Genomic DNA, 144,179 nt, shown 5'->3' on the forward strand with positions numbered 1-144,179 from the left:
ATTAGGTTCACCGACCTTCTTAAACAATGGCACCACATTAGCCAACCTCCAGTCTTCCGGCACCTCACCTGTGACTATTGATGATATAAATATCTCAGAAAGGGGCCCAGTATTCATTTCTCTAGCTTCCCACAGAGTTCTAGGGTACACCTAATTGCTGACATGTTATTTTGGAGAATTGCTGCCGTATCAGTTTTGTTAAAATAACTTTGCAATTGCCTGAGATTCCTCACTTCCCCCAGACTCCAGACTAGTTCTGATTTCACAATGATTGTATCGCTTATCTGTTCTGAATCCTCCAGAGCCTTGTGTGAACAATTTGATGTGTGCTAGCATTTGAGCCTACTTGATTGGGAATTATCTGTGACAATAAAAGGGACTGACCGTTGACTTCACCTGACCCCATGACTTCACCTGACCACATAACGGTCAGCCCCTGCCTAAAATGCTATATAACCTATAACCTTTTGTATTACTTCAGACCGCGTCTGTCTTCTTCTGATGCAAGACGTACTCATCATTGCCAACAATAAGGACTGTTATTACGCAAGGTCTGACTTCTGAGAATTTCATCAACAGATAGACAGCATGGTTTTGTGCAAGGGAGGTCATGACTCATGAACTTGATTGTGTTTTTTGAGGCGATGATGATGATTGGTGAGGGAAAAGTGGCTGATGTTGTCAGAATTCAGTGAAGTCTTTGACAAAGTCCATCATAGCAGACTGGTACAAAAGGTGGAGTCACATGGTATCAGGGTGAGCTAGGAAGATGGATACAGAACTGGCTTATTCATAGGAAACAGAAGGTAGTGGAGGGAGGATGCCTTTCGGAATGGAGGGCAGGAATTAGCAGTGTTCCACAGGGATCAGTGCTGGGACACTGAAGTTCATGATCTATATAAATGATTCAGAGGAAAATGTAGTTGGTCTAATTAGTATGTTTATGGACGTTACAAAGATTGGTGGAGTTGCAGGAGGATTGTCAGAGAATACAGCAGGATGTAAATCAGTTGGGCAGAAAAATGGCAGATGCAGTTTAATCTGGACAGATGTGATGTGATGCATTTTGGAAGGTCAAGTACAGGTGGAAATTATACACTGAATGACAAAATCCTTAAGAGGACTGATTTGCAGGTCCACAGATCACTGATGTTTGCAGCGCAGATAGATAAGGTAGCAAAAAGGCTTATAGCATGCTTGCCTTCACTGGGAGGGGCATTGAGTATGTATAACTTCTAAGTATAAGTATGCTGGAGATTTATAGAACTTTAGTTAGGCCGCACTTGGAACATTGCATACAGTTCTGGTCACCGCACCACCAGAAGAATGTGGATGCTCTGGAGAGAGTACAGAAAAGGTTTACTAGGATGTTGCCTGGTATGGGAGTGTTTCGCCATGAAGAAAGGCAGGATAGACTGGGTTTGTTTTCACCCGAATGCAAGAGGTTGAGGGGTGACCTGCAATAAGTTTATAAGATTGTGAATGGTATGGATACAATGGGAAGTCTGGTGGGGTCAATTATTAGGGGGGCACTCGTTCAAGGTGCAAGGGGTGGGGGAGTTTAAAAGAGATGTCTGAGGCAGGTTTTTCACACAATGGGTGGTGAGCGCCTGGAACGTTCTGCCAGAGGACTTGGTGGAAGCAGAAACAATAGTAGCATTCAAATAGCACCTGGACGACTGCATGAATAGGAATGGAACAGAGCGATACTGATCCTGTAAATGAAGACAATTTGAGTATGGAAGGGCAAAATGTGTCGGCGCAGGCTTGGAGGGCTGAAGGGCCTGTTCCTGTGCTGTTTGTCCTTTGTTTCTTAGACTGGGTGACGATAGAAGATTTCCTTCCCTAAAGAACGTTAATGAAGTAAGTGGCTTTTTCCTGACAATCAAAAATGTTTCATGGTCATCAATAGATTCTTAATTCCAGATATTTTTATTGCATTCAAATCCCACCAGATCCCCAGTACATTACCTGGGTCTCTGGATTAACAGACCACTGATAATACCACCATGCCATTACCTTGCCTTGGAAGGGAAATGGCTTAACGGCTTACTTCTATTTTCTATTCACTCATAGGACATGGATATGACTGGCTGGTCAACATTTGTTTGCCCATCCCTAGTTGCCCTTTAGAAGGTGGTCGTGGTGGTGAGCGCCCTTCTTGAATTCAAAGTTTGTGAGAAGATTTGTAGCTCGGGTGCTCGTTGTTGTGGTTCTGTTCGCCGAGCTGGGAATTTGTGTTGCAAACGTTTCGTCCCCTGTCTAGGTGACATCCTCAGTGCTTGGGAGCCTCCTGTGAAGCGCTTCTGTGGTGTTTCCTCCGGCATTTATAGTGGTTTGAATCTGCCGCTTCTGGTTGTCAGTTCCAGCTGTCCGCTGCAGTGGTCGGTATATTGGGTCAAGGTCGATGTGCTTATTGATTGAATCTGTGGATGAGTGCCATGCCTCTAGGAATTCCCTGGTTGTTCTCTGTACAGAGAACAGGAGGCTCCCAAGCACTGAGGATGTCACCTAGACAGGGGACACACAAATTCCCAGCTTGGCGAACAGAACCACAGCCCTTCTTGAATTGCTGCAGTCTACTGCTGTAGGCTGACCCACAGTGCCATCCGGGAAGGAAATATACTCCTAATTTGTATGTTCTAAGAGGATATAGCCATTATGGCACTGGTATTTTCCATTCTGTATATCATTAAAGAATATATTTGGTTCTTGACACATTTTTATTTGAAGTGTGATATAGATATTCACATTAGATGATGTATGACACCTTGTGTGATGCATAGGAACTACACACAAAAGCTCCTGTGCTATACTCAACGTGTCAGGGTCAGTGCTATTGCAAATAGATAGGGACAATTAAATAAAAAAAAATGATGTGGAGGAGCCAGTGTTGGACTGGTGTGGACAAAGTTAAAAATCACGCAACACCAGGTTATAAGGAGAAAGTGAGGTCTGCAGATGCTGGAGATCAGAGCTGAAAATGTGTTGCTGGAAAAGCGTAGCAGGTCAGGCAGCATCCAGGGAACAGGAGAATCGATGTTTCGGGCATAAGCCCTTCCTGAAGAAGGGCTTATGCCCGAAACGTCGATTCTCCTGATACCTGGATGCTGCCTGACCTGCTGCGCTTTTCCAGCAACACATTTTCAACACCAGGTTATAGTCCAACAGGTTTATTTGGAAGCACTAGCTTTCAGAACGCTGCTCCTTCATCAGGTAACTTGCAGTTTGCTTCCTTAAAGGACATCAGTGAACCAGATAGGTTTTTCCCAACAATCGACAACAAATTTATGGTCATCATTAGATTCTTAATTCCAGATTTTCATTGAATTCAAATTCCACCATCTGCCATGGTTGGATTCAAATCTGGCTCCCCAGAACATGACCTGGGTTTTTGGATGAATAATCCACTGATAATATCAATAGACTGTCACCTCCCTTCCTACTTATAGACTGTGCCCCCAGTTCTAGAATCTTCAACAGTGGAAAAGTTTATCTTTATCTACGCTGTCTTTCCTGAAGACCTTGATGAGATCATCTCTTCTGGAGAATAATGTGTCTAGTCTCTCCTCATACCTGAACCTCAGGGGTTATCATTCTTGTGTTGAACTCTCTCCAAGGCGAATACATCCTTCCTAAAGCATGGTGCCCGGATCTGCTCACAGTACTGTAAATCAGGATTAGGATTTTGTATAACTGCATCGTAACATCTGAGTATAGCCCTTTCAATATGAAGGCCAGCATTCCATTGGCCTTCTGGACTATTTTCTGAAACTGTACACGCATTTTGAAGAGTTATACTCCTGAACCCCCAAATCTTGTAGTTAACTTTGTGCCTTTTTAAAAAGGACCTTGATCTCTCTTTTTCAGTCTAAAATGGATAACCTCACACTTTACCCATTCACCTAATCTATCAATATTCTGGTATAATTTTATGCTGTTGTCAACACTGCCTACAATGCTGCCTGATTTTATATCAGCAACAAATTTGGCCACTTGTCCTTTTATGCCATTACCTAAATCATTAATGAATATTGTGAATGACTGTGGCCCCAAAACAGATCCCTGTGGGACACCACTAGTCACGTCCTACCAAATTGAGTCCTTAACTATTATTCTGCTTCTCTCTTTCCTGCCACTCAACCAATTTCCTTTCCATGTCAGTAACTTTCCCTCAACTCTGTAGGCTTCCACCTAAACTAACAGTCTCTCATGTTGGCCTTTATCACAAGCCTTCTGGAAGTCCATATAAACAACACACATTGACTTACCTCTGCCCACCACCTTTGTCACCTCTTCAAAAATCTCAATGAGGTTCGTAAGTAGGCTCTTTAGGTTTAGGAAATCTAGTGGCATTAAGTAACTATCTGTGTTGTTGTGAGCTTGTACAGACTGATTTTATTTCATGATATCAAAGATTATGCTCATCATCAAGACGGTAGAGTAGCAGAGCTCTGTGGGAGCATTTGTCCGGATCTCATTTGCTCCCAACTGCTTTCTTTCCATTTCTTGTTTCACTCCTGCTTATTTTCTTCCATTTTTTTCTTTACATTGGCAGGTTAGGTGGCAGCATGGGCACAGCACTGAAAGAAGGCCTTGCGCGGAATGGCAGCAGACTCCCAGCAATTAGAGGCAGCAGCAGCAAGGACACCCTACAGGAGTTCAGGGGTGGGTGGCAGCCACAGAAGAACTCCTCCAGCGATCAGAGGTGGTGGCGTCAGTGTACTCTTCAAGATGGCAGCGCTGGCAAAGTGACATCTGAGGCCAGAGTTGGACTCATCGTCTGGCGGCAGTTTGGCCTGGCAGTGGAGCCAGGGACTCCTGGTTGCAGTAGGCCCAGAGCGGGTCTCCTGGCATCATCGAGGCAGCATTGGGAACTCCTGGTCGCGATAGGCCCGGAGTGGGCACTCCTGGTTATCATTGAACTGGGGATGGCAACGGAGCTGGGCTCTCCTGGTTGAGTATCAGTTCAATAGACAATAGGTGTCGGAGTAGCCATTCTGCTCTTCGAGCCTGCACCACCATTCTTTATGATCATGGCCGATCATCCTCAATCAGTATCCTGTTCCTGCCTTATTTCCATAACCCTTGATTCCACTATCGTTGAGAGCTCTATCCAACTCTTTCTTAAACGAATCCAGAGACTGGGCCTCCACTGCCTTCTGGGGCAGACCATTCCACACACCCACCACTCTCTGGGTGAAGAAGTTTCTCCTCATCTCTGACCTAAATGGCCTACCCCTTATTTTTAAGCTGTATCCTCTGGTTCGGGACTCACCCATCAGTGGAAACATGTTTCCTGCCTCCAGAGTGTCCAATCCTTTAATAATCTTATACGTCTCAATCAGATCCCCTCTCAGTCTTCTATACTCAAAGGTATATAAGCCCAGTCGCTCCAATCTTTCAATATAAGACAGTCCCATCATTCCAGGAATTGAACTCGTGAACCTCCACTGCACTCCCTCAATAGCCAGAATGTCTTTCCTCAAATTTAGAGACCAGAACTGCACACAATATTCCAAGTGCGGTCTCACCAGGGCCCTGTACAGCTGCAGAAGAACCTCTTTGCTTCTATACTCAATCCCTCTTGTTATGAAGGCCAGCATGTTATTAGCCTTCTTCACTACCTGCTGTACCTGCATGCTTGCCTTCATTGACTGGTGTACAAGAACACCCAGATCTCTTTGTACTGCCCCTTTACCTAACTTGACTCCGTTTAGGTACTAATCTGCCTTCCTGTTTTTGCCACCAAAGTGGATAACCATACATTTATCCCCATTAAACTACATCTGCCATGCATCTGTCCACTCACCTAACCTGTCCAGGTCACCCTGTAATCTCCTAACATCCTCCTCATATTTCACCCTGCCACCCAGCTTTGTATCATCAGTAAATCTGCTAATGTTACTATTAATACCATCTTCTATATCATTAATATATATTGTAAAAAGCTGCCGTCCCAGCATTGATCCCTGCGCTACCCCACTGGTCACCGCCTGCCATTCCGAAAGGGAGCTGTTTATCGGTACTCTTTGTTTCCTGTCAGCCAACCAATTTTCAATCCAAGTCAGTACTTTGCCCCCAATACCATGCGCCCCAATTTTGCTCACTAACCTCCTATGTTGGACTTTATCAAAGGCTTTCTGAAAGTCCAGGTACACTGCATCCACTGGATCTCCCTTGTCCATCTTCAGAGTTACATCTTCAAAAAATTCCAGAAGATTAGTCAAGCATGATTTCCCCTTCATAAATCCATGCTGACTCTGACCTATCCTGTTACTACTATCCAGACGTCTCGTAATTTCATCCTTTATAATTGACTCCAGCATCTTTCCCACCACTGAGGTCAGACTAACTGGTCTATAATTTCCTGCTTTCTCTCTCGCTCCTTTCTTAAAAAGTGGTACAACATTAGCCACCCTCCAATCTGCAGAAACTGATCCTGAATCTATCGAACTCTGGAAAATAATCACCAACGCATCCACGATTTCTTGAGCCATCTCCTTCCGTACCCTGGGATGTAGACCATCAGGCCCCGGGGATTTATCAGCCTTCAGACCTAACAGTCTCTCCAACACCAATTCCTGGCAAATATAAATTCCCTTCAGTTCAGTCCTTCAGCCACTGTTACCTCAGGGAGATTGCTTGTGTCTTCCCCAGAGAACACAGATCTGAAGTACCAATTCAACTCTTCTGCCATTTCTTTGTTCCCCATAATATATTCCCCGTTTCTGTCTTCAAGGGCCCAATTTTAGTCTTAACCATTTTTTCCCTTTCACATACCTAAAAAAAGCTTTTACTATCCTCCTTTATATTTTTGGTCAGTTTACCTACGTACCTCATTTTTTCTCTGCATATTTCCTTCTTAGTAATCCTCTGTTGTTCTTTAAAAGCTTCCCAGTCCTCCGTTTTCCCACTTATCTTTGCTATGTTATACTTTTTCTCTTTTGACTTTATATGTTTCTTAACTTCCCTCGTCAGCCACGGCCACCCCTGCCTCCTCATAGGGTCTTTCTTCCTTTTTGGAATGAACTGATCCTGCATCTTCTGCATTATACACAGAAATATCTGCCATTGTTCCTCCACTATCATCCCTGCTAAGGTATTGCACCATTGAACTTTGGCCAGCTCCTCCCTCATAGCTCCATAGTTCCCTTTATTCAACTGAAATATTGTCACTTCCGATTGTACCCTCTCCCTTTCAAATTGCAGATTGAAGCTTATTGTATTATGGTCACTACCTCCTAATGGCTCCTTCACTTCGAGGTCCCTGATCAATTCTGGTTCGTTGAACAATACCAGATCCAGAATTGCCTTCCCCCTGGTAGGCTCCAGCACCAGCTGTTCTAAGAATCCATCTCAGAGGCACTCCACAAAGTCTCTTTCTTGAGGTCCAATACCATCCTGATTCTCCCAGTCTACCTGCATGTTGAAATCCCCCATAACAACTGCAGTAACATATTTTCAACAGGCCAATTTCAGCTCCTTTTTCAACTTACACCCTACATCCATACTACTGTTTGGGGCCTGTAGATAACTCCCAAGAGGGTCTTTCTAACCTTAGAATTTCTCAGCTCTATCCATACTGACTCTACATCCCCTGATTCTAGGTGATGTAGAGTCAGTATGGATAGAGCTGAGAAATTCTAAGGGTAGAAAGACCCTCTTGGGAGTTATCTACAGGCCCCCAAACAGTAGTATGGATGTTCAACACAGGACTCGACAGTGGTGAGGTGGGCCCAGCGGTGAAGAGATGGCGTCTCAAGAGTGCTGACTCTTACATTGATGGGTCCAGCGCAGGCACCAGTGATGGAGGACTCTCTTTTAGTTATATCTTTTTACCTCTTTTATTCTTAAACTATTCAACATGGCACTGAATCGTGGTGATACTTGAAGCTTTTCACTGTATTTTACTGTATTATTCATTTAAAATGCAAATGACAATAAATAAATCAATAATTCATTCACTCCCCAACATGTGCCACAGAAAATTGCACAGATAATGCCTGACATCTAAGATGTACTGGACAGGAAATGCATGCCTACGGGCGGCACGGTGGCTCAGTGGTTAGCACCTCTGCCTCACAGCGCCAGAGACCCGAGTTCAATTCCCGCCTCAGGTGACGGTCTGTGTGGAGTTTGCATATTCTCCCCGTGTCTGTGTGGGTTTCCTCCGGGTGCTCCGGTTTCCTCTCACAGTCCAAAGATGTGTAGGTTGGGTGGATTGGCCGCCTCATTCCTGAAGACGGGCTCTTGCCCGAAACGTCGATTCTCCTGCTCCTTGGATGCTGCCTGACCTGCTGCGCTTTTCCAGCAACACAGTTTCAGCTCATGCTAAATTGCCCGTAGTGTTAGGTGCATTAGTCAGAGGGAAATGGGTCTGAGTGGGTTACTCTTCGTAGCGTCGGTATGGACTTGTTGGGCCGAAGGGCCTGTTTCCACACTGAAGGGCATCTAATCATAAGGGGTTTTACAGAGATAAAATTTCTTTATGAACATTCATTTCCTGATCAGCTCACTATATTTGCATATGTTTTGATATAGCATCCATCTATTGTGTGATTGTATTTAACCAGAAAACACTTAAAACTATAATCACACTGTTTATTAAAAGTTAAACAAGTCTGAATGGCCCCAGAATTTACAAGTTACCATAACACATCAGAATTATAAAGCAGTTTTACAAAGCAAAGAGTAAATGTATAAAGACAGTTAAAACATCATTAAGATGTCAACAATGTATTTCATAACTCAGGTTAGAGCTGATTGGAGAATTACAGTACCAATCAAGAACTCACAGAGATGACTAACAACATCTGAACAATATTGATTTACCAGGGAGAAAAATAATTGAATCTTCAAACACATTTATTAACAACCATATATTTTTATTCTCAGAAGTGCTTGAGCAAATTAAAACCGTGATCAAGCATCAAAGTTCCCAAAGTTCAAAATTTATATCAAATTCCCAAAATAGATTCATCCCAAAGTTTTTCTTCTTCAGTTCTTGTGTCAATTTCCTTCTTTTTCTTTTGCTTTTTATGTTTTAGTTTCATTTCCTCTTTTTCTTGATTAAGTTCCTTTTTTTCCTTTTTATGTTTTACCTTTTCTTCTCTGCTCAGTACAAGCTCCTCTCGATCCCTTTGCTCTGCTTTGTGCTTTGACTGATCTTTAACTTGTTCCAGACACAGCTCCTCAGGGCTTTCTACCCTGCAGCTCAGAAGCTCACTTTCTCTTTTAGTTTCCATCTCCTTATTTCTTTTATCCCTTCTGTGTTTCTTCATCCCCCTAATCTTGTCTTTTTTGGAAGAGTCTGCACTGTCATCAGAGGGTATGGGTTTACATTCGTCGAGTGATTCTAAGCTGGATGAACCTTGGATATTTTCTGGATGGGTTGGCATCAGAGAAGGTAGCATTTCCGTGTGACAATCTATATGCAAGTCACTATTTTGTTCGCACCTGTCCCTCAGATAGTCATTTTGCATCGCGGGCAAAAGCTTAGCTCCAATTTTCATGTATGTTGGGAAAGTGTGTTCATCTGGGAGACCACCTGCGTTGGCTGTAGACAAACCTTCAAATGGGTATTCAGGAGAATGGGGCGGGCTGTCTGAAGGCAAGGTCACAGTCTCTTCTTCCTGATTGTCCTCAAACTTTCTAAAGGACACCTTTGGTACAAGACCCCTTGCTTTCTGAACTTTAATGAAGTCATCGAGTTCATCCTGGAATGAGTCGTAGATCTTTGACTTTGTATTCTTTACTAAGTTAACCACTTTATTTTCTCTGTGTATAAATAAAAACAAAATGATCAGCACTTGGTTTTAGCAGAGCACATACATTAGATTACACAGTGTTCCCAGATTACAGGCTGATCACTGTGTCACGAAAATGACTGGGATCCTTACCTTCAAGGCTGTACCATTTAAAGAGGTTAGCCAGGAGATATTAACTTGCAATATGATGGAAATTACTATGTTGAGTCATTACTTTAGAAAATGCCTGGATTTCTACAAGGAAATGCTTTTTCCATAAGTAATCTATACAAAACAATTCAATGCAAAGACGTAATCATAGAATCCCTACAATGTGGAAGCAGGCCATTTGACCCATCAGGTCCACACTGACCCTCTGAAGATCATCCCACTTAGATCCACCCTTCTACCCTATCCCTGTAACCCTGAATTTCCCATGGGTAATCCACTTAGCATGCACATCCCTGGACACTTTTGGCAATTTAGCATGGCCAATCAACCTAACCAGTCCAATGTGGGAGAAATCCCATGCAGACTTGTGAAGAATATGCAAACTCCACACAGATAGTTTCACAAGGATGAAATCAAACCTGGATCCCTGGTGCTGTGAGGCAGCAGTGCTAACCACTGAACCACCTTGTTGCCCTGTATAGAATTTAGTTGAACTACATCTTGAAGTGAATAATGAAATACTAAGTATAAAAGTATTAAAAATATGTGAATTGATTTAGATGAGAATTAAACATTAATTAAAGGCAAAATGCACACATGAAAAACGAGAAGCCAAACAGCTTGGTTCCAGGAAGATTGTTTCTCAGTTTCATTACCAGTAAACCTTCAAGCAACGCGGTATTTTTAATTCAATCTCAATCATTAAGATTACAAGTGTATTTATATCAACGCAAAACTCTTACTTCAAGTGATGCTTGTATCCTTGTAGGTGGCACTGATACTGCTCAATGGAATTGAGTGTGACATTGCAGATAGCACACGGATAGTCACCTGTTCCTACTGCAAAACATAAACTGATTATATTTCTAATCATGACTAAATCTGTGCAAAATTAAAAATGTTACCAATTTACTTACTTTCAAACCTACAAATGATTAGGAATTAAGTACGTAAATAATTATCTTTACAAACAACATTGCTTCTATCACTTAGATTCACTTTATACTACAAGTCTAGATTAGAGTAGTGCTGGAAAAGCACAGCAGGTCAGGCAGCATCCAGGGAGCAGGAAAATCGACATTTCGGGCAAAAGCTCTTCATCAGGTTCCTTTATACCACATGTGTCTACTACACATTGGAAACTTGTCGTGCACATGAATCATAGAATCCTGTGGAAGCTGGACATTTGGCCCAGCGAGTCCACACCAACCTTCTGAAGAGCATCACTCCCGGACTGTCCCATTCCTATAACGCTGCATTTCCCATCGCTAATTCACCTAGCCCTCACATCCATGGGACACTGTGGGCAAGTTAGCATGGCCAATCCACCGAACCTGCACAGTGTTGGACTGTGGGAGGAAACGGGCAGACCCAGAGGAAACCCCACAGACACAGGGAGAATGTGCGAACTCCACACAGACAGCCACCTGAGGCTGGAATCAAAACAGGGTCCCTAGTGCTGTGAGAGCGGTGCCAACTACTGAGTCACCATGTCGCCATCTTGATTGTTGGTTGGGACATGAAAACTGCTCCCTCTTAAAAACAAGGTTTATATATGTCATTGTACTGAATATATTTGGTTGTCTAGATTAATTTTTTTGTGGAGTTACATGTGTAACACACGTCACATCACTGGTTTGTGTGTCTGGGATTGCTGCATAGAACAACACTCAAGAAAACTCAATATTCAACTCCTTCATCAAGATCCAAACCTATCTAGCAAGGATTCACTATTCTATCCCAATTGCACTGGTAGGTTTTGACTTCAGCATGTACTATCTACATAGAATAAATTCACTAAGCTTACTTAGCAACATCTTCAAGCCATCTGTTCTTATCACTGAGAAGGACAAAGAAGATCACCAAGAAGAGTGAAGAGAACATCATTACTCCTCAAGTTTCAAACAATTGAGTCGGAAGTTTATTGTTGCTCCCTTATTGTCACCAGAGTGGAAATCTTGGAATTCACAATTTAACCTCATTGTGCCTCCATTGTCATCACAGAAAGCTGCATGGTTCAAGAAGGCCCAGTGTGTCAGGGTATGGCAGATGGGGTTTAATGCAGATAAGTGCGAGGTGTTGCATTTTGGTAAGACAAACCAGAGCAGCAATTACGTCAGTTAATGGCAGGGTTTTGTTGAACATTGTTTCTTGAAAGTGTGTCACAGGTAAACAGGATGGTGAAGATGGCATTTGGAACGCTTGTCTTCATCGGTCAGAGCATTTACTACAGAACTTAGGATGTTATGGTTGTACAATACATTGCTAAGGCCAAATTTGGAGTACAATTCTGGTTGTCCTGTTATAGAAAAGATGTCATTAAATTGTAAAGGGTGCAAAAAGGATTTACTAGGATGTTACTGAGACTGGAAGGTTCAAGTCATAAGAAAAGACTGGATAGGCTGGGTCTTTTGTACCTGCAGTGTAGGAGGCTGAGGGGTGACTTATAGAGGTTTATAAAATCATGAGGGACATGGATAAGGTGAATTGCCAAGATCTTTTCCCCAGGGTAGGGGAGTCCAAAATTAGAGGCATAGGTTTAAGCCAAGAAGGGACAGATTTAAAAGCGTCCTGAGGGACAATTTTTTCTCATAGGGGATTGTGGGTGTATGGAATGAGCTGCCAGAGGAAGTAGTTGAGTTGAGTACAATTCAACATTTGGATAGATACATGGATAAGAAACGTTTAGAGGGATACGGGCCAAACACAAATGGGACTAATTCAGTTTAGGAAACCTAGTTGGCATGGACAAATTGGGCCGAAGGGCCTGTTTCCGTGCCGTATGACTCTATGTCTCCATAAGTAGCAAGTGGCGTTCATGATCGTCATGAGCTAGGCCATCTCCAACAAATGAGAATCTTGACATTCAATGACTTTACCATCACTGAACACTCCACTATCAACATTCTGGGGCCACCACTGAGCAATGACTGAACTGGACAAGCAAAAGTACTGAGTATTGTATAAGAGCACGTCAGAAAACTTGCATTAAGTAACTCGCCTTAGACTCCCCTATTCAGTAGGCACATGTTAGGAGTGTAACAGAATATTCCCCACTTGCCTAGATTAGTGCATCGACAACAACACTCAAGAAACCTCACACCATCCCGAACAAATAAGCCTGTATGAATGACACCACATCCACAAATGTTCAGTCCCTCACCACCAATGCACAGTGACAACTACAGGATGCTTTGAACAAATTCACTATGGCTCCTTAACACTTCCCTCACTCACTACCAATACCACCTGGAAGGACAAGAGCCGAACATGTGTAGGAATTTCACCGCCTGCAAGTTTCCCTCAGGTGAGTACAATTACAACATCTGGATAGATATATGGATAAGAATCCTGGAATTCCTTCCCTAACAGCATTGAGGATGAACCTGTCTACCATGGACCGCTGTGTTTCAAGGTGGCAGCTGACCACCACCATTTAAAGAGAAATCAGGTATGGGTGACAAATACTAGTCTAGCCAGCAACACTCACACCGTATGAAAGTATAAAGAAAAATACCCTAGCTAGCAAAAAAGTCATCCACTGTAGATGTAAAATTGTTAGTTGAGTATAATCAACTGTTTATTCGTGAGACGGCCCCACACATGAAATGTTTGTCACCATAAAGACTCCAAATAGTTCAAATTCTTTATCTTCCTGTATTAAGACGACAATGGCTCTTTTTGACAGAGCAGTGTGAAACAATTTTCACAAGTATTGTGTTAAAAATCACACAACACCAGGTTATAGTCCAACAGGTTTAATTGGAAGCACACTAGCTTTTGGAGCGATGCTCCTTCATCAGGTGATTGTGTACACAAGTATTGTGTAGAAGTAAAGTGATCCACCTGCAATGAATTTGAAACATACTAAAATCAGGGAAAGGGGTCAAGGATGAAATTCTTTTGCAAGTCTGGGAGAAATACTTTGGATTAATAAAATGAGAACATTACACCATATGATACAGGAGTAGGCCATTCAGTCCACCTGGTCTGCTCCTCCATTTGATCAAGGTTGATATGTTTCTTAACCCCATTCTCCTGCCTTTCCCTATAACTTCTGATTCACTTACTAATTGAGAACCTATCTATCTCTGTCTTAAATCCAATCAATTACTTCGCCCTCTGCAGCCATGAGTTGCGCAGATTCAGCGCCCTCTGATGAAAGAGATTCCTCATCAGTTCTAAAGGGTTCTCCCTTCACTCTGATGCTGTGCCCTCAAGGTCCTAGTCTCATTTACTGCTGGAAACAGGTTCTCTATGTCTATTTTATTCAGGCCTCTCATTATTCTGTAAATTTCAATGAGATCTCCCTAATCTATCTAAACTCTTATGGAGTATAGACACAGAATTCTTAACCATTCCTCATATGACAATCACTTCATCCCAGGGATCATTCTTGTAAACCTCCTCCAGACTTCCTCCAAGGCCAGCACATCCTTTCTTATGTACCAGGTCCACAATATTCCAAATACAGTCTTACCAGAGTCTTTTATAGTCTCAGCAGTAGATCCCTGCTCCTGCATTCTAGCCTTCTTGACAGTAACGCTAACATTGCATTTGCCTTCCTAACCGCCAACTGAATCTGCATATTAACCTGAGATAATCCTGAACTAGGACTCCCAAGTCCCTTTGTGTTGCAGATTTCCAAAGTCTTTCCCTGTTTAGAAAACAGTCTAAGCCTCTCTTCTTTCTATCAAAGAGTATAACCTCATGCTTTCCCACACTCTATTCCATCTGCCATTTCTTTGCCCACTCTCCTACCCTGTCCAACATAGCGGAACAAACATAAAGGGAGATGAAATTAATTCAATATGCCTGACAATAGGAGATCCTCAGTGAGAGAATCAATAAGTTGCCTGAGATGGCAAAGTACTCCCTTTGAACAGGTTTTTTGAAAGATATGAAACACAAGATCAGATGAAAAACCAGTTAAGCTGTTATGGAGGTGACTGAGTTTACAGAGTTTTAAATATTCCCTACACATATAAGCTTGTGATGTATGGAAATGTACATAATGATGAATGTCATTTGGTTGGGACACAGAAAAAGTCATATTGGCCCCACAGAATCACACCAACATTGTGTGGAGGACTTCAGTCAGTCCCTATTCTAACCGTATAGCCCTGTATGATTATTTCCCTCATGCGTCATCCACAATTTCCTTTTGAAATCACTGAATTTGTTTCTGCCAGTTTTGTGGGCAGTGACCTTTCCAATCTTTGCCACTCTGTCTAAAAATGCCTTCCTCATATTCTCTCTGTACCTAGAGCCGAAAACCATAAATCTTTGCCCCCAATTCTTGTACCATCAGCTAATGAGAGTAAAAGAGAAAATGATGTAAAAGCTCAGCAGGTCTTGGAGCTTTGACAAAGGATCAGTTAGACTTGAAACGTCAGCTCTTTTCTCTCCTTACAGATGTTGCCAGACCTGCTGAGATTTTCCAGCATTTTCTCTTTTGATTTCAGATTCCAGCATCCGCAGTAATTTGCTTTTAGCTAATGAGAGTAGTTTTCTTTGTCTAAGTAATCAAAGTCTGTCATAATCTTGCAAACCTCTGACAAATCTGCTATCAACCCCCTTTGTTCCAAACAGAACGAACCAATTTTTCCAACTTAACCTTATAGCTAAAATCTCTCATCTATTCTGAACCATTCTGGTAAATCTTCTCTGCATTTCCTTGAGGACTCTCACATTCTTTTTAACATGTGCTGACCAGAAGTGGATGCAATATTTCAGCTGTGGCCTAATTGGTGCTCTATAGAAATTCAGCAAAACTTCCCTCCTTTTGTTCTCCGTGCCTCTCATCATGTAGCTCAAGGCACCACTCACTTGCTCTCTCAATAAGTCCTGCCATGCACATGAACTCTCACATCCTTCTATCTATGCACATTTGAAAAAATTGTGCCATTAAGTCTATACTGATCAGAGTCATAGAGATGCAGACCATGGAAACTTCAGTCCAATTCGTCCATGCCGACCAGATATTCTAAATTAGTCTCATTACAATACTCAGTACTGTTGCTTATCATTAAATGTATAGTCCTGCCCTAATTTGCACTACCAAATGCAGCATCTCATATTCATCTAAAGTAAACTCCATCTGACAATCTCAGCCTATTTGCCCTTCTGATCAAGGTCATAGAGTCATAGAGATGTACAGCACAGAAACAGACCCTTCGGTCCAACCCGTCCATGCCGACCAGATATCCCAACCTAAACTGTCCCACTTGCCAGCACCTGGCCCATATCTCTCCAAACCCTTCCTACTTATTTGCCCATCCAGATGCCTTTCAAATGTTGCAATTGTACAAGCCTCCACCACTTCTTCTGGCAGCTCATTCTATACACGTAACATCCTCTGTGTGAAAAAGTTGTGCCTTAGGTCTCTTTTATATTTTAGATTAGATTCTCTACAGTGTGGAAACAGGACCTTCGGCCCAACAAGTCCACACCAACCCTCCAAACACCAGACCCATTCCCCCATAACTAACACTATGGACAATTTAGCATGGCCAATTCACCTAACCTGCACATTTTTGGACTGTGGGAGGAAACTGGAGCACCCAGAGGAAACCTACGCAGACACGGGGAGAACGTGCAAACTCCACACACAGTTGCCTGAGGCAGGAATTGAAACCGGATCTCTGGTGTTGTGAGGCAGCAATGCTAACCACTGAGCCACCGTGCCGCCCATTGACAATGGATTCACAGTCATCGTTAAACTTTTAATTCCAGATTTTCTATTGAACTCAAATTCTACTATCTGCCATAATGGGATTTGAACTCAGGTTCTCATAACATTACCTGGGTCTCTGGATTAACAGTCCAGCAATAAAACCACTAGGCCATTGCCTCCACTTTGTTATATCTTTCCCCTCTCACCCTAAACCTATGCCCTCTAGTTCTGGACTCCCCAACCCCAGTAAAAAGACTTTGTCTATTTATCCTATCCATGCCCTTCATGATTTTATAAATCTCAATATGGTCACTGCTCAGCCTCCGACACTCCAGGAAAAACAGCCCCAGCCTGTTCAGCCTCTCCCTATAGCTCAAATCCTCCAATCCTGGCAACATCCTTGTAAATCGCTTCTGAACCCTTTCCGGTTTCACAACATCCTTCCCAAAGGAAGGAGACCAGAATTGCGCATAATATTCCAAAAGTGGCCAAACCAATGTCCTGTACAGCCACAACATGACCTCCCAACTCCTGTACTTAATACACTGACCAATAAAGAAAAGCATCACAAACGCCATCTTCACTATCCTATCTACCTGCGACTCTACTTTCACGGAGCTAGGAACATGCACTCCAAGGTCTTCTTTGCTCAGCAACACTCCCTCAGACCTTACCATTAAGTGTATAAGTCCTGCTACGATTTACTTTCCCGAAATGCAGCACCTCGCATTTATCTAAATTAAACTTCATCTGCCACTCCTCAACCGATTGGCCCATCTGATCAAGATCCCAATGTAATCCAAGGTAACCTTCTTCACTGTCAGTATACCTCTCGGTGTCATCTGCAAACTTACTAACTGTACCTCTTATGCTCACATCCAAATCATTTATATAAATGATGAAAAGAAAAGCAGAGGACCCAGCACCGATCCTTGTGGCACTCCACTGGTCATAGGCCTCCAGTCTTAAAAACAACCCTCCACCACCACCCTCTGTCTTCTACCTTCGAGCCAGTTCTGTATCCAAATGGCTAGTTCTCCCTGTATTCCGTGAGATCTAATCTTGCTAACCAGTCTTCCATGGGGAACCTTTTCGAACACCTTAATGAAGTCCATGTAGATCATATCAACCGCTCTGCCTTCATCAATTTTCTTTGTTAACTCTCCAAAAAACTCAATCATGAGACATGATTTCCCACGCAAAAAGCCATGTTGACTATCCCGAATCAGTCCTTGCCCTCCCAAATACATGTATATCCTGTCCCTCAAGGTTCCCTCCAACAACTTGCCCACAACCAACGTCAGGCTCACTAGTCTATATTTCCCTGGCTTGTCCTTACCATTTTTCTTAAACAGTGGCACCAAATTATCCAACCTCCAGTCTTCCAGCACCTCACTTCTGACTATCGATGATACAAGTATTTCAGCAGGGGGCCCAGCAATCACTTCCCTAGCTTCCCACAGTTCTAGGGTACATCTGATCAGGTTCTGGGTATTTATCCACTTTTATGCGTTTCATGACATCCAGCACTTCCTCTTCTGTAATATGGACTGATTGAATAAATATTAAGTTCTTGCAGTTGGAAAGTAATCTATTGCTTATCAAAGTACTTTGGGACACCTCAATAATATAAAAGGCATTCTAAAAAAAAAACTCCATAGGATATGTTACTGGCAAGGTCAGCATTTGTTATTCATCCCTAATTGAGTGGAGTGGCTTGCTAGACCACTTTAGCGAGCAGTCAACCATGTTGCTGTGGATCTGGAGTTTGTAAGCTAGACTGGGTGAGGATGGCAGATTTTTTTTCCCTGAAGGCAGTAGAGAACAGATGAGTTTTTACAAGAAATGATTATGGTTTCATAACCACCATTCCTAAGACTAACTCTCAATCCCATCAACTGGGATTCAAACTCTTGGTCCAGAGGATTAGCCTGAGCCTCTCGATTACTCGCCCAATATTGTGAAAACCACAACACTACCTCCCCGGGTTTACATCCACTATAAATGTATATTGTTATTATTATTTTCTTGCTTACTTTCATTTCCTGTTAAAAGTTCAGACTGAAACTACTGCAGAGGCACCTAACTCAGCATTACCACCCCTCCTATTCCAAACATACAAAGAAAACTAACATTTCTGTCCACAACGAAAGCACTTTTCCTCACCCTGTAACCTGCCCTTTGTACTCTGAGGTAACTCCCCACTTTCCCTGATTCTTACCTATTTTTTGTTCAAATTTATCATCCCACGCTATTAAATTCCATCTGCCACTTATCTGCTCATTCTGTGAGCCTACCTATGCCCTGTTGCAGTGTTTACATTGCACTTTTGTGTGATGTGAGCATTGCCACGAAGGCTAGCATTCATTGCTCAGTCCTAGCTGCTCTTGAGAAATGTCTTCCATTGTGTCTTTTACTGAAGGTTATCTTTATATTTAGTCAGTGGCCATTTCCATATAGATTGCAAAAGTGTACAATTTTTTGATCTACAAATTTACACCTTGACATCAAGCTATGTTTCTTTTCTTGTACTATCCAGATCACCTGATGACTTTGGTTGAGAATTTGTGAAACCAGTGAATGTAATGTTTGTTGTACGTTCACACTCTCTACTTTTTCAATTTAAAAAAAAAATGAAGTGCGGGTATCACTGACTAGGACGTAATGTATTGCCCATCCCTAATTGCCCAGAGGGTAGTTAGGAGTCAACCACACTGATGTGTTTGGAATGACATGTAGGTGAGACCAGGAAGATGTTCTTCCCTAAAATGAACCAGTTTTTAAAAAAAAAAAGACAATTGACAGTGGTTACAAATATATTTTGGAAAGAATTCAAATTTCACCATCTGCCTTGATGAGATTTAAACTCATATCCAGAACATTAACCTGGTGTTCTGGATTTCCAGTGACATCACCACTATACCACTGCCTCCCATAATGCAGTGATATTAAGGAATGCTCACCATTCTTCTCAGGAGAATCTGTCTCCTTCCCCATTTCCTCCATCAGTTGTCTCCTTAGGTCATTTTTCTTGTGCTTCTTGCCATTGTAATGTTGCTGGGCCATTAGTGGGTTGTTAAAAGAGGCACTGCATAATTTGCAGAATTTGTTGGAATCCTCCAGGTCCAAAGCTGTTGAAGGTGCCGTAGCAGCTTCTTGAGCAACCTCTGCCTCGCCCTTTTCCAGTTGCTCACTCTGCATAGACGTTTCCTCTGAAGGTGAACTTGCCACATTTGTGGTCACTGTGATTGAACTCAGCACTGAAATTCAAAAAATGGCTGTAATGATTCAAGATAGCTTTCAAATATTACACTTCATATTACCATTTTTGAGAAGTTGAACACCTTCTACTGGAGGAAAGCAAATACACTTATATCCGTAATGTTGTACAGCTAACAGATCATACTTATGTCCTAGAATCTGGGTCCATATAAAGGTGTAAATTATACACCATTTGATCAAATTTCAAATTTTCAATCTAAAAAAAATCAATAATATTCTTAAATAAGGTTGTTCCAATGAGAATGAACATATAAATTAGAAGGAGGCCCTTCAGCCCCTTGAATCTGTTCCACCATTCAATAAGATTGTGACTGATCTGTTTGTGCAGAACTAGACCATAGCAATCTATCCAAGTTAAGCCTTAAAAATTATTTTATAATAAAACCTATCCATTACACAATGCAAGGATTATGTCTTAAACTACTTACATGACAGGAATTATGAGAGTACAGTATTAGAGAGAATAACTGCATTCTGAAAAATGGCAGTTTTGTTAATGTATGTGGTAGGGGAAAGCTTGGAAATGTTAATGAAAGAAAAGGACTTAATGTGCAATATTGCATAAACAGGAGGTTAGGAGCTAAAACTACTGCACATGGGATGGGGGAATATACCAGTATGAATTAAGAATTGGCTGGAATAGAATAGACACACAACAAAGGATACTCAGAATGGCAGGGTGGTATTTAGTGGGATACAGCAATGGTCATTGCTGGGTCCATAGCTGTTCACAATCTTTTTAATTGATCTGCATACAGGATCACATATTTTATTGATGAATATTGCACTTTTTATAGATTTGCTGATGACATGACAAACTGGGTGGGATTGTAGGTGGTGGGGAGAGTTCAAAGAGGGTTCAAGAGGATTTGGACAGGCTAAGTAAATGGACTAAAACATGGAAAATAGAATATAATGTAAATATGTTTCAACTCATTCATTTTGGCAGAAAACACAGAAAGGTAGAGTATTGCTTAAATGGTGAGCATTTAGGATGTGCAGATGTCCAAAAAGACCAGGATGTCCTTGTCCATGAGTCACTAGCAAGTAGCACGCAGATGCAGTTATTAATTTGAAAGTCAAACAGTACGTTGGCATTTATTTCAAGGGAATTTGAGAACAAAGATATCTTGCTGCAATTGCATACAGCCTTGACCTTAGCTGGAATATGGTGTACAGTTTGGACCCCTTATCTAAGGAAGGATATTCTTGCCATAGAGGGAGTGCAATCGAGTTTCACCAGATTAATCCCTAGCATGGTTGGAAGGTCTTATGAGGAGAGACTGAAGAAATTGGTTTGTGTTCTCTACAGTTTCAAATAATGAAAGACGACCTCATAGAAACGTACAAAATTCTTACAGGTTATGACTTGGTGAGTGTAGATAGTGTATTTCCCCTGGCTAATGATTCTAGAATCAGGAGACATTTTATGGGAAAGTCCGTTGCGTGTGAATCCGTGAATCAAACTGGAGTTGGAGTCAATAGTTGAAGCCAATTGTAATGGTTCTTGTACCACAAGATATCAACTTGTCAGAGACCAGGAAATACTCTGACAAAATTAGACATTGAGCATGACAAAGAAAACGGAATCTTCAGAATGAGCTCACTCCTACCAGTCTGTGGCTGTGTAACACACGGCTGCTCTCCGACAAGCTGTTTCAGCCGCTTTGCATGGATCTTGCCTTGGTAATGGGACTGAGCCACTATGGGGGATGTGAAAACCATATTGCACAAGATGCAAAATTTATTCTTGTCCACTTCTCCTGTCCCAGCATCCTGCAATCAAGCATCAGACACAATCTCAGTAAACACACTGACTGTCGATTTATTTGGCTATAAGTCTGCAGTTTGAACACCTACAGTACAGCAACTTTTTTATATTAAAAAAAGGTAAGTACATAAGTAACACCTCAACATTTCTCAAAGTGTTTCACATGGAATGAACACAGCAAAGACTGAAATAAGACAATGTGGCATCCACTTTTCTCACAACCAGCAAAAGGATGAATGATGAGTTGATGATGGTGCAGAGAAGGCTGTCATGAAGACAGCAGACTTCGGCAATTTTTTCAATATCAAAAGATTAAAAACAGGATATCAAAACCACACCTGAAAAGTCAGATAACAGCAAATTACCAGTCATAAAACATCTTGGTAACAGCACATTAAAAGGAAACTATCCATAAATATTTTTGATTAGTTATTAATTTTTGATTAGTTATTAATATACTACAACATCACCTTTTATCATGAGCACATTATGGCACATGATATCAAGAAACAGCTCTGGGCCTGGCAACAGTCCAGCCACAGTATCAACAACCTGTGCTCCAGAACTTGCCACACCCCGAGCCAAACTACTCTAGTACAGCTCGGAGAAACTGAGGAGTGCAGATGCTGGGGAATCAAAGTTGAAGAGTGTGGCACTGGAAAAGGTCAGGCAGCATCCGAGGAACAGGAGCGTCGCCGTTTCAGGCATAAGCCCTTCACCAGGAATGAGGCTGTGGTAAAGTTACAAACTGTCATCTACTCAATAATATGGATAATTGCCCAGATCTGTCCTGCACACAAAAAGCATAATAAATCCAATCCGGCGAATAACCGCCTCTTCAGTCTACTCTCAATTATCAGTAAAGTAATGGATGGTGTCATTAACAGTGCTATCAAGCAGCACCTGCTCAGCAATAACCTGCTCAGTGACACCTGGTTTGGGTTCCATCAGGGTCACTCAGCTCCTGACCTCATCACAGCCTTGGTTCAAACATGCCTTGGTTCAGACAGTGAGAATCTTTTTCCTCGTATGGAGTCAGCTATTACAAGGGGGCATAGCTTTAAATTAAGGGGGGGTAGGTATAGGACAGATGTTAGGGGTAGGTTCTTTACTCAGCGAGTCGTGAGTTCATGGAATGCCCTGCCAGTAGCAGTGGTGGACTCTCCCTCATTATGGGCATTTAAGCGGGCATTGGATAGGCATATGGAGGATAGTGGGCTAGTGTAGGTTAGGTGGGCTTGGATCGGCGCAACATCGAGGGCCGAAGGGCCTGTACTGCGCTGTATTCTTCTATGTTCTATGTACAAAAGACAAACTGCAGAGGTGAGGAAAGAGTAACAGCCCTTGATATCCAAGCCACATTTGCCTGTGTGGGGCATCAAGAAGCCCTTCCAAAACTGGAATCACAGTAAAACTCTCTGCTTGATGGAGTTATACCTGGAACAAAGGGTCAGTTGTGGTTGTTGGAGGTCAGTCTTATCAACTCCAGGACACCTCTGCAGGAGTTCCTCAGGGTCGTGTCCTGGGTGCAACCATCTTCAGCTGCTTCAAAAATGACCTTCTCTCTATCATGAGGTCAGAAGTGAGATGTTTGCTGATGACTGTGCAATGCTCAGCACCATTTGTGACAGATACTGAAAATCAGCAAGACCTGGACTATATTCAGGATTGAGCTGACAATTGACAAATAACATTAATGCATACAAGTGCCAGGAAATGATCATCTCCAATAAGAGGGAATCTAACCATCGCACCTTGACTTTGAATGGCATCATCGTCACTCATTATCAACATTCTGGGGATGACCATTTACCAAAACCTCCACTGGACTGACCATACAAATACTGTGGCAACAAGAACAATTCAGAAACTAGGAAGCCTACAGTGAGTAACTCACCACCTGACCACCCCCCCCACTCCTCCCACCCACCCACCCCGGCATAAGTCAGGAGTGTGCTGGAATACTTGCCTGGATGCATCGGCTTCAAAAACACTCAAGAAGCTTGACATCATCCAAGTCAAAATAACCCAACTAATTAGCACCACATCCACAGGATTCCACTCCTTCCATCACCGATGCTCAGAAGCAGCAGTATCTATACAGTACCTTCCAAACCCATGACCACTTCCATTTAGAAGGATAAGGGCAGTGGATACATGGGAACACCACCACCTACAACTTCCCCTCCAAGCCACTCGCCATTTTGCTACTCCTTCATTTCACTGCAACAAAACCCTGGAATTCCCTCCCTAATACACCTACATCAAATGGATTAGAGAGGTTCAAGGCGGTAGCTCTCCACCACCTTCTCAAGGGCAACTAAGGTCAGGCAATAAATGATGACCAGCCAGCAAAGCTCATGTCCATGAGAACTTTAAATAAAAGCTGGTGGTTTACCTAGCTTTAGGTAGAAAGAGGAATAGGGTATTACAGAATTAGATTATGTTCTCCTTAATCCTGTGGTTTTAAACAATATCATTTTTAATTTCTTTATTAAAGGTCTTAAAACCTTGAAAACTTGTGTGATCTTTTAAATTGGTCACTGAAATTCAAATATCTTTTTGATCACAAAACCCTAGTTGCACTTGGAAAGGTAGTGGTGAACCATTTTATCAAACTGTTTTGGACTTTGTGGTGAAGGTCCACTCACAGTGCTGCAAGGAGTATGTTTCAGAAGCTTGACCCAGCTATGATGGAGAAACAGTAACATATTCCCACGTCCTACTTGAAGGCAGTGCTATTCCCATGCACCTACAACTCTTACAGTCTGGGATGCTGGAGGTTCTAGTTTTGTGGGGTGCAACCTTGGTGATAATCTTGGACACGGTACATTAAAAGTGCACCAATCTGAAGGAACTGAATGTATGACATGGGGAAGGCTTTTTAAAAATAGTTTTTCTTTCATAGTATATGGGCATTGCTCATAAAATTTGATACCCAGCCCCAATTGTCCTACATCTAAATTACTTCCAAGACCATTTCAGATGGCAGTTCAGAGTCACTAATAGTGGATCTGGAGTCAAATGTAAGTTCAGACCAGGTAAGATTTGCCAATTTCCTTCCCTAAAGGGGCATTTGTAAACTAAATGGAATTTTATGACAATCATGACAGTTCCATGGCACCATTACTCGTGCCCCATTAAGTTGCACCATTACATTCAGCATTTTGTAACTACATGACTTTCAACTTCAATTGAATTTAAATTTTATCAGCATCCAGGTGGGATCTACATCTGTATCTAGCCCCTGGATACTAATTCAGTTGCATTACTACAATTATACTGCTTCCCCCAAACTCTAATCAAACCGGATGCTTTGTCCTGGACGGTGTCAAGTTTCTTGAGTGCTGTTGGAGCTGCACTGATCCAGGCAAGTGCAGAGAATACCATCACACTCCTGATTTCAATGGTGAACAGGCATTTGGGAGTCAAAAAGTGAGTCACTCACCTATTTTTGTAGCTCAATACTTGGTTCAGTTGAGCTTCTGGGCAATGTTGAATTTAGGATTATGATGAATGGAGAATTTTGCAATGATAATGCATTTGGACATCAAGGGGAGATTGATACTTTCTCACTTGTTGGAGACTGTCATTGTCTGACACTGTGTATGTGGTGTGACTGTTATTTTCCACTTATCAAACTAAACCTGAGTATCGTCCAGGTCTTGCTGCATGTTGATGCAGTCAGTTTCAGTAGCTGCAGACTTGAAAATGGAACTTAACACTACATAGTCAGTGAACATTCTTCTGACAATATGACGGTGGGATAGGTGTTACTAAAACAGCTCAAGATTATTGGGTTGAGGACACCGTCCTCAGGAATTCCTAAAAAAGGTTTGGACACTGAGATAATTAGCCTCCGACATCCACTATCATCATGCTTTGGACTTGGCATGACTGCGGGAGCCTGCCTAGTCCTTGATGCCTCAGGAGGTTTGAATGTCGACTGCAGAGTTTCAAACATCATCTGACCATAAGGGTAAAAAGGCCTTTGGAGAGCCTCAGTAGCTGCTGCTTGCAGGTGGATAACCCTGTCACACACATGTTCAGGCTTTGAGAAACATCCTAGAGCATGAACATTCAGGCAAACTGACATGATAGTCAGGGCTCACCTCCCATTAGGGTCTTAAAAGCCATCCAAAGGAAATGGTTCAGAACAGGACACACAATTTCAAAATAAAGGGCAAGCCATTTCGGACGGAGATGAGGAGGAATCCCTTCACTCAGGGGGTACTGACGTCTTGGTATTCTTGATCCCAGAACACTGTGGTAGCTCAGTCATTAAGTATGTTTAAGACAGAGAGTGATTGCATTTTGACCAGAGAAGAAGACAAGGTTCCAATGGGGACCTTTCAAATACATTATAACTGTTCACTATTACTATAAATACTTGTCCATCTCCACTGCAAACTGAATTGAGAAACATCTTCATCAATGTGAAAATACCCACCTGGAAGCCAACAGCTACATTCTCTGTTTTGATTTTTTTTGATGGTGTTCCTTCTTCTTTATGCATTTGAAAGTAAGAGCGCACCTTGTTGGCGTGTTTTTTGCTCTTTAAAACAAAAACAAGTACAGGGAGTGTGTTTAACACTATTTTCAATTATTGTTAAACAGAAAGAAGCATTCATGAGTTAAGTGGCAATGGTGAGGTGGATTAGAAGTGAGAAGTTAAGGTTAGAAGGCAACCTTAGGACAATATGTGATCTTACACTGGTACGCAGGTCAACCAGCTTACAAACTCAAAACAAACACTGGGAAATCTTATTGCCAAATCATGTTCAAAATCACAAAAGTTCATGTTTTCTGCTGGTTCATTTTGCTCAGAGCAGGCTCATTCCACAAAACTAGTCAAGCCCTCACATCAAATTTGTGAGATAACATCTAATGCACTTAGAGTCATAGAGGTGCAGAGCACAGTAACAGACCCATTGGTCCAACTTGTCCATGCCAACCAGATATCCTCAATCAATCTAGTCCCAATTGCCATGTATTTCCCTCATATCTTCCATATTTGAGGAAAGACATTCTGGCTATTGAGGGAGTGCAACATAGGTTCACGAGGTCAATTCCTGGAATAGCGGGACTACCTTACACTGAAAGACTGGAGAGACTGGGCTTGTATACCCTTGAGTTTAGAAGACTGAGAGTGGATCTGATTGAGACATATAAGATTACTAAAGGATTGGACACTCTGGAGGCAGGAAACATGTTTCCGCTGATGGGTGAGTGCTGAACCAGAGGATACAGCTTAAAAATATGGGGTAGACCATTGAGGACAGAGATGAGGAGAAGCTTCTTCACCCAGAGAGTGGTGGCTGTGTGGAACGCTCTGCCCCAGAGGGCAGTGGAGGCCCAGTCTCTGGATTCATTTAAGAAAGAGTTGGATAGAGCTCTCAAGGATAGTGGAATCAAGGGTTATGGAGATAAGGCAGGAACAGGATGATTAAGGATGATCAGCCATGATCATATTGAATGGTGGTGTAGGCTCGAAGGGCAGAATGGCCTACTCCTGCACCTATTGTCTAAACTGTTCCTATTCAGTACCCATGCATTTGCGTCAACAAAATATTTAATATACTCAGAAACTGACTCGTTGTTTCATTGTACTAGTGAAAATATTACTTATCAGTTAAGTGTAACTTTTAACATAAATTTATTTTAAATCTGCTTGCTCATAGGTGTAGGCCAATAGGTGTAGGCCAAAACATTTTTCTTAAAAATATATTTTTTCTGTTGATAAATCCATATTCAGTATTAATAAAAATTATAGTATTCTCATGCAATGTCTTCTGAATGGAAAGAATAATGCAGTTTATTGCACTGGCTCACGGGGTATTTTACATATTCAATTATAGAAATGAATTCTGAATTATAACCTAACCTGCACAATTGCCCGATTCTGTCTAAAGCCAAATCTTTACACTGAAGTTGTCCAACACGTGGACCTTGGGTCAGAGTCAGACCATCCAAGGATCTCCCTATCAACCAGTTACTGACATATACTTAATAATAGGTAAGTACAGGTGAAAGATTATGTAAGGAACTGCTCATCTGATTTATCAAACTTGCTCAGGCAACACCTTCCAAACCCACAATCACCGCCATCCAGAAGGACAAGGGCACAGGTAGATGGGAACAAATTCCCCTATAAGCGACTCACCATCCTGACTTGGAAATGTATCACTGTTTCTTCACTGTGGCTGGACCAAAATCATGGAGCTCCCTCCCTAATAGCATTGTGGGCTTCACTACACCAAATAGACTTGAGTGGCTCAAAAGGCAGCTCACCACCATCTTCTCAACAGAAATTAGGGATGGCCAATAAATACTGGCCTAGCCAACAAAGTCCACAAGCCCTGAGTCAACAATGAAAAAAAATCACAGGCAGTTTCTCATCCATGTTTGCTAATGATGGGGAGGCAACGAGAAGGTATGTGGTGTGAACAGTCAGGGATTTTCTGAGGCCTGGAGAGGTCGCTGGGGAACAGGGTTGTACTCAGAGGCTTGTATAACAGAGCAGGTAGGGGCTGGAATGTGCACGGGGTGGGGAAGGCTGCCAATCCTGCCAGAAGATGGTGATTGCCTGTATCTGCCTGGTCTAGCCATATGGAAACATAATTAAATGGCCTTCACTGGGCTTGTGTAGTAGGAGGTGCCCTCTCCTTTCCTTGCAGCCATACTAGCTGCCACTTTACAAGTGTCTCAGAGAGACAAGGCACCAACCCTAATGGGACATTAGTCCTAGTGGAAAGCTTTGAATTAGCTGCTGCCAGTAAAGTGCCGTCCCTTGATCCTGATAACCTGCTTAGATGTAAACCTGAGGGCCTGTTTCCAGTCCTGACAGCAAGATTTCAATGATTCCTAAAAAATACTTCATATTTCTATATTTTTCTCAAAATGGCACTTGATCTACTTTTGCTGCACTCTCTGAACTCCCAAGACACTCAATGTGCAGGAATATCAGCTGGAGTATAAAACACTCTGATCCTACCATGGCTGATTTTTGCCTTCTTGCAAAATGTTCTTTGCAAAGGGGTAGGTTTTGAAGCAGTGATTTCTTAGCTAATTTCACACGACTGCACAAGCAGCAGGTTGTACAGTATTGAACAGAGTGAAGATCAGAGCCACAAAAGAAAAGTCAGTTACAGAGTCATAGAGATCTACAGCACGGAAACAGACCCTTTGGCCCAAGTCGTCCATATGTCCTAACCTAATATAGTTCGTTCTGCCAACACTTGGCCCATATTCCTCTAAATCCTTCCTATTCATATACCCATCTAGATGCCTTTTAAATGCTGTAATTGTACCAGCCTCCACCACTTCCGCTGGCAGCTCATTCCATATATGCACCACCATCTGCGTGAAAAAGCTGCCCCTTAGATCCTTTTTAAATCTCTTCCTTCCTCTAAGATGATAGAAATGTTTGAATTTTGAGACCACTTGCCTATATTTAGAATATTCCTCCATTTATTCTCAAGTGGGGTAGGCTGCTGACAGTAGAATCACAACTGAAATAATTGAAGAATGGCCCTTAATTCCTGCTTCTTAAGACATAGCACTGTGTTTTTGTTAATACATAAATAAAGCCAAGAAGTAACACAAGAATAAACTAGGATCTAATACTGGATAGCTAACCATGTTCAGTAAACAACAAAGTCAAACTATGTCTAATTATCCACACCTATCGTTAACAGTAACTTTGTATCTGTTTATATCCTTTGCTACCATTAGCACTCCCTTTGTATTTTGCTCTGGGCATCCTTACCATCTGTTTCAATCACACCTCCTCTTTCTCGGTAAAGTCCCACATAGGAGGTTAGTGAGCAAAATTGGGGCGCATGATATTGGGGCAAAGTACTGACTTGGATTGAAAATTGGTTGGCTGACAGGAAACAAAGAGTACTGACAAACAGCTCCCTTTCAAAATGGCAGGCGGTGACCAGTGGGGTACCGCAGGGATCAGTGCTAGGACCGCAGCTTTTTACAAAATATATTATTGATATAGAAGATGGTATTAATAGTAACATTAGCAAATTTGCTGATGATACAAAGCTGGGTGGCAGGGTGAAATGTGAGGAGGGTGTTAGGAGATTACAGGGTGACCTGGACAGGTTAGGTGAGTGGACAGATGCATGGCAGATGCAGTTTAATGTGGATCAATGGTTATACACTTTGGTGGCAAAAACAGGAAGGCAGATTAGTACCTAAATGGAGTCAAGTTAGGTAAAGGGGCAGTACAAAGAGATCTGAGTGTTCTTGTACACCAGTCAATGAAGGCAAGCATGCAGGTACAGCAGGTAGTGAAGAAAGCTAAAAGCATGCTGGTCTTCATAACAAGAGGGATTGAGTATAGAAGCAAAGAGGTTCTTCTGCAGCTGTACAGGGCCCTGGAGAGACCGCACCTGGAATATTGCGTGCAGTTCTGGTCTCCAAATTTGAGGAAAGACATTCTGGCTATTGAGGGAGTGCAGCGTAGGTTCACGAGGTCAATTCCTGGAATGATGGGACTGTCTTATATTGAAAGATTGGAGCGACTGGGCTTATATACCCTTGAGTTTAGAAGACTGAGAGGGGATCTGATTGAGACGTATAAGATTATTAAAGGATTGGACACTCTGGAGGCAGGAAACATGTTTCCACTGATGGGTGCGTCCCGAACCAGAGGATACAGCTTAAAAATAAGGGGTAGGCCATTTAGGACAGAGATGAGGAGAAATATCTTCACCCAGAGAGTGGTGAGTGTGTGGAATGGTCTGCCCCAGAGGGCAGTGGAGGCCCAGTCTCTGGATTCGTTTAAGAAAGAGTTGGATAGAGCTCTCAAGGATAGTGGAATCAAGGGTTATGGAAATAAGGCAGGAACAGGATACTGATTGAGGATGATCGGCCATGATCATAAAGAATGGCAGTGCAGGCTCGAAGGGCAGAATGGCCTACTCCTGCACCAATTGTCTATTCTTTTTCAATAACATAAAAAGCTCCATTATTTAATTCCTTTCTGTTCCAAAGAACAGACTTTCTGTTAGGAATGTTGTGGAAGCTTTGGTGAGGGTGCAATAGAGTTTTATCAGGATGCTGCCTGGATTGGAGTGCATTAACGAAAAGGAGAGGTTGGACAAACTTAGATTATTTTTGCTAGAGTGTCAGAGACTGAGGGGTGACTTGATAAAAGTATATAAAATTATGAGAGGCATGGATAAGGTGGAGTCTTTTTCCCAGGGTGGAAAATTACAAATACTAGGAGGCATAGGTTTAAGCTGAGAGAAGTAAAGATTATGAGATATGTGGATAAAGTTTATATCCACAAGGGCTGGTAGGTTCCTGAAATGCACTGCCAGGTGAGGTGGTAAAAGCTGATACATCAGCAAAGTTTTTAAGGGGCATTTACAAACACATGAACAAGCAGGGGATAGAGGTGTATGGTAAATGTGCAGGCAGATCAGATTAGTTTAGAATGGCATCATGGTCAGCATAGACATAGTGGATCAATCAGCCTGTTTCTGGACTGTACTGTTTTATCTTTTATGGTTCAAAACGTTAACTCTATTTCTCTTAGTGTTAATGAAAATGGTGATGATAGATAATTGAAAATATGGCTAAATTATCAGGCTAACATTAATATTAGCAAGATGTTTTCCTATTCATCTGGTGTCTTTTCTTTCTGAAACTTGCTTCACAGTGGGCAGATGAGAAAAAGACCTGAAATGTGGCATCACACGTGTAAAAGTTGGGGCTCCTGTTCTAGACTACAGGCTTCAACTGCTATTTTACTTTCTGATTATCTACAGTATATGTTGCAATGACACGGAGTGGACCTTTCTTTAATACTATAACAGAAGTACACTTCGTAAGATCACAGAGAAAAACAAACCATTCTTCAATGAGAGGGCTTCCAAATTACAGGTACACAGAAAATAAATAATGTTTGAGCACTTGTTTGAGACCCACAAACATCACTTAAAGAATGTCAAGTGACAAGAACAAAGATTGAGAGTTTCAGCTGACAGGGGATGGCATTTTTTACAAAACGAGATTATGAATGTCATGCGGTGGTCACACGTTCTAGTGAAAACAAAAACACAATGTGCAATATTTTATTTATACTTGCTTATCACTTAAAATCAATAAACTACCTCATAATGTGTGGTTCTCTGTACTTCTGAGATCAACATGGCACAGCAAACCTTGCAGTAGTTATCCATGAAAAGTTCGCTATCATTGTGACCCCCCATTTTATCTGAAAAGAAACATTTAATATATCAATGGTGGCATTTCAAAATCAAGACAAGTCCATCTACAGATACAGTCCACTGATACTGATTCAAAGTCATTTATTTGCAATAGTGAAAATTCCTAAATTTTCCATTAACTGAAGTTAAGTGATATGGATAACAGCAAAATAAACAAAAATTATAAGCAGATGGTATATGAAATGTACTCACCTCAGAGGTATTAAAAATTATGGATCTAGCAAGAATGATTCTTTAAATTGCTTTAAAATATGCAAACAGATTTCACACAAACAAGTCCTACAACCCACTCAGATTTCTGTGCTTTCTGAGAATTAAAACATTTTGCTTTCTGCTCATCAGGTTGTGAATATTCAACAAAAATAAGAACGGAAGTACACGTTAGTGTCCATGGCAGGGTGAATGTTTCAGGTGCAATTTCAGTTCAACTATTTCCTGGACTAATGAAATGTTGCAGTTCAAATATTAAGCTGGTGACAGACTTATACCCCTTTACGCTCACACACATACACATACACACACTCTCTCACAGACACTCACCACCCCCCAAAACACACACAACCACATATAAGTTTGTGGCGTCAATTTGTACTTGTACATTTGTACATTTTATTTTGCTCAAAAACTTCATGAATCCAATTAAGATTCTGTAAATTCCTTTTTTAGAAACAGAATCAATTTGAACATTGGGACTCAGACAGACATATTTTAAGCTCACACTTTCAATTATCTGAGCTGACATGACACCTATTGTTAAAGTTCACCTGAGAATCTAACTTTTAAAAAAGGTTCTGGAATTTACATATGAAAGAAATGAAACCAACATGATCATTCCAAAAGAATCAAACAATCCAGGTCTTTTACAATATATCATTTCAGTTGCATCACGCTGTAAATGTTTGCTATAAATTCTGTGTCTTATGATATAATACTCCACAATCACTTGATGGAGGAGCAGCGCTCTGAGGGCTGGTGCTTCCTGGTAAACCTGTTGGACTATAACCTGGTGTTGTGTGATGTTTAACTTTGTACACCCCGGTCCAACACCAGCATCTCCAAATTTTGAAGATTGAACTCCATTTTGCTTTTCTTTGGGTTGAACAGAACATGTTCCTGCATTTCACACATAGACTCTTAAACATTATATATACACACAGCACAGAAATTAGCCCAGTGAGCAGGTAAGGTGAACAGATGTATTCTGTTAAAAACCATACAACACCAGGTTACAGTCCAGCAGGTTTATTTGGATGCACTAGCTTTCGGAGATGAAGGAGCAACGCTCTGAAAGCTAGTGCTTCCAAATAAACCTGTTGGGACAATAACCTGGTGTTGTATGGTTTTTAAGGAGAAAGTGAGGTCTGCAGATGCTGGAGATCAAAGTTGAAATTTTATTGCTGGAACAGCACAGCAGGTCAGGCAGCATCCAGGGAACAGGAGATTCGACGTTTCGGGCACAGGCCCTTCTTCAGGAATTTGTATGGTTTTTAACTTTGTACACACCGGCACCTCCAAATCAAGTTAGACGGTTTACTAAATGTCACTATTTATAAACATAAACTAATAAGCAATACACTTTAAGTGCATAAGCATACTGCTTTGCTTAAAATAATCAAATGATGTAATACCAATTTGAATTCAATCCAGCTCAATGTTATTTGCATTATTCAAGAATATTTAAGAATATCAAGGAATATTAAGAATAACTGAGAAAAGAATCTCTAATAATATGAGAATAAAGAATCGAGTAACATTTAAAGTTTTATCTTAAAGCCCAAATGGAAAAAAATTTTGAGAAGCATTATGAGGTTTCCAAATTCATATATTGTTAATATTCCTTCTGCTTTGTAAATATCAGTGTTAACCCTCTGTATAGGCTCCTCCCACCCTCTTGTGATACTGCACCATTTAATATTATGTTCAATTATTTGGTGAAGATTTCCTTTATGGAATTGTGAGCTTTTATCTAGTCCTTTTGTTATTGATGTTTTATAAAAGTATCCTTTCATTTCTCCCATTTTCTTTCAATGTTAAAAGTGCTTGTTAGAGGTTTACCTCTAAAGATACGCTTGATTTCTTTCTTTGTGAGTGCTGTCTGATTATGGTATTCACGTGATAAGGATCATTGCGATCTCTTACCAGTTGGATGGTTCCAGTAATTAACATCTTATTTTCACACCCAGGCCTTCTTTGCAGTGATGAAACTATTGCTTGTACCTTTTTCTTATGTCTGTACTGAATATATTATGACTAAATTAACTTTAATTGCATATTCCATGTCCATGAGCCCTTCTAGGTGCATTCCAATTTCAAAGTAGAGCTTTCTGGTTTTTCTGTCAGCTGCAATGTTAATTGTAATGGTTGCCTCCTGAATGAATCTTTATCATTAAATGTTTTTTTTAAATAATCTAAATGTTTTCTACTTAATTAGTTGTACTTACTTCTTATATTATATTTCTGATCAGATATTGTTACCATTCAGTCTGGTTGAATTATGCCTGTGTTGATGCTCCATGTGAGCCTCCTCCTCCTTCTCCTATTTTTAACGAAATTAGAATGCATTTCTTTCTCTTGTGCATTCATCCAGCTGATCCTTAATTGCATCTATTCTATTCACTTCAACCAATTGTTAATAATCCTTACCAACCTGGTACTAATTGCCACATTTCCAAACTTATCTCAGTAAAGAAGCATAATTTAGGAAGGTGATACACCTCTTTGAGGTCAGTTATCTCAGCAGGATTTTGTAATGACAACATCCGAGACAAATCACCCACAGCTGCTTCATCAATTACTTTCCCTCCACCACAAGGTCAAATGTGAGGATATCTCCTGATAATTGCACAATGTTCGGCATCACTCATGGCTCTGCAGATATCCGTCCATATCCAAATAGAGCAAGACCTAGATAATATCCAGCGTTGGGCTGATCTCTTCAACAAGAGACAACCTAACCATTACCCCAAAACATTCACTGTCTCTTCCATTGCTGAGTCCTCACTATCAACATTCTGGGAGTTACCCAGAATTGGACTAGTTATATAAATAAACTGGACTTATAAATACAGGACTACAAAGACAATCAAAGGCTAGGAATCTTGCAGTGATTGACTCACCTTCTGGCTGTCAAAATCCTGTCCACCATCTATAAAGCACAATTTAGGAGTGTGATGGAACACTCCCCACTTGCCTGGATGGGTGAACATCCAACGACACTGAGAAAACTTGACACCATCCATGATAAAGCAGCCACTTGATTGGCATCGCATCCACTCCCTCCACCACCATTGCTGAGTATCAGCAGTGTAAACTATATACAAAATGCACTGCAGAAATTTATCATACTTCCTTAGACAGCACCTTCCAAACTCATAAGCACTTCCATCTAGAAGGACAAGGGCAGCAGCTACATGGGAACACCTGGGAGTTCCCCTCCAAGTCATTCACCATTCTGACTTAGAAATATAAAATTCTTCCTTTACTGTCACTGGGCCAAAATTGGCCAACCCTGGCCAAGAATTATCTCCTGTGGGTCTACCTACACAAAATAATTTAAAAAAAACAGAAATTGTTGGAGAAACTCTGCATCTGTGGAGAGAAAGCAGAGTTAACATTTTGGATCCAGTGACCCTTTCTGAAAATGAACTGCACAGGTTCAAGAAGCAACTTACCATCACCTTCTTATGGGCAATTAGGGATGGGCAAGAAATGCTAGTGAAACCTACATCCACTGAATGAATTTAGAAAGTTGTTTCAGGAATTATTACTGACTCATATTTATGGTTCCTAGTTGTGATCTCACCTACATTTGGAAATATCTCTGCCATAAATTATCAAACACTTTCACAAGATTACATCTCAACTTTTCATTTTCTAGAGAAACGAGTCCCAGCCTTTTCAGTTTCTTTTGATACTTATAGCTCTCAGTTCTGGTATCAATTTTGCAAGTTCTTCAGTCACTCCATACATTTGTTCAATCTTACTCATTTCTGATGTCTGTGGTGAAGGTCTTGCCAGATATGAACTTACGTTTTAGTTTCCTATTAAACTGAAGGCTCACCACCATGTGATTAAATGAACAACATCTAACACAGTAATATTACAAGGATCTCATTCAAAGAATGCAGATTACAAAGTTTTTATGAAAGATCACCTGAACCCTGGATTGGGCTATAAAACTTCATTCAGACTTCAAACAAAATATGGTTATTGAGAAAGTGCACTTAAAATGCTTTACTAGTTACTGGCCACTAACATTTTTCTAAAGGTCACTCACAGGAAGAAAAAACAACTTTGCATTTATATTGCAGTTTTAATGTAATAAAACATCTGAAACCTTTCATCGGAAAGTTACTTTAAAAATTGTTTGCAGTGCAATGGCTGATGTCCACCCTAAGTATTTTAAATCTGTCTGTTTTATCCAGTGGTTATTTATTATGCAGCTACATAGCAAAAGTCTATGTATGAGGAACGTTTGAGGACTCTGGGTCTATACTTGATGGAGTTCAGAAGGATGAGAGGGGATCTAATTGAAATATACAGAATACTGAATGCCCTGGACAGAGTAGATGTTGGGAAGATGTTTCCATTGATAGGAGAGACGAGGACCTGAGGGCACAGAGTAAAGGAAAGACCTTTCGGAATGGAGATAAGGAGAAACTTCTTCAGCCCAAGAGCGGCAAATCTCTGGAATTCATTGCCACAGACGATTGGAGTCCAGGTCACTGAGCATGCTTAAGATTGAGATAGATAGGTTCTTGAGCACCAAGATTTACGGGGAGAAAGCAGGAGAATGGGGTTGAGGAACTTATCAGCCATGATTGAATGGTGGAGTAGATTTGATGGGCTGAATGGCCTAATTTCTGCTCCCAAGAAAAGATTTACAAGGATGTTGAAGGGTTGAAGGATTTGAGCTACAGGGAGAGGTTGAATAGGCTGGGGCTGTTTTCCCTGGAGTGTCGGAGGCTGAGGGGTGGCCTTATAGTGGTTTATAAAATCATGAGGGGAAAGGATTGAATAAATAGACAAAGTCTCTTCCTTGGGGTGGGGGAGTCCAGAACTAGAGAGCATAGGTTGAGGGTGAGAGGGGAAAGATATAAAAGAGGCAATGTTTTCAGGCAGAGGGTGGTACGTATATGGAATGAGCTGCCAGAGGAAGTGGTGGGGGCTAGTACAATTGCAACCTTTAAAAGGCATTTGGATGGGTATATGAATAGGAAGGGTTTGGAGGGATATGGGCCGTGTGCTGGCAGGTGGGACTAGATTACGTTGGGATATCTGGTTGGCATAGATGAGTTGGACAAAGGGTCTGTTTCCACGCTGTACATCTCTATGACTCTATGCCTTATGGTCTGCTATCAGAATATCCAAATGGTCCGGCTTATAGATATATCAAGAGACAAAGTAGAAACACAAATGCAAAGTATAAAACTTGCTTCAAACCATGCTATTTGCCCTATATTATCCAATAACACTAATTCTAGTATTAATTCTAATGTAATGTGCTGGTTTGGGGTCAGCCCGTTCTTATCCTGGAAACGAAAGGTTGTGAGTTTAAGTCCCACACCACTGAACATAAACTCGCACTTGTGTTTATAAAATGTCCTCCTAGGTATTTCACAGGCAGTTTATCAAATGTCTTTCTAAGTATTTCACAGGCAGTTTATCAGTTAATTTGACACAGAATCACATAGGAAGGCATGAGGAAAGATGATCAAAAGCTTGGACAAAGAGGTAGATTCACAAGAGGAAAGTATGGGAGGGAGGTAATAAGCATAGGGTGAATAATCCAAAGTTTAGACCTTGTGCAGCTGAATGCATAGCCAGAATTGATGGAGCAATTAAAATCAGAAATGCTCAACAGAACAGATTTCAAAAAGAAAACACAGGGAAGTGCTCAATGAAGCATCCAAATACTATATTGATCCTTGCAAGAGATAGTTAATTGAGACTGTTTGGTAGACGCGAAAGGTCTCAGAGCATTATTAAACAGAGGAATTTTCTCAGTGCACTAGACAATATTCATCTTGTCAACAAAAAGACACAAATTTCCTGTGTGTAAAATGGCTCTGGCTGATGACGAAGTTACAATGGCTGGGAATCAATCGAGCCAATGTGAAGAAGATAACAAAGTGCTGTGGATGCAAGATCCTTTTCTCAAGGCTATGTTTGTCACTCATTGCTCACACTGTCACAGTGCCAGTGATATCACTGCCAGGGATATTGCTGCCTGCATCAAAGATCATCAGCACCAATGAGCAATTCAAAACAATTTTAACAACAGCAGAACTAATAAAATGTGCTCTTTTCCAAATGTTCCTCTAATTTCAAATGTTTCTTAAGTTTTTACAGAGGTGGGCAGGGCATGGAGGAGGGTAGTGAGCTGAGTGCCTGAAGTGGGTTGAGGAGTACTGTGCATTCAGCAATGATAATAGGAGCACTGCACATCCACTTACCAGTGAGTGGGTACACTGCCTTCCTGTACCAGTATGGTAGGAGGAGGTACAGTCTGCATTTTTACAACCATTTAGTAAACACTTGTACGTTACACGACTATGTGAGCGTATCAAGAGAAGCAAAAAATGATTAAGAAACTTATATTGCCACATACCATTAAAAAATGCTTCCATTCAAAGTGCACACTCACAGTATCTGCCTCAACCCCTCAAGTGTCCCACTGCACCCAAATACTAACAGCTCTGGAGTATAGTCAGTATGTGGAGAAAGTGAGGACTGCAGACTCTGGAGATCAGAGTCGAGAGTGTGGTGCTGAAAAACCACAGCAGGTCAGGCAGCATCCGAGGAGCAGGAGAATTGACGTTTCAGGCAAAAACCCTTCGTCAGGAATGGTGAAGGTAAGGCATTAGAGGCCAGGAAAACGAAAATCTTGGAGGGCGTGGGTGGTGTCCCGAACGTATATAGGGAGTTCCTGGACCGGGGGGATAGGACTGTATCAAGGCATCTAGACAAGGGGGATAGGACAGTATCAAGATATCAGGACCGGGGGGGATAGGACAGTATCTGATTACCCACACTAATTACCCATTACCCAAAATCTCTTGTAGATTATCAGAATAAACAAAATAAACATCAGCCTGAAATCACGAGCACGTGCACGATTCCATTGACTTGAACACTGGATGCACTATCCTGCAGTGGAGCAATAAGTTGTAATGTCAGAGGTGCCATCTTGCAGATCAGGCATTAAATTGAGTCCTTATCTGCTGACTCAAGTGATACAAAAGACCCCAGGACATTGATTTGAAGAACAGCAGGGGAGCTCTCCCTGGTTACTTGTACCATATTTATACCTTAAATATTACAACTGAGATAAAGAGACCTTCTTGTCACTCTTGCCAACTTTTCACGAGAGCTTGCTGTGATGTGCCTTTCTTAGGTTGCAAAAGCAACTATATTTCAAACTTACTCCATCTGCTGAGAAACATGTTGGCATGAAGTCACTGAAATACACTGTGGGCTGCAGTTTACAGAGGGTAATGGATGCAGAAGGGGAAGGATACAGTCTGCCCACTTCCACCATTACAGCACATTTGCCAGCCCACGACAGTTGGGGAAGCAGGGATATTGAACATCCAAGGCAGGACAACTGGCAGGGCAGGGGTTAGGCTGTGCACAGAGGATGGTGCTAAGGCCCACTGCCATTGTTTTGTTGGGAGCTTCAGAAGAAATCATAGAAAACAGGACTAGGCCATTTGGCCCTTCGAACATGCTCTACCATTCATTATGATCATGATTCACCATCCAACTCAATAAACTTGTTTCTCCTTTTTCTCATAATGCCCCACTTTCAGTGAAAGCAGTGTAGGAGAAAGGCAGTATTCATCAGTGACACTGAAACAATGGAGAATCAAGTGAAAACAGTTTGTTTTGTTTTACTAATTATCGTGTCTTATTAAGGACTTTTATCTAGGAGGAAATAACATGCTCAAACCTGGTCAGGCAGCATCCTAGGAGTAGGAAAATCGACGTTTCAGGCAAAAGCCCTTCATCAGGACTCTTGATGAAGGGCTTTTGCCCGGAACGTCGATTTTCCTACTCCTCAGATGTTGCCTGACCTGCTGTGCTTTTCCAGCACAACTCTAATCTAGACTCTGATTTCCAGCATCTGCAGTCCTCACTTTTGCCTATGCTCAAACCTGTCCCATTCCTCTTTTGAAGTAATGTTCTGAAAAAAACATAACTGGGACTATCATTACATTAAGGGCTTGGATGGGGAGGAATTTGTTACGTGTATACAAGAAATCTTTCTTATTTAATGTGTTGATGTTCCACTACAGAAGGAGCTCTTGGGAAATAAGGCAGGGCAAGTAATTGAGGTGTCAGTGGGGGTGCAGGTGATCATAATTTTATTAGTTTTAAAATAGTTATGGAAAATGATAGACCTGATCAAAAAGTTAAAGCTTTAAGGTGGAGTAAGGCCATTATATGATATTGGACAGAAACTTTCTGGGCGGCACGGTGGCACAGTGGTTAGCACTGCTGCCTCACAGCGCCAGAGACCCGGGTTCAATTCCCGCCTCAGGCGACTGACTGTGGAGTTTGCACGTTCTCCCTGTGTCTGCGTGGGTTTCCTCTGGGTGCTCCGGTTTCCTCCCACAATCCAAAAAGATGTGCAGGTCAGGCGATTTGGCCATGCTAAATTGCCCGTAGTGTTAGGTAAGGGGTAAATGTAGGGGTATGGGTGGGTTGCGCTGTGGACTTGTTGGGCTGAAGGGCCTGTTTCCACACTGTAAGTAATCTAATCTAATCTAAAACAAAAAGTTGATTGGGGTAGAGTATTTGCAGATAAAGGTTTGGTTGGGAAGTGGAAGGTCTTTGAGAATGAGATAACGAGAGTTCAGACAGAATTTGTTCCTGATAGAGTGAAGAGAAAGGCTAGTAGGTGTAGAGAATGGTGGATGTCTCAAGACATTGAGGCCTTTGGTCAAGAAAAAGAAGAAGGCATATGTTAGGTATAGACAGCTGGGATTGAGTGAATCATGAGAACATATCAAGGCAGTAGAGTCATAGAGATGTACAGTACGGAAACAGACGATTCGATCCAGGCCGACCAGATATTCTAACCTAATCTAGTCCCATCTGCCAACATGTGACCCATATCCCTCTACTCCCTTCCTATTCACATACCCATTCAGATGCCTTTTAAATGCTGTAATTGTACCAGCCACCACCACTTCCTCTGACAGCTCATTCCAAGACTATTCAACTTCTCCCTGTAGCTCAAATCCTCCAACCCTGGCAATATCCTTGTAAATCTTTTCTGAACCCTTTCAAGTTTCACAACAGCAGTAGGAGTATACTTCAGAGGGAAACCAGGAAGACAAAAAGGAGACATGAGATAGCCTTAGCAAATAGGGTTAAGGAGAATCCAAAGGGTTTCTACAAATACATTAAAGACAAAAGAGTAATTAGAGAGAGAATAGGGCCCCTTAAAGATCAACAAAGCCATTTATTGTGGAACCACAGGAGATGGATGAGGTACTAAATAAGTACTTTGCAGCAGTATTTACTGTGGAGGACTTGGGAGCCAGGCACTCGTGTAAATAAATACTGATGTCTTGAAAAGAGTTCATAAAAGGAGATGCTGGATGTCCTAAAAGCACAAAGGTAGATAAATCCCCACGACCTGTTCAGGTGTTTCCCGGAACGTCATGGGAAGCTAGGGATGAGATTGCTTGGCTCCTTGCTAAGATATTTGTATCATCGATAGCCAATCTCCTGTCTTCTAGCTAATGTGGTGCCATTATTAAAGAAAAACTGTAAGGAAAAGCCAGAGAATTGCAGATGGGTGACCCTTAAATCAGTGGTAGGTAAATTGTTGGTGGGGATTCTGAGGGACAGGATATATATTCATTTGAAAAAGCAAGAATTGATTAGGGATAGCCAGCATGGCTTTGTCTGTGGGAAATCATGTCTCAGTAACTTGATTGAGTTTTTTGAAGAGTTGACAAAGAAGACTGATGAATTCTGGATTAGTGGTGTTGGAAGAGCACAGCAGTTCAGGCAGCATCCAAGGAGCTTCGAAATCGATGTTTTGGGCAAAATCCCTTCATCAGGAATAAAGGCAGTGAGCCTGAAGCTTGGAGAGATAAGCTAGAGGAGGTTGGGGGTGGGGAGAAAGTAGCATAGAGTACAATGGGTGAGTGGGGGAGGGGATGAAGGTGATAGGTCAGGGAGGAGCGGGTGGAGTGGATAGGTGGAAAAGGAGATAGGCAGGGAGGACAAGTCTGGACAAGTCATGAGGACAGTGCTGAGCTGGAAGTTTGGAACTCGGGTGAGGTGAGGGAAGGGGAAATGAGGAAACTGTTGAAGTCCACATTGATGCCCTGGGGTTGAAGTGTTCCGAGGCGGAAGATGAGGCGTTCTTCCTCCAGGCGTCTGGTAGTGAGGGAGCGGCGGTGAAGGAGGCCCAGGACCTCTATGTCCTCGGCAGAGTGAGAGGGGGAGTTGAAATGTTGGGCCACGGGGCGGTGTGGTTGATTGGTGCGGGTGTCCCGGAGATGTTCCCTAAAGCGCTCTGCCCCCAACACCTCATCTTCACCATGGACACCACCCACGCCCTCCACCTCCTCCAAGACTTCCGTTTCCCCGGCCCCCACGCCTCATCTTCACCATGGATATCCAATCCCTCTACACCTCCATCCGCCATGACCAGGGCCTCCAAGCCCTCCATTTGTTCCTCTCCAGACGTCACCAACAGTACCCTTCCACCGACACTCTCATTCGTTTGGCCGAACTGGTCCTCACCCTTAACAATTTCTCCTTTGAATCATCCCACTTCCTCCAGACCAAAGGGGTAGCCATGGGCACACGTATGGGCCCCAGCAATGCCTGTCTCTTTGTTGGCTACGTAGAGCAGTTGATCTTCCGTAATTACAACGGCACCACGCCCCACCTCTTCCTCCGCTACACTGATGACTGCATTGGCGCCACCTCGTGCTCCCGCGAGGAGGTTGAGCAATTCATCAACTTCACCAACACATTCCACCCTGACCTTAAATTTACCTGGACCGTCTCTGACACCTCCCTCCCCTTCCTGGAGTCTCCATCTCCATTAATGACGACCGACTTGACACCGACATTTTTTACAAACCCCCCGACTCCCACAGCTACCTGGATTACACCTCTTCCCACCCTATCTCTTTCAAAAATGCCATCCCGTATTCCCAATTCCTCCGCCTCTGCCGTATCTGCTCCCAGGAGGACCAGTTCCACCACAGAACACACCAGATGGCCTCCTTCTTTTGAGATCGCAATTTCCCTTCCCACGTGGTTAAAGATGCCCTCCAACGCATCTCGTCCACATCCCGCACCTCCACCCTCAGACCCCACCCCTCCAACTGTAACAACGACTGAACGCCCCTGGTGCTCACCTTCCACCCTACCAACCTTCGCATAAACTAAATCATCCGCCAACATTTCCGCCACCTCCAAACAGACCCCACCACCAGGAATATATTTCCCTCCCCACCCCTTTCCACCTTCCGCAAAGACCGTTCCCTCCGTGACTACCTGGTCAGGTCCACGCCCCCCTACAACCCACCCTCCCATCCTGGCACTTTCCCCTGCCACCGCAGGAACTGTAAAACCTGCGCCCAGACCTCCTCCCTCACCTCTATCCAAGGCCCTAAAGGAGCCTTCCACATCCATCAAAGTTTTACTTGCACATCCACTAATATCATTTATTATATCCGTTGCGGTCTCCTCTACATTGGGGAAACTGGGCGCCTCCTAGCAGAGCGCTTTAGGGAACATCTCCGGGATACCCGCACCAATCAACCACACCGTCCCATGGCCCAACATTTCAACTCCCCCTCCCACTCTGCCGAGGACATGGAGGTCCTGGGCCTCCTTCACCACCGCTCCCTCACCACCAGACGCCTGGAGGAAGAACGCCTCATCTTCCGCCTCAGAACACTTCAGCCCCAGGGCATCAATGTGGACTTCAACAGTTTCCTCGTTTCCCCTTCCCGCACCTCACCCGAGTTCCAAACTTCCAGCTCAGCACTGTCCCCATGACTTGTCCGGACTTGTCCTACCTGCCTATCTCCTTTTCCATCTATCCACTCCACCCTCTCCTCCCTGACCTATCACCTTCATCGAGAGAAAGTGAGGGCTGCAGATGCTGGAGATCAGAGCCGAAAATGTGTCGCTGGAAAAGCGCAGCAGGTCAGGCAGCAACCAAGGAACAGGAGAATCGACGTTTCGGGCATAAGCCCTTCTTCAGGAAGAAGGGCTTATGCCCGAAACGTCGATTCTCCTGTTCCTTGGATGCTGCCTGACCTGCTGCGCTTTTCCAGCGACACATTTTCGGCTCTATCACCTTCATCCCCTCCCCCACTCACCCATTGTACTCTATGCTACTTTCTCCCCCCCCCCACCCTCTTCTAGCTTATCTCTCCACGCTTCATGCTCACTGCCTTTATTCCTGTTGAAGGGCTTTTGCCCGAAACGTCGATTTCGCTGCTTCTTGGATGCTGCCTGAACTGCTGTGCTCTTCCAGCACCACTAATCCAGAATCTGGTTTCCAGCATCTGCAGTCATTGTTTTTACCTCAAAGAAGACTGATGAAGGCAGAGGAGGTAAACGTTGTCTGCATGGACTTCAGCAAAGGGTTTGACAAGGTTCTGCATGGTAGACTAATTTGTGAGATTAGATCACATGGAATCTGGAAGAACTAGCCAATAGGATACAAAATTGGTTGGAAGGTAGGAGATAGAGAGGGGTGAGGAAGGGTTGTTTTTAGGGATGGAGGCCTGTGACCAGTGGTGTGCCGCAAGGATCGGTGCTGAGTCCACTGCTTTTCGTCAATGATTTGGATGTGAATGCAGGAAGTATGATTAGTAAGTTTGCAGACATCATCAAAATTGGTGGTGAAGTGAACAGTAAGAAGATTATCTCAGAATACAATGATACCTTGATCAGACAGGCCAATGGGCTAATGAGTGGCAGATGGAGTTTAATTTAGATACCTGAGGAGTAACTATTTCATGCAGAGGGTGGTGAGTGTATGGAATGAGCTGACAGAGGCAGTGGTGGAGGCTGGTACAATAACAACATTTAAAAGGCATCTGAATGCGTATATGGAAAGGCTGAGGGACTTGAGGGTGTTTTCATTAGAGAGAAGGTGACTTAATAGAGACATACAAGACGAAAAGAGGAAAGTGATGACTAGAACGAGGGGACATAGCTTTAAATTGAGGGGTGATATAGGAGAGATGTCAGAGGTAGGTTCATTACTCAGACTAGGCTCAGTAAGGCGTGAAAATGCCCTCTGCAACAGTAGTAGACTCGCCAACTTTAAGGGCATTTAAATGGTCACCGGATAAACATATGGATGATAGTGTAGGTGAGATGGGCTTCAGATTGGTTTCACAGATCGGCGCAACATCAAGGGCCGAAGGGCCTGTACTGTGGTGTAATGTTTTATTTTCTGTGAATAGGAAGGGTTTGGAGTGATAGGGTCCTAATGTTGGAAAATAGGACTAGGTCAGATTGGGATGTCTGGTCAAAGTGGATGAGTAGGACCAAAGAGTCTGCTTCTATACTGTATGATCCTTAAGTTACATGTGACCATTGAATTCAGTTTGTCACGCACACGGATGCTAAAAGACTTGCTGAGAATTTCCATTTCTGTTTCCATTCCATACACCAGCTGCAGCTGCCAGTCCTAACAGAGGAGGACACAGTGCAAGTAGTTGATGGCAACAGTTGGACATAGAAACTTAGAGCAGGTGCCAATCAAGCAGCTGAGAGTGATTGCTAGCTCCATCAAAATGCCTGAGCAAAACTGGAGGCCTTAGCATTCAGGGAAAAGTCTTCACTGGTTAGAGTCATACAGTGCACAAAGGGAGATTGTTCTAGATCAGTCATCTCATCCCAAGACATTATCTACTGGGGTTTCTCAGGATGTTGCCCAAGGCCGACCATGTTCGGCTGCTCTGATGGTTGCTAATGATTGCACAATGTTCAGCACATTCAAGAACTCCTCAGATACTGAAGCAGACCGTGTTCAAATTATAAGACATAGGAGAAGAAGTAGGCCATTCAGCCTATGGAGTCTTCTTCGCCATTCAATGATATCATGGCTGATCTGACAGCTTCAACTTTACTTTCCTGCCTTTTCTCAATAACCCTTGATTCCTTTACTAATTAAAACATCTGTCCATCTCAGCCTGAATATACTTGATGACCTAGATGCAGCAAAATCTCAACACTGAGGTCTCAATTGATAAGTAATAAATAACATTCAATCTCACGAATGCCAGGCAATAGCCATCTCTGGGGCAAAACAGTTTGGATGATAGGTACCACATCCACCCCTTAAACATTCACTTTCTCTAACGTCAACACACAGTGGCAGCAGTATGCACCATCTGCAAGCTGCACTGAGGTAACTCATCACGGCTCCTTTGACAGCACCATAATGTTTATACTCTTTAGCTCTGAGATCATCATGTTCAACTCAAAACATTAACTTGTTTCTCACTCTACAGATGCTGGCAAACATACTTGGTATTTTCAACACTGTTTTCATTTTAACTCACAATATGTTCATTTTATAAAGCTGTAGCCTTCTTTCACCAAATATTGAGCTTTTAAATGTGAATGCACTGTTGTGGAGTAAAGGTGAGGTGAAGTCACCATCGTCCTATCAGATCATAGGGCTGTTGTCACATTATAGAGAGACAGAACTGGTAGTGGTTCAACCTGAGGCTCACCTTGCCTCGGGCAAAGGGGGTGGTTGAGAAGGACAGTCGAGAAGGACAGACCTTTATGCAAGAATTGAACCCATGCTGTTGGCATCAGTCTGTATTGCAAACTAGCCTTCCAGCCAAAAGAGCTAATCAACGCCCTATGTTGTAGAGTATTGCATTCAACACAGAAAGTCCGAACTTGCAAATAATGTTGCAGTTGAAGAGTTTTTGTACTTCCAGTTTCTGTCACTTGAGTTCACTGTATTCGCAGTCAGTCAGCAGTGTAGCTTCCAGCTAAATAAAAGCTGTCAGTATTTTTCCCTGTCTCACTCCCAGAACAATGCAAATTTAAATGGTCATTTAAATAGTCATTGGATAAACAACATATGGACTAGAATGGAATAGTGTAGGTGAGATGGGCTTCAGATTAGTTTCACAGATCGGCACAACATCAAGGGCCAAAGGGCCTATACTGTGGTGTAATGTTCTATTTTCTATGAATAGGAAGGGTTTGGAGTGACATGGGCCAAATGTTGGAGAACAGGACTACGTCAGATGGGGATGTCTGGTCAAAGTGGATGAGTAGAACCAAAGAGTCTGCTTCCATGATGTATGACCCTTAAGTCACGTGTGATCATTGAAGTCAGTTTGTCACTCCCACGGATGCTAAAAGACCTGCATTGTTCTTACTCCTAATTTTCATTTATAGGGGTATATTACTTTTGAGTTATCTAATCATGTTTGATTGGAACAGCAAAACATGTTCATATGCTACATTTCCCAAATAACAAACAGTAGGATTCAAACAACACAGTCACCACGCCCCAAAGAAATGTGGGTAAATATAAAATTGGAATTGTGCTCATGCACTCTTCCCCAACATTCCCTCCACTCCCCATCCAATCACCCAGCTACACAGTTTTTCTAGGAGAGAGCTGTGAGCCCTTGGAATCTCACCACTCTCATACCCAATGTCTTCATGGCTGAATATGAGAGAATTGCAGAGTTTAGTCCTGGTCAGTGATTGTGGATTCATTTAGCCCTGTCTATCACTTGCTATGTCTGTTGGTTGGCGTGCAAGTAGACCTGTGTTCCAGATTTACTAGGTTGACTGTGTATGCCTGGTGCTGCGCCTGGCATGCCCTCTTCGTTGAGGGATGAATTCCTGTCTTGATGGTAACGATAAAGTTAGGAATATGCACTGTCACGAGATTAGAAAACGTGATTGAATACAAAGCTACTTATGATTCACAATACTAGACTGTTGCTCAGTTAGTCTTTGGGACAGTTCTCCCAATTTTGGTACAAGCTCCAAGTATTTAGGAAGGAGGTTTTGAAGGTATTATAAGTAGGCCTACAATGCCAAGACTAGCTATTAATTTCAGATTTATTAAACTAGTTTAAGTTCCACCAGGTGCTGTGCTGAGATTTGGACCTGTGCTCTCATGGCATTAGCCTAGTCTCTGAATTCTTGGTCCATGGACACTTCTACTGCACAAAATCCTACCCACTATGACAAGTACGAATAAATGATGAAGATGTCCTGGGACAAAAGGAGAAGAAACACAGTACAGGTCCAGACAGAATGTGAATAGCAGAATAATGAATAGTTAACCTCATCTCAAATCTGTCCTGGCCCATATTTTCATTTCATTGATACTTTAACAAAGAAAAACCTTTCTTCTTCTTTCCAGGTGTCAAAATGAAAGTTTCAACAATGCATGAGTACTAATTGCCCTCTGATCATTCTTCCCGCTCATTTCCCCCCTTCTTCTGACCCCCAACTCTTCCTGGGTACTCTCAATACCTTCTGACACACACCTCTCTGACACTTAATGATACATTATCAGCTTTATTGCCTCACACTCCCACCTCAACAAATTTCCAACTCAACATGGTTTTGAGCACTTTTGGTGTCACCTTCACCCCACTTTGGCAAGCAGATGCCTCCTTGACCTGCAGAGCCTTATAACCATCTCCTGCATTCTCCCTCCTGTGTGTAGTGGTATTGTCACTGGACTGGTAATCCAAAACTCCAGGCTAATTCAGTGGGGACAAATCCCACAACAGCATTTGGAAAAATTCGAATCCAATAAAACAAAATCTGGAATTAAAAGAAAGCTAGCTGAATGGCAATTGCGCAACCATTATGATAATACTGTAAGACATTGGAGCAGATGTAGGTTACCCTGCCATTCAGTGAGATTATTACTGCTCCAGTTATCGTCAACTTCACTTTCCTGCCCATAATTGCTTGATTCCCTTACCTGATCAAGAAATAAGGAATGAGAAGATTAAGTATGAGGGAAAGCTAGCCAGTAATATAAAGGAAGGCTGTAAGAGTTTCTTTAGATATATAAAGGGCAAAAGAGAGGCAAAAGTAGACATTGGGTGGCTGGAAAATGACGCTGGAGGGATAGTAGTGGGGAACAAGGATATGGCTAAGGAACTGAATAATTACTTCATATCTCTCTTCATGGAGGAAGACAGGAGTAATAGCCCAAAAAATCAAGACAGTGAGGGGCAGAGCTGAGTATGGTGACCATCACCAAGGATAAGGTGCTAGAAAAACTGAATGGCCTAAAAGTGGGCAAATCACCTGGACCAGATGGACTACACCCAGAGTTCTAAGGGAAATAGCTGAAGAGATAATGGAGGCATTAGTGGAGATCTTTCAGCAATAGCTAGAATCAGGAAGGGTCCCAGACAACTGAAAAATCACTAATGTGACCACCCCTTTTAAAAAGGGAGTAAGGCAAAATTCTGAAAATTTGCCTAACCTCAGTTGTGAGTAAGATCCTGGAATCCGTTGTGAAGGATGAGATTTCTGAATATTTGGAAGTGTATGGTAAAAGGGCAAAGTCAGCATGGTTTCATCAAGGAGAGGTCATGTCTGACAAATCTGCTAGAATTCTTTGAGTAAATAATGAGGTTAGACCATGGAAAGCCCATGGATGTTATCTACTTGGGTTTCAGGAAGGCCATTGACAAGACACCACACAGGAGGCTACTGAGTAAGGTACGGTCCATGGTGTCAGAGGCAAGGTGCTAGCATGGATAGAAACTTGCTGTCTGTCAGAAAGCTGAGAATGGGGATAGAAGGGTCCTTCTTAGGATGGTAGCTAGTGACAAGTCATGTTCTGCAAGGCTAAGTGTTGGGACCATAATTTTTCACTTTATACATTAACAATCTAGATGGAGAACTGAGGGCATTCTGATTAAGTTTGCAGATGATACAAAAATAGATAGAGGGACAGTTAGCACTGAGGAGGTGGGGAAGCTCCAGAAGGATTTTTACAGGTTGGGACAATGGGCAAAAGAGTGGCAGATGGAGTACAATGTGGGAAAATATGAGGTCATGCACTTTGGTAGGAAGAATAGAGGCATGGACTATTTTCTAAATGGGGAGAAAATTCAGAAGTCTTAAGTACAAAGAGACTTGGGAGTTTTAGCCTTGGATTCTCTCAAGATAAACTTGCAGGTTGAATCAACAGTTAGGAAGACAAATGCAACGGTGGCATTTATTTTGAGAGGACTTAAATATAAAAGCAGGGATGTACTTCTAAGGCTCTATAAAGCTCTGGTTAGACCACATTTGAAGTATTGTGTGCATATCTCAGGAAGGATGTACTGGCCTTGGAGCGTGTTCAAAGGAGATACATGAAAATGGTCTCAGGAATGAAAAGCTGAACATATGAGAAACGTTTGAGGATTCTGGGTCTAAACTCATAGAGGGGATCTAATTGAAACATACAGAATATTGAATGGCCTGGGCAGAGTAGATGTTGGGAAGATGTTTCCATTGGTAGGAGAGACTAGGACCTGGGGGCACAGCCTTAAGAGTAATGGAAAGACCTTTCAGAATGGAGATAAGAAGAAACTGCTTTAGCCAGAGAGTGGTGAATCTATGGGATCCATTGCCACAGAAGGCTGTGGAGGCCAGGTCATTGAGTATGTTTCAGACTGAGGTAGATAGGTTCTTGAGTATCAAGGGGATCAAAGGTCATGTGGAGAAAGCGGGAGAATGGGGTTGAGAAACTTATCAGCCATGATTGAATGGCAGAGCAGACTCAGTGGGCTGAGTGGCCTAATTTCTGCTCCTATGTCTTATGGTCTTATGACAGGACAATTTGCTCATATACAGCACCTTATAATAACAATTGGAAACATCTCAAACTCTTAATGTACTAAGTTCTTTCTAAAAGATAGTAGCTACAAAAAAAATCTAGCCTTTCTTCACTCCTGCACTTTTGTGTTCATGTGGAAATTTGAGTGGGATTGAACCTGTAACCTTTGATTGCAAAAGGAGGCTGCTACAACTCAGCCACAACAACCTTCACCATCACAAAAGCAAAACAGCACAGACACTGGAGATCTGAAATAGCAACTGATAATGCTGGAAACATCCAGCAGATCAGGCAACATTTCTGGAGGGAGAAATGATTAAGGTTTCAGGTTGATGACTCCTCAGCAGGACGTCACACTCTCTTAGTTTGCAAGAGATTCAACATTCACATTGGAACTTTTCTCGACTCATTAGGATGAGCAGCTTCTCCATAGGGTGGTAGTCGACCCCCAAGCAAACAGAATTTGTGGGATGTCAACGAGATGGTTTTTTGGGGCAGCCTGTAGTAGAGCCCACTAGGGAACAGGCAATCCTGAATGTGGTGAAATGTGATGAGGTGGACTTGATTAGGGTGCTTAAGGTGAAGGAACCCTAGGGGGTTGGGGCCATAATATGATGGAATTCATCTTGCCATTCGAGAGTGAGAAGCTGGAATCAGATGTAACAGTATTACAACTGAGAAATTTTTTTTTTTAGTTTAGATTACAGTGTGGAAACAGGCCCTTCGGCCCAACAAGTCCACACCGACCCGCCGAAGCTTAACCCATCCATACCCGTACATTTACCCTTTACCTAACACTACGGACAATTTAGCATGGCCAATTCACCTGACCTGCACATCTTTTGGACTGTGGGAGGAAACCGGAGCACCCAGAGGAAACCCACGCAGACACGGGGAGAACGTGCAAACTCCACACAGTCAGTCGCCTGAGGTGGGAATTGAACCCGGGTCTCTGGCGCTGTGAGGCAGAAGTGCTAACCACTGTGCCACCGTGCCACCCACAAAATGTAACTATAAAGAATAAGGGAAGACCTAGTCAGGACTGATTGGAAGGGGAGCCTAATAGTGAGGAGAAAGTGAGGTCTGCAGATGCTGGAGATCAAAGTTGAAACTTTATTGCTGGAACAGCACAGCAGGTCAGGCAGCATCCAGGGAACAGGAGATTCGAGCCTAATAGTGAACAGAGTGGAACAGCAATGCAGGAGTTTCTGGGGGTAATTCAGGAGACATGGCAGAAATTCATCTCAAGAAACAAGAAGCATACAAACAAAAGAGAGAGCATACAATGTGGTGAAGATTAGTGGGAAATCAGAGGATTTGGAAGCCTTTAAGGATAAGAAAAAAGGCAGTAAGTGGGGAGAAGATGAAATATGAGAGTAAACTAGCAAGTGATATAAAACAAGATTGCAAGAGGTTTTTCCTAGATATATAGAAGCTAAGTGAGAGGAGAGGCAGAAGTGGAAATTGGACCACTGGAAAATAACACCGGAAAAATATTAATGGGGAACAAAGAAATAGCTGAGGAACTGAATATTGGTCTTCATTGGTCTTCATGGTGGAAGACACCAGCAACATACCTGAAGTACATTGCAGTCAGGGCCTACAGAGGTGAGTGTATTGACCATTACTAAAGAGAAGGTGCTGCGGAAGCTGAAAGGTCCCAGACCAGGTGGACTAGATTGGGTTGGGATATCTGGGCGGCATGGATGGGTTGGACCGAAGGGTCTGTTTCCATGCTGTACATCTCTATGACTACATCTGAGTGTTATGAACGAGACAGCTGAACTGTGGAGGCATTGGTGATAATCTTTCAGGGATCACTGGAGTTAGGGAGGGTCCCAGAGGACTGATGTAATACCCCTGTTTAAGAAGGGAGGGAAAATATAAGCCAATTAGCCTGAACTCAGTCATTGGTAAGATTTTAGAGTCCATTATTAATGTTGACATTGGGGAGTACTTGGAAGTACATGGTAAAATAGGGCTGACTCAGCATGGCTTTGTCAAGGGAGGTCATGCCTGATAAATCTGTCAGAATTCTTTGAGGAGGTAACGAGCAAGTTAGGCAGAGGACAGCCAGTGGGTGTGACCTGTTTGGATTTTCAGAAGGGCTTTGACAAGACATGGCACAGGAGGCTGCCAAATCAAGAGCCCCAATAGTTAGGGGCAAGGTACTGGCGTGGATAGAGGATTGGCTGACTGGCAAAATGCAGAGAGTGGGGATAAAGGGATCTTTTTCAGGATGGCAACATTGATGTCAAGTTCTACAAGGGTCAGTGCTGGGACCCCAACAATTTACAATGTACCTTAATGAGCTGGATGAAGAAATTGAGGGCACTGTGGCTAAGTTTGCAGATGACACAAAGATAGCTGGAGGGGAAGATAGTGATGAGAACGCAGAGAGACTGCAGAAGGACTTGGATGGACGAAGAGAGTAGGTAAAGAAGTGACAGATAGTATACAATGAGGGGAAGTGTGAGGTTATGCACTTTGGTAGGAAGAACAGAGGTGTAGACAATTTCCTAAATGGGGAAAGGCTTTGGAAATCTGAAGCACAAATGGACATAGGAGTTCCAGTTCAGATTACCTAAGGTTAACATACAGGATTAGTTGACAAATTCAAATGTTAGCATTCATTTCAAGAGGGGTAAGCTACAACAGCAGATGTGTACCGCTGAAATTGTATAAGGAACTGGTCAGAACATTGTGAGCAGTTTTATGCCCCATTTCTAAGGAAGGATGTGCTGGCATTGAATGGGATCAGAAAGGGTTTACAAGAATGATCCCTGGGAATGAAGGATTTATCATATGAGTGGTCGAGGACTCTGGGTCTGTACTCAGTGGAGTTCAGAAGGATAAGGAGGGGCATTCTCATTGAAATTTAGAATACAGAGAGGCCTGGATAGCGTGCACGTGGAGAACATGTCTCCACTAATTAGGAACAATAGGACCTGAGGGCACAGCCTCAGCATGAAGGGACGACCATTTAGAACTGAGATGAGGAGGAATTTCTTCACCCAGTAGTCAATAGTTAACTCATTACCGCAGAAGGCTATCGAAGTCAAGTCATTGAGTGTGTTTAAGAAAGAGATAGATTCTTGATTGTAAGGGGATCAAGGGTTACAGGGAGAAGGCAGGAGAATGGGGTTGAGCAACATTTGCCAGATTCAAATGGTGGAGCAGACGCGATGGGCCAAATGGCCTAATTCTGATAGGCCCAATAACATCAAATATCAGCTTCATACATCAATGTGACCGTTCAATATACAACAACGATTCTACTAAAGATATATCATGGCTTGCAATATTCAATTCTTGTTACTAATTTTTAGGCACTTGCAGGATTATTGTGGGATTTTCACTGAAACTACTGTTCATCAAGTGACTTTTTTTAAAAAATGTTAGATGTCAGCTATCACTACTTGTACTTACATCTTTTGATTTAGGAGATGGCATAATATTCACCTTTACCAAAAGCACACATGTACCACATACATATGAGGCATAAGTCTGGTGAGAGTGATGAAAATACTGCTATTTGATTTTTAAACATAAATGTAGGTTGTATCAAAAGACTTTCTGTTCCAGTTCCTGTATTCACTAGCAAAGAGCATCTGAACATCTGGTGTCACTAAGGGTGATTTATTGATGTACAACACAAAGAAAGCCAGGACAAACAGTACTGTACAAAGGACAAGTAATTACTTCAGATTGTGAAGTGATAAATTATATCTCTTATTATACCTGCAACATTACTTGAAAGGTCAAATTACTAAAAGATGACAAGTAAAGTATTAGAATTACTTGTGCAGAAAATTAATCATCTTTCTATTTGATGGAAGGCCCATAATGATTTCACATTAAATAATAAGAAGTTTTCACTAAAAACCTAAAATTGCAATTCATGTAGGAACAATTGGTGCTGACAACAAGCATACTAGGGAAGGTGCTATTTAGCTCATCACTCTGGTACCCAGCTGCACTATGAGTTATCAAACTACAACTATACTGCTGGCATTATTTTCTACTCAGGTCTGTGAGATTATTATATTAACAAAAAAAATGAACACTCCCCCACCCTTCAGAGCTGTTAGGTAGAATTCAAGAGACAAGTAAAGAAAGATGGGTAACCTTTTCTGAAAACCTGCGCAGTACTAATGGCACATTTATGGGGTATGTCATTATTGTAACATAGAAGTTCCAATGAATGCACTGGCACATTACACCAGCTTTTATACCATGTGACATGCTCCACCAATACCCTCGCCCAAACCATGAGAAGTTAGTTATCACAGCTCCTCGCCTATCAAAATCAATAAGGATCATAAATTTCCCAAATGAATGCTTGCTTTACACAACATAGAAAAATGTAAGGCAGGTTAAAAATCAGCTGGCACATCATTCTCAGCCCACATTTAGAATGTCTGGAACTTCATGATGAGAGAACGATCACCCATCCGCACAGCCCTGCAGAGCAAAAGTCCAATTTATGATGCTGACTTGAAACTTGCATAGCTATCCAAATCCAGCTTATATTCAGAATAAGGATATTAAAATTCTTTGAATTGAGGCCCAGGCAGATGTATTATGCTACTCCAGACGTAAGTTCTATGAACACACAAGTACATGATCGCTACAAAATGTGGCTTCATAGAAAATAGTGGGAAGATTTTAAAGCATTTCCAACATGAAATATCCTATGTTAAAGAATTCTCGCTGAGAAAGAAAAGCCTAATTGTGCTCACCATCAGGTGGCAGCAGAGCACCATTCTCCACAAACCAAGTGCAACCAAACACTCATCACATTTGCTAAATATGATAAACTCACTGCCACCCCAGTTCCATTATGGCAGAGGCAAATGTAGCTTCTTTCTATGTTATAGTACAGATGGGACTTGAACCTGGGCCTCCTGGCTCAGAGGTAGGGACTCTACCACCATACCATAAGAACCATAGTTTCTTTTTAGCAATTGTCTGCTTCAGTGAGCTCCCTCTTGTTGAACAGCCAGCCAGCTGTCGAATGATAACTCAGTAAAGGTCAGCAATCAGAACGGTAAAGGAGAATAAATACTGGGATGTTTAACTTTGTTTGAAATTTAGGTCAATGCTAGATTTTCTATGAAATAATCTTGGCTGCTGCAATATAATTGTGATGATAAAACTCTTGTTTGTTCCCACTGAGGCCATGAGATGAAAAAAAATACAAATTGCCTGTGTGAAGTTCTGGTCGCCGCGTTATAAGAAAGATATTATTAAACTGGAGAGGGCTCAGAAAAGGTTTACCAGGATGCTGCTGGGACTAGAGGGTTTGAGATATAAAAATAGACTGGAAAGGCTGTGATCTTTTTGACTGAAGCATTGGAAGTTGAGGGATGACCTTTTTGGTGTTTATAAAATCATGAAGTGCACAGATAAGGTGAACGACAAGGGTCTCTTACCTAGGATGGTGCAATTAAAAACTCGGGGGCATATTTTTATGGTGAGAGGAGAAAGGTTTATGAAGGACAAGGGGCTTTTTCTTTTACATCTGAGAGTGGTTTGAGTGTGGAATGAACTGTCAGAGCAAGTGGTGGATGTAGGTATAGTCACATTTAAAAAGACATCTTGGATACGTTGACAAACAAATGTTTGGAGGGATCTGGGCCATGCGTAGGCAGGTGGGACTAGATTAGTTTGGGAACACGGTCAGTGAGCATTAGTGGGAGGATCCTAGGGAAAAGACCCTTGCTATTCACTTTATCCAAAGCCCTCATGATTTTATAAACTTCTATAAAGTCAACCCTTAATCTTCTATGCTCTAGTGAAAAAAGTCCCTCATTCCTGATGAAGGGCTTTTGCCAAAATGTCGATTTTCCTGTTTCTCGGATGTTGCCTGATCTGCTGTGCTTTTCCAGCACCACTCTAATCTTGACTCTAATCTCCAGCATCTATAGAACATAGAACAATACAGCACAGAACAGGCCCTTCGGCCCACAATGTTGTGCCGAACATCTGTCCTAGCTTAAGCACCCATCCATGTACCTGTCCAATTGCCACTTAAAGTTTGCCAATGATTCTGACTCTGCCACTCCCACAGGAAGCGCATTCCATGCCCCCACCACTCTCTGGGTAAAGAACCTACCCCTGACATCTCCCCTATACCTTCCACCCTTCACCTTAAATTTATGTCCCCTTGTAACACTCTGTTGTACCCGGGGAAAAAGTTTCTGATTGTCTACTCTATCTATTCCCCTGATCATCTTATACACCTCTTTCAAGTCACCCCTCTTCCTTCGCCGTTCCAATGAGAAAAGTCCCAGCACGCTCAACCTATCCTCGTACGACCTATTCTCCATTCCAGGCAACATCCTGGTAAGTCTTCTCTGCACCCTCTCCAAAGCTTCCACATCTTTCCTAAAGTGAGGTGACCAGAACTGCACACAGTACTCCAAATGTGGCCTAACCAAAGTCCTGTACAACTGTAACATCACTTCACGACTCTTGAATTCAATCCCTCTGCTAATGAACGCTAATACACCAAAGGCCTTCTTACAAGCTCTATCCACCTGAGTGGCAACTTTCAAAGATCTATGAACATAGACCCCAAGGTCCCTCTGCTCCTCCACCTTACTAAGAACCCTACCGTTAACCCTGTATTCCGCATTCTTATTTGTCTTTCCAAAATGGACAACCTCACACTTGGCAGGGTTGAACTCCATCTGCCACTCCTCAGCCCAGCTCTGCATCATATCTAAGTCCCTTTGCAGCCGACAACAGCCCTCCTCACTATCCACAACTCCACCAATCTTCGTATCATCTGCAAATTTACTGACCCACCCTTCGACTCCCTCTTCCAAGTCATTAATAAAAATTACAAACAGCAGAGGACCCAGAACTGATCCCTGCGGAACTCCACTTGTAACTGAGCTCCAGGCTGAATATTTACCATCTACCACCACTCTCTGACTTCAACCGGTTAGCCAGTTTTCTATCCAACTGGCCAAATTTTCCACTATCCCATGCCTCCTGACTTTCCGCATAAGCCTACCTTGGGGAACCTTATCAAATGCCTTACTAAAATCTATGTATACTACATCCACTGCTCTACCCTCATCCACATGCTTGGTCACCTCCTCAAAGAATTCAATAAGACTTGTAAGGCAAGACCTACCCTTCACAAATCCGTGCTGGCTGTCCCTAATCAAGCAGTGTCTTTCCAGATACTCATAAATCCTATCCCTCAGTACCCTTTCCATTACTTTGCCTACCACCGAAGTAAGACTAACCGGCCTGTAATTCCCGGGGTTATCCCTATTTCCTTTTTTGAACAGAGTCCCCTGGTACCACCCCTGTTGACAGTGAAGACGAAAAGATCATCGCCAACGGCTCTGAAATTTCCTCTCTTGCTTCCCACATAATCCGAGGATATATCCCATCAGGCCCGGGGGACTTGTCTATCCTCAAGTTATTCAAAATGTCCAACACATCTTCCTTCCTAACAAGTATCTCCTCTAGCTTACCAGTCCATTTCACAATCTCCTCTTCAACAATACGGTCCCTCTCGCAGTACCCACTTCTGCCCTGAAAAAAGTCCCAGCCTATCTTTATAACTCAAACTCTCCATTCCTGGTAAATCTTTTCTGAACCCTCTGCAAATTAATAACTTTCCTACAGCAAAGCGACCAGACACAGTATTCTAGAAGAAACCATCATCTTGTAGAACCTCGACATGACATCCCAACTCTTACGCTCAAAGTTCTGAGCAATGAAGGCAACCGTGACAAACGTGTTCTTAACCAACCTGTCTACATGCTTCTACACCTTCTCCAATTCATTCACATCATTCCTTTAATGTGGCATCAACAACTGTCACAATTTTACAGGTGAGCTCCAACAAGAATCTTCTAGATTGAAGTGGTGGAGGCTGGTACAATTGCAACATTTAAGAGGCATTTGGATGGGTATATGTATAGGAAGGGTTTAGAGGGATATGGGCCGGGTGCTGGCAGGTGGGACTAGATTGGGTTTGGATAGCTGGTCGGCATGGACGGGTTAGACTGGAGGGTCTGTTTCCATGTTGTACATCTCTATGACTATGACTATGTTCAACATCACCTTCTTGCTCTGGTATTGTGCCTTTATTAATAAAATCGGGCATACTGCATGCCTCATTAACTGGTCTGTCTACTTGTGTTGTCATCCTTAATGATCTATGCATATGTACACCCAGTGATCCTGCACTCCCTTTAGAATTGTACCCCCATCTTATATTTTCTTTTGATTTTCTTCCTAAAATGCATCACCTTTTCTTCTCTGCTTCTCTTGAACTTCGTCTGCCATCTACCTGCTCACTCCACCAATTTGTCAATTTCCTTTTGGAGTTCTACACTGTCCTCACAAATTACAATTCTTCAGGGTGATTTTTTCTGAAAACTGGAATTATCCCTTGCACACGAAAATCTAGATCAGTAATATACTCCAAGAAAAGTCTACTGAAAGTTGAAAGAAATTGCTGCATTTGTACAGCAGGCATAAATTAAACTTGACACAGAAAATTAGGGCTGATATTTACTGGTACAGGAACCCCACATATTACACGACTTGTTGATTCTCAACCACTCTGGCTCCGAAAAGGAACAATGGAAACTATGGACTCACAGGTAGTAAACTATTCTTGCACATGTTTAAAATTGTAATTCTTTTTCTTACTTTTCCATCGTGTCTTCTTTCTTTCTTAATATATTCTTCCTTTCCCTGTCTGTATTGGTCTCTCTGCATCTTCTTCAACTCTATTTTACTCTCATTAGTTAGTTGTGCAGATGGTTCTTGGCCTCATCTTTCACCAAGTTTCCAGATATTCTTCTAAGACTGACCATGCGATCATCAACTCCCAATTTTAAAAAAATTATTCCCGGGATGAAAGCATTGCTGGTTAAGCCAGCATTTATTGCCCATCCTACAGGGCAGTTAGGGGTCAACCACACTGCTGTGGGTCTAGAGTCACATGAAGTCCAGATCAGGTAAGGATGGCAATTTCTTTCCCTCAACAACATTAATGAAGTAGGTTTTTCCTGACAATTGAAAATAGTTTCATGGTCATTAGACACTGAATTACAGATTTGTACTAAATTCAAATCCCACTATCTGCCCTGGCGTGATTCGAACGCTGCTCCCTAGAACATTACCTGGGTCTCTGGTTTAACAGTCCAATGATAACACACTGGGTCATCTCCTTTCCCTAACTGTAGCACCTAAAGCCACAACAGTTTTGTCAGATATAGTATGAGGTGGAATAAAAACTAACAAACACAGGAGAATATTCCGCTCAAACTATTTTTGGCCAACATCTGTGGGAGGTTCTTTCTTCAGAAGTAGCAAACTTCAACCATTCACTGCAGGATAATGTAGAGTGTGTCCCTAATCTGGTCAATGCAGAGAGTTTTGGTTTTGTAACTTTGTCCAAAGGATTTGCTGGATTCTGTTCAGGTCCTCACTTCTTTGATGATGATCTCATTTCTCCTATGTTCAGGGACACTCACTGGTTTACCTAATGGTTAGTTCAGCAAACACTGACTAGCACTTGCAACATAGGCTATCAGAAACCAAACAAATCCCAAGTCTTTAAATCATCTGCCTTTCAAAACTGTCTTTACTGTTATGTTGCTGCATGGAGTTTGTGTACAGACATCGATCAACATTTATGTGGATCAATATTTGTTGGAAAGATATTAAATTGCTGTTAAATAAAGACATGGGGTCAATTTTAGCTCCTGTTGCCTAGTTTCTGTCAAAGCTATTGGGTTTGGGGAAGGGAGGAAAGGGGCTGGTAGCACTAAAAATGGAGCAGGAGACTAATTCAATCAGGTCGACCGAAACACTATTATTTTAATAGTGGTGAGTATATCCACCTAAAGCTGGTAGAGATCTCTTTAAATACGCTTGGATTTGGTGATGTCTTCAGTTCCCCCAGTGTCCTACTAAAATAAATCTTTGTGTTAAAATAGGTCAAATCTGCCTGCGTCATCTGTGGAATGGTACAAGGCTTATTTTGCTGGACTAGAACCTTAGAGTTAAATTCTTGCCCAAAATTTCACATTGAAATAGCCCTGAATGTAGAATGCACAGGAACAACTGAGATGAATAACAGATGCATTTAAGGGGAAACTAGAACGACTGACACAAGAGGGAGAAAGGAATACTAAGATACACTAATAAGGTACGATGAAGGACAGTGAGAGGAGATTTAAGTGAAGCATAGCCAGCTGTTCCGACACAGCTGGACTGAATGGTCTGCTTCTATGCTGGAAATTATATTTCATCTTTCATCTTCTTTTCTTCCCCTTTTCAGGGCTTCAGTGGTTAGGCAAGCATTTATTGCCTATCCTGGAACACCTTGAGAAGGTGGCAGTGAGCTGCTTTTTTTAAATCATTCATTCAGGGATGAGGGTATCGCTGGCTAGGCCAGCAATTATTGTCCCATCTCTAGCTGTCCAGAGGGCAGTTGCTGGAATCACATGTAGGCTAGGTAAGGAAGATAAGCTAGGTAGACCAGGTAAGGAAGATTTCCTTCCCTAAAGGACATTAGCTTTTTCTGACAATCCACAAATGGATTCATGGTCATCATTAGACTCTTAATTCCAGATTTTGATTGAATTCAAATTCCACCAGCTGGAGCTCTGGATTAATAGTCCAGTGATAGTGCCACTGGGCCATCACCTCCCTCCATTTCTTGAACTTCTGCAATCTATTTGGTTGAAGGATAGTATGGCATAGTGGAACTGTTGCTGGACCTGAAGACTGGGATCTGAAACCCTCCACAGCAGATGATGCATTTTGAAGTTAAAAACAAAATCTGGAATTATGAGTCTCATGATGACGTTTCATCATTGCTGATTTCTGCACAAAATCCATGTTTCAATACATCCTTCAAAGAAGGAAAACTTTCAGACATGTAACAATGTGGTTGACTCTTAGATGGCCTCTGAAATGACCTGGGAGAGATTCCATTATATCAAACTGCTAAAATGTCTCAGAAAAGGAATGAAATTGGATGGACCACCTGGCATCAACTGATGTACCAGAAACGACAATAGCAAGGTCAACCCTGTTGACCCTGTATAGTCCTTGGGGTGGGGGGGGGGCTAGTGACAAAACTGGAGAGGCTATTGCACAGAATAGAGAGTGTGATGCTGGAAAAGCACAGCATGTCAGGCAGAACCAAGGAGCCCTTCATCAGAAATAGTCAAGTAATAACCTTACATGTTCATACTCACAGAATTATACTTGTCAGATCATGATAAGACCTAGACAATCACCATTTACCAGCTTTGAGGTAAAAACAATGACTGCAGATGCTGGAAACCAGATTCTGGACTAGTGGTGCTGGAAGAGCACAGCAGTTCAGGCAGCATCCAAGGAGCTTCGAAATCGACGTTTCGTGCAAAAGCCCTTCATCATGAATTTCCAGCTATGCCCTGTCCCATCCACAGGACACACCCTGCAGAGGTGGCAGAACTGTGGTATATAGTTGGGAGGGAGTTGCCCTGGGAATCCCCAACATTGACCAGACACCAAGAAGTCTCATGGGATCAGGTCAACCATGGGCAAGGAAACATACTGCAATCCGTCAGCTGATGAATCAGTGCTCCTTCATGTTGAACACCACTAGGAGAAAGCACTGAGATAGGATGGGTGTACAATTTAGTTTGGGTTTGGGACTTCAATATCCAAGACCAAGAGTGGTTCATTGGTTTATTACTTAATGAACTAGTCAAATTGTGAAGGACACAGCTGCTATACTGGGTCTGCAGCAAGTGGGAGTGAAACCAACAATGGGAAAAACACACTTGATCTCAGCTTCATCAATGTGCCAGCTTCAGTAGCATCTGTCCATGACAGTAATAGTAAGAGTGACCATCACACAAGCCTGTGGAGATGATGTCCCACTTTCACATAGATAATACCCTTCACTGTGTTGTGTGGCACTATGACCATGCTAAATCGAACAGACTTTAAATAGATCTAGCAACTCAAGACTGGTACTGGCCATCTGTGACACGCTATGGGCCAACAGCAGCAGTAGAATTAGGCTCAACTCATAATCTGCAGCCTCATGACATGACGTAGATCCCATTCTACTATTACTATTGAGCCAGGGAATCAAAAACAGAAAGTCCTGGATAAACTCAGGTCTGGCAACATCTGTACGGAGAAAAACAATTAATGTTTTGAGTCAAGTGATCCTTTGTCAGAAATTATCAAACTCAGCAAAAGGGGGAGCCAACCAGACAAAGCCACAAAACATACCAACTTGCATGCCAAACAGCATAAGCAGCAAGTGACAGCCCACAACCAAAGAATCAATGGATCTGCCTTGCTGCCATAAAAGTCATGAATGGTTAAACAAGTTAACAACACATATCTCCATCTTCAATAATGGGAGAGGCTAAGACATCAGTGCAAAAAGGAAGGCTGGAGCAATTATGACAATCTTAACCCAGAAATGCTGAGAGGATAATCCATCTTGGCCTCCTCCCCCAGCATCTCAGATGCCAGCCTTCAGATAGTTCTACATGATACCAAGAAATGCTGAAGGTGTTGGATACTGCAAAGGCCCTGACAATATTCTGGTAATACAGCAAAGAAACATGCGGATGCAGACCAACAAATACCAAAATAAATTAACCCCATTTACCTTCACTTGGTCCACAGCACTATTTTAAGTGCACACCCAGATACTTCATAAATACCTGCTTCCACCACCCTCTCGGACAGCACGTTTCATATTTCTACCACGCTCTCATTTACCGCTCACCCTAAACACATGTCCTCTGGTCTCAGACATCCCTGCCATGGTTTAAAGATTCTCATGATCTACCTTGTTTATTTCTCTCACAATTTTGTATACCTCAATAAGATTTCCCCTCAGCCTCCTCTGCTCCAGGAAAAACAAACCCAGCCCATCCAGTCTCTCCTCATATTTAAGATTTTTCAATCCAGGGATCTTCAGGGATCTATGGACTTGTCCTTTTGTTCCTCACTGCTGCCCCGGGACCTACCATTCATTGTGTACATTCTTCCCTTATTCGATCTCCCAAAAAGCATCACCTCACACTTATCAGGATTAAATTCCATCTGCCACTGCTCTGCCCAACTTACCAGCTGATCAATGCATGAGACCAATCTTCTATCAGCCACACAACCAATTTTTATATGATCTGCAAGCTTACTAATTATAACTTCTACATTCACATCCAAGTCATCAATGTGCATAATAAACCAAGGGTCCCAGCGACAATTCCTGTAGTGCACCGCTGGTAACAGGTTTCTAATCACAAAAACATTACTCCACTATCACTCTTTGCCTGCTATTTGCAAGCTAATTTTGGATCCAGTTTGCCAATTTACCTTGGCCACAAGTATTGAAGACTCGTGCTCCAGAATTTGATGCATCTCTCTTCCAATATAGCTTTAACACCAACACCTATCTGATAATGTGAAAAATTGCCCAGGTATGTCCTGTACATTAAAAGCAGGACAAATCTATTTCAGATTTGGCTAATTACTGCCCACGTGTCTATTCTTGATCATCAGTAAAGTGATGGGAGGTGTCATCAACAGTCCTTTCAAGCAGCACCTGTTCAGCGATAACCTACTCTGACACTTAGTTTGGGTTCCGCCAGGGCCACTTAACTCCTGACCTCATTACAGCTTTAGTTCAAACATGGCCAGAAAAGTCTCAGTTCCAGAAGTGAGGTGAGAGTGACAACACTTGACATCAAGACTCCATTTGACTAAGTGTGGTTTCAAGAAGCCCTGTCAAAACTGAAGTCAATGGGTATCAGGGGAAAATTCTCTGCTGGTTGGAGTTCCATCAGCAAAAAGGAAAATGGCTGTGGTTATTGTAGGTCAGTTATTTCTGCTTCTGGCCTTCGCAGAAGTCTCTGAACATAGTGCCCTTGGCTCAACCATCTTCAGCTGAATTATCAATGCCCTCCCCTCCATCATAAGGTCAGGAGTGAGGATTCTCACTGACTGCATATGTATTCAGCACCATTCATGACTCGTCTGATACTAAAGCAGTCCATGTTCAAATGCGACAAGACCTGGACATTATCTAGTCTTGGTTGACAAGTGGCAAGTAACATGTATGCCACACAACAGGTATTGACCCATCTTCAACAAGGGAAAATCTAACCATCATCCTTGCTGTTCAATAACATTGCAATGACAGAATTCCCCACTATCAACACAATGGGGTTAGAATTGACCAGGAACCAAACTAGACTGGCCATACAAATAGAGTGGCTACAAAAGCAGGTCAGAGGCTAAGAATATGGCAGTGAATGATTCACATCCTGACTCCCCAAAGCGTATCTATAATCTACAAGGCACATGGCAGGAGTGTGATGGAATAACCCCATTTGCATTGACTGAGTGCAGCCCCAAGAAACCTGACATCATCCAGAACAAAGCAGACTGCTTGATTGTCACCATATTTACAAAACTTTACTTTTCCAGTGCCGACATGCAGCAACAGCAGTGTGCACTGTCTACAAGCAGAAATTCACCAAAACTGAGAGTCGGTGAGCAGGTTATTGCTAAGCAAGTGCTGTGTGAGGACACTGTTGAATACCACTTCCATCACTTCTGATCAAGAACAGACCAATGGAGCAATAATTGGCCAGACTGTGTTTGTCCGGCTTTTTGTGCCCTGGACATACCTGGACAATTTCCTACATTTGAATAAAAGCAAATACTGGAAATTTGAAGTGGTCACAGAACTCTGGAGAAACTCAATAGGTCTGGCAGAATCTGTGGGAAGAGAAACAGAATTAACATTGAGATGGCATGGCTTGTACAGAACTGAAAAGTGGTGGGAAATAGGTTCTTTTTTTAATACTTTTGACAGAGGCATAGGAGGAGCAAGAGGGCAAATGTTAATAGAAGCCCAATGCAAAACACATAAAAGGTGTGAAGGAGAGAATTAGTCCTTGTTCCTCAGTGTAAATTAAACAAGATACAAACACAACATGGCTGTGAAAAAAGGTGGGGAGGGAATGAGAGAAAAATTGGGGCAGACATAATGTGGTCAGTTTCTAAAGTTATTGAATCCAATGTTGAATCCTAGTTGGGTTCACAACATGAAGGATGGAACTTGAACTGGGATCCATGTGGAATGAGGTACAGAATGAGTCTCCATGTGATCTGCCCTCTTGTTCCTCCTGTGACTCTGTGAAAAACCTATTCTGGATGTAGGTTTGCTCGCTGAGCTGGGAGGCTCATTTCCAAACGTTTCATCACCCTACCAGGTAATATCTTCAGTGGGCCTCAGGCAAAGCAGTGTACATAATTCCTGCTTTCTATTTATATGTTTGGGTTTCTTTGGGTTGGTGATGTCATTTCCAGTTCTTTTTCTCATGGGGTTGTACATGCAATGAACACAGTCTGCCCATTTCTCAACAACAAACCCAAACAAGTGGACAAAACACGTCCAGAAACCCGAGCCACTCTCCCCTACATCGAAGACATCTTGGAAATGACTGCCAGACTACTCAGACCTCTTGCATCATGGTAGCCCACAAACCCACCAACACACTAAAACAGCAGCTAATGAACTTGAAAGACCCTATACAGACAAGCAAAACTAATGACATTTACAAAATACCGCGCAAGAACTGTAACAAACATTACATTGGACAAACAGGCAGAAAACTAGCCACCAGGAGACATAAACACCAATGAGCCACAAAATGACATGACCCTCTCTCACTGGTATCCTTACATACAGATAAGGAAGGACACCACTTCGACTGGGACAACACATCCATCTTAGGACAAGCCAAACAGAGACACACATGAGAATTCCCAGAAGCATGGCATTCCAACCATAACCCTATCAACAAACACATTGAGTTAGACCCCATCTACCACTCCCCGAGAAAAACAGGAAATGACATCACACCAACCCAAAGAAACCCAAACATATAAATAGAAAGCAGGAATCATGTACACTGCTTTGTCTGAGGCCCATTGAAGATGTTATCTAGTAGGGTGACGAAACATCTTCCAGCTCAGTGAGCAAACCTACATCCAGAACCTCAACCTGAGCTACAAATCTTCTCAAAACTCGCTAAAGACCTCTTATCCAACACCTTCCAGTTCTGAAGAAAGGTCATATCAAACTTGAGGTGTTAATTCTGCTCCTCTCTCCACAGATGCTGCTGGACCTGCTGAGTGTCTCCAGTATTCCCTGTGATTGGTTCAATGTTACCCATTGTTGGGTAGATGCCAGAAGCTGTACTTCAACAGCTTAGCCAGAGGGAATGGAAAATTCTGGAAGAGACTGTTGCAGGGATATTGTTAGAGCCCACAACCTTTGCAGTATTCAGTTCCTCCAACCACTTCTTGATATCACATCGAGTGCATCAAAATGGCTGAAGACTGGTGTCTATGATATTGCAAACCATTGGCGGGGGGGGGGAATCTCAGGCCATGAGATTGCAGATTGTGTTTGAATTAGGATTTTACAGTTGCTGATGGCCCACAGCACCTCATGGATGTCCAGTCTGGAGTTGCTTGATCTCTTTGAAATCTATCTGATTTAGCACGGTGATCAAGCCACACAACAATGTGAAGACAGGACTTTGTGTCCACAAGAACTGTGTGGAGGTCACTCTTACAAATATTAATGTCATGGATCAGATCAAACTCCCTTCAAATGTCTCAAGGACACAGCCGAAACCCTAACTTTTATCTTATTTAAAGGCAGGTGTAAGATGCTGTGTTCCAGATGTAACTCAACTGGTCACACTATTGGCTATAAGCAAATCACTCTTTATTCTTACATCTAAAATACAAAGAAAGAAAGAAGAACTTGCGTAACATCCCATAAATATACGCTTCGCAAAGGCAAATTCAGTAAAACAGAGTGTCTCACATGCAACGTTTCTCCAGGAGGAAAGAACATCAAGAGAAAATTCTGGCAGACAGACAGAACTCAAGCATTTTACTGTAACAGGGAGAGGCGTATGGCGGCTTCAAAAACCCAGCAACTACTGAAAGCTAAACTAAAACCCTGGTTCTGTGGGAGGCTGACTTCACTCACTCATGCTGCTTTGACTGATCCAACTTATTAAAAAAAACTCCAAGGCCTCATAGGCTGTTACTTTATTGGCTTGGAACCTCTGTTTCACAGAATATAGAAAAGTACAGCACAGAACAGGCCCTTTGGCCCACGATGTTGTGCCGAGGTTTAATTCAAATGTAAAATATGAAAACTTAACCGACACACCCCTCAACTCACTGCTGTCCATTGCATGTCCAGCAGTTGCTTAAATATCCCTAATGTCTAGCACCACCGCTGGCAACGCATTCCATGCATTCACAACTCTCTGTGTAAAGAACCTATCTCTAACGTCCCCTCTATATCTTTCTCCTAATGTCTTAAACTATGACCCCTCACACCAGTCAATCCTGCCCTGGGGAAAGGTCTCTGATTATTGACCCTACCTATTCCTCTTATTATCTTGTACACCTCGATCAGATCTCCTCTCTTCCTCCTTCTCTCCAGAGAAACATCCTAGCCTATTCAACCTTTCTTCATAAGGCAAGTGCTCCAGTCCAGGCAGCATCCTGGTAAACCTTCTTTGCACCCTCTCCAAAGCCTCCGTATCTTTCCTATAGTAGGGCGACCAGAACTGGACACAATATTCCAAGTGTGGTCTCACCAGGGACTTGTAGAGCTGTAGCAAAACTTCGCGGCTCTTAAACTCTATCCCCCTGTAAATGAAAGCCAAAGCACCATATGCTTTCTTAACAACCCTATCCACTCCACTTTGAAGGATCTATGTACTTGCACATCCAGATCCCTCTGTTCCTCCACACTGCCAAGAATCCTGTCTTTAATCCTATATTCAGCATTCAAGTTCGGCCTTCCAAAATGCATCACTTCGCATTTATCCAGGTTGAACTCCATCTTCCATTTCTCAGCCCAGCTCTGCATCCTGTCTATGTCGCGCTGCAGCCTGCAATAGCCCTCGATACTATCAACAGCACCTCCAACCATTGTGTCATCTGCAAATTTACTAACCCACCCCTCAACCTCTTCATCCAAGTCATTTATAAAAACTACAAAGAGCAGAGGCCCAAGAACAGAGCCCTGCGGGACCCCACTCAACACTGTCCTCCAGGCAGAATACTTTCCATCTACAACCACTCTGCCTTCTGTCAGCCAACCAGTTCTGAACCCAGATAGCCAAATCTCCCTGTATCCCATACCTCCTGACTTTATGAATGAGCCTACCATGGGGAACCTTATCAAATGCCTTGTTGAAGTCCATTTACACTACATCCATTGCTCAACCTTCGTCGACCTGTCTTGACACCTCCTCAAAGAACTCAATAAGATTTGTGAGGCATGGCCTGCCCCTCACAAAGCCACGTTGACTGCCTTTAATCACTCTATGCTTTGCCAAATAGTCATAATCCTATCCCTCAGAATTCTTTCCAAAACTTTGCTGACCACAGATGTTTCAACCTCTCATTGACAGACACATCTGAGACTGCCAGATTGGTGAGAATGAGGTCTTTTAACTCCTGTTAGTTCCGTCACCACCTGCCACACACCCAGGCTAACAGCTGTGCTGCTGCTGAGCCACTCTTTATAATGGACATTGAAGTCTCCCACCCAGAGAATACTGTACAACCTTGTCACCTTTAGTGTTTCCTTCAAGTTCAACATGGAGAAATATTGATTCATTAGAGAGTGTGGGTGTGTGTGGCTGGGGGTGTGTGTGGTACGTATCTGCCAAGAGATTTAATTGCCCTACTTGACATGCTGCCCTTAGACTTCATGAGGTCACATGCCAATGTTGAGGACTCCCAGAGCAACTCCTTCCTGATTGAATTTTATAATTAAGTCTTTGATTGATTTTCTCACTTAATAGTGATCACATCCTTTATTTTCTGCACTCACCTAAGCCCTTTCCTTTTATTCCTGTCCTTTCTAATGGGACTCATCCAACCTCCACGCACAAATCCCACTTGCCCCAGAATTCCTGCAGTATTTCTCCAGCCAACTCTATATTTGTTCAAACTTCCTATTTCTATTGTTAATAGCACATGGTTCTGGAAGTAACCCTGTGATTTCTGCTTTTCAGTCTATTTCCTAACCCCCTAAATATTACCTTTGTGACCTCATCCTGCTTCCTATTGAAGGCATTAATACTAAGTGGACTATAACCTCTGGCTGTTTATCCTTCCTCCAAAGGAATGAGTGATATGTGTGAATCTGGCAGCAGTAAGGCAACCATCTCACAGTCACATTTACAGCTGCAGAAATGCCTGTCTGTTCCCTGAACTATCAAATTTTTTACCACTATTGCCTTTCCACTCTTCTCCATCCCTCTTCCTGAGCCACTTGTGCAACTGAGCTACTCATTCAAACCATCTTGAATGATGCTGCAAATGTTGAACAAATAATGAAAATTGGAATACACATTTTGTTTTATCTCTTTGTAGCAATGACATGAATTAGTGACAGGACATTTCAGGCTGCGTCATTAGACACTTCCCTGTAGGCCTCAGCTCCAATATTACCTCTCTACAACTGCCCACAAGATTACTAAATTAATGCTATTGTTAAAAACTGTTCATAATGATCAACTCTCTGTCTGCACCATCTACATGCAGTCTGTTCTGGGATTTGAAGCCAGGATTACAAATAAGAGTAACATTCAATTCAACACAGCTTCTCCCATATACTATCCTGAAAAGAAATCAGAAACAGCAAAGCAGTGACTTCTCATAAGAACCATTACAAAGTGATTTTCATCAAGTGGCACCAAAGCACCAGTTTAATATGAGGCATGCTCCCAACAATAAATAAGCGCATGTGTAGCCTAACTGCACATATCTTTCATTCTGATTTAAATAGATTATTCCATAATTCCTGACTCAACTTAGAATGGAAAGATAACTGGTAGAGATGACCATTATGTCTGTGAAATAAACTAATTACTCTTTGCAGTCCTTCTCTGACATTTTATGGTAACTATTTGCATTAATAGATAACTTTCCCCTGTGGAGCTGATAAACATCCTTTTTGTCTATAGCATGCGAGTTTCCAAATCACAAAGCTGAGGTTGCTGCAGAGATAAATTACTGCTGAAGTTTTAGGTGCTTGAAATTACAGAGTCATGGAACAATGTGTAATAGCTTTCTGAAAATAACTCAAAAGATTGATTGCAGGAAGTCATCAAAGTAATGCCACTGAATAGGTGAAATAGCCCACATATATGAGTAATAACATTAAGGGTTGTAGGCATGAAAGCAAGAATAGATTTCATTGTCCCCATACTGCAACATCTCAAAGCAACTAGTGGCAGGGTGGCATCACCATGAATCACAGAGTCCCTACAGTGTGAAAGCAGGTCATTTGGTCTATCGAGTCCACACTGAAGAGCATTCCCCCATCCTATCGCTATAACCCCACATTTCCAATGGCACATCCAACTAGCCTGCACATCCCTGAATACTATGGCCAATCTACCCAACCTGAACTTCTTTGAACTGTGGGAGGAAACTGGAGCACCCGGAGGAAACCTACACAGACATGGGGAGAATATGCAAACTCCACACAGACAGTCGACTGACACTGGAATCGAAATAGGTTCCAGTGAGGTTGTGAGCACCATGCTGGCCAAGTCACTGACTCTCAGCCATTCCTCTTCTGAGGATGGAACTCAGGACCTTCAGATTATGAGATTGTTGGAGGGATTACTTTATGATCAGGTTGGGACTCACTGAGATTCTAGAATGAGAGGTGATCTCAATCGAACACACTACTTAAGGGTCCCCTCATGGGAGAGTCTCCGGCCAGACAGCATAATCTCAGAATAAAGGGGCGCCAGATGTGGAGAATTCTTTCTCTCAGAAGTTGAGTGTCTTTGGGGCTCCTTGTCACAAAGAGTGGGGGCAGAGTCCTTGAGTATGTTTAAGGCTGAGACAAGTTCTTAATAAGTAGGGGAAACAAGATTTATGGAAAAATGCAGGAGAGTGGACAGAGGAATGATGGATCAGCCATGATCCAATTGAATGGCAGAGCAGGCTCAAGGGGCCAAATCCCATTCCTATTTCTTATGGTCTTAAAGTATGTTTAAAATTCATTAAAGCACTTCATGAATTATTGAGGTGATAAGTTATATATCAACTGTTAGAATCCACCAACTGTTTCTTTGAACTGCTCGTTTTTTCTACATCAGACAGCATTCTACTGGCTAAATAGTCACAAGACAAATGCTTCCACAGTAAAATACTGTTCAGTCACCAACAGTCATGCAAGGATGTAGGGGCCATTTTACTGGTTGTTTTTACTGCCTCGTGCTGAGCAAGGATTTCAATAGGACAATGTGAATGAAAGTACAAACATAGATGCACAAAGGAATTTCAAAACCTTGTGTTCTCCCAAATATGCCAATGAAAGACTTTGACCTGTCATCATTATAATAGAAAAATGGGGCAGTAAATCAAAACAAAATAAATGATCTGACTGTCTGTTTTAGTGTTGGCCAAAGCACTGAAAGAATTTTGCTACGCTTCATTAAATAGAAATGGTCCCAGTTTCAAGCACAAGGACTTGGCTGAAAAAGTGTAAAGACAATTCAGAAGTATTTGAGCAGGTTTCCTACTGTCTGTAGAAGGTATCACAATATAAAACGCATGCTGAAGTCTGCTCTACCACAAACTTTCATAGGCCAACAATTATGCCTTTCTACACAAAGCAAATGACATTTCACCAACACAATTATAATGAATTTACATAATATTTTTCATGTGACTACAGATGAAGATTGAAAATAAAAGTAAGGATATCGGTATGACAATATAAACTACTCTTACTGAAAGGCAACAGTCAGATATTACAGGTGATCACTATGTTCCATTTTCATTAGGGGGGACAGCTAGCACGGATTTGTGAGGGGTAGGTCTTGCCTAACAAGTCTTACTGAATTCTTTGAGGAGGTGACCAAGCATGTGGATGAGGGTAGAGCAGTGGATGTAGTGTCCATGGATTTTAGTAAGGCATTTGATAAGGTTCCCCAAGGTAGGCTTATGCGGAAAGTCAGGAGGCATGGGATAGTGGGAAATTTGGCCAGTTGGATAGAGAACTGGCTAACCGGTCGAAGTCAGAGAGTGGTGGTAGAAGGTAAATATTCAGCCTGGAGCCCAGTTACAAGTGGAGTTCCGCAGGGATCAGTTCTGGGTCCTCTGCTGTTTGTAATGTTTATTAATGACTTGGAAGAGGGAGTCGAAGGGTGGGTCAGTAAATTTGCAGACGATACGAAGATTGATGGAGTTGTGGATAGTGAGGAGGGCTGTTGTCAGCTGCAAAGGGACTTAGATACGCCTTTCTACACAAAGCAAATGACATTTCACCGACACAATTATAATGAATTTACATAATATTTTTCATGTAACTACAGCTGAAGATTGAAAAAAAAACCAGATATGATGCATAGCTGGGCCGAGGAGTGGCAGATGGAGTTCAACCTGGTCAAGTGTGAGGTTGTCCATTTTGAAAGGACAAATAAGAATGCGGAATACAGGGTTAACGGTAGGGTTCTTAGTAAGGTGGAGGAGCAGAGGGATCTTGGGGTCTATGTTCATAGCTCTTTGAAAGTTGCCACTCAGGTGGATAGAGCTTGTAAGAAGGCCTATGGTGTATTAGCATTCATTAGCAGAGGGATTGAATTCAAGAGTCGTGAGGTGATGTTGCAGCTGCACAGGACCTTGGTAAGGCCACATTTGGAGTACTGTGTGCAGTTCTGGTCACCTCATTTTAGGAAAGATGTGGAAGCTTTGGAGAGGGTGCAGAGGAGATTTACCAGGATGTTGCCTAGAATGGAGAATAGGTCGTACGAAGATAGGTTGAGAGTGCTAGGCTTTTTCTCATTGGAACGGCGAAAGATGAGGGGTGACTTGATAGAGGTTTATAAGATGATCAGGGGAATAAATAGAGTAGACAGTCAAAGACTTTTTCCCCGGGTACAACAGAGTGTTACAAGGGGACATAAATTTAAGGTGAAGGGTGGAAGGTACATGGGGGATGTCAGGGGTCGGTTATTTACCCAGAGTGGTGGGGGCATGGAATGCGCTGCCTGTGGGAGTGGTAGAGTCAGAATCTTTGGTGACCTTTAAGCGGCAATTGGATAGGTACATGGATAGGTGCTTATGCTAGGACAAATGTTCGGCACAACATCGTGGGCCGAAGTGCCTGTCCTGTGTTGTATTGTTCTATGTTCTATGTTCACAAGAGAATCACAGACGTGTTATGGTGCAGGAGGCCACTTGGCCTATCATGTCTACATCACCTCTTCAAATTTGCATCATTAATGCACTACCAACTTTAAATTTTATCTCCTACACTTGTGCATTATTTCTTTCCCAAATAATCATACCTTCCTGAATGCCTCGAATGAATCTGCCTCCACTACATTTCCAGGCAGTGCATGCCTTACCCTACTAGTTGACTAAAAAAGTTATTCTCGCCTTACATTTGTTCCTTTACAAAATCTCTTTAAATCTGTGCCATCTGGTAGTCAACACTAGATGGGATCTCCTGGGAGAAGTGGGTTTAAAAATTGGGATAATTCAGAATCTATTTTAGTTAAAGAACAATGAAGAAAATTTACAGCTCAGGAACAGGCCCTTCGGCCCTCCAAACCTGAGCCGATCCAAGTGTACTCTCTAAACCTGTTGGTCAATTCCTAAACATCTATATCCCTCTGCTCCCCATCTACTCATGCATCTGTCCAAACGCATCTTAAGTGAATCTACTGTGCCTGCCTCTACCACCTCTGCTGGCAACGTGTTCCAAACGCCCACCACCCTCTGTGTGAAGTATTTGCTGCATGTATCCGCCTTAAACTTTTCACCTTCCACCTTGAAGGCGTGACCTCTCGTTATTGAATCCTTCACCCTAGGAAAAAGCTTGTCTCTATCCACCCTGTCTATACCCTTCATGATTTTGTAATCAGGTCCCCCCCTCAATCTCCTTTTTTCTAATTAAAATAAACCTAACCGACTCAACCTCTCTTCATAGCTAGCACCGTCCATACCAGGCAACATCCTCGTAAACCTTCTCTGCACCCTCTCCAAAGCGTCCACATCCTTTTGGTAATGTGGCGCCCAGAACTGTACACAGTATTCTAAATGTGGCCGAACCAATGTCTTGTACAATTTTAACATGGCTAGCCAGCTCTTATACTCAATACCCCATCCAATGAAGGCAAGCATGCTATATGCCTTCTTGACCACTCTATCCACCTGTGCAGCAACCTTCAGGGTACAATGGACCTGCACTCCCAGATCTCTCTGCCCATCAACTTTTCCCAAGGCTGTTCTGAGCATTGTATAATTCGCTCTAGAATTAGTCTTGCGTAAATGCATCACCACAATTTGTCTGGATTGAAAACCATCTGCCACTTTTCCGCCCAACTCTCTAGTATATCCTGTATTCTCTGACAGTCCCTTATGCATTCTGCTACTCCACCAATCTTCATGTCATCTGTAAACTTGCTGATCATACCAACATTGCCCTCTTCCAGGTCATTTGTATATATTACAAACAACAGTGGCCCCAGCACTGATCCCTGTGGAACACCACTGGTCACCCTTCTCCATTTCGAGAAACTTCCTTCAACTACTAATCTCTCTCTGTCTCCTGTTGCTCAACCAGTTCTTCATACACCTAGCTAGAATACCCTGCACATCATGTGACTTCACTTTCTCCATTAGTCCACTATGGGAAACATTATCAAACGCTTTACTAAAGTCCATGTATATGACATTAACAGCCCTTCCCTCATCTATCAACTCGGTCACTTCCTCGAAGAACTCTATTCCGTTCAAAGATTTGTAGCTCGGGTGCTCGTTGTTGTGGTTCTGTTCGCCGAGCTGGGAATTTGTGTTGCAGACATTTCGTCCCCTGTCTAGGTGACATCCTCAGTGCTTGGGAGCCTCCTGTGAAGCGCTTCTGTGTTGTTTCCTCCGGCATTTATAGTGGTTTGAATCTGCCGCTTCCAGTTGTCAATTCCAGCTGTCCGCCACAGGAAAGCCACACACACAGACCAAGTCCTGAACTATGAAATCAACCACCCAAACACACACAAAAAAGTTGCATCAAGACACTGTTCAAAAGAGCCACAACACACTGCACACACCAGGACTGCAAAAAGAGGAAGAACACCTCTACAATGTATTCGCCAAAAACGGATACCCCTGCAATTTCATCAACAGATGCCTAAGGGAAAGACAACGGAATGAGGACATGCCACAACCCAAAGGACTAGCCACACTACCATACATCAAGAACATTTCTGAATTGACAGCCAGACTACTACGACCACTAGGACTCATAACAGCACACAAACCAACAGCCACTCTCAGACAACAACTCACCAGGACAAAGGACCTGAGACCCAGCATGAGCAAAACCAATGTAGTGTACAAAATCCCATGCAAGGACTGTACAAAACACTACATAGGACAAACAGGAAGACAGCTAATGATCCGTATCCATGCACACCAACTAGCCACGAAACGACACGACCAGCTATCCTTAGTAGCCACACACGCAGATGACAAGCAAAATGAGTTCGACTGGGACAACACTACTATTATAGGACAAGCCAAACAGAGAACAGCCAGGGATTTCCTAGAGGCATGGCACTCATCCACAGATTCTATCAACAAAGACATCGAACTGGACCCAATATACCGACCACTGCAGCGGACAGCTGGAATTGACAACTGGAAGCGGCAGATACAAACCACTATAAATGCCGGAGGAAAAGCGCTTCACAGGAGGCTCCCAAGCACTGAGGATGTCACCTAGACAGGGGAAAAAATGTCTGCAACACAAATTCCCAGCTCGGCGAACAGAACCACAATAACTCTATTAAGTTGGTAAGGCACGATCTCTCCTGCACAAAACCATGTTGCCTATCACTGATAAGCCCATTCTTTTCTAAATATAAATAGATCCTATCCCTTAGTACCCTCTCCAGCAACTTCCCCACCACCGATGTCAGGCTCACTGGTCTGTAGTTTCCCTGAATATCCCTACTACCCTTCTTGTACAGGGGAACAACATGAGCAACCTTCCAGTCCTCTGGCACCTCACCTGTATTTAAGGATGCCACAATGATATCTGTTAGGGCCCCAGCTATTTCCTCTCTCGCCTCCCTCAGCAACCTAGGATAGATCCCATCCGGTCCTGGGGATTTGTCCACCTTAATAACCTCTAGCCTACCCAACACATCTTCCCTACTTACGCCAACGTGATCCAGACTAATCAAACTTTTATCTCTAATCTCAAGATTCATCATGTTCCTCTTCTCTGTGAACACTGATGCAAAGTAATCATTCAGAATCTCACCCATTCTCTCAGGTCCGACACATAGCCTTCCTTCATTATCCTTTAGTGGACTAATCCTTTCTCTAGTTACCCACTTACTTATATAAGAATAAAATGCTTTGGGATTCTCCTTAATTCTGCTTGCTAAAGCTATTTCATGACCCCTTTCAGCCCGCTTGATTCCTCGTTTAAGACTTGTCCTCCTCTTCCGATACACCTCATATGTACTGTTCACATGTTTCTAAACCTTCAATAGCAATTGCTATCCTAACATTTATAATATAAACAGTCAGTATAAGCTGGTCAAATTAGAGTCACATTCTTCTGCAAAAGTACATTCACCATGGGGTGGACTTAAGCACAGCACAACAAACTGCTTAAACAGTTTCTATTGTAAAACTTGGCGTCTGAATTTATAATGGAGGAAGGTGGCAGAAACTAAGGAGATACAAATACATTCTGACCTTATCACAGAATCACAGACTGGTTCTGCTGAAGGAGGCCATCCAGCCTATCACGCTTACACCAGTTCTATTACCTTGTGCCAATTTCCTGCTTTTTTCCCCTTATCCCTACTCAGCAATTCCATCCAAATAATTATCCAATGTCCTCTTGAACGTCTCAATTGAAACAGCTTCCGTGACACTTCTAGGCAGTGCCTTCCATGCTCTACCCACTCACTGTGTTAAAGAAAGTTTTGCTGACGTCACCCTTGCGCCCCTCAGTCTTCTTTTTCCCAAGAAGAACCGCCCCAATTTCTTCAATCTATCCTCATAACTAAACTTTCTCATTTCTGGAATCATTCTTATTTTGACATATTCATTATAAATGTGAACATTCACATCCTCTTCCCTTTCTACCTCTCACTCTATTATCCAAATTTCCCAGCCCCTCTTTATTTGTCTCTTCCAAATTAACCTGTTCAGTACATGGGGTAGTAAATGCCGTGGATGATGAAAGTGTTCTTACCAAGGTGGTTGCGGGGAAGTCAGGGGATAGAAGAGGGAGGTCTGATTTCACAGGGCACTGTAGTTTGAAGATGGATTACATTACATTGTTGTGTGTATTAAATGCTTGGCTTGATTATGCATTGGTGCTGAGTGGCCTGATTTTTCACGATTGAAAGGTTTCTGTGCATTGTAAAATTTAGCAAATTTGTCAATCACCTTACCCATTGCTACTATGGGCTGTCCAACTTCAATTCAAAAGAAGTCACTATTTTGCAATCTGGTTTTCTGACACCCCTGAAAGGCTTGCTTGGGCCTGCAGAATGCTTTGTGCATACACACTTTGTGAAACACCCTGCCAGCAAAATAACATAACAGTATCCAAATAAATATGAGCAAAAGTGACAAATTATATCAACTGGCAGTACTGGCAAGGGTACTGCACATGCATATTTTGCACATGTACTGAGAATGTTCTGAGGTGTCAGTAGACATTTAGTTCTTCCAGAGGATAGTGTTCAATAGGGTCCCAGGGGTTTATTTGGCATGGGGAGGGAGTGTCAGGGCTGGACATCAATCCAGCTTTAGGAACAGGGTTGGGTTTGTGGAAGATTTTGGAACTTGAAGTCAACCTTTATTACTGAAACGTAAAGAAAAGGCAATTGAAATCTGACAGTAAATGAGAACCTAAGCACAAGGAACTGATGGGGATGACTGAGAGGTAAGATAAAGGAGTGTTGAAAAAAGGTCAACGTCATACCTAGCTTTTCTGTAGGAGATATAACGTAAGGTTAGAACCTTCTATACGTTCTAGAACATTCTACCCAAGAAAAAAAGTGAATTATTTTATTACAGTTGAATTGCAAAAGAATACAGGACGCAAGGCTTTAAATCGGAAAACAACATTTAGAGAAGAATAAGGTGATAGCCAGAAAGGATCCTTGAAGGCTGAGAGGGGAAAGATATAAAAGGGACTGAAGGAGCATCTTTTCACACAGAGGGTGGCGCGTGTATGGAATGAGCTGCCAGAGGAAGTGGTGGAGGCTGGTACAATTGCAACAATTAAAAGGCTTCCAGATGGGTATTTGAATAGGAAGCGTTTAGAGGGGTATGGACTAAGTACTGGAAAATGGCAGCAACTCCTAAAGCCTGCATATGTGCAATTAAACCCAAAAATCAAGAAGCTTCCATCATTGATTCTATATTTCTTCAGAGAGTGTACTTTGGAAGACACATAAGAATGCACTCAGTTAAAATGATTGAGCTGATGAGAATTTCCAACTTGATGCTTTTAATCCAGCATTAAAAACCCTTGAAAAGGTTAAAGGGATTTTATAGGCATATAAAGCTCATTATTAATGCTAACCATTCTCACTGGCTCTGAAAGACTTATTTATCGAATGCCACATTTCTCCATCAGGATTAGAAATACCATAGAGTCATAGAGATGTACAGCATAGAAACCGACCCTTTGGTCCAACCTGTCCATGCCGACCAGATATCCCAACCCAATCTAGTCCCACCTGCCAGCACCCAGCCCATATCCCTCCAAACCCTTCCTATTCATATACCCATCCAAATGGCTCTTAAATGTTGCAATTGTACTAGCCTCCACCATTTCCTCTGGCAGCTCATTCCATACACGTACCACCCTCTGCGTGAAAAAGTTGTCCCTTAGGTCTCTCTCTTATATCTTTCCCCTCTCACCCTAAACCTATGGCCTCTAGTTCTGGACCCCCTGACCCCAGGGAAAAGACTTTGTCTATTTACCCTATCCATATCCCTCATAATTTTGTAAACATCTATTAGGTCACCCCTCAGCCTCTGACGCTCCAGAGAAAACAGCCTGTTCAGCCTCTCCCTATAGCTCAAATCCTGGCAACATCCTTGTAAATCTTTTCTGAACCCTTTCAAGTTTCACAACATCTTTCCGATAGGAAGACCAGAATTGCACGCAATATTCCAACAGTGGCCTAACCAATGTCCTGTACAGCCGCAACATGACCTCCCGACTCCTGTACTCAATACTCTGATCAATAAAGGAAAGCATACCAAATGCCTTCTTCACTATCCTATCCACCTGCGACTCCACTTTCAAGGAGCTATGAACCTGCACTCCAAGGTCTCTTTGTTCAGCAACACTCCCTAGGACCTTACCATTAAGTGCATAAGTCCTGCGAAGATTTGCTTTCCCAAAATGACATTTTTTATTTGTGATATTTTAGCTTTTCTCTTGATTCTGTGTGTATGTCTCAACTAAATGTCTTTGCATTTAATTTTAAAATGTTCAGAATGTGAAATAAGATGTTTTGTGATTTCTATTTCCTGATTTACTATCTGTGAGAATAATTCAACGTGACTGGCTGCATACTTTCCTTGATGACATCACTGTTGGTGGAGATTCTCCTGTGTGGCACCAGATTCAACCCGATGTCAGCCAGGGGAAATAGAGATTGCTAGTCTTTATGGACAACTTTCTTCAACTTCAGTGCCAAATGCTGCTGCTTTGTCACCGATCATGAAATCCAGCCCACTGAGCCCCTGATTGTTTGATGCGCATTCAGTAGTTAAATCTAATCTTGATAGATACACAAACATATGCACTTTTAGCCTTTTTCAGCAGAATTGGCTGTGTACAACCATATCTAGATTCTTCTACAATACATTTTATGATGCCACAAGATACAGCGCTTTGTTTTACCAGAGATGTTATCCTTCTAGCTTAAAGTTGAAAATTGCAGAAACAGCTGATGTAGAAAGTGCTATCAGATTGTATCAGTGGAGGTTTTAACAATATTCCTTCTGTAGAATCAAATTTAAAAGTAAAATGTTAAATTAATTCAGGATTAAGTGCCACTTAGAGCATTTTTCTAATTTTTCATTCAACCTTTTCAAGGGTTTTTATTGCTGGATTAAAAGGATAATGGTGGAAATTTTCACCAGCTCAATTTTAATTATGGACATTCTTAGATATCGTCCAAAGTACACCCTCTGGAGAAACACAGAATCGTTGACAGCAACTTCTTGTTTTTTTGGGTTTAACTGCACATGCACAGACTTGAGGAGTTGCTGCCAGTATCAAAGAAGAAACAGTGATTGATGCTGACAATTTTGTTATCATTGCTACTGCAAAATCTAGGATAATTTTACCTATAGGAGAAAGTGAGGACTGCAGATGCTGGAGATCAGAGCTGAAAATGTGTTGCTGGAAAAGCGCAGGTCAGGCAGCTCATGCCCAAAACGTTGATTCTCCTGCTCCTTGGATGCTGCCTGGCCTGCTGCGCTTTTCCAGCAACACATTTTCAGCATTTTACCTATAACATGGTAAAAGGTTCTAGCTTGTGCACACTACCATTTCTCTAGTTAATCCTTGTCTCTGTTGAACATGGTCCAACTGCTATAAACGTTTCATGGTATAATTACAAATTCTGGCCATTAGTTGGCTATTTGCTCATTTCCCGAACACCTTCAAGGATCCTTACTGACCATCACCTAATTTTTCTCTAAATGTTGTATTCTAGTTTAAAATCTTGCATCCTATATTCTTTTCCAATTCAATCTTATTTAAACAACTTTTTGGATGGAATGTTAGAACCTTATGTTTTATCTCCCACAGCTTTAAGTTGAGTTTTTCTCAACACTTCTTTATGTTCCCTCTCAGTCATCCCCACCAGCTCCTTGTGCTTAGGTTCTCTTTCACTGTCAGATTTCAATTCAGATTTCTCTAAATGTCAATGTATTTGACGCATATATGGATATATATTTGAAAGGAATGAAGTTAGAGGGCTACGTAGATAGGCTAGGAGAGCAGGACTAGTTGGGTAGCTCTTTCAGGAGCTGGTAAAGACATGATGGGTCAAATGGCCTCCTTCTGTACTGTAAAACTCAGTAATTCTATGAACAATAGGGAACCAGATTTTACACCAACTCATCATAGTTCCACATTCCCGTTACTCAGGTTGGCCTTCAATTCCAGATGTTTGTTATGAATTAATTGAATTTAAATTCCACGAGTTGCCTTGGTAGATTTGAAGGTGTACACCCATCTACTTCCTAGCCTCTGGAATACTAGTTCAGAGACAATGACACTAAACCACTGTCTTCCCATAGTCTGCACGTGTGTCTAAAAATGGTTTGAAATGTTCGGTGCAAGAATATATGAGAGAGAGAGAGAGAGAGACACTCAGAGTTATAAGACTCTGAATTCATAAAACAATCACAATTACACCATTTAAGGAAATGCTCAATGGTATCAAGCTTTTATCAATGCAAAGAAGTGTGATTTGAGGCAAATGTACCCATGCTTATTTATGAAATAAATATGAGACTATTCTGCGTGTCATAATTATTTTGGGTTTTTTGTATAAATGGAATGAAGTCAAGTTTACAAAATTCCTAAGTCAAAGGAAACATCATGGCTACAGCACCCTTTTCCTGGCCTAAGTATGATTCAGAAATTAGCAGTATAATTTTAGTTCGACAACTTCATATTGTTCAAACATGTGCTCATTAATTACATATTTAACAACTACCTATTCTCCTCCTTGATACAACTGGCCACAGAGTGAGTTCACAGATTCAATGAACAGATAACTAGACATAAGGGATCACACTACAAGCCACTGTTTAGTAGGACAAGCGTTCGTAGTCCATATTAGCTGACTTTTAGCAAGTGAAAGTCATTTTATATACTTAAGCCTTACTCACCGGAATTAAGAAAATTAAGTATATTCCACAAGAAGCAAATGTACCTAGCACATGACAGAAACAACACTCCATTCCTGATGGATTTTCAGATTTGCCATATATCTACCTAATCATACCAGATTATGGTTTCAACACTGTATATTGTCCCACCTGCTCCGGGGGTGTTTGAACATGCCTGAATAGTTTATATAAAAACATCCATGTCATGCAACATTCTTCAAATGAGTTGAGATGTTTTTAATGAATGTTAAAAACAGATTAAAAAACAAACAAATTTACATTTATACAACACCTTTCTTGACCACTATATGTTACCAGACCCTGGTTAGTTGCAAACAGAGTTCAAAACCAAGGGTACATCAGTACAAAGAAACTGTTCATGAAAAATGCTCACAATAGGGGTGGCACAGTGGCTCAGTGCTTAGCACTGATGCCTCACAGAGCCGAGGACCCGGGTTCAACTCCTGCCTCGGGTGACTGTCTGTGTGGAGTTTGCATGTTTTCCCCGTATCTGCATGGGTTTTCTCCGACAATCCAAAGATGTACAGGTCAGGTGAACTGGCTATGCTAAACTGCCCACAGTGTTAGGTGCATTAGTCAGGGTATATATAGGGTAGGAGAGTAGGTCTGTGTGGACTTGTTGGGCCAAGTGGCCTGTTTCCACACTGTAGAGAATTTAAATTAATTTAAAATATTAACAGTCCCAATTATGCTTATCTACTTCTCCCCATTAGATAAAAAAGAGATGAATTATTTCATATTACACCTATACACTGCAACAGGGAATTCAAAATTACGCAAAAGTTAACATTGAATTTAAAATGATATAATACCTCAATAGCCTAAATTGTTGCTATCGCTTTTATGACTCTAACATTGTACCTCATACTGAGTGCTAGCTTGAATAGCGTTTTTGAAGTGGAGCTATTGACCCACTCATTCCTTAAAAACAGTTTGAGAGAATTAATTTGTTAAGAAACTCGCCTTTCACCACTGAGACTTGAATTCAGAGTCTGCCCAAAGAGATTGACTGAAAGTTTTGTCTGTGATGTTAATATTCTCTGTGAAATTAAGCTAAGTGCTGTTATTTCACTTGAAATCGATAACCTTACTGAAATAGGACACAGGCTGGTTAGTATGAGAGAAAAGAGAGTTCTACAATTAATGCAGCATAAATAAGGCTTACTCTTCATCTAATCATGTTTCGTCCTTAATTATAATACCATCAATAGACACTTATAATGGATAATGTTTCATTCCTGAGCAATAATATCCCTTATCTTTATGGACAAACGATTCACACATCAAATTAATTGCAAAATGTGATGATTTACATCACTGACTAGGTCAAATTTACATAATGGGTAAAAGGTGATCAGCAAACTCTATTGTATATAACACAACCACAGGAGTGGTTAAAGGGAACAGTATTTAAGGAGAATATGACAGAGAAAGCTGTGGAAGGTTACAATGATGGTCAACTGGGATCTTGGGTCCATCTCACACTACAGGTGACCCCACTATATTCTCTCACATACACAAGCACACACACACACAAATACACACTCTTACACACAATCTCATTCACGCAGACCTCTTTCATACACAAACCCACTCAGACAGACACACACACACCCTCTCACAACATATACCATGTCACACTCGCTCACACACTCTATAAAGCGCACACACACGCACTCTCCCCCTCTCCCACACACATACACACTCTTTCTCTCTCCCTCACGTGCACATATACTCGCATGCACACACACACATATCAGTTTATGGAGTAAATTTGCATTTATATTTGCAGACAGATTCTATCTTGTTCAAAAAGCACACAATCTGTAGGCAGTCAGTCCATGTGAAATTTTATCAATTCCTACTTTAGGAATAGAACTAGTCTGACTCAAGGTTGGAAAACAGATAGACTCTAGCCTCACACCTTTAATCCATTGTCTGAGTTGAGATGTCACCTTATTTTTCTAAAACCTTAAATTATCTCAGGAATATAGTCATAGGGTCGTAGAGATGTACAGAGCATGGAAACAGAGCCTTCGATCCAACTCGTCCATGCCGATCAGATATCCTAACCTAATCTAGTCCAATTTGCCAGCACTTGGCCCATATCCCTCTAAGGAAAAGTGAGGACTGGAGATGCTGGAGATTAGTGGTGCTGGAAAAGCACAGCAAGTCAGGCAGCATCCGAGGAGCAGGAAAATCGACATTTTGGACAATAAGATTCCTGAAGAAGGGCTTATGCCCGAAATGTCGATTCTCCTTCTCCTTTAATGCTGCCTGACCTGCTGTGCTTTTCCAGCAACACATTTTTAAGCTCTGATCTCCAGCATCTACAGTCCTCACTTTCTCCAAGTGCTGTAAATGTACCAGCCTCCACCACTTCTTCCACCAGTGGCAGCTCATTCTATATATGCACCACCTAAAATGTTGCCCTTTAGGTCCTTTCTATATCTTTCCTCTCTCACTCTAAACCTATGGCCTCTAGTTCTGCATTCCCACACCCCAGGGAAAAGACCTTGTCTATTTAACCTATCCAGGCCCCTCATGAATTTATAAACCTCTCTAAGGTCACCCTTCAGCCTCCGACACTCCAGGGGAAACAGTCCCAGCCTACTCAGCCTCTCTGTATAGCTCAAATCCTCCAACCATGAAAACATCCTGGTAAATCTTTTATGAAGTTTTTCAAGTTTTTTTTAGATTAGATTACAGATTACATTACAGTGTGGAAACAGGCCCTTCGGCCCAACAAGTCCACACTGACCCGCCGAAGCACAACCCACCCATACCCCTGCATTTACCCCTTACCTAACACTACGGGCAATTTAACGTGGCCAATTCACCTGACCTGCACATCTTTGGATTGTGGGAGGAAACCGGAGCACCCGAGGAAACCCACGCAGACACGGGGAGAACATGCAAACTCCACACAATCAGTCGCCTGAGGCGGGAATTGAACCCGGGTCTCTGGCGCTGTGAGGCAGCAGTGCTAACCACTGTGCCACCGTGCCGCCCAACACCCTTCTGAAAGGGAGGAGATCAGAACTGCATGCAATATTTATAAAGTGGCCTAACCAATGTCCTGTACAGCCGCAACATGACCTCCCAACTCCTGTACTCAATGCTCTGACCAATAAAGGAAAGCATACCAAAAGAAGATAGCCTTCTTCACTATCCTTTCTACCTGCGACTATTTTCAAGGAACTATAAACCTGCACTTCAAGGTCTCTTTGTTCAGCAATACTTTCCAGGACCTTACCATTAAGTGCATAAGTCCTGCTATGATTTGCTTTTCAAAACTGCAGCACCTTGCATTTATCTAAGTTAAACTCCAACTGCCATTCCTCAGCCCATTTGCCCATCTGCTGTGCTTTTCCAGCACCACTAATCTTGACCCATATCCCTCTAAACTTTTCCTATTCATAAACCCATCCAGATGCCTTTTAAGTGCTGTAAATGTACCAGCCTCCACCGTTTCTTCCACCAGTGGCAGAGGATTAGTTGGGCTGAATGGCTTGAGTGTCTTGGCTGAAAATTTATCACTGTACATGTTATAAAGGAGATGTGATTTAAATTAGTAAAGCAATAATCAAGACATCAATGTTTCAGTCTCACACTTGGAACAAATGTCATATGTCAATGAACCAGCTACTAAACCAGACTTGTGATTGCTACTGCGAACTTTGATAGATCCTCACATTCAAGCCAGTTCCTAAGCTCCTAAAGCACTGAATTTCAAAACATTTCAGAATGAGACTTGACATCAGATATTCAGCAAATTAGCTAATTATGCTGAAATCATTTACTGACCTCAGTACATGCTTCAGAACTGCTCTATCAAGTACAGGTACACAGAACAATTTGTATTATTTTGACACTGAGAGTTTACACTAATTAAATCACTTAGCTGATATTGACTAGCTAAGCTAACCAGGGGAGATTCCTGGTACAAATAATATCAACTTGACATGAGAAAAGAAAATTCATAATTTATAAACAGCAGAACAAATCTGAAGAGCTTCTCTGCAACCTATGAATCACTGCAAATGACTGCAGTGATGTGAACAATTTCTGACAGCATGTTATTTATGAGATTAAAATAAGGAACAAACTGTTCAACAATATAGCTCTAAGGTCTGTTGAAGCAATGTCACCTGTTCAGGCAACATATTGCAGATTTCATGATAGCATTTAATTTGTACATGAAGTTATACTAATTAAGGATCACATTTCTTTAGGAAACATATCATAAAGCAGTTTTAGCTAATTTTCTACCCCACATAATTTTTATTAATATAAATGTGAACATTTTCAAATTGGAATAACTAGTTAAATGTACATCATTAATATTCCTCAATCATAAGCTGCTCTATGAAGTTTTTAAAAGATATCCACTATATTGTTTGCCAGGTCATAGCCTTCAGTTTGCACTTGCTCAGTTCAACATCTAATAAAACTCATATAATGAAAGAAATTGTAAATTTTAATTGTATGACCAAATATTTTTCTTAGGTTGGATGTTTTGAAAAACACTAGTGCAAGTAAAATCATTTTGGCTCTGGAATGACACCACAATGACTTTGATGCTTTGGCAATAATCGTAGAATCCCTCCAGTGTGGAATCAGGCTATTCAAGCCAGAGTCCACACCGACATTCTGAACAGCATCCCACTCAGACCCAGCTCCCTGCCTATCCCTGCAACCCTGCATTTCCTATGGCTAATCCAATTCATCTACACATCCTTGGACACTATGGACAATTTAGCATCGCCAATCCACCTAACCTGCACATCTTTGGACTGTATGATCCAATGAGAAAGAATTACTGCACAAATCTTCCTGTGGTGGAGGGCTAGTACTCAGAAAGTAGATGTTATAAATAATTCAGGCGCAAAAGACCAGAACAGTTTGGGATTGTTTGTAACTTAAAGAAGGTGGTTAACATTGCTGCCGCACAGTGCCAAGGACCTGGGTTCACGTCCAGCCTTGGGTGATTGTCTGCGTGTAGTTTGCACATTTTCCCCGTATCTGCATGAGTTTCCTCCCACAATCCAAAAATGTACAGGCTAGGTGGAATGGGATGCTCTTTGGAGAGTCGGTGTGGATTTTTTGGCCTGAATGGCCTGTTTCCACACTGTCGGGATTCATTTCTATAAAAGAGTTGTAATGTATTTTTTTTTAAATTAATTCACTGGATTATGGCATAGTTGGCTAGGGTAGCATTTATTGCCTGTACCATGGGGCAGTTAAGAGTCAATCACAATGCTGTGGGCCTGGAGTCACATGTAGGTCAGACCAAATAAGGATGGCAGTTTCCTTCTCTAAAGCACAACGGTGAACTAGAGAGGTTTTTCCTGACAATCCACAATGGATTGATCATCAATAGATTCTTAATTCCAGATTTTTATTGGATTCAAATTTCATCATCTACCGTAGTGGGGCTTGAACCCCAGAACATTACCTGGGTCTCTGGATTCAAAGTCTAGTAATAATATCACTAGGCCATCGCCTCCCCACTCAATCTGCCAAGTATGGAGGAAACAATTAATAAGTTTGAAACAAGGATTTGTGGAGAAACAGTAGGAACATAATTTGTAGCCCTTGTAAAACTGTGGCATGGGAACAATGAGTCAAAAGACCTCCTTCTGCTGTACAATTCTATGATTCTACAACTCACCTGCAGCAAATAAAACCAGGTAATGTTGGAAATGCACATCAAATTGGTCAGGATTTAAAAGAGATAGACAAGTTGCTTTGGCTGACACTTGCAACTTGAAAAGTTTATTGAGTTCTGTCAAATTCATTTTGATGGAAAGGGAAAGAAAGAGAGAAATTGCAAGTGGCAGGAAAACCTTAGAGTATAATCCTTCATCAGAATTGTTCCAATGAATTCCATTCCCAGCCCTACCATTGCTTTATTCCATTTTGAGAATAAGTTAGTCCCCAAAACTTGCTGTGGCTCTCTCCCCCTTCCTGACTCTGTCAAATTATTTATTGACATCCTCTTCTCTAAAAGAGCTCCCAATACTGCCCAATTATAACACATCTCTACACATCTTCAAATCAAAATAGCCATAGGCTTGTGCATTTATGACGCCCAGCAAACATAATTGTCCATTGTCAAATCTAGCAAAACTAGCTAAAAGAAAAATCAAGTCTCTCTAATTATGCCAATTTTGAAAACAAAAGGAAGACCTTCACTTATAGAGTGCTTTCAATTGGCTCAGGTTGCCGCAAAGTGCTTTACAGGTGAAATACTTCTGTGTGTAGTCATTGGTGAAGTTTAGAAAACAGGGCAACCAATTTCCGTGGAGAAAGCCCCCAAAATGTGACACTGGTGAGATAATCAATGGGCCTTTAGGTGTTGACTGGATAATAAAGAAATAGGCCAATCATATTCAGTTAAAAATCTACACCAGAGTCTCTTTTGCTGAAACAACTCCAAACTGCAGTGTTTGGAAAATGTGGCTATGTTTAAACTGTAATATAAATGGAAATCTATCTTTTCATACTTTGTGGTGCTTTTCCAGCATTTTCTAGTGTTATTTCACTTGTTGTTACAACTGACAAGTAACTGACAGTCAGACATGTTGTCTACTGTTTGGCTGACAAAGGGAAACCTTGGTTAGCTCCAAATTTGACATTTTCAAAGTTCCTTTGAGTAGCTTCCCACATTCAAAACTGCATAAATTCAAAACCATTCAGGACTTCATGTATCCTGTCCATTGTAAAATTTGCAGACTTAACAACCAAAACTTGCTGCTCATCCCAACAGAATCACGTTAAAATTCTTGATTTTCAAATCGCTCCATGGCCCCTCCCTGACTTTCATCCCCTGTGAGTTCTATGTCCTGTCTGCATTCTTCGCTGTCTTGGCACTGGCTGACTGAGCTGGAAGCAAAACATTTAGCTATTTTGCTGCCACAGTCTTGAACACCTCATCTAAACCTCTTCAGGTTGTAATGATTACTATACTTCTAACTTTTCAATGATTCTCACCTTACCCTGAACTGAAAAGTAATTTGCATGCTTTTTACGATAAAAGTGTGCAAGCTATTATTAGCCTGGTGAAGAGTCTGATAAAAATTCACCTGATTTTAAACATAACTCTGCTTACTTTTCACGGATGCTTCCAGACCTGCTGAGTTTTGCCAGCAATTTGTTTTTGTTTCAGATCTCCAGCATCCACAATTATTAATTTTATTTCATTATTAACCAATCCTACATAGTGCATTTCCAGCATTTGCTGGTGTTATTTCAGATTTTCAGCAATCATTATTCCTTTTTCAGCTCAATAGTTAGTTGTGGAGCTTGTACTAAAATGCATGACTGGCCTTGGCAGACACTGGTCTGAGTACTCAGGTTTAAAACAGAAAGATATATATTTAAAAATGAGACTTTCTCTGAATTTTTCCAGCACAACTTGATTTGTGGTCTCTCAATCATTTTGAAGTCTTACCTATGAAGAGGGGATTTTTAATTGCACTAGTGTCTTCCCTTTTGAAGCAGCATAATATACACTACCTGTGTTAATTTTCTGTAATTACCTACAGGGTAAATTCTGGTAATATTTGCAGTGATTACGTTAGTTTAACAACTTCACGGAGTATCCTGATCACTGTCCACCTAACTCAGCGAGAATAGAACTGTCCCCACCAAGTCCAAAATATGTACTGCAAAAAGAGATGTTTACATGACTTTAATTTACCAACTATAATTTCAGCTTAGTATTGAGACAATTTATAAACAACTCAACCTTTGTGTGTCGTTTGTGACATCATTTGACCCACTGATGACACTTGTGCCTAGTATAATTTCTCCTAGATACCAATTATTCCCTCTTAGATAAAATGATTTTGTTTTTTATGAATGCAAAAACTGTAGAAATTCCCATTTTTGGTGGGAATGTTTATACAAAGAGCATAGTGTAGCTAGTGTTAAACGAATAGGTATAGGAGAAGGTTTGCTCAGAACATCAGTATGCACCAAGTGGCTATTTTCTGTGCTGTATTTTCTATATGAATCTACCCAACAATATTGTAAACAACCTCTCATGAGGGTAGCATAATTTTCTCACTCACAAGAAACTTTCATCTCTCATCAGCAAGTTACATTTCTACAATCAGGGAGCTGACCTGTAACATGTGCGTGACTCCTATTTTTTAGGTTTTGCAGTCACCAGTAATGGAAAAGAGTAATCTACTATTACCCTGATTGCTATATCATTGTCAAAGCTAACAACAGACCAGGAACCAGACTAAGAAAAGTCGAGTTACGCCATTCAAATAATTGATCCCGATGTATCGATTACACACTCTACTATGATTTGGAGGAACCGGAGTTGGACTAGGGTGGACAAAGTTAAAAATCACACAGTACCAGGTTATAGTCCAACAGGTTTATTTGGAAGCACTAGCTTTCGAAGCGCTGCTTCTTCATCAGATGTTTGTGAACCAGGACCATAAGACACAGAATTTATAGCAAAAGATTACAGTGATACAATGATACATTGAACCAACCTAGATTGTTGGTTTGAATTCCACTCTGATGGTATCCTGAAAGTATTGAGAGTATTTAGGAAATACATTTTGATTGTTTTCCAAGTAATAGTAATTGATATTAAAGCACAGCCTCGAGGAGAGCTGGAGTCTTTTTAGTTGAGATATTAAACTGAAACATTAGCTGCCCTCTCACCTGGATGTAAGGGATCCCATTGCACCATTCAAAAACAGACAGATCCTCCCACTGCCATGGCCAATATTTATTCTTTAATCAGGAGAGTGAGTTGCACTATATTTGCTGATCTCTGCTAGAATATTAGAGTTATAGTCATACAGCACGGAAACAGACCCTTTGGACCAACCAGTGCATGTCATGTTCCCAAACTAAACTAGTGCCACTTGCCTATGCTTTTCTCCAAACCTTTCCTCTTCATGAACTTATCCAAATGTCTTTTAAATGTTGTAACTATACCCAGATCCACCACTTCCTCAGGAAGTTCATTCTACACATGAACCCTCTGTGTAAAAAAATGCCCCTCATATCTTTTTAAAATCTTTCTCCTCTCACCCTAAAAATATGTTCCCTAGTCTCAAGCTCCTCCACCCGAGGGAGAAGATACCTGCAATTCACCTTATCTAATGCCCCTCATGATTTTCTAAACCTCCATAACATCACCTATCAACATCCTTAGCTCCAGTGAAAATAGTCCCCGCCTATCCTTATAATTCAAAGCCTCCATTCTTACCCATACCTTCATCTGGTAAATCTCTTCTGAACCCTCTCCAGCTTAGTAATATAACAGGGCGACTAGAATTGCACACAGTACTCACCAATGTCCTATATTACCTCAAGATGATGTCCCATCCCCTGTACTCAAAGGACTAAGTCATTAAGGCAAGCCTTTCTCCCTGTCTACATGTGACGCAAACTTCAAAAGAGAGAAATGGAAAATAGAAAGAACAGCAAATTGACCCTCAGAGCAGCCAAGGGGACAAGGATTGTTTGAGATCATCACAGACTTGACTTGTGGTCATCGGCTGTAAGGGACTCAGGCAACTGATTAAAGCAAAGAAAAAGAATCTCTCCAGGTAACAGTAAGAGCCACTCAGTGACTCCGCTTGAACTGGACTGAAACAACAGCTCTGATACTACTGAACGAACCCCGGTTCCTTCTGAACAAACTCAATAAAGCAACCAGAAAGGGATCATAAATCTCTGATATTTCAAAAATGCAATCCTCCAATCAGTCTCAGGATTTAGTAAAAGCCTGAATTCCCCTTTTAATCACAGGCCCATGCCAAAGTAGGTTTGAGAAAAGCAATTAGTGTAATTCATGCAGTCAAGTTCTGAGAAGAGAATTGGAAAACCTTGACTTTACTCTTGCAAAGAGCAGGCTGAGTCCTAATTGTGAAGTATATAAGATAGTTAAAAGAAAAAGGAAATCCAGGGTACCATAAGATAACTAACAGGATAAGGAGAAATGGGTTCAAACTAAAATAGAAATTTAGGATTGATGCCACTAACAGAATTAACAAGAAGACACATACAAATACATCAATCAGCTTAACTGCTGCAGAAACCCTCATTTATGCATTTGCTATCTTTGGATTTGACTCATCACTCCTGCATGTTCTTCCAGTTTCTTTGTTCTGTAAACTTAGGGCAACTCAAAACTCTGTTCCTCGTGTCCCAACTTGCATTAGGTCCCATTCACCAATCATCCTATGCTCAGTGAACTTCATTTGCTCCTGATTACGAAACATCCTGATTTTTAAATTCTCACCTTTGTTTTGAAATATCTCCTTCACCTTGCCCCTTCTATTTCAACTATCTCCTTCACCTTGACAATTCCAAGTTATTGTGCTCCTTCCATTCTAGAGTACACCTGAATTTAGATCTTAAATTTTAGATTGAGTTTTCTGAATCTAGCCACTTTTAAACAAGTTTTACAACATAGGTATTTTGCTAGCCTAACAAGGTCAAGATTTTGAATTAATACAGAAACCATTTTGTTTTGGCATGTTAAAACAATCCCAGAATACTCTCAAACAAAAATTATGAAATGCTGCTGAAAACAAATGTTGTTAAAGTTTTTCATCTTGCACTCATCAGGCCATTTTGCAAGAATACCAATTTAAGGTGAATGCCAACAATTTTCCTCTTGAGTACAAGATGACAAGCTTTGACAAATAGTCTATTTTCAGAAACACTCAAATTTTGTGTGACCAAATTAGAGTTATAGTTGATTATGAGCTAGAAAAAGTGATTAACTAGAAGAAACAATGCAATTACACAATAACCAATGAATAATTAACCAGTAATCAGTGAAAAACAGGCTGTATTTTTATTAATTTCTACTGAATCTATATTAACTGTTGGTATTTAAAATGAATGGACAAAGAAGATTGTGAAAAAAACATGTCTAAAACACTCTCAGGGTCTGATTGATAATACTGCCCTTGGCACTAAAACCACAAACATACAACTAAATAAGCCTGTATATTTTCAGCTAAGCTGAAACATTTTTCAACTGTCATAGGGTAAGAGACCATATAGCAGGTAGATTAAATCAAATCAACTACGACCATATTATTAGCCAATTAGATTTCAAGAACTGCTATAAATTAATAGGGAATTAATCCCAAATTGAGAAATTCAATAAACTTTGATGTTCACTGTTTCACACTGCTCCCATGCTAACAATCAGTTACATTCTAACAACTAATTTCTGATTATCAGTTGGGCTAATATGATTCACTCATCATAAGAAACAGGAACAGGAGTGGGCCATTCGGCCCCTCCAGCCTACTTAGACATTCAATAGAAACATGACTAATCTGACACTCATGTCCATTTTTCTGCGCTTTCCATTTGATTCCACTATAGATCAAGAATCTATTTATCATGTAGAACTTACATCTATTTCAGTTGCAGGATCCATCATCTGCAAGAAAAAGAAACAGATCCAGCTTTGCACCAATTTTAAATTAAAAATAAACAAGTGGGACAATAGTTCCCAGGTGTATTCTCTATGACAACACCATGACCAATCAGAGCTGACTTATTAACCAGTCAACACCCTTTTCTCATGAAGTATGAATTGTTGTTTCCTTTACATTTGACATTCTTGCATCTGTCTGGATGAGTGTAAGACAAAAAGCTTTGATATGATGTCTCTTTTTCAGCAACACTGAATATCTGTACTACCAAGTAGCTATAAATATGGACTTACTGAAAATATTATAATATTTAATTTCCTCTTCCAACTAGCTATACATATTGTGAATGTGAAAAAATGTGTCTCTATTCTGTAAGGAAGATTAAGCAGAGCATTTGCTTAATGGCAGGGTAGAGCATAGAAATGACAACTTGAAGTGCATCCTTGCAATAATTATCTTGTAAAATGATATTAATTTTTTCCTTTATTTCACTTCAAAGTAGTGTCTTTAAGCAACCATTAAGTTAGGTCTTAGAGATGGAATAGAAGTAGATGTTTTTTAACCAGATGCACTAGTCTCACTCTTTGACAACCTGCAGAATCCCTTTACAGACATGAACCCTAACTGTATCATTCATTATGACTTAAGATACACACACACACACACACACACACACACACACACACACAGAGCTATAACAATTTAATTAGCCATTATACTGACTCCACAAAACTAAGACAATTACAGATAATAGTAAATATGGATTCTGTGAGCTGTCATGTCAGCCATAGCTTAGTTAGATGCATTCTTGCCTGAGTCAGAATGATGGGGTTCTTTACAACTTCATAAATTTGAGTACAATTTAACAAAATTAGCTGAGACCCGACTGCAGCATCCAGGGAGTGCTGCAGTACAGGATATGACCTCTTTTGAATGAAATGTTAACTAAGACATTACAATTTTATGCCGACATAACAGATCCCACTGCACATTTTTAAAGAAAGGGAGGAGAATTATCCTGGATGTCCGGATGAATATTTATTTCTGGATCAACATTAGAATAATAGCTTCTGCTCATTATCATATTGCAGCTTTTGGGAGATAGCTGTGTGCAAATTGGCTGATGTGTTTTCTAAAGTGACAAATCAAAAGTAATAAGTGAACGCCCTCTCTCCTCCTTCACCCCCACCCCCTCCATATAGCATAAATGCTGTCCCCCTCCACACACTGATGAAGAGTCATCTGGACTCAAAACATTAACTTGCTCTCTCTCTCCGTGGATAATAATGTCTGACCCACTGTCATTTCCAGCATTTGTTATTTTCAGTTCAGATTCCAGAATATGCAATCATTTGTTCGTAAATTAGCTGTAAAGTGCCTGAGGACATCCTAAGGTGCTGAACGGTGCTACGTCAATACAAGTTTTTTTCCTCCTTGATCCTAAATTCTAACATCAAAACTCATATATGATGGATCTTCTGTGATGATAGCTCAAGTAAGCTAATAGGATCAAAGTTTGTGCGAAGATTTGTAGCTCGGGTGCTTGTTGTTGTGGTTCTGTTCGCCGAGCTGGAAGTTTTTGTTGCAAATGTTTCGTCCCCTGGCTAGGCGACATCATCAGTGCTTGGGAGCCTCCTGCGAAGCGCTTCTTTGATGTTTCCTCCGGTGTTTATAGTGGTCTGTCCCTGCCGCTTCCGGTTGTCAGTTTCAGCTGTCCGCTGTAGTGGTTGGTATATTGGGTCCAGGTCGATGTGTTTGTTGATGGAGTTTGTGGATGAATGCCATGCCTCTAGGAATTCCCTGGCTGTTCTCTGTCTGGCTTGCCCTATGATAGTAGTGTTGTCCCAGTCGAATTCATGTTGCTTGTTGTCTGCGTGTGTGGCTACTAAGGATAGCTGGTCGTGTCGTTTCGTGGCTAGTTGATGTTCATGTATGCGGATTGTTAGCTGTCTTCCTGTTTGTCCTATATAGAGTTTTGTGCAGTCCTTGCATGGTATTTTGTACACTACATTCGTTTTGCTCATGTTGGGTATCGGGTCCTTCGTTCTGGTGAGTTGTTGTCCAGAACTGCAAAAAGAAGAAGAGGAACACCTATACAAGGTATTCGCCAAAAACGGATACCCGCGCAACTTCATCAACAGATGCCTAAGAGAAAGACCACAGAACGAGGACATATCACAACCAAAAGGACTAGCCACACTACCATACATCAGGAGCATCTCGGAACTGACAGCCAGACTACTGCGACCCCTAGGACTCATAACGGCACACAAACCAACAGCCACGCTCAGACAACAACTCACCAGAACGAAGGACCCGATACCCAACATGAGCAAAACGAATGTAGTGTACAAAATACCATGCAAGGACTGCACAAAACACTATATAGGACAAAGAGGAAGACAGCTAACAATCCGCATACATGAACATCAACTAGCCACGAAACGACACGACCAGCTATCCTTAGTAGCCACACATGCAGACAACAAGCAACATGAATTCGACTGGGACAACACTACTATCATAGGGCAAGCCAGACAGAGAACAGCCAGGGAATTCCTAGAGGCATGGCATTCATCCACAAACTCCATCAACAAACACATTGACCTGGACCCAATATACCAACCACTACAGCGGACAGCTGAAAGTGACAACCGGAAGCGGCAGGGACAGACCGCTATAAACACCGGAGGAAACATCAAAGAAGCGCTTCGCAGGAGGCTCCCAAGGAGGCTCCCAAGCACTGATGATGTCGCCTAGCCAGGGGACGAAACGTTTGCAACAAAAACTTCCAGCTCGGCGAACAGAACCACAACAGCTAATAGGTTGCTTGATAACGGCAGCAATGTCACACTAGTGAATGCACAATATACTATTCCACTTTAAAGACAGAACTATGGCCATTGAAGGCCAGAAAAGGTTAAGTAAACACAGGCTCAGGATAATTGGCATTTAATGCTGCCTGGGCAGAGAAATTTGCAGATTTGGAAGTGTTTGTAAGTTTCCAGCAGCAGACTGAAACTCCCAGCATTGGGGGAGTATTAAAATAATGTTACAGGGCACATGCATTTGCCGTAGCTGTGGGTGTGTTTGCTGAACTGGGAAGTTGACTTGCAGGCGTTTCGTCCCCTGTCAAGGTGACATCGTCAGTGCTTTGGAGCCTCCTGTGAAGCACTGCTGTACCGTGTCTTCTGGAATTTATTTGGTTCCATTTCTGCTACTTCCGGTTGTTTGTTGTAGTGACCGGTATATTGGGTCTAGGTCCAAGCGCTTGTTGATGGAGTCGGTGGATGAATGCCATGCTTCTGGAAATTCTCTGGCTGTCCTCTGTTTGGCTTGTCCTATGATCATTGTGTTGTCCCAGTCGAATTTGTGGCCCTTGTCATCTGTGTGTGTGGCTACTAGGAACAGCTGGTCATGGCATTTAGTGACTAGCTGGTGTTCGTGGATGCGGACTACTAGTTGTCTGCCTGTTTGTCCTATATAGTGTTTCATGCTGGATGTAATGTAGAAAAAACACAGAACGATGAATGCAACCCGAAAGTGTACAGGAAAACCACACCGACACTACAACAGTAACTACCTGAACACATACAAGAGAAGGTGCATTAAGATCCTGTTCTAAAGGGCTACAACACCCTGCAGCACTCCTGACCTATGGAGAAAAGAACACCTGTACAGAGTTTTTGCTAAAAATGGATATCTCTGCAACTTCATCTGCAGATGCCTAACAGACAAACAAAGCAATGAGGACATGCCACACCTAACTCACTAGCAACACTCACTACCTTACATAAAAAATGTCTCGAAACTGACTGCCAGACTTCTCCGTCCACTGGGATTCATGACAGCCCATAAACTGACAGCCATGCTCAGACAACGACTCACTAGGACAAAAGACCCTATACCCATCATGTGCAAAACAAATGTAATTTACAAGATTCCACGCAAAGACAGCATGAAACACTATATAGGACAAACAGGCAGACAACTAGCAATTTGCATCCCTAAACACCAGCTAGTCACTAAATGCCATGACCAGCTGTCCCTAGTAACCACACACACAGATGACAAGGACCAGAAATTCGACTGGAACAGCACAATGATCATCAGACAAGCTACACAGAGGAGAGCCAGAGAATTTCCAGAAGCATAGCACTTATCCACAGACTCCATCAACAAGCAAGTAGTCCTCGACCTAATATATCAGTCACTAAAACAAACAACTGGAATTGACAAGGAAGTAGCAGGAACGGAACCAAATAAATTCCAGAAAAGACGGTAGAGCAGCGCTTCACAGGAAGTTCCAAAGCACTGAAGATGTCACCTAGATAGGGGACGAAATGTCTGCAAATCAATTTCTCAGCTCAGTGAACATACCTACAACTATGACAGCCAGCACCTGAGCTACAAATCTTTACACAAACCTTGAGCATGCATTTGACTGACTCCGAAATCAATTAAGGTACTTCATGCTGCCCTAAATAGCTAAAGTGGTTGGGTTTTTACTCTATGATGAAAATAAGTTTGCTTATGGTTAACATATGCCAGTGTACTAACTTTGCAGAAACAAGAGTGGATGTTGCACTAAACCACGTGATATCTTGGGTGATCAGAATATGTATAACATGTTAAACTAAAGCCAGTATTAATATTAAGTAAATTCTGGGTGAAGTCACTTAATTTAGTTGCTTTTGAGACAAAGGTCACAACGTGTTTTTTTAAGTGTAATTGAAGTGATTCAAAGGGTTGCGTTCTGACTGTATGATTTTCTGGGGTACAGAGATTCTCTCTACATTGTAGATGCCTGTCTTTCTTTCTTTATGCTACTCGGTAGTGCCACTTATAAGATAGCAAGTATTCTGATTCCAGTGCCTTCCTTTTTTCTGCTAGAGCATTTCTCACATTATAATTGACAAATCTTAAAAACTGATGCAAATTTGACTGCAATATAAACATTGGTGTGATGAAAACAAATCATGATTTATGTTTGCAGATATGCATAAAGCAATTTTTTTTAGTTAACAATACATCAATATATAATTAATATATTCCACTGACCAAACAGGTTTTAAATTTTATAATCTGGCCTCAGATCTTCAAACAGATAAAAATGTTATTCAGACATAGCTGTATATGATTTATCTTTTTAATTTCTTCTCTCTACGGTGTTTCTTCATTTTTGATCGACTTTCTCATATTTCTGCTTATCATTTCTATATTTTCTACTTTTTGATTCTATGATTCTATAACACAAGACCCCAAAATATATTTCCAGCATTTAACAGCAACCACAGATACTAATAGTTATACTTTGATCCTTCACACAAATCCAAGTAAAATACTGCTATACAACTGTGTACACAATTCTGATGCAAAGATAATGCTGCAAGATACTGAGGGATATGTAGGTTTTTGAGTAACCTAGTATAATGGAAGGACCAATGAGTGTATACTAACAAACTCTGTAATTAGTCTCATTCAATGCACAAGCATTTCAGCAAGAAAGAATCTGTACTTAGCCTCAGACTCTTAAAGTTAAGTGATTGTGTTGCATGGCATGTTAAGTTGTCAGCTACTTAGCCATTCATTGAGGAGGCACTTTCACTATCCATTTTGCTGAGATTAGAAAAATACCATGAACCTTTAATGTACTCAAATTAACTTAAATATCAGAAGATCTGGGTCACAATTTTTGGGTGGCACAGTGGTTAGCACTGCTGCCTCACAGCGTCAGAGACCCAGGTTCAATTCACACCTCAGGCAACTGTCTGTGTGGAGTTTTGCACATTCTCCCTGTGTTTGCGTGGGTTTTCTCTGGGGCTCCGGTTTCCTCCCATGGTCCAAAAATGTGCAGGTTAGGTGAATTGGCCATACTAAATTCTGTAGTGTTAGGGGAAGGGGTAAATGTAGGGGAATGGGTTTGGGTGGGTTGCTCTTCAGAGGGTAGGTGTGGACTTGTTGGGCCGAAGGGCCTGTTTCCACACTGTAAGTAATCTAATCTGGGTTTCACAGAACATAACAGGAAAGAGCCACTGGCCCAATAGGCCTGTGCTTAAAATAATTAGTAACTTGATTCCATTCCCTACCTTTGCATATACTTCAGTTGTTCATTTTTCCATTTTTCATGTAAAATCCGTTATTTACTGTGGTTCCACAAAGTTATTTTTAAAAATTCTCATTCCTCCTTTGTGTAGTCTAGATTTTATTGTTACTATTATCAGAAAGAGACTTTTATAAACTGTTTATGGGATCAACACCTTTCAAGTAATTAAAAATTCTAAAAGGTAATTGTGCAACCTCCTTTGCATCATTCTCAATAGACCATAACAGCAGAAGTAGACCTTTCAGCCCATCGATTCTGCTCTGCCGTTCAATGAGATCATGGCTGATCTCTACTTTCCTGCTTTGTCCCATAACCCTCAATTTCCTGATTGATCAAAAGTCTATCTTAGTCTTGAACATACGTAATGACCCAGACTAACAGCCCTCTCAGGTAAAAAATTCCATGGATTCACAACCCTCTGAGAGAAGTGCCGTGTTTGACTTAAATGGGCATCTCTTTATTCTGAGATTCAATGATGGCAAAACATATTACAATAATCTAGAATAAGGAAATACTCTGAAAAGCTGCTTCACATAGGATACTATTGACTTTCACAGACTAGTATGCAGGTCAACTACTTGGCTCATACATACATTTCTGTACAATACTTTTATACAAGGACAATATTTACTTAGAATTTGAATATCACTGAAAAGAGAATTTTTGTCTTGTCTCTTCAGGACAAATGCAGGAATGCCAACATGCCCACATAAGAATCAGGAGAAGATACAGGCTATTCAGCTCCTACAACCTATTCCACCATTCAATCACCACGCTTGACTTTCATTCCCTTGCTTAATAAGAATACCTCTGCCAAATAACTATTCAAGGACGCTGCTGTTACCACAATTTCCAGAACAGATTTCAAGAACAAAGACTCATGATCTTGTGAGACTTCTTTTTCCTTATTCCTCTGTTTGAAATGGGTGGTCCCTAATCTTTAATCAGTGACCCACAGTTCTAAATTTTACATTTAAAGGAATTCATATGTACCCTGTCAAGACCCCTCAAGAGCCTTGTATGTTGCAATCAAGTTGCCTCTTGTCTTTATAAAATCCAGCAGATAGAAGCCAATCATGTCCAGTGGGCGGCACGGTGGCACAGTGGTTAGCACTGCTGCCTCACAGCGCCAGAGACCCGGGTTCAATTCCCGCCTCAGGCGACTGACTGTGTGGAGTTTGCACGTTCTCCCCGTGTCTGCGTGGGTTTCCTCCGGGTGCTCCGGTTTCCTCCCACAGTCCAAAGATGTGCAGGGTCAGGTGAATTGGCCATACTAAATTGCCCGTAGTGTCAGGTAAGGGGTAAATGTAGGGGTATGGGTGGGTTTCGCTTCGGCGGGTCGGTGTGGACTTGTTGGGCCGAAGGGCCTGTTTCCACACTGTAATCTAATCTAATCTAATCTAATCTAATCTAATCTAATTTTCTTCATATGAAAACCTGTTCATTCATGTATTTGTTTGGTAAATCGTCTCTGAACTTTTTTTTTGACATGGCATCTTTTCAAATGCCTTTTGGAAATCTAAATACAGTATATCTACTTATCCACAGCACAGATTACCTCCTCAATGAACTGCATGATTTCTCTTTCACAAAACAACGTTGACATGCCCTGATAAACTTGAACTTATCGAAGTTATAAGTTTTTAATAATAACTTCAAACATTTTCCAGATGATAAATACTATGCTAAATGCTGTTTTCTGCCTTCTGTCTCCCTTCTTTTTGAATAAAGATGCTATATTACTATCTTCCAGTCTCATTGGACCATCCTCAGTACAAGGGGGTTTTGGTAAATTAAAACCAATCATCTCATTAGTTATTTCTTTTAAAGCCCTAGGATTAAGTCTATTATGATGTGGTCACCTGCCAGCCTGCAGCTCCAACAACTTATTCTACTTTTTTTTCTGGTAAATGTGATCCTCCTCTCAAGTTACTCATTCCCTTCCATTTCCCAATTTATCCAAACTTCTGGGGTGTTACTAATGCCCTCTATAGTGAGGGTCACCGGCCCCAAAACATTAACTCTAATTTCACTTCACAGATGCTCCCAGACCTGCTGACATTTTCCAGCAATTTGTATTTGTTTCCTCTATAGTGAGGTCTGATGCAAATTCAGTTAATTTGTAATTTTCGTATCTTCCATTATTAACTCTCCAATCTCACTTTCTGTATGATCAACCCTCACAATGTCATTTCTTTTCTTCTTTACTGAACACCAGTATAGTTTGGTACTGGCTAGCTTTGTCTCGTATTCTCTCTCCTCATGTTGGCTTTGGGTAATTATATGCTGCTTCTAAACAAAAAACACAGAACTGCAGATACTGGAAATCCAAAACAAAAATAGAAATTGCTTGAGAAACTCAGCAGGTTTGGTAACACATGTTGTCAGAAAGTAGAGTCAATGTTTTGGATCAAGTAACTCTTCTTCAGTACTGTTTATAGCTCGGAAAAGGCGGTATATATGCTGAAGACAGGGTGTGTGTGGGAAGAAGAAGGAGTGAATGCTATGTGGAGATGGAGCCCAGAGAAAGAGAACTATAGGGATGGATAGCTGGCAGACAAAGGGCTGGATAATGGTGAGCCAGGGAGAAAGGAAAGATGCTAATGGGGACCATTAATGGGTGAAAATGGATTGGATGTGATGAAAGCAGCCAAAGTGATGACAGGGACTCGGGCGTGGAAGTGAGTAGAGAACATGGAAGATGGTGTTCAGGATCTAAAATTATTGAACTCGATATTGAATCCAATTTCCACCTATCATTTCATCTTTGCCCTCCCTGATTTCAGCATATGTACCATTTTATATCCAGTTTAATCATTTTAGAATCTGAACACCTTCCTTCACCTGGCCCAGTCATGAATGGGCTGCTTTCAGCACAGCTAATCCATTTTCGCCTCCTTATGGCCCCCCATTACAAGTTTTTCTTTCTCCCTGGCTTACCACTATCCATCCCTATCAGCCTAACGGTCTTTCTCTCTCTTTCTGGGCTCCTTCTCCACCTATTTGCTTGCTCCGCATCCCCAGTCACCTGTCAGTAGCATATGTAGCACCTTTTCCTAGATATTAATAGTTATAAAGGGTCATTCTCCTTTCATTCATTCTCCTTTCCCTGCACATATGCTGCTAGACCTGCTGAGTTTCTCCAGCAATTTCTGTATATGCATTTTTTTAGCTTCATAGTACAACTAATATTGAGTTAACCATAGGCATGGGTCCAACCTTTGGAATTTTTATTATTCATTGGAATGTATCTGTCCTCTGTACTCAGTAAAAAATCCTTTCTCGTGTTTGCTAGTGCATCTCTGTCCTTTCTGTCCATTTGCTAATTCACTTTAGCCAGAATCAATTTCATGCATGTATTCTGATTATTTGATTTTTAAAAAATTGTCTTGTGCTTGCTCCTCACTCCCTCACACTGAAAACAAAATCCAATCATATTAGATTAGAATAGATTCCCTACAGTGTGGAAACAGGCGCTTCGGCCCAACAAGTCCATACCAACCCTCCGAAGAGTAACCCACCCAGATCCATTTCCCTCTGACTAATGCACCTAACACTATGGGGCAATTTAGCATGGCCAATTCACCTGACCTGCACATCTTTGGACTGTGGGAGGAAACCGGAGCACCCAGAGGAAACCCACGCAGACACAGGAAGAATGTGCAAACTCCACACAGTCAGTTGCCTGAGGCTGGAATCGAACCTGGGACCCTGGTGCTGTGAGGCAGCAGTGCTGACCACTGAGCCACTGTTCCACCCACAGGGTCAATGCAACTTAGGGGCTTCATTTTGGGATAATTTATCATATCTCACTGAACAATACCAGGTTTAGTACAGTTTGCTCTTTGGTCAGCTCCAGAACATATGGTTCTAAGAAACAATTACTAAAATATTTACGAATTCATCTAAACAATCTTTGCTTCATGACTTTGAGTTAGTGAAGACTGCAGGTGGTGGAAAAATCAGAGTCGATAAAGTGTGACACTGGAATAAGCACAGCAGGTCAGGACCCTGAGAAAGGGTTATGCCTGAAAGGTCGACTCTCTTGCTCCTCAGATACTGCCTGACCTGCTGTGTGTTTTTCCAGCGCCAAACTTTATCACTTTTTGCTCAATGACATTGCCAGTCGACATGTAGATTAAAATCTCCCATGATTATCACTGTGTCTTTCTAATAAGCTCTCACTATTTTTACTTTATGCTCCATTTTACTACATGTTTAGAATTTAAGGCCCTGTATGAGGATTTAAAATTTGAATTTTTGCTGTTGTCAGAAGCAACAAATATATGTAGGTTTTTATTATCCACAAAATTTAAGGCCCTGTACACCAATCCCACAAGTGACACCTTGCCTTTATAATCTTTCATTTTTACACAAACTATTTCCGCATCTGGCTTCCTGAACTTAATTCATCGATCTCTTTGTGCTGAAATCATCGTAACTACCAGAGCCACCACACCATCTTTTCCTGTCCTTCCTAAATGTCCATGCCCTTCAAGTCTCAGGTCCCTAACCATGTCATCCTGTAGCCATGTCTCTGTAATGGCTACAAGATCATACTTAATCAGTTCTGTTTGCACTCTCAGTTTATCAGTTATGTTTCCAAAGCTACTTACATTCAGATGCAGAACATTTAGTTTTATCTTTTTACACTCTTTGTAAATTTTACTCTTATCTGTTAACTGGCTATTTTCCCTGGAGCATCGAAGACTGAGAGGTGACATTATAGAGGTTTATAAAAGAGAGGTTTATATAGAGGTTTATAAAATCTTGGATAGGGTGAATAGCCAGAGTCTTTTTCCCAGGGTAGGGGAGTCCAAAACTACAGAGCATAAGTTTAAGGTGAGAGGGGAAAGATATAAAAGGGATCTATGGGACAATTTTTTCACTCAGAGGGTGGTGTGTTTGGGGAATGAGCTGCCACAGGAAGTGGTGGGGGCTGGTACAATTACAACATTTAAAAAGCATCTAGATGGGCACATGAATAGATGGGTTTAGAGGGACATGGTTCAAATGCTGGCAAATGGAACTAGATTTAATTCAAATACCTGATCTGCATCAACAATTCGTTCGAAGGGTCTGTTTTCATGCTGTACAACTCTGACACTTAGGTTTATAATCTCCACAGTTCCCTGTCATGGTTTATCATTTTCTGTAACATACCTTTGTCTTTAGTTTTGGCTCTGCTTGTTCTACCACTTCTTCCTAAAGATGATCTCTTACCCCCACTGTTCAGTTTAAAATCCTCTCTACTTCTGTGTGGAGTTTGCACATTCTCCCCATGTCTGCGTGGGTTTCCTCCCACAGTCCAAAGATGTGCAGGTCAGGTGAATTGGCCATGCTAAATTGCCCGTAGTGTTAGATGCATTAGTCAGGGGTAAATGTCGGGGAATGGGTCTGGGTGGGTTGCTCTTCAGAGGGTTGGATTTGGACTTGTTGGGCCGAAGGGCCTGTTTCCACACTGTGGAGAGAAAGCAGAGAGTTAACTTTTTTTTTGAGTTATGTGGTTGATAAGCACACTGGTCCCAGCACGGTTCAGATGGAGACTGACCCATTTGTATACTTCCCACATTCAAACTTCAAACAATCGCATCAAATTATGGTGCAGGAACAGAGAACTACAGGCTCCCTTGGTGCTCAGGTAATTCAAAATAAGTGCAGGACTTTTAAAATTTGTTGATGAGATGTGAGTTGTCACTGGCTAAGTCAGCATTTATTGCCCATCCCTCCCTGATAGTCAACCACATTGCTGAGAATTTGAAGTCAAACTTAGGCCAGAACAGGTAAGAATGACAGAATTGCATCCCGACAAATCAGTAGTGAACCAGATGGACTTTTTACAACAATCGACCATGGTTAAATGGTCGTCATTTGGCCAGCTTTTCATTCCAGATTTTTTCTGAACACAAATTTCAGGAGTTCTGGTTGAATTTGAACTCATGTACCCAGAATATTAGCTTGGGGTTCTATTTTATTAGTCCTACATTACCACTATGCGACTGTCTCCTGTTCCTTTTGCTTCCAGAAATTAGGTCACTGTGCCCATACGAATGTTGCATACAGCACACGTAAATGAACTTTATCAGCTAAAATGATTATTTTAAATTGTTTATTTGTATAGCTACGAGCACACTCAGGGTGTTTCAACATTGTTCCATGCTGCCCAATCATGCAATCACATCTAACACTCGTCATTTTGCTCTGGGTGTTTCAGATGCAGGCTGGTACAATATGGCTTGTATTCTATCACAAACAATTAAAGGATAATGCTATTTAATTCAATTAGCTATGCCAATTGGAAAAATGTATGTCCAATACGCCTGGAATCCTACCTGAAATTAATACACGATTTTGCTCAATTGTTTGGTAGGATGGGCTCAGAGATTGAGTCCTCAGGGAGGCCCAGGTTCAGGTCCCACTTGCAAACCAAGTGTGTAATAACTTCGCTGAATAGATCGATTAGAAAAATAGATAATTGTTTTCAAAATTACATGGTAGACAGAATTTGAACTGATGGTCAGGACTACGATAAAACTTTGCATCTTTTTTGTATTAGCCGAGTGCTCTGGGCTATCACCTTTTCTATGGCAATGCCTCAGCCAGTCAACCTGCCGACCAAATCAGCCTCCTTTCTCCTGCAGTTTGTTGAGTTTATTTGAAATCTGGCATTCCTGTGTTTGTCTTGATGAATGAAAGGTGAAAAGCTTTGCTCTTATTCAGCACTAGTCAAGGATGACTTTGCTGAAGAAAAATCCAATGTTTTCAAATTCCCCTAGCCTGGCCTACCTTACATTCGCAATCGCCTATGCATTACATTTCTGCATATACTCTCCATTCCACAACTGGTGGATGTTTTTCTTCAGTCAATGCCCTAATGCTGCCCTCCAGTGTCATCTGTTTTGCCAAATTGCTCTCTACTTTGAAGACAATTAATTAACAGAATATAGACATTGCTGGCACAGTCAGTACTTATTACTCCTTCCTAGTTGCCCTCAGAGTGGCAGTAGTTTTCTTCTTGAACCATATTGGTGGAGGCTGGCAGTCACAGATCCAGGCCAGGCTGGCCATTATTCTTCACTAAAGGACATTAATGATCCAGTCAGGCATTTCCAACAATTTGACAGCTTCACAGTCTTTTTTACTAATGTTAGTTTTTTATTTCTAGTTGTGTGTTTTCACAATAAATTTGAATGATCAAATTGCGATAAGGTTCAACAAACTTACATCCACTAGATTACTCCCTCGATTACCGATCCAATGACATAGCATAATTCTATTTTTAAAACAACTGATTGTGCCCTCAGTTCGCTAATCTTTTCTCTAATGTTTTCCTTTCTTCCCAATTGTGTCCATTTGTATTCTCTGCCATTATTATGAAATAGGAAGAAAGCATGAGGTGTGCTTAAAATAATGTATATTATAATATTACGGCTCAAATGTGCAAATACATCAACCACTGATGACAATATTGAAAGGACCCGTCAAACACTATCTTTCATCTGTACTTCATGGTTGTTTTTAAACAGCAGTTCAAGAAGATAGCTCACAACCAGCTTCTCAAGTGCATCTTGGGACAGGTAAAGTGAAACCCATGTCCCACAAATGAATTTTAAAAATATACAAAGCTATTTTGTACAGAGCCATTTTAAAACAGTACATATTCGGGTGGAGAACTCATAACTGTACCCTACTCAAAAGTAAGTCCATCAAACTGTATACACAAAGTATAAATGTGTAAAGGTAAAAATTATGAATTTTGCATTCAGTCACCTAAATTTGTAAAATATTAAGTAGTAGAATGACAGAGTGAAGCTCATCCTCCTCATATCAAGATCCTTATCTTAGCTTCCAAAGAATTAGATAAATGTTTAAATTGAACTTGAAATGATAAAAGCTAATATTTTCATTCTTCTCAAATCCTTGTGAAAGCAGAGTCACAGAGTTCTTTGCAGCAAAGAAAAAGATTCTTCATCCCTTTATGTCTGCACCTATCAAGTATTGATCTATTCTTGTCCTATTTTGCAGCACTTAGCCATTAGCCTTGTATTCTATGACATTTCAATAGCTCTTCTAACTTCTTAAATGTCTTAAGGGTTTCTGTCATTACCACCCTTTTCGACAGTGAGTTCTCGTTCACCCTCTGTGTGAAAAACATTTACTTCAAATCCCTTCTAAACTACCTGCTCCTTACTTTAAAATTGAGACCCTGGTTACTGGCCTCGCTACACCCCTCATAACTTTGTACATCTCAATCCCATAGCCTTGTCTGCTCTAAGAAAAACAACCCCACTCTATCTAGTCTCTTAGCATATCTGAATACTCTGGTCCAGGTAACATCCTGGTGAAACTCCTGCACACTATCTCTACTGACATCACATCCTTCCTATGGTATGACTTAATTAATATGATATACAGCTTCTTCATAAACTTGTACCACAGTGATCAGTGGTTAGCACTGCTGCCTCACAGCACTCGGAACCCGGGTTTAATTCCAGCCTAGAGTGACTGATTGTGTGCAATCTGCATGATGTCCTTGTTTCTACTTTGTAATGTGGTTTCTTCCCACGTCCAAGATAGTTAGCCATGCTGGAATGTAGGGTTACGGCGATGGGGTGGGGATCTGGATGAGATCTCTTTGGAGGATCGGTGCACACTTGATGGGCCGAAAGAATTTCTACAGTATGGAAAGAGACCAATGTTTCTTTTATCCCCTCACTCATGTACTCAACGTCTTTGCTGACAAAGGCAAGTATTTCATATCTCCTTAACTCTTATCTACCTATCCTGTTGCTTTCAAGGATTTATGGGCATGTGTACCATGGCGCCTCTAAACCTCTGTCCAACATGTACATCCTTACTTTGTTAGTCTTCCCAAAACGGATTAAGTTCCATTTGTACTGTTCAGCCCATCTGAACAGCCTGTGTATATCTTTCTACAGTCAAAGTGTAACTCCTCGTTAGTTACACCACAATTTTCATGTCTTCTGCGAATTACTGACTGCACTCCCAAAATCACAACTAGATCATTAATGTATACTACAGGCAACAAGGGAACCCTGTGATATGTCACTGGACACAAGCTTCCAGTCATAAACATACCCTTGTCACTGATCTAATTTGCTAAATGCTTTGGATCTCCTGGGCTCTTAACTTAACCAGTCTGCCATGTGAGATCTTGTCAAAAGTCCTACAGAAGTCCACATAGACTGCACAAACTAGTCATCTACTTGAAAAATTCAAACATATTCATTACACATGATGTTTCCTTGACAAAGTTATGGTGACTGCCCTTAATTAATCCTTGTCGCACCATCAATTCCATCTCTCAGAATTTTTACCAATAGTTTCTCTACTGCTGATATTCGACTTACTGCCTTCTAGTTTCCTGTTTGAGCCCTACCACCCTTCTTGAATAACTGTATTCATCGGTAATAACAGTATTGCTTCCATTCTTCTGACAATCTTCCAATGGCCAGAGAGGAATTGAAAATCAATGTTGTGGAGGGGTCAGTGTTGGACTGGGGTGGACAAAGTTAAAAATCACATAACACCAGGTTATCGTCCAACAGGCTTACTTGAAAGCACTAGCTTTCAGAGCGCTACTCCTTCATCAGGTGGCTGTGAGCAGGATCATAAGACACAGACTTTATAGCAAAAAGACTATATTGTCATGCAACTGAAACAATATATTGAACATACCTACATTGCTGTTAAGTCTTTCATCTTTTAGAATGGGTTGTAGGTTTTGGTTCATCAATGTGTAAATCCCAGAACTTCTTTTAAATCGCATTCTGGAGATAACTTAAGGTTTTATAAAAGAAGGTGACATCTCAGCTCATATAATGCATTAAAGGTGTGAGGTTAAAGTCTGTCTGTATCCCAATCTTGAGTCAGACTGGTTCTATTTCCAAAATAGGAGTTTATAATATGTTACATGGATTGACTGCCTCCTGACTGTATGTTTTAGAGCAAAACAGAATGTGTCTGCAAATACAATTGTATAAATGCAAATTCACCCCATAGATTTGTGCGTGTTTGTGCGGGCATGACAGAGAGAGTGAGAGTATGAGTGCGCGAGTGTGTTTGCACGTGCTTGGTAGAGTGTGTACGTGAGTGTGACAGAATATAAGCCTGTGAGAGAGACTTAACAACAATCTAGGTTTGTTCAATATAGTGTTTCAGTTGCATGACACTGTATTCATTTGCTGTATTCATTTCCGTGTGTTATGATCCTCCTCCACAGCTACCTGATGAAGGAGCAGCGCTCCGAGAGCTAATACTTCCAAATAAACCTGTTGGACTATAACCTAGTGTTGTGTGATTTTTATCTTTGAAAATCAATGTCAATGCACCTTAAATCTCCTCTGTTGCCTCCCATAGTAGCCATTTCATTTGGGCCTAGGGATTTATCCACAATCATGCCTGCTATATCTCAGAACCAATTTGTTTAAGTATATTACAGCCCCCCTCCCTGATTTCTATATCGACATTATCCTTCTCTACGTGAAAACAGATGCAAAGTATTCATTTAAAACCTCAGTTATATCTTGTAGCTCCACCAACAGATTGACACTTTAAGTCATGAATGGGCCCTATTCTTTCCCTAGTTATTCTCTTGTCCTTAATCACCTTTGAATTTTCCTTAAAGATGCTTGCCATTGTTTTTCAGGTCCTCTCTTCTCTCTCCTAATTTCTTTTGCAAGTGACCCCCTGCACTTTCTATACTCTTTAGGGCTTTGCTGTCTTGAGCCCTAGGTATCAATCATAACCTTTTTTTTAAACCCCTGACACTGTATGCCCATTGACATCCAGGGCTCTTTGGACTAGTTAACATTCATAGTATTTTATAAAACATTGTTGATTGGAACATAAAATTAAAATGTTTATCCAATTCTGATTACTTTTTTGTTCATCAGATGTGGGTGCTGATTGTAAGGCGAGCATTTGCTGCCCATCTGAATTGCCCTTAAACCGAGTGGCTTGTCATTTCATACGACACTTAAGAATTAACCATATTGCGGCACATCTGGAAGGATACATTGCTTAAAAATGTGTTGCTGGAAAAGCGCAGCAGGTCAGGCAGCATCAAAGGAGCAGGAGAATCGATGTTTCAGGCATAAGCCCTTCTTCAGCCCGAAACGTCGATTCTCCTGCTCCTTTGATGCTGCCTGACCTGCTGTGCTTTTCCAGCAACACATTTTTAAGCTCTGATCTCCAGCATCTGCAGTCCTCACTTTCTCCTCCAGGAAGGATATATTGACTGGATTAGGTAAATATGGCAGATTTTCTTTTCTAAAGGACACTAGCAAGCCAGATGAGTTTTTACAACTCAATCATAGTTTCACAGTCACTATTAATAAGACTAACTTAAAATCCTAATTTTAATTAATTCACTCAAATTCAACCAGATTTGGTCAGGATTTGAAGCATTAACTCCATAGCATTAATGTGGGCCTTTTGCTTGCTTGTCCAATGATGTATTGCATAAAAAGAAATTAGCGAGATTCCATGTTCACTCACTGACAGAGACATATAATACTCACAGTAGTGTGCAATTCTTCTGGAAGGCTGACAGTTTTCTTAGATTATGACTCGCATACCTAACTTGGTGGTCTGTTTGAACTAACTATTCTCTTACAAAGTCAGATCATCACAAGGAAGTCAATTTCACAGACAGCAAGCCTTTCCTTTTAAATGCTACTTGGCCTGTAATAGTAATTGGACAAATAGGAAGGCCTATATATGGCTTGACAGATGTGTAAGTTGGAAGTGGTCAAAAACTATATGCAATTATTTCTCTTGCCACTGGATAAAGTGAACATAAGTTAATGCTGGTAAAATACATACATAAGCATCAAAATGATCTGTGCATTGTGCAAAAAGAGACATGTTGTCAAAGCTTTTCATTTTGAAATCATTCAGATGTCTGAATACCAAATTTCAAAGTGAACAACATTTTATACTGCATCAGAAAAGGGTGCCATTTGAGAATCGGTTTGCCAACCAAACAGCATCTTGTTTCTTAGACAGTCAGAATTCTTCCTCACTTATAAATCTGGTACTGTTGTATCTGTTTTGGTGAGTGCAAGACAAAAAGCTTTGACAATGTCCTTTTCAGCAACACAAGTTATTTGTGCAGAAGGTGTAGTATATGAATTAAAATGAGAATTTTTCATGATCTTCAGCACAGATCTCGAAATGTTTATGCAAGTTTCACTGACCCTAATGTGTACTTCAACCTGATGGCCTTGGCTCTTGTTAGGTACATTTTGTCTGCTTAGTCTTTCATGGTTCAAACTGTGCTGACAAATTAGCAACAAATAGGTTAACGCATTCATTTGAAAATAAGAAAAATGTTGTTCCCTAACAGCTTATGGCAAAATACCTCTGTTAGATTAAGAGAATGAATGCATTAACAAGTCTGTTACTAATACATAAAATAGCTTCAAATACTAAAATGTAACCAGCCTAGTGAAGACTGTAATATGAAAGATCCTGAAGTGAAAGATATCAAAAGGAAATAGTGATAGGTTACTGAAGGATGTTACATGCCAGCTCTGTTTTTGAATCTAGTTGAATTGATAGATTAGACCTTAAGATTTTCACACTCCTCAAAGTTTACTCCTGACACTGAACAGGAAAAGAAACCAGAAGTGATTTGAATGTAGAAACGGTATTCTTCATAAAAATGTATAAATGTCTGAAATATTGCTTATGCTTTTTTATAAATGTATTCCAGCTACAAGTTCATCTACATGTATATTTCTAGATAATAAAACAATGCTTTGCCATATAATAATTTACATTACTACTACAACAGTTTGTGCTAATAAAACAGCACTTTTCATAATAGGTAGAATCTTGAAGAGTGTTTTTTATAGTCCCGTTAAAAAAGTGGCCTCAATTTAGCCATTCTTTCTCTGAGGACCATAAAAAATACAATACAAGATTCAGAGGTCGATTTTTTAAGCATAGCACATTTTTAAAATTCAAGATGTGACTTTAATTTTTCATGAATTGTCAAATTGAGAATAACCCCAGAGAGTAAGATGTGTATATAAAATCACATCGTGTATATAAAACTGTTTTATCAATTCTTCAAACATTTCATCTCTCAAATTAAAACTGAATTTCACAATTTTCTATCATGACCTTCGCCCACCCTTCTGGTTTGAGTCAGAAAATAAGAGTTCTTTTTTGTTTAACAAATCCAGATTTTGCCCAGGCCACGGAAAATTTAATAAGTTTGTAAATTATTGCTTATATTTTTGGGATCGGCAGGGCCAAGAATGATAAATTTATTTAATTAATCACCTCGATTCCTTCCACAATCCCGGGGAAACAAACAAGTTAGAGTCGGGGAGACAACAGGCTGCAAACAGAGGCCTCGCTCCAGGGGAGAGGAACAGAAACACTAGGCCGCTCCGCCTCACCACGAGGTTTGTTTAGCGGCTATAGTTTCTCCTTTAAATTATTATTTTGTTTTCTGTTGTGGTTGCACTGACTGTTGGAGCTGAACTCACCTTCTTGGTTCGTTTGCACGGATCTATTAATCTCCCTGTTATTACTACTGTCACCCCCTGCCAGACTATTACATGAATAGTCGGCCCTTTGCTTTCTAAAACTCTCCACTAGCTGCGGTATGGGGGTGCTCATCTCCATGGTGGCAAGTGACCAGCAACAGTAATGCGCCTGCGCAAATCGTCGGACCGCGTCACGCCCACAGTGCGGTCACGGCTCCGCCCCCCCGGTCCGGACTGAGTCCCGCCCACTGGCCGGCCATGGCTCCGCCCCCCCCGGCCCGGACTGTGTCCCACGGCGGGTCTTGGCCGCGCCCAGGACTGCACCCCGCCCACAGCCCGTGCATGACCCCGCCCACTTAGTGTATCAACTTGGTGGTGGTGAAAACACCGTCCCCACATGCGTCTTGACTCGAGTCCATTTGCAACTAGAGATTCCCCATTGCTTTAGCAAACAACAGTAAAGAACACTGAAAAGGAATGTCAGGTTTTGAAAATGATTTGGAGGAGCAGCTCAGCACCAGGTTTCAGACGAAAAGTGTGTTAATGGAAAAGCACAGCAGGTCATGCAGCATCCGAGGAGCGAGAGAGTCGACGTTTCAGGCATATGCTCTTTATTAGGAATGAGGGGGTGGCCCAAAGGGGCCTGAGTGACAAATGGGCAGGGAGGGTGGGGAAGTTAGCTGGGAATGCGATAGGTAGATGAAGTTGGGGTGAAAATGATAGGTCGGAGTGGTGGGTGGAATGGACAGATGGGAAAGAAGATGGACAGGTAGGACAGTTCAACAAGGCAGAGCTGAGTTGGAAGGTTAGATCTGGGATAAGGAGGGGGGGAGGGGAAAATGAAGAAACTGGTGAAATACACATTGATCCTGTGTGGTTGGAGTGTCCCAAGGCGGAAGATGAGGTGTTCTCCCTCCAGACATTGCGTAGCTAGAGTTTGGCAGTGTAAGAGAGCAAGGGAGAAAGTAACAAAGAGGATTGATGAGGCCAGAGCAGTGGACGTGATCAATGTAGACTTCAGTAAGGCTTTCGACATGTTGCCCCATAGGAGACTGGTTATCAAGGTTAGATCTCATGGAATACAGGGAGAACTAGCCATTTGGATACAGAACTGGCTCAAAGGTAGAAGACAGATGGTGGTGGTGGAGGATTGTTTTTCAGACTGGAGGCCTGTGACCAGTGGAGTGCCACAAGGATCGGTGCTGGGTCCACTATTTTTGTCATTTATATAAAGTTTTGGATATGAACATAGGAGGAATAGTTAGTACGTTTGCAGATGACACCAAAATTGGAGGTGTAGTGCACATCGAAGAAGGTTACCTCAGATTAGAGCGGGATCTTGATCAGATGGGCCAACGGGCTGAGAAGTGGCAGATGGAGTTTAATTTAGATAAATGCGAGGTGTTGCATTTTGGGAAAGCAAATCTTAGCAGGACTTATACACTTAATGGTAAGGTCCTAGGGAGTTTTGCTGAACAAAGAGACCTTGGAGTGCAGGTTCATAGCTCTTTGAAAGTTGAGTTGCAGGCAGATAGGATAGTGAAGACGGTGTTTGGTATGCTTTCCTTTACTGGCCAGAGCACTGAGTATAGGAGTTGGGAGATCATGTTGCAGCTGTACAGGACATTGGCACTTTTGGAATATTGGTCTCCTTCCTATCAGAAGGATGTTGTGAAACTTGAAAGGGTTCAGAAAAGATTGGAGGATTTGAACTATAGGGAGATGCTGAATAGGCAGTTTCCCCTGGAGCGTCGAAGGCTGAGGGGTGACCTCATAGAGGTTTATAAAATCATGAGGGGCATGGATAGGATAAATAGACAAAGTATTTTCCCTGGAGTGGGGGTGTCCAGAACTAAAGGGCATTGGTTTAGGGTGAGAGGGGAAAGACATAAAAAGGACCTAAGGGGCAACTTTTTCACGCAGAGGGTGGTATGTGTATGGAATGAGCGGCCAGAGGAAGTAGGCTAGTACAATTGCAACATTTAAAACGCATCTGGATGTGTATTTAATGGGAAGGGTTTAAGAGGGATATGAACTAAATGCTGGCAAATGAGACTAGAGTAGGTTGGGATGTCTGTTCAGGTTGGATGGGTTGGATCAAAGGGTCTGTTTCCATGCTGTGCATCTCTATGGCCTTATGACTTGTATGTCCTTGGGAGAGGGAATTGACGTGTTTGGCCACAGGGCGATGGGGTGGTTTAGTGTGTATGTGTCCCAGAGATGTTCTCTGAAACGTTCAGCACATTCATGTCCTGTCTTCCCAGTGTAGAGGAGACCACATCATGAGCAACAGACAAAGTCGATGATGTGTGTGGAGGTACAGGTAAATCTCTGTTGGGTGTGGAAGGATTCTTTGAGACCTTGGAAGGAGGTGAGGAGGGAGATGTGCGCGCAGGTTTTGTACCTCTTGCGGTGGCAAGAGGGTGGGTTAGTGGGAGGTGTACACCTAACAAGAGAATCGCGGAGGGAATGGTCTCTCCGGAATGCAGATAGGGGTGGGGAGGGAAATATAAACAACACTTCCTCCCTCCTTATGCCGACTTGACATAGAGTAATCAAAGATCTATTCCTAACCTCAGCATCCGCCATGTCCCGCTCTTCGGTGAATACCAATGCAAAGTACCCATTAAGAATCTCACCCATTTCCTCTGACTCCATGCATATTTATCCTGCTTTTTCCTTGAGTGGACCAACCCTTTCCCTCATTACCCTCTTGCTTATATATGAATAAAAGGCTTTAGGATTTTCCTAAACCCTGCTGACTAAGGATATCTTAAGACCTCTTTTAGCCCTCTTAATTCCTCATTTCAGATTGGTCCTACATTCCCGATATCCTTCCAAATCTTCATCTGACTTCAGTCACTTAGACCTTACGTAGGCATCCTTTTTCCTCTGAGCTAGTCTCACAATTTCACCTGTCATCCATGGTTCCCTAATCTTGCCATTTCTATCCCTCATTTTCACAGGAACATATCTCTCTTGAACTCTAATAACCTCTCTTTAATAGCCTCCCACATATTCAAACAGTTGCTCCCAGTCTACATTCCCCAGCTCCTGCCAAAATTTGGTATATTTGGCCTTCCCCCAATTTAGCAGTGTTCCTTTAGGACTACTCTCGTCTTTGTCTATGAGTATCCTAAAACTGATGGAATTGTGATCACTATTCTCAAAGTAATCCCCTACTGAAACTTTAACCACCTGACCGGGCTCATTTCCTAACACCAAGTCCAGTATGGCCCCTTCACGAGTTGGACTACTTACGTACTGCTCTAGAAAACCCTCCTGGATGCTCCTGACAAATTCTGCTCCATCCAATCCTCTAACTCTAAGTGAATCCCAGTCAATATTCAGAAAATTAAAATCTCCTATCACCACCACCGTGTTGCTGCTACATCTTTCTATGATCTCTCTACATATTTGTACCTCTATCTCACATTCGCTGTTGGGTGGCCTGTAGTACAGCCCCAACATTGTTACCGCACCCTTCCTATTCCTTAGCTCTGTCTATATTGCCTCACTGCTTAATGCCCTCCTTCAGCACAGCTGATATATCTTCTTTGACCAGTAATGCAACTCCTCCATCCCTTTTACCTCCCTCTCTATCCCGCCTGAAGCATTGATATCCTTAGATATTTAGTTGCCAATCATGCCCTTCCCTCAACCAAGTCTCAGTAATAGCAATAACATGATACTCCCAGGTACTAATCCAAGCCCTAAATTCATCTGCCTTACCTACTATACTTCTTGCATTAAAACAAATGCACCTCAGACCACAAATCCCTCTGCGTTCATCCACCACTTCCTCTCTATTCTTCCCATTAGTCACGCTCACTTCATTATTTAGTTCCTTACAGGCTTTAATTACTACCTCCTTCCTATACACTAATCTCCTCATTTGGTTCCCATATCCCACCACATTAGTTTGAACCCTCCCCAACAGTGTTTGCAAAAGCACACCCAAGCATATTGGTTCCAGTCCAGCCCAGGTCTAGACCATCCAATTTGTAATAGTCCCACCCAGAACCAGTTCCAATGTCCCACAAATCTGAACCACTCCCTCCTGCACTATCTCTCAAGCCACGCATTCAACCTGAATATTCCATCATTCCTCCTCTGACTCGCATATGGCACAGGTAGCAATCCTGAGATTACTACCTCTGAGGTCCTACTTTTTAACTTGGCTCCTAACTCCCTAAATACTTTGTGTAGGATCTCATCCTGTTTTGTACCTATATCATTGGTGCCTACATGCACCACAAAAACTGGCTGTTTACCCTCCCCCTGGAGAATATTCTGCAGTTGATCCGAGACATCCCTGACCCATGCACCTGGGAGGAAACATACCATTCGGGAGTCTCGTTTTCAACAACAGAAACACCTATCTCCTCCCCTTACGCTTGAATCACCTATGACTATAGTCCTTCCATTCTTTTTCCCGCCCTTCTGTACAGCAGAGCCAGCCACAGTGCCATGAACATGGCTAATGCTGCCTTCCCCTGGTGAGCCATCTCCCCCAACAGTATCCAAATGGTATACCTGTTCTGAAGGGAGATGATCGCAGGGGACACCTGTACTGCCTTCCTGCTATTACTCTGCCTTTTGGTCATCCATTCTCTTTTTCCCTCAGCAATCCTAATCTGCAGTGTGACCAATTCACTAAACGTGCTATCCACGAACCCCTCAGCATCGTGGATGCTCCACAATGAGACAGTCTGCAGCTCCAGAGCCATCATGTAGTCGAACAAGAGCTGCAACTGGACACACTTCCTGCATGTGAAGGAGCCAAGGATATCAGCTGTGTCCCTGAGCTTCTACATTGAGCAAGAGGAGCATAGCACGGGTCTGAGATCTCCTGCCATTTTTAATCTTAAGCTTTACCTAAGTTGAGAATAAAGTTACAAAAAAGGGAAGAGAATTTTTTTTACCAACTTACCATAACTTAGCAAAATCCTTACATTATCAATACACCACAGAGTTCTTTTTTTTAGTTAGAGGAGGAGGGCTGGTGGGAGACACTATCTTGGATTCAGCCGCTGCCCAAATATATCAGCTTTGTAAATGGTTTGCTTACCTTCCCAGCAACCCCCGGTCCTCGTTCTCTCCGCCTTCACTGCAATTAAAGTGGACATGAAAGATGCTGAACAAAGCTAAAGTCAATGAGAATTAAAGAAAATGCTACATTGGTTGAAGTCATTTCTAGTACAAAGAAAGATTGTTGTGGTTGTTGAAGTTTAATCATCTCCACTTGGCTACCTTCTCCCCAGCCCCACCCCCCTCTCCCATTTATTCTCCACCTGCTTGGACAAGTGCAGCTCCAACAACACTCAAGAAGCTTGATGCCCTGGGGTTGAAGTGTTCTGAGGTGGAGGATGAGGCGTTCTTCCTCCAGGCATCGGGTGGTGAGGGAGTGGTGGTGGAGGAGGCCCAGGACCTGCATGTCCTCGGCAGAGTGAGAGGGGGAGTTGAAATGTTGGGCCATGGGGCGGTGGGGTTGATTGGTGCGGGTGTCCTGGAGATGTGCCCTAAAGTGCTCTGCGAGAAGGCATCCAGTCTCCCCAATGTAAAGGAGACCGCATCGGGAGCAATGGACACAATAACTGACATTGGTGGATGTGCAGGTGAAACTTTGGACATGGAAGGCTCATTTGGGGCCTTGGATGGAGGTGAGGGGGGAGGTGTGGGCGCAGGTTTTGCATTTCCTGTGGTGGCAAAAGAAGGTGCCAGGAGGGAAGGGTGGGTTATTGGAGGGCGTGAACCTGACCAGGTAGTCACGGAGGGAATGTCTTTGCGGAAAGGGGTGGGGAGGGAAATATATCCCTGGTGGTGGAGTCTGTTTAGAGGTGGAGTCCATTTGGAGGTGGCGAAAATGTTGGCGGATGATGCGGTTTATGCGAGGGTTGGTAGGGTGGAAGGTGAGGAGCAGGTGGGTTCTGCCCTTGTTACGGTTGGAGGGGTGGGGTTTGAGGGCGGAGATGCGGGACGTGGGTGAGATGCGTTGGAGGGCATCTTTAACCACGTGGGAAGGGAAATTGCGGTCTTTAAAGAAGGAGGCCATCTGGTGTGTTTTGTGGTGGAACTGTTCCTCCTGGGAGCAGATACGGCAGAGGCGGAGGAATTGGGAATATGGGATAGCATTTTTGCAGGAGGTAGGGTGGGAAGAGGTGTAATCCAGGTAGCTGTGGGAGTTGGTGGGTTTGTAAAAAAATGTCAGTGTCAAGTCAGTCGTCATTGATAGAGATGGAGAGGTCCATGAAGGGGAGGGCGGTGTCAGAGATAGTCCAGGTGAGTTGAAGGTTAGGGTGGAATGTATTGGTGAAGTTGATGAATTGCTCAACCTCCTCGCGAAAGCACGAGGTGGCGCCAATGCAGTCATCAATGTAGTGGAGGACGAGGTGGGGAATGGTGCCAGTGTAACTACGGAAGATGGACTGTTCTACATAGCCGACAAAGAAACAGGCATAGCTGGGGCCCATGCGGGTGCCCATGGCTATCCCTTTTGTCTGGAGGTAGTGGAAGGATTCGAAGGAGAAATTGTTGGACACCTTGGACATCCAATTCCTCTGCACCTCCATCCGTCATGACCAGGGCCTCCAAGCCCTCCATTTCTTTCTCTCCTGATGTCCCCAACAATACACTTCCACTGACATTCGTTTGGCTGAATTGGTCCTCACCATTAACAATTTCTCCTTTGGATCCTCCCACTTCCTCCAGACGAAAGAGGTAGCTGTGAGCGCCCACATGGGCCCCAGGTCTCCTTTACATTGGAGAGACTGGACGCCTTCTCGTACCCGCACCAATCAACCCCACCGCCCATGGCTCAACATTTCAACTCCCCTTCCCACTCTGCCAAGGACATGCTGGTCCTGGGCCTCCTCACTGCCACTCCCTCACCACCCGACGCGTGGAGGAAGAATCATTTACCGCCTCGGAACACTTCAACCCCAGGGCATCAATGTGGACTTCACCAGTTTCTTCATTTCCCCCCCCCCCCCACACACCTTACCCCAGTTCCAATCTTCTAGCTCAGCACTGACCCCATGACCTGTCCTACCTGCCAATCTTCCTTCCCACCTATCCGCTCCACCCTCCTCTCTGAGCTATCACCTTAATCCCCACCTCCATCCACCTATTGTACTCTTGGCTACCTTCTCCCCAGCCCCACCCTCCTCCCATTTATCTCTCCATCCTGGAGGCTCCCTGCCTTCATTCCTGATGAAAGGCTTTTGCCCGAAATGTCGATTTTCCTGCTCCTCGTATGCTGCCTGACCTGCTGTGCTTTTCCAGTACCACTCTAATCTTGATAATTATTTTACTACCTTCTTTCCTTTCCCAGTTATCTTCTCTCTATGGATTTTCAAAGAAGATTTAGGATGTTTAAGCTCCTTACCAGAATATGACCATGAAAATGGGGTGTGGCTTCATAGAAGGGGCTATTGCCTCTTTAGCAGTTTGCTGCTCTGAGTCAGTTTTGAATTAACATCCATTAGAAAACTGCGCAGAAGAGGACAGTCAGTGGGATTTTTTCTTTGATTAGGGTTGAAAATAGGGTTTCTAATCCTGATGGAGAAAGTGAGGTCTGCAGATGCTGGAGATCAGAGATGGAAATGTGTTGCTGGAAAAGCGCAGCAGGTCAGGCAGCATCTAGGAAACAGGAGAATCGACGTTTCGGGCATTAGCCCTTCTTCAGGAAGATTCCTGAAGAAGGGCTAATGCCCGAAACGTCGATTCTCCTGTTCCCTAGATGCTGCCTGACCTGCTGCGCTTTTCCAGCAACACATTTCCATTTCTAATCCTGATCCCAATCTTGAATTAATAAAAACTGTTACAAAATGAAATTTGTGCACTATGTGATCAATGGCGATTGTCTTGCAATTGTCATAAGTTTTCTAAAATTTCATTGGAGCTTCAGGTTTAACTAATCTAATTATTTATTCATTTGTTAAAAGAAAACTGTGAAGTTCATTTTCCAGGTCTCAGTACCCTTCCTGATTGATCTGCAGTCTTTGAGATGATTAACCACTCCTGATTTGACCAGTTGGATGAAAATGACTTCTCCCATTTCCATTGTTATGTATTGAAATATATTTTGAGCAAAAGTTTCTCTTGTCACTTTTGATTAATTACCTTTTGAATCCCTCAAGGATCTATCTCTTCTAGTTCTCACTTACATGCTGCCACTCCGCTCTGCTACATCCTATGGAATTATATTAGATTCCACAGTGGATAAGGCCTATACTAAACTCACTGCTACCTTTATGGAACTCTATACTGTCACGAACTTATCTCACTGCTTGACCAGCATCCAGTGTTGGAAAAGCAGAGATTTCTTTAAATTAAATATTCAGAAGATCAAGCAATTGGCTATTGATTCGAGCAGAATTTGCGACATTTTCATTTGGATCACTTCAATCTTGTTCATCTCGCTTCTCATAATGAGGGTTCCACGTATTACTTGCATAATCTGGGACTAGGTGAATAAATATTTAATAAATTTTGATACTTTTGGTTACATACCAATGATTCCATCTTAGAAACCTAAGAGACCTGTTTGCTTTGAATGTTGTCGGCTAAATGCGAAAACCACGTTGAAGATGGTTTTAAAGGGGAACCCTTGTGAATACACACCTAACTGTTGGAGAATTAGATCGCAGAACTTCTAAAAAGATAAATCCATTGGCAGATCCTTTTGGTTGCAAAAACACACATAGAGGCAATGGCCTGGTGGTATTATCTTGGATTGCTAATCCAGAGACACAGGTAATGTTTAATGCTCTGAGTTCAAATCCCACCGTTACAGATGATGGAATTTGAATTCAATAATCCTCCGGGAATCATACCGGATGATTGGAAGGAGATGATTAACCACTCCTGGTTGTTCCACTTTTCAAGAAGAGTAATAGGGAAATCCCTGGCAATTGCAGACCAGCCAGTCTTACGTCTGTGGTCAGCAAAGGTGTGGAAATAATTCTGTGGGATAGGATTTATGACTATTTGGCAAAGCATAGTGTGATTAAAAGCAGTCAGCATGGTTTTGTGAGGGACAGGTCATGCCTCACAACTCTTATTGAGTTCTTTGAGGAGGTGTCAAGACAGGTTGACGACGGTAGAGCAGTGGATGTGGTGTATATGGATTTCAGCAAGGCATTTTATAGGGTTCCCCATGGTAGGCTCATTCATAAAGTCAGGAAGTATGGGATACAGGGAGATTTGGCTATCTGGATTCAGAATTGGCTGGCTGACAGAAGACAGTGGTTGTAGATGGAAAATATTCTGCCTGGAGGACAGTGTTGAGTGGGGTCCTGCAGGCCTCTGCTCGTTGTAGTTTTTATAAATGACTTGGATGAGGAGGTTGAGGGGTGGGTTGGTAAATTTGCAGATGACACAAAGGTTGGAGGTGTCATCGATAGTATAGAGGGTGACTGCAGGCTGCAGCATGACATAGACAGGATGCAGAGCTGGGCTGAGAAATGGCAGATGGAATTCAACCTGGATAAATGTAAAGTGATGCATTTTGGAAGGTAGAACTCGAATGCTGAATATAGGATTTAAGACAGGATTCTTGGCAGAGTGGAGGAACAGAGGGATCTGGGTGTGCAAGTGTATAGATCCCTCAAAGTTGTCACCCAAGTGGATAGGGTTGTAAAGAAAGCATATGGTGTTTTGGCTTTCATTAACACGGGGGATTGAGTTTAAGAGCTGCGAGGTTTTGCTACAGCTCTACAAGTCCCTGGTGAGACCACACTTGGAATATTGTGTCCCGTTCTGGTTGCCCTACTATAGGAAAGATACGGAGGCTTTGGAGAGGGTGCAAAGAAGGTTTACCAAGATGCTGCCTGGACTGGGAGGGCTTGCCGTATGAAGAAAGGACTTTTCTCTCTGGAGAGAAGGAGGAAGAGAGGAGACCTGATCAAGGTGTACAAAATAATTAGAGGAATAGATAGAGTCAATAGCCAGAGATTTTTCCCCAGGGCAGGGTTGACTGGTACAAGAAGTCATAGTTTGAAGATATTAGGAGGAAGGTCTAAAGGAGACAATCAGAGGTAGATTCTTTACACAGAGAGTTGTGAATGCATGGAGTGCATTGCCAGTTGAGGTGGTGGAAGCGAAGTCATTGGGGACATTTAAGCGACTGCTGGACATGTGCGTGGATAGCAGTGAGTTGAGGCGTGAGTAGGTTAAGTTACTATATTTTACATTAGGATTAAGTCTCGGCACAATGTCGTGGGCCTAAGGGCCTGTTCTGTGCTGTACTTTTCTATGCTCTATGTTCTGTCTAAAAGAAAATCTGGAATGAAGTGTCTAATGATGACCATGAGTTGATTGTTCACTAATCTGGTTCACTAATGGCCTTTAGGGAAGGAAACTGTCATCCTTCCCTGGTCTGGTCTCCTTGTGACTCCAGACCCACAGCAATGTGGTTGACTCTTAAAAGCCCTCTGGGCAATTAGGGATGAGCAATAAATGCTGGCCTAGCTAGCAATGCCTTCATTCCATCAATAAATTAAAAAAAGCTCAGTTTTGCAATTCCATAAACTCATCTTGCAGTGAATAAATATGATTTTGAGTATTTCTGGTGAGTGAACCTTGCAGTCACCTGTAAATAATGGTACCTTTTTTTATAACCTGTTGGGAACATTATTTATTCGAATAGTATCGATTTCTCCTCCTCCCCAAACAAACAAAACTCTAGAATTGCTTCCAATCCTAATCAGCTATGACACCTTTGATTTATGGCCATAATCTCTCAGTCCCTTTCCCAACCAATTATTTTGTAAAGGTAGATATTCATCAGGTGTAACTACAAAAAAAATCACTGAAAAATTGAACAGTAAACAAAAAGGTTAAACCTTGGAGTTGGAAGAAATATTAATGACCTGCAACAGCTGGATCTTTCTCAGCAGAGTTTAACAGAGGCTTTTTGTTTTCCCTCTTTCAAAGATTTGTTTAGTCAGCGCAACATTAGGAATATTGTACATAAATAATAAGCTGGCATGAAAAAGAAAAATAATTTATTTACACTGATGAATTCCCAAGAAATATAATTACAGTGCCATTCCTTTTGAATAGAACATCAGTATTTGTATAGCACCTTTAATGGCCTCACGGTGTTCCAAAGCATCATAAGGTTTTTAAAGTGTAGTATTTGTTGCACTGCAGTATTCATTGAAACCAATTTATATACATCGAGTTCTCACACTATAATGTAATAATAACCAACCAACCTTTTTGCTGATGTTGTTAAGGGATAATTTCACAAAATCGCAAGAAATAGGAGTGAGGGTCCCATGAAGTTTGCTCTATCGTTCAATTGGATCATGACTGACCTTGGAGTTTGACTCTCCTTCCCTGTTGGCTCCCCATATTTTAAAGACCAAAAGGCTGTTTATCCCAGCCTTAAATGTGTTAAACAATGGAGCTTCTACAATCTCTTCACAGAACATTGTAAAAATTCACAACCCTTTGAATGAATTAATTTTCCTCATCTCAGTCCAAAATAATTGGTCCCTTATCTGAGATCAGGGCCCCTGTGTTTACAATTCTCTGACCAGTGGAATCAATCTCTGAAAGACAAGCACAGGAACAGGAGGATGTGATTGTAAGTGAAGTCAGTATGAGAATCAAGAAGTGAGAAGTCGGAAGTGCCATTGGTCTTGCAATTGGCCAATAGGTTCGAGCTCCTATAGCTTATATAGACGCAAGTGTGGATGAGCAAACAGACGATGGCACATGACACAGTAGAGAAAGCCATTCAAGTAGGGGATGTTGACGTTGTGCTTGTATGATGAATGATATATAATATATTTCCATTTCAAAATAGAGGCAGATGGATGGGGGTCATGCAGCTGTATATCCTACAGCTAGAGTCTGTGTCTGAAGCCTGATGGGAAAAATGATCAAGTTGACATACTGGCCTGAACACATGGTGACCTAAGGACTATGGAAAGGTATATTAGTTGGAAAACAGACATCTCAAGGAAGACAGCTCATGATTGCTTACCTAAAAGATAGTATGGTCAACAAAAAGACAATGGAAAAGGGAACCAGATAAGTGGAACATCATTAACTGAACAAAATCATGGGGCAATGATCAAGCAGTGACATCAACAGCTTGAAACCTTCTAGACCCTGGAAAAAGAATGTAAAAATCCACAGCCCTGAGAAGATAGCATGGTAATCTAAGGAACAATAGTTTAGACAGATTTACTATCAACAACATTTGTTACTATTTGAATCTGATCAATTGTTCTCTGCAGGGAATATCCAACATGAACAATGCTCAAGTTAAATAGTACAGTATAATCCCCTTGTAAATGCTCAAGTTAAATAGTACAGTATAATCTAGCCATGTGTAGCAGCTTGCTTTAAGCTTTATCTTAAAACTGCTTCAATGTCTCAATTCATTAACCAATAAAAGTAACACAGTGGATTCTAAATTGTACTGGTTCTTTGACATGCGAAGTTGACTCCACACAGGTAAACTCAGTTCCAAGAAAGCACGTGACTGCATTCAGTTGCCTGGGAGAACCCTGTAGTGTAGCATGATTATATTGCTGATTTTACCATAGTACAAGGTTTTGTTTTGACTTCAGAATTGAAGGTTCATGGTCTCAATTCAGAAGAACTAAGAGTTCAGTTCAGAAGAGAGAAACAGTTCCCCTGTCAGGAGAACCCAGTTTTAGTTCAGGGGAACCAGTTTCTTCACCAGCTGAGGTGTTTTTAGATTTGTGGAGTTTCCAAGCCCATTGAGTTGGAGAAAAATATTCAAATTGTTAGAACTGAAGAAGTTTAGGTCATCAGAATTGTGAAAGGTTCATGCCAACAGACTCAGAAAGGAATCATAAAATTGTCTTCACAGTTCAAGGAACAATCAGTTAAGGAAAAACCTGACGAGTTGTCATAGGAGTGACATTTCTTTGGAATTCAGTATCTGTGATGTTGGGAATCAGGTTGAAACTTTGCTGTTTACTTTAAGATCTTTCTGACTTTTTAGATATATAGCTTTTATTTATCCTTTGCATGACACACTTACTTGCTATTGTTAAAGAACATTTGCAGATTTGTGTGACTGTGTCAGTGATTAACTGCCATGTTAGCCCACTGCAAAAATTAAACATATTATCTATCAAGACAGATTTCATTATGAGATCTCACTTGTCTGGTGTCAGCATTAGCTGGAATTTAACAGTAGTAGAAAATAGTACAGTCAGCAAGATGGACTCAGTTCCCTGCACAGACCATGTTGCCTGCCTGGTGTTGGGATTCAGGTGATCTACTCAGGGCTGAACAAGAACTTGCCGTGAGAGGGGCAAGATCCAGTGACTGTGGTCCACATAGATACTAATAACATAGATAGGATTAGTATAAGTATGAGAAGCTAGGGGCCAAATTACAAGGCAGGGACAAAAAGTTACAAACTGATGATTGCACCAGCAGATAAGGCCCGAGATTGTGAAAATTGTAAAAACCCATAAGCAAAGACAAGTGGATGAATTGTCAGCACAGATAGAAAAAAACCTACTAGCCATTTCAAAGATATGGTAGCAACGTGACTATGGCTGGAATGTAAATATTGGTAGATATATGACATTTTGATATGATAGGAATCAAGAAAAAGTTAGTAGGGCAGCTCTTAAGAATGACAGTGATATAGTAATGTGAAATAAACTTAGCTTGAAAACAAGAGATATAGAATCATTTGGGTAGAAATGAGAAATAGAAAAAGTAAGAGGCACATGTGGGTGTAGGTTCAAGGCCTACAGTGTAATAGATGTTACACTGTAGGACAGAGTATACAGGAACAAGTAATTGTGCGATTTAAAACAAGGTCACTCAATAATTGTAGATGATGATAATCCGCATGCAGATTGGGTGAACCAAATTGGCAAAGGTAGTCTAAAAAGTGAATTTGTAGAGCAACTTTGGAACAATTTCTTAAAGTAATATAGAGTAATATAGATGTACAGCACAGAAATAGACCCTTTGGTCCAACCCATCCATGCTGACCAGATATCACAACCCAATCTAATCCCACCTCCCAGCACCCGGCACATATCCCTCCAAACCCTTCCTATTCATATACCCATCCAAATGCCTTTTAAATGTTGCAATTGTACTAGCCTCCATACTTCTTCTGGCAGCTCATTCCATACACGTACCACCCTCTGCGTGAAAAAGTTGCCCCTTAGGTCTCTTTTATATCTTTCCCCTAAACCTATGCCCTCTAGTTCTGGACTCCTCCACTCCAGAGAAAAGACCTTGTCTATTTATCCTATCCATGCCCTTCATGATTTATAAACCCCTATAAGGTCACCCCTCAGACTCTGACACTCCAGGGAAAACAGCCCTAGCCTATTCAGCCTCTCCCTATAGTTCAAATGCTCCAACCCTGGCAAAATCCTTGTAAATCTTTTTTGAACCCTTTCAAGTTTCACAACATCTTTCTGAAAGGAAGGAGACCAGAATTGCACACAATATTCCAACTGTGGCCTAACCAATGTTCTGTACAGCTGCAACATGACCTCTCGACTCCTGTACTCAATACTCTGACCAATAAAGTAAAGCATAGCAAACGTCTTCTTCACTATCCTATCTACCTGCGACTCACTTTCAAGGAGCTATGAACCTGCACTCTAAGGTCTCTTTGTTCGGCGACACTCCTTGGGACCTTACCATTAAGTGTATAAGTCCTGCTCTGATTTGCTTTTCCATAACGTGTTCTAGAAACGATCAGAAGACAGCTTATTTTAGAGCTGAAAATGAGTAATGAGACAGGATTAATCAATTATCTCATTGTAAAGGAGCCCCAAGCAAACAGCAATCTTAATATGGTACGATGTCGTGATAAGTTCAAAGGACAGAGTTTTAGATCTGAGAGCATTGTTAGTCAGTGGAGATCTGTCCATCAGCAACAGTAGAGGCTGGATCATTGCCTTAATTCTTTTGGTAGTCAGGGTAAGGGGTAGCAGACAGGAAAGGGAATGTGAGAAGGTATCCGCATGAACCATGATCTGAATAGCCATGCACCTTCCAAAGGCTGTATTATCTCCTTGTGATGCTGAGTTCTATGTTTCTGTGTCAGTGTTGCATGGCGGCCTCAAGCAGCGCAGGCAGCACATGGAAGTTCCTAGGCGCACAGTCTTTATCTGAAACCTTCTCTCAAATGATTTCTATTTCACTCCAGGGAAATACAGTCTGACCTGCCGATTTTTTTTTGTCCTGTTCGAGTTGACATTTATAACAAAACACACACACACACACACACACACACTTCTGGAGGGATACCCTCCACTGGTTTCTATAGCAATGTGACCAAGAGAGTTCACCCCCTCCGTCACATTATCACAGAATATAAATCACCATGTCAACTGCTGGTACCTGGTGAATCGTAAATACGCTTTTGCAACCATCCTCCGCCCACCCCCGGAAAGGAGAGAGAGAGAGAGAGGCAGAGACAGAGAAAAAGATAGAGACAGAGACAAGGGGAGGTAGAAAACGATGGTAGATGGAGACGGGATCCCTTTCATGCTGGTGTTCGTGGTTACAATCGTGTTGGGTACAATGGGAAACATCATCGTCCTTTTCGCGTTTATCAGCGTTGCTGTGAAACAGAAGCGTTTCGCGCCGCTGGACAGAGTGATCGTCAACAAGACATTCGTCAACTTGTTACTGTGCTTCTACCAAGGCATCCCCAGAATGCTGACATGCTACAGGGTCGAGTTGCTCCAGGAGACAGGCTGCATCATCCTGGTGTACCTGAACTCCTCGCTGAGGTGCATCAGCATCTGGTCAGTTTCCAACCTCAGTTTCCTGCATTTGATCAAGATCAAGCGACCCAACTGGGCTTTGGTCAATTACATCCTCAGCCACCAAAACAGGTACGTCAATGTTTCCATCAGTGCCCTGTGGCTCACCAGCTTCACTTTCTACATCCCGTACACCATGGACAAAATCATCCACTTGTCGCAGGGCCAGCAGAACCACTCGGTCTGGTACCTACCCAGCGCCAGCTGCAATGGCCTGGCCAGTAGCTCGGCTTCTGACATCGTCACCTACATCTCGGTCAGCTTGGACCTGCTAGCGATCGTCTGGGTGGTGGTGCTGAACGGTCTGATCATTCAGCTTCTCTGCAAGCACCAGAGGAGAGTGGGGGTGGCAGGGCAAGGGTTAAATCCCGGGAACAAGACCATCCTGCAGGCTACTAGGATCCTGGTCTCTCTCCTCTGCATCTACGTGACTTGTTGGATCTCGAATGACATCGTCTGGATTATGCTGATTGCAAACGTCATGCCCGATCAAGGGCAGAATCAGACTTTGAAGTACATGTCCAGTTTGATTTCCTCTCTATACTACACGGCCAGTTCGTATGTCCTGGTTTTTGGACATAGGAATGTCAAAGATGTGTTCATTCCGGTCTGCAGGCGTTTGAAACAGAGGAAAGCAGCACATTTCCAGGATGTGGAAATCTAGTTGATCTAGCAAGTAGCGGGAGAACTCAGACCTCGGGCAATGCAGAGAGCTAACAATCTGTGCCCAGCCTACAATGTAGGTAAGGATGGAGACTAAAGGGGTGTACAAGGTAGCTGTGTGAAATTGCCATTCAGGAAAGCGCCATTCAGTAATTCTGCACTACAGTGGGGAATTATACTAGGAGTATAGAACCACACAGCACGGGGAGGTCTTCCCACCCATGCCAGCATCTACTGTTGTCAAGCTTTTTAATAAATCTCAGTCCTGTGCTCTTCCCCCGCACTTCTGGAGGAAGATTAAGAATCCTTCCAAGTATTTATCCAATAGTCTTCGAAATGTTGCAATTGGATTGGCTTCCTTCAGGTACTGTCTTCTGGATCACAGATGGCTCCTTGGAAAGCAATGGTTCATACAATCTAAGTGCAGGAGTAGGCCATTTACTTCATTGAGCCTGATCCACTGTTCAAAATGATCATGGCTGATCCTCTATTCAACCCCACATTCTCTCCATATCCCTTCATGCCTTTAATATCTAAAAAGTTAACAATATCTTCCCTGAAAATACTCAGTGACCCATCCTCCACAGCTTTCTTGGCCATGCTCTGAATGATGAAATGTTTCTACACCTTAACACTAAATGACTGACCCTGTGTCCTGAGACTGTGCCATTTGTCTCTAGTCTCCCCAGTCAGGAGGAACATCCTTCTTGTGTGTAGTCCGAAGTGCTCCATTACAATTTTATATGTTCCTGTCACTCTGGTGTTTTCATCTTACACCTGTGTCTTCTGGTTCCTAATATTTCTGCCTTTGGGAGCAGTTTTTCCTAATTTACTTGATGAAAACACTTCATGATTTTGAATGCCTCTATCAAATCTTCTGTTAAGCTTCTCTGCTCGAGAAAGGAAAACCCCAGCTCTTTCAATCTCCCGACATGACTGAATTCCTCAACCACAATATCATTCTCATAAATCTCCTCTCTGACCTCACTAATGTTTAATATACATTACATTCTAAATTGTACACCATCAACCAAAGTGTGCCATATGAATCTGTCCTACCCCCAAAATACTTGCTGCATGTCCATCTCTTATACAGATGGATGGATGCTGCTGCCATGATAAGGCCCAGCCAGTGTTTGATCAAGGATCTGTTCAGTTTTGTTATTTTAATTTCATATGCTATTTTTAAAAAATAACGCCAAACATTCCCTTTATTTTTAAACGGTTTTCTCAACTTGCTCTGTCATCTTGAAAAATCTATGTTCAAACATCTCTAGGGTTCTTTAAGAACCTAAGAAGTAGATCTAGAAGTAGGCCATTCAGCCCTTCAAGCCTGCTCTGCTATTCAATGAAATCCTGATTGATCTGCAGTTCCTGCATGCCCCCTGTACCATTTGATATATTTTATAAGTAAAAATTTGTTGGTCTCAGTTTCAAACAGGCTCAACAACTGAGTATGCACAGTATTCTGTAATTCCAAAGATTCACCACCCTCTGAGTGGCCTTTAGAATTTTACCATTTAGCTCATAGTATATTTCTCATTCTTCCTACTAAGATGTATCACTTCATAGTTCATGCACCACTGTCTGATCATTTTAACTGTTGATAACATTTTAAGGCAGTTACTAACCTCCTCATTGCTTGCTACATGTCATTTGCATACTTTGAAGTAACATCCTCCATATCCAAATCCTATCATTTCTTTATATGAAGATCAAAAATGTTCCAAGTTCCTCACCCCTGGATGCCATTGTCTATTCCCTTCAGTCTGAACAACAATTATCCTGTGCTACTCTCTGCTTTCCGTGCCAATTTTGTGATCATGCTACCATTTCCCTTTTAATCCCATGGGCTTTAATTTTGTGAACAAGGCAATTAAATGACACTTTGAATATTGACTTTCAAAAGGAATTTCACAGTACATCAATCTTGTTACATTCATGAACCTCCTATGTTACTTCATTGAAGAACTCAATTAAATTAGTCTAACATTAGACAAACTAGTCCATGCTGACTTTCATTAGTGAAGTACGATAGAATATTCTCCATTTACCTGGATGAGTGCACTTCAGCATCATTTAAAGAGCTCAACACCCCTTGTGCCCTAAACATTTGTTCCCTTCGTCATTGGCACACTGGCAACTCCTTCCAAAACCTTGGCATCTATTAGCAAGCTAAACAAAGGCAGCATGTAGAATACGACCATCTCTTCATTCCCCTCCAAGGCATGTACTAACCTGACTGGAACTATATCACCACTCCTTCACTGTTGCGAGGTCAAAACCTTGGAGTTCCCGTACTAACAACACTTTGGGAGAACCTACATCACACAGTTGAAGAAGGTAACTCACTACCATATTATCATAGTTAAATATAGTTCTTAGGGCTAAAGGGATAAAAGGGTATGGGGAGAAAGCAGGAACAGGGTATTGAGTTGGATTCCTGATGAAGGGCTTTTGCCCGAAACATTGATTTTGAAGCTCCTTGGATGCTGCCTGAACTGCTGTGCTCTTCCAGCAACACTAATCCAGATATTGAGTTGGATTATCAACCATGATCATGTTGAATGCTGGAGCAGGCTCAAAGGGCAAAGTGGCTTACTCCCACTCCTACTTTCTATGTTTCCATGGCAATCAAAGATGGGAAATAACTGCTGGCCTAGTCAGCAATGCTCCTATGCAATGAACAAATAAAATAAAACTATTTCAAATGCCAATTAACTTTGTCTCAGTTTATTGACTCCAAAAATTTTCAGCCGGTGACTGGCTTCTTCCTGTCAGGCTTATCAACCTCATTTTTCTTGAACAGTTTGTTATTTAGAGTGGGCTAGTTTAGAGACCAGTTCACTGCAATTTTAAATTCTATGTAAGGCTTGAATCCATTTGAATAAAGGAAGAAGTTAATTTCTTAATGAAAGAAGTGCAAATTAGAAAATAACTTTTATTATATTAAGGATGCTATTATATTGTCACATTTATGCTGCTGCAAAGTTATTGTCTTGGAGTAGATCAACTGTAAAATTGGAGGTTGAAGTATGGAGCATAAGACTCATTCTCCAACTTGAGATCTCTGTCAGGAATTCTCATTTAGAAGTCCAGGCCAGTAACAATGTGAGATTTCCTAATTCCCAACTCTCTTTTAGAACTTGAAAAGTTAGTCTTAAATTAAAAAAGGAGAAAGTGAGGTCTGCAGATGCTGGAGATCAAAGTTGAAACTTTATTGCTGGAACAGCACAGCAGGTCAGGCAGCATCCAGGGATTCCTGAGGAAGGGCCTGTGCCCGAAACGTCGAATCTCCTGTTCCCTGGATGCTGCCTGACCTGCTGTGCTGTTCCAGCAATAAAGTTTCAACTTAAATTAAAAAAATCAAATTATGCACATACAATAAGTGCCAATTGATCCTTTAAGTCTGCTCCACCTCTCAATAAGATTATGACTGTTCTGATTTTAACTTCAACTCTACATTCCTGCACGAAATAACTCCAAGGAGGCCAGTATCCCATCACCAAGTCACTCTTTATTTGTATGTACACAGTACATGGGCTTTGACCAACCAGCTCAGAGCCAATTCCTAGAATGAGGAGAGTCTCTGAATCCCCTGTTTATATCTGTTAGCCAGGACTCCCTGATTGACCCAAGTTACCAACCCCTAATCAAGGATCACATAGTCAATGAGAACCACCTGGCCCTCATTACAATCACTACTCTGCATATCCCCTTGGAAATCATCAATCTACCTCTCCCTTAAAAATATGTAAAGGTTCTACATCAACTGCCTTTTGAGGAACGGAATTCCATAAGACCATAAGACATAGGAGTGGAAGCAAGGCCATTCGGCCCATTGAGTCTATTCCGTCATTTACTCATGGCTGATGGGTGTCTCAATTCCACTTACCCGCACTCTCCCCGTAGCCCTTAATTCCTTGCAAGATCAAGAATTTATCAATCTCTGCCTTGAAGACATCCAATGTCCCGGCCTCCACTGAGCTCGCAGCAATGAATTCCACAGGCTCACCACTCTCTAGCTGAAGAAATGTCTCCTCATTTCCGTTCTAAATTGACCCCCTCTGATTTTAAGGCTGTGCCCACAGGTCCTACTTTGCCTGCCTAACGGAAACAACTTCCCAGCGTCCACCCTTTCTAAGCCATGCATTATCTTGTAAGTTTCTATTAGATCTCTCCTCAACTTTCCAATCTCCAATGAATGTAATCCCAGGATCCTCAACTGTTCATCAGACCACAACAAAACGACGGTTGGAGGAAGAACGCCTCATCTTCCGGCTAGGAACCCTTCAACCACAAGGGATGAACTCGGATTTCACCAGTTTCCTCATTTCCCCTCCCCCCACCCTGTCTCAGTCAAATCCATCAAATTCAGCACCGCCTTCCTAACCTGAGATCTTCTTCCCGACCTCTCCGCCCCCACCCCAGTCTGACCTATCACCCTCACCTTGACCTCTTTCCACCTATCACATTTCCGACGCCCCTCCCCCAAGTCCCTCCTCCCTACCTTTTATCTTAGCCTGCTGGACAAACTTTCCCCATTCCTGAAGAAGGGCTTATGCCCGAAACGTCGATTCTCCTGTTCCCTGGATGCTGCCTGACCTGCTGCGCTTTTCCAGCAACACATTTCCAGCTCTGATCTCCAGCATCTGCAGACCTCACTTTCTCCCCATCATATATTAGGCCTACCATTCCAGGGATCATCCGTGTGAATCTCCGCTGGAAGCGCTCCAGTACCAGAATGTTCCTCTTGAGGTGTGGGGCCTAGAATTGGACACAGTATTCTAAATGGGGCCTAACCAGAGCTTTATAAAATCTCAATAGCACGTCGCTGCTTTTATATTCCAACCCTCTTGAGATAAATGACAACATTACATTTGCTTTCTTAATCACAGACTCAACCTGCAAATCGACCTTTTAGAGAATCCTGGACTAGCACTCCCAGGTCCTTTTCTACTTTAGCTTTATGAATTTGCTCACTGTTTAAAAAATAGTCATTGCTTGTGTCCTTTTTTCCAAAGTGCAAGACCTTGTATTTGCTCACATTTCATCAGCCATTTCTTGGACCACTCTCCCTAAACTGTCTAAATCTTTCTGCAGCCTCCCCACCTCCTCAGAGCTACCTGCCTGTCTACCTAACTTCGTATCATCAGTGAACTTCGCCAGAATGCTCCCAGTCCCTTCATCCAGGTCATTAATATAGAAAGTGAACAGCTGCGGCCCCAACACTGAACGCTGCGGGACCCCATTTGTCACCAGCTGCCATTCCGAAAATGAATCTTTTATTCCAACTCTCTGCCTTCTGTCAGACAGCCAATCCCCAATCCATTCCAAAGACTTACCATACTCTAAGAGAAAGAAATGTTTCCTACTCTCTGTTTTAAATGGACAGCCCCTTATTTTTAAACTGTGAACAGGTTCTTGATTGCCCACAAGAAGAAGCATCCTTTCAAGCTCCCTCATGTTTCAATGGAGTCACCTCTGACTTTTCTATAATCCAGTGGATATAGGAGCAGCCTGCCCAGCCTTTCCTCATAAAGCAATCTGCTTATTCTGGATATCTGTATCATAAACCTTCTCTAGATTGCTTCCCTTTGATTTAAGTCTAGAGTAGAATGGTGCTGGAAAAGCACAGCAGGGCAGGCAGCAACCGAGGAGCATGAAAATCAATGTTTCGGGCAAAAGCCCTTCATCAGGAAGGGCTTTTGCCCGAAATGTGGATTTTCCTGCTCCTCGGATGCTCCCTGACCTGCTGTGCTTTTCCAGCACCACTCCAATCTTGACTCTGATCTCCAGTATTTGCACTCCTCACTTTCCCTTTGATTTAAAACCAGTGAAAAATCTAATATCAACGTGGCATCAGTTTTAAACCTTACTGATGGGTTCCTTGGGGCTCCTGGATATTATATATCTATGCAGAAAATTGATACACACAAAATGTTAAAGATTCATTGGTGGAAGTTGAATTCCAGGAATGTGGTTTGTACATGGACATAGTTCGCTTCTGGATCAGTGGTGCTGGAAGAGGACAGCAATTCAGGCAGCATCCAAAAAGCTTCGAAATCGACGTTTCGGGTAAAAGGCCTTCATCAGGAATAAAGGCAGAGAGCCTGAAGCATGGAGAGATAGGCTAGAGGAGGGTGGGGGTGGGGAGAGAGTAGCATAGAGTACAATAGGTCAGTGGGGGAGGAGATGAAGGTGATAGGTCAGGGAGGAGAGGGTGGAGTGGATAGGTGGAAAAGGAGCTGGGCAGGTCGGACAAGTCCGGACAAGTCAAGGGGATCGTGTTGCTGGAGGTTAGAAACTAGGATGAGGTGGGGGAAGGGGAAATGAGGAAGCTGTTGAAATCCACATTGATGCCCTGGGGTTGAAGTGTTCCGAGGCGGAAGATGAGGCGTTCTTCTTCCATGCATCTGGTGGTGAGGGAGCGGCAGGTGGAGGAGGCCCAGGACCTCCATGTCCTCGGCAGAGTGGGAGGGGGAGTTGAAATGTTGAGCCACGGGGCGATTTGGTTGATTGGTGCGGGTGTCTCGGAGATGTTCCCTAAAGCGCTCTGCTAGGAGGTGCCCAGTCTCTCCAATGTAGAGGAGACCGCATCGGGAGCAACGGATACAATAAATGATATGAGTGGATGTGCAGGTAAAACTTTGATGGATGTGGAAGGCTCCTTTAGGGCCTTGGATGGAGGTGAGGGAGGAGGTGTGGGCACAGGTTTTACAGTTCCTGCGGTGGCAGGGGAAAGTGCCAGGATGGGAGGGTGGGTCGTAGAGGGGTGTGGACCTGACCAGGTAGTCACGGAGGGAACGGTCTTTGCGGAAGGCGGAGAGGGGTGGGGAGGGAAATATATCCCTAGTGGTGGGGTCTGTTTGGAGGTGGCGGAAATGTCGGCGGATGATTTGGTTTATGCGAAGGTTGGTAGGGTGGAAGGTGAGCACCAGGGGCGTTCTGTCCTTGTTGCGGTTGGAGGGGTTGGGTCTGAGGGCGGAGGTGCGGGATGTGGACGAGATGCGTTGGAGGGCATCTTTAACCACGTGGGAAGGGAAATTGCGGTCTCTAAAGAAGGAGGCCATCTGATGTGTTCTATGGTGGAACTGCTCCTCCTGGGAGCAGATACGGCGGAGGCGGAGGAATTGGGAATACGGGATGGCATTTTTGCAAGAGATAGGGTGGGAAGAGGTGTAATCCAGGTAGCTGTGGGAGTCGGTGGGTTTGTAAAAAATGTCAGTGTCAAGTCGGTCGTCACTGATGGAGATGGAGAGGTCCAGGAAGGGGAGGGAGGTGTCAGAGATGGTCTAGGTAAATTTAAGGTCAGGGTGGAAGTGTTGGTGAAGTTGATGAATTGCTCAACCTCCTCGCGGGAGCACGAGGTGGCGCCAATGCAGTCATCAATGTAGCGGAGGAAGAGGTGGGGAGTGGTGCCGGTGTAATTACAGAAGATCAACTGTCCAAGTAGCCAACAAAGAGACAGGCATAGCTGGGGCCCTCTGTACCTGCGAATTTGATTTGCAACTGAATAGTCCAAATTGCATTCTTCCTTGTGGAATTGAATCCCACTGCAATCATGCTCACACTGCTACAGTACAATTATATTTTCTTTGCAGTTCAAGTAAATAATATAAGATATATAAGATTGCCTCCTAATCAGTAAAAGTAATTGAGAATACATTGTTAATGTGTATGCCATTACTCCACAATCTGTTCTGTTGTTTTCCTTAATTTTATTTCCAACAGGATTGCTTACTCTAAATGCTTCTTTCCTAGAACCCCAAAGAAGTCAAGTTTTGTTACATCCTCAGTTTTTCCTTTCTCTAATACTTGCTTTCAAACTCTTACTGACTTGGTATCATATAACTATACCTGGGTCTTGGTTGCTATCACTCTTCTGAGATTTGATTGTGCTCTGGACTCTGATTCTTGAACTTCCCTTCGTTTTAAATTAAAACCAATGGCTATATGTATTTTAAAACCCTGTAATTAGCTTTTTATCCCTTCACTGAGCATAACCAAGAGGTGGAATTCGCATTAGAAATAATGGTGAGGCTACCAGTGCTTAGTGACATATGCATTGAAATGCGTGAATCAAGAGATTGTGATTGGAAATGGCCTGCCCCTTTGTAAGTCGTGCAGTAAGGATAGCTTGTTATGGGATGCATCAGTAAAATATATAGAATTCTTATGAGGTTACTGTATTAAAAGTATGAAGCTCACCTGAAAAATAGGGCGGTACCACAAAATCAAATAATCCTTGACCCATTTGTATACTGTACCTGGCTGAACAGTGAATTCACTATTCTAACTTATACTTGCTTGGTCAGATTCTACAGTGATCATTAATGATTGTTGATTGGATGAAGAGAAATTCAGCTATTGCTGTTGTTATTATTGATTCCAAATTCTCTGCAGAAGGAGTTAAACTCTTTCAAGATTTGGTTGATTGGAATGTCTAACACAGAAACAAATAGAAAGTAAATAACTTGTGTTTGTTGCACACTGCAAAACCAAATTCTTTGTGTAGTTCACATAGCATTTGCAATAAGCAATGAGGATCCCCAATAACGTGGAACCAATACACTAGTTTCACATTCAATTGTATTTCCATTACTGAATCCTTGACTTGCACTCTCTGGCCCCTACTGACCAGAATCTTAAGTTGGCCAATGAGAAAAGTGCGATAGCCACTATAGTAGGTCAGAGACTGAGCATTTGACAATGACTGGTTCACTGCTTGACTCATCAAAATTCCCTCTAATGCATATGTGACAGGCACCAGAAATATTCTCTGCCTGTTTGGAATCTTGACACTATCAGGGACAAGATATTCTGCTTGCTCACCATCCTAGGTACCTGTTGAAACATTTAATACTTCCACCACTAGAGTACCAAAGGTGGAGGGTACACCATCTATTAGATGCTCTGCAGCAATTCACCAAGACTTCTCAGCACTTCCTAATCATGCATCCTCCACCATCAAGACCACCAAGGGTGGCAGATGCACAGCAGGTGGACACAACACTGTCATTTTCAATTTCCTCTTCAAAGCATGCACACCATTCTGATGTGAAAATGTACTGCTGTTCCTTCTTTGTTGCTTATCAAAATAATGGAACTTCTGATTCAAAAGCATCATGGAAGTAACTACGCTACAAAGACCACAACCATTCAAGAAGGATTATTATCTATTCATTTGTGGTTGAGCAATAATTACTGGCCTTACAGTGGTGCTCATATTTCAAGAATAAAATTGGAAAAGGTTACAGGTGCTGTACAGAATAAATATTAAATGGCATTTACCTTAGCCAAAAGCTGCTTTCATCATTAATAATGTTGATCTCAGTCTCAATATCTTTTTTTCATTAAATTGTATCTATGCAGATTATTCTGAATTGCATGTTATCATGACTCTAACCAAAATGGTTACCTATAGGTTCAACTTGGATGCCTCCTATAGTGGGTGATCTCTGCAGCTGCCTGCCTCTGGATCAGTGGTGCTGGAAGAGCACAGCAATTCAGGCAGCATCCGAGGACAGGCAAAATCGACGTTTCGGGCAAAAGCCCTTCATCAGGAATAAAGGCAGAGAGCCTGAAGCGTGGAGAGATAAGCTAGAGGAGGGTGGGGGTGGGGAGAGAGTAGCATAGAGTACAATAGGTCAGTGGGGAAGGAGATGAAGGTGATAGGTCAGGGAGGAGAGGGTGGAGTGGATAGGTGGAAAAGGAGCTGGGCAGGTCGGACAAGTCCGGACAAGTCAGGGGATCGAGTTGCTGGAGGTTAGAAACTAGGATGAGGTGGGGGAAGGGGAAATGAGGAAACTGTTGAAATCCACATTGATGCCCTGGGGTTGAAGTGTTCCGAGGCGGAAGATGAGGCGTTCTTCCTCCAGGCGTCTGGTGGTGAGGGAGCGGCGGTGGAGGAGGCCCAGCACCTCCATATCCTCGGCAGAGTGGGAGGGGGAGTTGAAATGTTGAGCCACGGGGCGATTTGGTTGATTGGTGCGGGTGTCTCGGAGATGTTCCCTAAAGCGCTCTGCTAGGAGGCGCCCAGTCTCCCCAATGTAGAGGAGACCACATCGGGAGCAACGGATACAATAGATGATATTAGTGGATGTGCAGGTAAAACTTTGATGGATGTGGAAGGCTCCTTTAGGGCCTTGGATGGAGGTGAGGGAGGAGGTGTCGGCACAGGTTTTACAGTTCCTGCGGTGGCAGGGGAAAGTGCCAGGATGGGAGGGTGGGTCGTAGGGGGGCATGGACCTGACCAGGTAGTCACGGAGGTCTGTCCTGCAGTCTCATCCAAGCTCAGTGGCCCAGAGAAGGAGAACTTTGTGTCTCTCGGTACATTTAAGGCAATGGGCACCTGAAGGACTGGATGTTTGACGGACACTGTCACTGATATTATTGAAGTTATGTTATATTTTATTCCATTGTTTTATGACCTAATTTTTAATTGTTGTGCTTTTAAAAAAGGAATATATTTGTTTGATGACTCTTGGGCAACCCAATATCTCCTAATCATTCATTCAGGAAAAGGATTACTAACGGGACCTAATTTGTGTATCTCATGTACTGCTGGTGCGTAATTCCCACTTTTTAAAGCCACTTCTCTGTTTAGGTCCTTGTGCCTCATTCTGTTTTACTGTTATAGTTTTCTGTGCAGCGTAAGTTCTGATTTAAGCTATTGCCAATCTTACAACATTTGAGAATATGGAACATAGGACCATGCAGCACAGGAACAGGTCCTTTAGCCCACTATGTCTTTGCTGACTATGATGCAATTCTAAATTAATCCCATTTACCTGCCTGGAATTATATATAGTTTACTTACACTTTCGAATGCTTAGCTACTTTCTGTGTTGAGCCACCTCATCAGGACTGCACATGTGTTTGAGGTTTATTAATCCATTAATCATTAGACGGTACATGACAATTAACCAGTGGAACCTCCTGTAAGTTTAGAAGTTACCGTAGTCATGCATGAACGCCGATCATTTTTTAAGTGTACATACTGACCTTTCAGAACTTGTCATAACATAAATTTTCAAACACTATCTAGCCCATGTGACACATTACAACATACTTCCACCAGGCCCATTGAGTTCTGCCTCATTACAGCTTTGGTTAGCAAAGTTGACATAGAGTCTTAGAGTCATAGAGATGTACAGCACAGAAACAGATCCTTTGGTTCAATCCATCCATGCCGACCAGATCCTAACCCAATCTAGTCCCAACTGCCAGCACCCGGTCCATATCCCTCCAAACCCTTCCTATTCATATACCCATTCAAATGCCTCTTAAATGTTGCAATTGTATCAGCCTCCACCACTTTCTCTGGCAGCCCATTCCATACACACACCAGCCTCTGCATGAAAAGGTTGCACCAAAGGACTCTTTTATATCTTTCCCCTCTCACCCTAAACCTATGCCCTCTAGTTCTGGACTTCCCAACCCCAGGGAAAAGACTTTGCCTATTTACCCTATCCATGCCCCTCAGAATTTTGTAAATCTCTATAAGGTCACCCCTCAGCCTCCGACGCTCCAGGGAAAACAGCCCCAGCCTGTTCAGCCTTTCCCTAAAGCTGAAATCCTCCAACCCTGCAACATCCTTGTAAATCTTTTCTGGACCAAGGCAGCATGAGATAAGCAGTCTGACATCAAAGAGCTGGAGCCAATGGAAATCGAGAGTGAAAACTCTGCTGGCGTAAAGGAAGATGGTTGTGATTGTCATTCATCTCAGTCTTTAGACATCATCTCAGCATTTCCTCAGAGTAGTTCAACTGTCTTCTGCTGCTCCTAAAATGACCTTCCCTCATCGTGAGGTCACAAGTGTGGATGTTTGCTGATGACTGCATAATGTTACATATTATTTGCAATTGGCCAGCTACTAAGGCAGTCATGGTCCAAATGCAACAAGACTTGGACGGCATTCAGGTTTGAACTGCTAAGTGGCAAGTAATGTTCATATCACACAAGTACTAGGTAATGACCATTTCCAACAACAGAGAATTCAATCATCACCCTTGACATTCAATGACATTACCATCACTGAATTCTCCCATCAGCAATACCACTGGGTTACCATTGACCAAAATCTGAACTGAACCAGCCATATAAATACTGTGGCTATGAGGTTAGAGGCTCTGAAATCTGTGACAAGTTATTTACCTTCTGATTCCTTAAAGTTGGTCTATAATCTATGAGGCACAGGTCGGGGTCCACTTACCTGGAAAACTGCAACTTTTAGACCTGAAATGTTAACTCTGATTTCTCTTCACAGATGCTGCCAGACCTGCTGAGCATTTCCAGCAACTTCTGTTTTTGACTCCATGTCCTATCTTTAAGCTTGACGCCAAGAAGGACAAAATAGCCTGTTTAACTGATATCCTGGCTAACACTTGTTCATTTGTTCCCTCCACTGCTGGCACATAGTTGCAGGAATGTGTCTGATCTATAAGATGCATTGTAGCAAATCACCAAGTGTCCTCGACAGCATCTTAAAAAACGAGAACCTCTTGAAATTCAAGGCAGCCGACGCATGGGAATATCACCACCATCTGCAAGCCACAGATCATCCTGACTTGGAACAATATCACTGTTCCCTCACTGTCATTGGGTGAAAACTATGCATCCCCTTTCCTAACAGCACTCTGAGTGGCACCTACCTCTGTGAAATGCAGCCATTCGCAAAGGCAGCTCACTGTCTATGTTCTCAAGGACTTTGATGGATTAGCATAAAGGCTGGCCTAGACAGAAATTCCCACAGAGCTGTGTGTTGAAGGAGTGAAAACCTTTCCTAATTACAAGTGTTCTTGGCTGCTGTGAAGGAGCGTTGAGTATCACATGAGTAATGCCTATCAGGCTCTGCATTTGAAGGAATGCTGCTGTCAGGGAGGCAGGTCTGACAGCTCTCTAAACTCACGTCATCCATCTCAATTCTTCCATCGCCTCCGCCTCCGAGCTTACTTTCACAATCAGGACTCCCGCCCACCTTCCGAGGACCCCTTCGCCCACCTCCAACACACTGCATCCACCTGGACACCCTGCGCTGGCCTATTACCTGCCCTCGACCTCTTCATTTCCAATTGCCGCCGGGACATTAACCGCCTCAACCTGTCGACCCCCCTCTCCCACTCCAAACTCTCACCCTCACAACACGCAGCCCTCCAATCCCTCTGCTCCAATCCTGACCTCACCATCAAGCCAGCGGACAAAGGGGGCGCAGTGGTAGTCTGGCGCACTGACCTCTACATCGCTGAAGCCAAACGCCAACTCGAGGACACCTCTTCCTACCGCCCCCTTGACCATGACCCCACCCCCCATCACCAAACTATCATCTCCCAGACCATACAGAACCTCATCACCTCAGGAGATCTCCCACCCACAGCTTCCAACCTCATAGTCCGGGAACCCCGCACTGCCCGGTTCTACCTCCTTCCCAAGATCCACAAGCCTGACCACCCTGGCCGACCCATTGTCTCAGCATGCTCCTGCCCCACTGAACTCATCTCTACCTACCTCAACACTGTCCTATCCCCCCTAGTCCAGGAACTCCCCACATACGTTCGAGACACCACCCACGCCCTCCACCTCTTCCAAGACTTCCGTTTCCCCGGCCCCCAACGCCTCATCTTCACCATGGATATCCAATCCCTCTACACCTCCATCCGCCATGACCAGGGCCTCCAAGCCCTCCGTTTTTTCCTCTCCAGACGTTCCCAACAGTACCCCTCCACCGACACTCTCATTCGTTTGGCCGAACTGGTCCTCACCCTTAACAATTTCTCCTTTGAATCCTCCCACTTCCTCCAGACCAAAGGGGTAGCCATGGGCACACGTATG

General features: G+C 42.2%; 2 protein-coding genes across 4 annotated transcripts; one reads left to right on the plus strand and one right to left on the minus strand.

The window, feature by feature from the left end:
- Positions 1–8,588: 8,588 nt before the first annotated feature.
- Positions 8,589–114,019, minus strand: LOC122556465 (zinc finger matrin-type protein 1-like). Of its 3 annotated transcripts, XM_043703344.2 has the most exons (8): positions 113,881–113,978; positions 94,230–94,256; positions 31,783–31,886; positions 26,100–26,204; positions 21,492–21,654; positions 19,560–19,856; positions 10,664–10,760; positions 8,589–9,780 (listed from the first exon to the last, which is right to left on the minus strand). In XM_043703344.2, exons 3-8 carry the CDS (start codon positions 31,879–31,881, stop codon positions 8,961–8,963), a joined length of 1,581 nt encoding a protein of 526 aa, XP_043559279.2. In that variant the 5' UTR covers positions 31,882–31,886; positions 94,230–94,256; positions 113,881–113,978; the 3' UTR covers positions 8,589–8,960. The 3 variants fall into 3 exon arrangements, with proteins under 3 accessions (XP_043559279.2, XP_043559106.2, XP_087847472.1); XM_043703171.2 differs by lacking the exon at positions 94,230–94,256 and having other exon boundaries at positions 113,881–114,019; XM_087991346.1 differs by lacking the exon at positions 113,881–113,978 and having other exon boundaries at positions 94,230–95,393.
- A 15,356-nt stretch (positions 114,020–129,375) lies between these two features.
- On the plus strand, positions 129,376–130,347 carry LOC122561995 (olfactory receptor class A-like protein 1). Its single transcript, XM_043714773.2, has one exon. It carries the CDS (start codon positions 129,376–129,378, stop codon positions 130,345–130,347), a length of 972 nt encoding a protein of 323 aa, XP_043570708.2.
- Positions 130,348–144,179: the final 13,832 nt, after the last annotated feature.

The sequence above is a fragment of the Chiloscyllium plagiosum genome, unplaced genomic scaffold (assembly GCF_037043375.1).
Source record: "Chiloscyllium plagiosum isolate Xiang-an unplaced genomic scaffold, Cpla_swu_hap1 HiC_scaffold_1, whole genome shotgun sequence".
NCBI classification, from domain to species: Eukaryota; Metazoa; Chordata; class Chondrichthyes; order Orectolobiformes; family Hemiscylliidae; genus Chiloscyllium; species Chiloscyllium plagiosum.

Excerpts from the sequence above, each read along its gene's own strand:
- LOC122556465 (XM_043703171.2), bottom strand. The coding sequence starts at position 114,019 with ATGGAGATGAGCACCCCCATACCGCAGCTAGTGGAGAGTTTTAGAAAG. Across the intron at positions 26,205-31,782 it reads AGAGAACCACACATTATGAG|AGCAAAAAACACGCCAACAA; the intron begins GTAGTTTATTGA and ends TTTGTTTTAAAG. Across the intron at positions 10,761-19,559 it reads AGATTCTCCTGAGAAGAATG|TAGGAACAGGTGACTATCCG; the intron begins GTGAGCATTCCT and ends TATGTTTTGCAG.
- LOC122561995 (XM_043714773.2), top strand. The coding sequence starts at position 129,376 with ATGGTAGATGGAGACGGGATCCCTTTCATGCTGGTGTTCGTGGTTACA.